This window comes from Mytilus trossulus, chromosome 6 (genome assembly GCF_036588685.1).
Source record: "Mytilus trossulus isolate FHL-02 chromosome 6, PNRI_Mtr1.1.1.hap1, whole genome shotgun sequence".
Lineage (NCBI taxonomy): Eukaryota > Metazoa > Mollusca > Bivalvia > Mytilida > Mytilidae > Mytilus > Mytilus trossulus.
This window is the reverse complement of record NC_086378.1, coordinates 56,337,985-56,474,014: the sequence shown is the minus strand read 5'-3', so window position 1 is coordinate 56,474,014 and position 136,030 is coordinate 56,337,985. Positions and strand designations below refer to the sequence as shown.

The following is a 136,030-nucleotide window of genomic DNA, read 5'->3' as shown; positions in this document are numbered from 1 at the left end:
ATTAAATAACTTGCCTATGTTATCAGCAATAGTAATGCCCCTGTAGTTTGATGGATCATGATTAGATCCAGACTTGTGAAGGGGGGTGATAAAGCCTTGGCCCCATAATTTTGGGTAAATACTACTTGAAAATACTAAATTAAAGAGTTTTTGTATTAGAGGGATACAAACGGTTTGGCTATATTTTATCATTTCATTCGAGATCATGCTGAATCCACTCGATTTAGAATTTTTAAGACTTTTTATTGCTTTTTCTATTTCCTCAGGTGTTATTAAGTAGTCAAGTTCATTAAAAACATTTTCATTGTGGAATGATTTAAGTTTGTTCTTAATCAAATCATCACTATATTGTTCATTCTTATTTAATTTTTGAAAGTATTCTTGCCATTCAGATGGGTCGATAGTATTCTCAGATTTTTTTTGACTATTATTTGAGATATTTTTAATTTTATCTAGTAGTTGCCAATAGACTTTGGGATTTTGATCATACAAATTATCGAGTTTATTCATGATGTCTTGTTTGAATTTTCTTATTTTTGCTCTTCTTTGTTTTCGATACGATTTGAGTCATTTAAAAAAGGACCCTCGTAAATAAGGATCTGTGTTGTGATTTTGCATTAATTTGTATTTTCGATATAAGTTTTGTTTAAATTTATTATATCTTACTTGATCTTGCCATTCTCTATTCTTTTTAATTTTCTTCTTCTTGCTTTTTTTTGGTTTTCTAATAATTTTCTTTAATGATAAGTCTGCAGCGTTTAGGAAAATCTTATTTAAATTTTCTGCGGCATTATCAATTGAATCTTGGTCATAACTTTTATCTTTATACTGTCTAATAAAATTTTGATTTCATTTGAATTTATGGCATCTTGAAATGCTAAGACTGAGTTATCATCCCATATATATTTATCTGTCATTAAAGCTAGATTTTAGTTTCTTTCATAAATTTTTGTGTTGCATTTTAACATGCATGAGATCTGACAATGATCTGACAAATCAGGTAAATAATTATGAGTGTGAAAATATGTGAAATTTGGTAAGAGTTCCTCAGATGCTAAAAAATAATCGAGAGGCACATCATTAATATCTAGCCCACTGACTATTTGAAAATTGTTTATGAAATGTACATGTTGAATTCAAATCAATATAAATGCTATAATGCATTTAAGTAAACGACAGATAATTTCTTTTTCATGATAATCCAATGACAGATATTGGTATTAGAAACAGCTCTACATCAAAAACAAATTGAAGGAACTATGAACAATTATAGGCTACAGTAAGGCCTCGAATGTGTGTAATAAGATGCATTTTATTTAACAATTAAATCTATGTGTTTGTACAGTTTTAAGTATAACGCAGGAAATTTCTGAAACTTTTATATACAACAAACCTTCATCTTCTTTTACAAGGGGTACAATCAAAATCACGTGATGGATATACACACACCGGAAGTAACAGTCGAGCAGACCGCTTGCAAGGTAAGTAGTCGTATTTACTTGTTTATATCAATAAAATTTAATAAATAAGGTAGTGCACCGAATGTCGGATACTCTCTAGTTTTGAAATACACAATTTTTCCTTGCTGGAAAGCATGCAGTTAATGCTAACACTTCGACATAGATAAATTTCGAAAATTTGGAACTGTGTCGAAGTGTTTGCAATAACTGCACGCTTTCTAGCAAAAACAATTGTGTATTTTAAAACTACATACTATCCTACATTCGGTGTGCCAACTTATTAATCAAAAATTAAATAATATAAACAAGAAAATGCAACTACTAACCTTTCATGCGGCGAGTTCGACTGTAACATCCGGTGTGTGTATATCCATCACGTGATTTTGATTGTACCCCTTGTTTTAGCAACATTTAAACATCCTTATACTTAATGCAGTATGTCGAGTACACCCTATGAAGCTTCAATATGTTTCATAAGTTTTCAGGATGTGAATTTTGATTGAAATATATTTGTGTTATTTAGAAAAATGCCACCTTCTAATGTATCGTAAATAACTTTGAAATCACCACTAGAATACAGTGAAATAAAGACTGATCATACAGTTTTAAAATATACACGCGAAACTGATCGTACAGTGAGAAATTCAAACAAGTGTAATTTTCTAATTTTTGACTTCAAAGACCTGGTTGAAACTTTTAGCACCACTTGAAATACACTTCATTTAGTTAATTAAGTCTGGTTTTTACGTTAATTTGTACACTAAGAGGATAAAAAGATTGTTTTCACGTTCACCGACTGATTTTCCTTAGTGATGCACTTGAAAATCTCTTGATTAAGGCAAAGATACGAATTATGAATGTGATGAATTTAATTCTAAACCATTTGAGAATATCGATGTCAGCTGAATTAATCATTAAGCAATTGACAGATGATCAACTTACCGTTTAAGTCAGTATATCTATCAAATTTAAAATGTGATCCAAAAAGTTCTCGCTTCGAAAATCGCAACTTCCGGATAGCGTATAGAATAGTGTTTTATTATAAATGATTCCTATGTCCCAATATATAAGATTTGAATTGAAAATCATCTCTAAACGAGGTGCTAAAGGGACAAAAGACAAAATGTGTTAACAAATTCTGTTCCTGCCTATAGCGAAAATTCCTTTCATTGCTTATATTTCTAATCTATATTCTACAATTTGTAGTTATCACCAGCTTTAATGATAATGTCTTGACAAATAAAATTTGCCTCCTCTAAAATAAAATAATAAATTCATACTTTTTTTTTGCCTCTGAACGAAGATATGCCATAAACTGACATTTTTTTTTTTTTTTTTTTTTTCTATTTTCTACCCTCAACTTTTTAATGTTTTTAATAACTATACATGAAATATCAGTGCATCTGTACATACAAAAGCCACAACTATCAATGGGGTGTAACAGGCACAGAATAGAATAAATAAATATCTTGTGATATATTAATCCCTTATCAGTGTTATCATCTCCTGAGATGTCATGACAATATTTCCATAGTCCACATGTAACCTCATCATTTGACCAGTTCTTCCATGTTGTATGTACTAAATCAACAATCCTTTCATCCCTCACCTGTGATCAAACTGAAACCAGTCCTGGGAAGTTCTTATCTATATAGGAACATGTATTAATCATTTAGAATAGTGTTTCCAATCTGTGCCACGACCGTGATCACGAAAAATTGCCCTTAGTTGACCAATCAAACTATCCACCGATCCAGCTGAAAGTCGGAGGGGACATCCACATTGAAATTTTCCTTTGACTCCCCTATTTTTACATTGTGCTTTATGAATTTGGGTTTTTCCACTATCATCTTTGTATACCAAGAATTTCCTAATGTCAGATGGTAGGGCGTCATTTAATGATTTTTGAGGATTTAAATCACTTAGAAATGATACAATACTTTTTTGTAATACGAGTTTCTGTTTAGAATATTTTGTACTCTGAAGTAAAGAGTCTAATTCAAGTATCCTGTCATTTAACTCTTCTTCTCTAAAAGACATCTCTCCTGACGCACAATTATCACATGTATGCTGTAAAATCGGAAACAATTTTTACTATTGAACTACTATTGACATGAAAGAAATATGTGTACACATTATTTAATAATAAAGACTTATACGTGTTCACATAGATGACTTTTATATCTTACTGTTAACTTTAATAAAGTACCAGATAAAAAAAATAAAATAATATACAATATATAGTTGTCGTTAAAAATCTTAACTTAGACCGTCTTAATAAGTTACTTAAGCTATTTCACTGAAATACACATGCCTTCATCTGTATACCGATGTAAGATTCATAAAAACTGTTATTTCCTTAAAATAACTCATGAACTTTTACTATTTTTTTTCTTTTTTTTTTTCTTTTCTAATGTACATTAAACTTTAATATGTATACAATTTTTTAACATCTCACTGACATGAGATCAAAACTACCACAGTTCTTATTCTTTATATGCCCACTGTGAACTTTCTATGTTTTCCTTCACACGTCATTTCATTTTTAATTCTCTATACTATACAAGTTAACCTGCTCCCAGATTATTATTTTTTTTAAATTTTGACCATTTCATTGAAATGAGATCTAAACTACCACAGTTCCCGTTCTAATATGCATGCCCACTGTGGATTTGATCTAAAACCTGCATTACAACTCATTTACTTTTTGAAGGTATTCTGCATTTTCGAATCAACAGATTCACAGACACACCTGCTCAGGAGTACCCCTGATTCCAAATTAAAGCCATATTCAACACTTCTATTCATTCACCAGAGCTCAAACTCTCTATTACAGTAACTTCTACTTTTACATATACAATGTAACTCCATATGGCAACTTGTAATGCATTTACCCAGGGAGCATGAAAATAAAATTACTTCACCAATAATTGCATAATTATAACTTACTGTAGTGTAGGTTCTCCAGATATCTTTTTACTTAGTGAGCTATCATCATTCCCTGATTTTCTCTTTTTCTCTTGTCTCCTACTATCACTAGATTTGGCATTTGCCAATTCTATGCCAATATGGCAAAGTCTAATAAAGTCACTTGATTCTAGTTCCTTCTTCAACATCTTTTCCACTTTGGCAATGGAAACAGACAAACTTTTTTCTAACCGGTTTGTTAATTTCAAAACACTTAACGTCCTTAAATCATCCTCCTCTTTAAAACTATGTAGTTCATCATAATGAACATCATTGTTATACATCATTATAAGTTCTAAATACATTTCAGCACTGAAATCTGATATTTCTTTGTCCAGCATCATGATTAGAAATATATATAGATAGCAAGTAATTAATCTAAAGATAAACGATGCTGACTGACCAAAGCCTGTGATCAAACTGACACCAGTCCTGGGAAGTTCTTATCTATATAGGAACATGTGTTAATCATTTAGAATAGTATCTACACTGTGATACTCGGGACAAACTCATAAAAAAGATCGGACTTGGTCAGAGAATTTTTTAATAATATTCCTGCAAAATTGCAACATCATGTAAACACTAAAATCGTAAAGCCTTTAATTTGAAATTACTAGATAAAAGTAATACGCGAGTTAGGAATTTCTTTAAACCTGGAAAACACATCAGTACAGAGTTTTAATTAGACATTATCCAAGTGATTCTTGGTATTGTCTTGTAACAGGAAATGCGTGATAACATTTTGTGAGGGTATTCGATGTTTGCTTCATCACGGATAATTTCAACGCACTTTTTGACAATAGCACAATACCAATCAGAATGTAAGTTTTGACTGTGTTTTACGAAATGATTTTACTTTGTAACCATGTATTATTTGTGAATCATTAATTGTATTAAAATGGCACATTTTCTGTTTATAGGCAATAACTATGACGACTTTTGAAGTCCAAACTTTCTATAATTGCCTTATATACGAAACAAAAAGTTTCGAAAACTATACCAATACAGAATGACATGTTTTTGTAATAATAGCAAACATCCCCGTGTTGGAACATGAAATCAAATCTAATGGATTCTTGGCCTGTAATAATAAAGATAATCGACAAATCTTTATATGTTATTGGAAAAAATGAACTTAGAATATCTGTTATTTTCTCTCTACCGAGTTTACGCCATATTACTCATTAAGATGTGGACCGGTCATTGTTTTTGAATCTTACGCAATTGAATTGAATTAAGTTATTATTAGCTTAGCTATAAAACTGTTTTTTTTCTCTCTCTCTATTACATCCGAACTTGCATGAATGTGTACAGTAACTTGATATGAATGAACTTCAAACTGGACACTGGACCAGTTCATATTTTTTTTTATCAATAAAACAATAGTTGTCAAAGGTAAAATTTACCACTTTTTATTTCAAAATTTTTTCCAAATATAGAGTAGACAATTTTCTTCATACCCTATTCCGGAGAAAAAGAGAAAGATTAAAAAATAGACGTTTTATTCCTATACAGTGATTTTTCATTGAGAAATGTAGAAATATATTTATTTCATGGCTACGCCATGCAAGTAAACTTAATTTTCATCTTTACAAAACATCATTTTTCAATCTCATTATAACGTTATAATTCCAAACAAAAGTAATCAGTAAATAAAGTTAAAATATGTCCGATCTGTTTTTTTTGGACATCAGAATTCAATACGATCGTTTTAAGGTCAATTTCGTGTATCTTACAAAATCTTGTTAGACACCTTTTCATAGCAATAACTATACGTGCTCTTTCAATGGTTATAGCTATCACAGGTAAATATATTTGAAGGTTCATATAACAAAGACGCAAAAATAACGTTTTAAATCGTTTTACACTTACAGGTATCATTGCTTATAACATTAAATGAACCAGTCAGGTGAACTAGACGCTAATATTTGAATATTTCTGGGTCAAGAAACATCAACATTACACAAATAAAACTTTTGACATCAATAATTCTTTATCTGAGGGCGGGTAATGACAAATATTTTGCCTATTTTAGATTATCAGAAAAAGTAACCAACATTGGAATGACATTGTAATATATACATGGTACTGATTATTTTCTAGACAATCAGCACTGAAAGTGGTAGGAGCAGACGACTACTGGAATTCCCAGTCAATGCGATTTTTGTCAGTCTAGTTGCTATTATACGTAAGTGTACATTATGTCTGGACTATTTTATGAATATTTACTATTGAAATTGTTTCAAATGTATGAAAAAATATAAAATATTTAAACTCTAAAAGGAGAGATAATCAACAGAAACTTTTTACATTAAAAATACCACAATTTTTTTTTTTTTTTTTTTTTTTTATAGTAAACCTCCAATATATGTTATTATAAATTAAAGACGCTCATAATAGGCAGAATATTTAAGTTATATTTGGTACAATGAATAAAATGATAAACAAGACACAAAAAGAAAAGAAGGCAGTCTGTATGAATGAATAATTAGAGAACTATATTTATGAGGCAGCAACCAACCAACGAAAGAGTTCAAAATTGTATTAGTCAATAGATAGGCGTAATTTATTTTTATCAATTCAACCTGAAATAGAAACATTTATATTATCTCATCAGTATTTATTTGATCCCTGTCCAGTCAATTTGATCACTTCTCCAGTCAAGCTCTTATTATAGGTATGTGTACATGATATGTTAACTATATATAGAAACATTAACTATTGAAAAATAGTATACTCTATGCGACGAAGTGGCAGAATGCAAGCCATAGTGATTACAACCATATGGTTGATTCATATTAAACATCTGTTTATTTTTGTTTATTTGATATTGATTCAAAAACAAGAATTTATGCGGCATGATTGGCGATGAAACGACTTGCTTAAAGAAATTGAAAGTCATGTATAATCTCAGACACCAAAATGATTTGGAACATCATATTATAATTCTGCACTTGATTCATAATTTGAAAGGAAAATTATAATGGTACAAATTTACATTTGCGATGATATGGTATCCAAAACAAATCTTCATAGATAACATTCATTGAAACCCAGACACAGACAAAGCAAACTAGTTGGGATAGGTATACATAAACACCGTTAGTCCAAATAATTATGACGTCTTGAAAGGCTATTATAATTTTTTTCTTTGACGCCTTACATCAACCCGAAGTAAGGCGTCAAAGAAAAAAATTACAATAGCCTTTCAAGACGTCATAATTATTTGGACTAAAACACCGTTAGCTGGCGACAAAGGAACATCACGATTCAAGTAAGGAAAGCGAACAATAATGAAAAATCGTCCCTTTTTGTGAATATTTGTATAGAGTTTCCAGTTTAAAACCTCATATTCTTTTGAGTTATTTTCTTTTTTTGTTTTTCATTTCCTTATTTTTCGTTATTCTTTCTTAAAATTTCATCAGACTTAGCTATTGTGTCACCTTAAATAAATAAAAAGCCCGTGGAATAATATAGAAGAACGAAATAAGCTCCCTATATATATATATATATCTAATAGTGAAAACCACTTGATATAGAATAATATACCTTTTCCCCTGTATTTAATCTGGTATTGCTACTGAAGCAACTTGAGTATATTTTTACCCACGTAAAACCCTTTCCTTGAATAAGATATTGCTTATAAAAGCTTATAAAAATATCATAGATTAATTTTAATTCATTTTCCAATCTTTCTTTTAGTTTACTTTTGAACAAGGTTTTAAAGAATGCCGATTATAAGGAGATTTCTAAATCTTAGCATTGTTTTGGCTTTGATGACTTTCCTGGAATTTATATGTCTGATCTGATTGGTTCATCAACAAATGTGTCAACATCACAATCGTGCTCTGATTTGCCAGTATGTTTATCTATGGGTTAACCAAGAAAGGGCTGGGAATAATAAAATGAGAAATATATTATGTTCCCGGATGCTACTTTAACGGTCGTCCCACTGTCTATATCACTCTTTTCAGCTCTTATTATTATTCCGTATCATGTCTTTGTGACGTCAAATACGTTGATCCGGCCTTAATAACTTTGACCGGACATATCATCGACGTCATAATGTTTGAACCGACGTTTATAACTTTGACCCGAACTTATGAAGTCAACTTTTGTGTGCTGGTGAAACAAAGAAAACACTTCTGAAACACGCAAATATAGCCCGATAAATCGATTATCAGATTATCTGCATATTGATATTGTAAAATATCAGCTGCTTGCCATTATATGAAGGCTTTTTGATCTCGTTCGCACACTCGACAGAAAGCTTCATATTATGTATCGCAGCTGATATTTTACGATATCAACATGCAGATAACCTGATTATCGGTACGAATTTGTTGATATTGTTTGACTAATAGAAAATAAATTGTTTCAATAATGTGTCAAGCAAAACGTTATTCTTTATCTTTTAATGATTTTTATCAGGACAAACATTCCCTAGAAGAACATGCCAAGCTTGCATGTTTTGACTGTCCCTTTGGTATCTTTCGTCCCTCTTTTATACAATAATCATGATAATAATAACAATTATTGTAACTTTTCTCATCAACCAAAACTTGTAATGTAAACATAGTGAAGGTAGTACTATTGCATATTCATTTATATAAACCTTTGAAGCAAATAGTAAGTAAATAAGTAAGTAAATGTTTATTATAGTGACCTGTGTAATCACATTTCAATAAAGTACAAATATATTACATACACAATAAAATACACCCGACTCATTGAGTCTATAAGTCACTTTCAAATAATAAAACATAATTCTTTTATCACGGATTTCAAACAAATTAATGAAAAGTAAGATTAAGCTAAATTTCAAAATGATTATTTAATAATGAAAAATTCAAACTTATATAAATAAATAATTAAAAATGAATTTATTAGAAGATCGATTTAATAAATGTCAAGTTGAATGCATAATTAATTAATAATGAAAAATTCAAACTTATATAAAAAATGAAGTTATTAGAAAATCGATTTAGTAAAGTTGAATGCATAATAAATTAATATTTATAATAAAGAAACTGGAAATCTTTAGATTGACCAAGAAGTAACATTTTTACATTTTCATATTACAGTCAAATACAATCAATACTGTCATCTGGAATTGCAATATACTGTTTATCAAACTGTTCATGTATTATGTAACACTTCACGTATATGCCGGAACGCTTTCACTGTATACTTAGCCAGCTTTCTAGGATAGTTTGTCATCAAAAAGATAATTTTTTCATCGTTTGTCATATCTATTAGTTCATTGCCAGAAAATATATCATTAAAAGTAGATTCTCTCAAGTCATTATATAAGGAGCAATGGAGAATAAAGTGACACTCGTCCTCCATGGAATTGCTGTTACAAAACTTACATATGCGTTCATTTGGTTACTCGCCGCTATATCTTCCCGTCTCTACTCTCAAAGGAAGAATTCCACATCTCAGCTGTGTTAGGAAAGATCGTTCAGTTTTGTTCAAATTTAATTTAACATAAGTTTCTATTCCAAAATTAGTCTTAAGTTTCACATAAGTTCTCAACTTTGGAGTTTTCACAATGTAATTTTTCCATAAACAGTTATAGTGTTCCTTCAATATGGATTCGAACAAAGTCATACTTATAACGTCCTTGCGCTCAAAGTAGTCCACAATACCAAGTTTCATGAGTATGTCTTTGAAGTCAGAACACCAATTATTTCTACATTTTTCATAGTCGTGATTGAAGGCTTTTTTTGTAATGCGATTGTCATCAAATTGAACAAGTCTATTCCAGAGACGCACAATATTAGTCCAATGTCTGTAGTGGCAAGGGATCCATCCGATATCCCCATAAATACCAAGAAGTGGGGCAAAACGATGAACTCCTAAAAAGTAACGTATAGATCTTTAACTAAATTTTTCCATAGTTGCAAAGATATCATGGTTTGGATATATATAAAAAAGAAGATGTGGTATGATTGTCAATTAGACAACTATCCACAAAAGACCAAAATGACACAAACATTAACAACTATAGGTCACCGTACGGCCTTCGACAATGATCAAAGCCCATACCGCATAGTCAGCTATAAAAGGCCCCGATATGGCTGTTTTTGTAGAAAACCTATTACTAACGTGATAACTCATCCTGATTTTTACGATGATGTAATGAATGTGCATGTGCAAAGTCAGAAGCCTGTTATTCAGTGGTTGTCTAATATTTCTGTATATCATATTCTTTTTGTTGTATATCATTGTACATAAATCAGGTCATAAGTTTCTATTTTGATTTAATATTGTTTTGATTTGTTATCTTTGGGCTTAAGTTGATAACTATTTTCCCCATAGCATTGGTTAAAGTTCTTTTCGCATGTTTTCTTCTGTTATATTCGTTGATGAAATGATTTGGTTTTGCATATCTAAAAATATTAGGTCAGTATTTACATGACTTACAAATCGAAAAACACCAGTTCGAAAAACAGTACTTTTTTCATTTGCAATTACAGCAATGACAATAATAACTCACAGTTTATAAATGATAAATATGTTTTTGTTTCTGTTTTAGGAAATAATGGACGATTGGAATACGGTAATAATTTTTTACTTTTAAGTCAAAACTGTCAAGGTTTGTTTGTTTATCTGATAGATAATATAAAAATGTGATAATTTGTAGAAATGTACGGTGACCTACAGTTGTTAATTTCTGTTACGTTTGGTCTCTTGTTGAGATTTGTCTCGTTGGCAATCATACCACATCTTTTTTTTTTCTATGAGTAGGTACATAGTTATCAAAGGTATCAGGATTATTATTTAGTACGCCAGACGCGTCAGTGACGCTCAAATCACAATATTTATAAAGCCAAACAAATACAAAGTTGAAGAGCATTGAGGATCCAAAATTCAAAAAAATTGAGCCAAATACCGCTAAGGTAATCTATACCTGGGATAAGGAAATCATTAGTTTTTTGAAAATTTAGAGTTTTGTAAACAGGATTTTTTTTAAAATGAGCACATTATTGATATTCATGTCAACACCGAAGTGTTGAATACTGGGCTGGTGATACCATCGGGGACGAAACGTCCACCAGTAGTGGCATCGACCCAGTGGTGTAAATAGTTATCAAAGGTACCAGGATTATAATTTAGTACGCCATACGCCCGTTTCGTCTACATAAGGCTCATCAGTGACGCTCAAATAAAAATATTTATAAAGCCAAACAAGTACAAAGTTGAAGAGCATTGATGATTTAAAATTCCAAAAAGTTGTGCCAAATACCGCTAAGGAAATCTATACCTGGGATAAGAAAATCCTTAATTTTTCGAAAATTCAGAGTTTTTAAACAGTCAGAACAAGTAATGCTGTGTGTACGGCCGTAAATTACAAAGTTGCGAAACAGACTTCCTAAATTTGATGAAAAACTCGATTTTAAAGTACAAATAAATGTGTTGCCTTCTGTGATATCCCTCAGAGAATAATTGAATAGTCAATTACCTCTATAATAACACCATACGGGTTTACTTTGTAATAATTGCTATTCAATAGATGTTAATAAAGTCATTAAGTGCTTATTATTTACTTAATTAGAACATGTAGGAGATGAACTATAAATTATGAGAAATAATCCCAGATGATAATTTTGAGGGTTTGATACCTATTAAACAACGACATACAAAGCTTGAGTGTGGAGACATGTCCCTTTAACCAACGTGTACTATACGAGTATTTCTTCAACGGGATGACCTCCCTAATTATTTGGGATAAAAAAAAAGTAGAACTACAAATTAACTATGCCTCTGTTTGCATGGTTAATTTGATCAAATAAAATGTAATTATCTTTTGTTAAAACTGACAGTTATCATTTCACGAATTTATGATGGTTTCAGATTTGCAAGAGGCAAAGGAGAGGATTAACAAAAACAGATAACATGTTCATATATCCCAAATAAAAAATATCCGTGCATCTTTTACTTGCCCGATGATGATATTTACTGACAATAATACATCCGTTAATGTCGACCCTTTGTCATTTCTCTGTTATAAAAATGCTTAAAATGTTTTATAAAAAAACACGTTTTAGTTGTACACTTTACACTTGTTAATGATTATAAAATAGTTCTAATATACAGTCGATTATCTCATATCAGAAACCATTTCAATAGTTGACTATACATCTATTGCCCTTCAGCGTTTTTGGATGTATTGAAATCTTTGGTAGAAATTTTAATTTGTCAAAACATTTTTACTGCTTGTTAAAACTTGGAAAATGAAGTTCTTGATATAATACATAGTCCTTATTTTCTGTTGTTGAATTAAGAACAATGAATTATAGATGACTTTTGATTTTGATGTTTGTTATGGGTCTGTGGCAGTAAACTACATATCTTATCAGTTGTCTTGTGATCGCCTATTGGACTCCATTGATTGTGTCGTCGATTCGAACCCCGGCCAACTCAAAACCAATGATTTTATTAAAACTAGCATTTACTGCTTATCCGCTAAGCATTTATTAAAACTAGCATTTACTGCTTATCCGCTAAGCATTTATTAAAACTAGCATTTACTGCTTATCCACTAAGCACGCAGCATTAATGAGTAAGATCAAAGACTTGGCGACTCGGCATAAACATTAAGTTACCGGATATAAAAATATGCTTCATCGCGGAATTTTACCTTGTGAATTAGCACACTCAAATCCGGCTCAGCGTGTCAGTCTAGTACAAATCATGGTTTATATTCATATTACGTAAACATGTTCGCATCCTGAATGTGCATTTAATTTTCTATGAACGTTAAGTATCCATCATCAAAGTCATCGTTGATCTACGGATCATCTATACTATTAAACGAGAAGACCTCATTTTTGGTGTCGCTTCTCCTCCTTCCACAATAAATTGATCATTGTAACTGTATGTCCAATAGGTACCATGCATAGTCGCATTTGTCGTCCATTCTTATGATTATTCAGTTTCGGTTATTTTGGGAGAAAAACGGAAAAAAAGAAGTCCGGATATGTGTCCGTCATCACCCCGGCTTTTATTCATAGACAACTTCCTCTTCCGTTTATTTTCCCAGAAGTTTTGTAAATTGACATTAGGGAGCTACCATTTGATTTTTATGGGGGGGGGGATGAAAAAAATTTTGTCCTGCATTTTTTTTAGCTGTAATCTCTGTCCTGCCTTTTTATTTTTCACTCTGTTCGGTCCTGCCTTTTATTTTTTTTATTTTATCCTTACTTTTTTTACCTAAATTATCGTCCTGACTTTTTTGCAAGTGTCTCTCTGCCTTTTTTTTACTCAAAACTCCTGTTCTGCCTATTTTTTTCAAATTTCATCCTAGCCCCCCCCCCCCCCCCCCCCCAATAAAAATCAAATGGTAGCTCCCTTACATACCCTATATTATCATGTTTTATTTTAGATTCATTGACTGAATCGTTTTATAAGAATATTGTCCCAAGTGTAAACAACAATCCAGGCCGTGTGAAAATAGACAAATCATTTGTGTAATTCACTCATCATCACGTAAATAACGACACATGCATAGCCTATATTATCATGTTTTATTTAAGATTCATGCAAGCCATTTTCACATTGACTGAATCGTTATATGTTGTCCCAAGTGTAAGCAACGAACCAGCCGGTGTGAAAATAAACACAATCATTTTTTCATTCACTTATCGTCACGTAAATAACGACACAGACATAGCCTAAATTATCATGTTTTGTTTAAGATTTAACGACACAGGCCCTATGAAAAACAAGAATGTGTCCATAGTTTACAGATGCCACATCCGATCGGCACTATCATTTGCTATGTTTTGACCGTGAAATGGGATAAAATCTAATTTGGCATTAAAATTAGAAAGATCATATCATAGAGAACATATTTACTAAGTTTCGATTTGATTGAACTTCAACTTCATCAAAAACTACCTCGACAAAAACTTTAACCTGAAGCGGGACAGACGGACGGAAGAACAAACTAGAAAATGTAATTCCCATAAATGGGGCATGAAAATTTATTGTTGAAAGAAAAAACTTTAACCTGAAGCCGGACAGAAGGACGGACTTACAAACGAACGGAGGAATGGGGCATACAAATTTATTGTTGAAAGTGAAAGTAGTGATTTGATCAAAATGAAAGCAGGGTAGAGATTAGCGGGAGGCAAGACTTATTAGGAACGTCGGGATCTGGTGCTTTTAAGCTCGGGATTTCGGAACTGATTTTTACGGGATGCGGGAATATTTTTTTTTATTTCGGGATTTCGGAATATGATTTTCGTTAAAATACGCATCTCGGGTTTTCATGTTTTTAAGCCCGGGATTTCAGAATCAGGGCCCCTCAGACCACCCCTCAAATGAGCGTTAATCATTTATACGAGATTTAAATCCTACCATTAGCATGTTAATAGGGCTTTCAAATGGAAAAGCACTGATGGATTGTTCTACAAGCACATTTTATTATCTAATAATAATGGTATGTAAGCAGTTTCATTTGTTTCATGATTGAAGCGGTGCAAATTTTTAATTTAATTTGACTTTTATAAAAAAATGCATTGTACCAAAGAGGAAGAATAATTGTGGCATAAGGCCAAAAACACAAAAAAATAATCGAATTTAACAGAAAGGAAACACATAACGGAGGGCTTTTTGATACCTTATATGAAATTCTACAGTCAAAATATCTTTTACAAAAAATCATCCTACAACAGTTTACAAGCTGTATATGTAGTTATAAATTAATTAAAGGAACTTAAAGTGGTTAAAGTAAATTTCTACTATTAAACTTAACATTATGATTCAATGTAAGGAAATAGTGAATGAGGCAAATTAAAAAACCATCACGGCATCATTAGCAAAAAGACAAGACTGACTCTAAAATAAAAATAAGGACAAAACAAACAGCAATCATAAACAATCAACAAAATACAACCAAGAGTAGGTGATATATCATTAACAATCCACACAGATACTACACAGAGCAGCTGGATTATCATTAACAACACACAAACACTCTACTTAGAAATAATGGAACATTTATTGGTGCTATATCGATGTCATTGTAGCACAACAGTATGCTATGTCATTTCCATGATCCTATTGATAAAGGTGATAAGTTGATAAATACATTTGTTCATATCAAAGCGAGAACATGTTTTGTTATAAATGAATATGAGCCCTGCTTTGTACTGGAACAACACGGTGAGACAAACTTAAAACGTTAACGCCTACAGTCTTGTTAAACCGCTCAAAATTCTTTATTGGACTGTTCTAAGTCAGGAGCCCAAGAAATTTAATGATTGTCTAGGTTGATGTCTGTCAAATTTCTTTTGCGTTTACTGTTTTTTTTAACAAATTAGGCAGTTTCTTTTTGTGTGTGCTTTGTTTCACATTTTATCATTTTGTTGACTTTTATAACTGACTATAAGGTATTGTTATTGCTCATTGTTAAAGGTCTTTCCATGATCTAAAAATTGCTGAAATCAACATGCTTCGGACTCTGTCGGATACTAGTTGTAATGAAAGTCAACCCACATTTCCATATTTTACAAAATAAAAAGGGTAGCAATCAGCTGAAAGGCATACGTTTTCGGAAATCAGTGCTGATTCAATATGTTTTATAAAGAGATAAAAAAAAAAGTAACTATCTCGGAAATTGCATTTCATTTGCTTTCAACCCTTCCTTTCTCTTAAGATATTTATAATAAGAATTTTAAAGAACCAAATAATGGTTAATTTTATTTACAGCCCTTGTACAGAAAAATTAGTGCAAAGCAGGGGACATTTGAACTATGTTCTTTTATTCAAAGTATTTTACAGAAGTGTTTGTCATTATTGTCTTAATTTTGAAATTAATTAATTATGACGGCATATAAACAACAACGTGACATTTATCAGAAAAACAACGGAACGACAAAGATGTTTTTTTATGTTGACAGTGTGTGAAATCGGTATAAGAACTTTCCATAGAGATTGTTCATTATCTCTTCAATTATTGATGTGAGTTCAGGTTTAGAGAAAAAAAATCAATTGTCTCCACGTCCAGCCATGGAATAGAGTGAAATGTCTCCTTTGAACGAACCAGTAAAAATCTTACATTTGACATGAAATGTAATACAAATAGCTATGAGATTGAAAATTATCTAAGTTACTAAACTCTTTGCATTCTGTTACACATACTTTTTTTTATTTTACTTACAGAAACTTCTTCTAGCTGCCATGGAAGGAAGAGAAGAGGACACAAAACTTTGCATAGAGAATGGATCAAACATTAATTATAAAGTAGGTAAATTTGAAACATTAAATCAACTTTGTCTTAATACAACAGAACATCGGGCCAAAATGTTACTTTGTAAATATAAAACATGGAAGATTGTACATTAGCAGTATAAATATGATAAAAATGGGTATATTTGCATTATGATAAAATAACACACACATTGAGGATACTTTACAACATGGCTGGGTCTCAGTAGATTTGTTGTCTTAGTAGTTCGACTACTGTACCACTAGCATGCCAAAACTGAGGTTGTGAGTTCTCAATTCTAGAACAAAATGTGTTATTCACATCCTCCACATTCATAGACAACTTTTACTCTACATGTAATATATAAAACACAATTATACAAGACTGGTGTTCAATACAATACTTCAAGTGTTCTCCTTTTTAACTAAGGTAAGATGGGTGTTTTGAAAAAAAACACTTGCAACCGGTTGAATTTTTTTAACATTTTCAACCGGGTTTATTTTTTTCATTTTTACTGTGGGTTGGGTCACAAATAAAAGGATAAGTATTGTATTAACATTTAATGGAATTGAACCATTCTTCTGCTATCACTGTCAGCCTTAGCTTTCATTAAATGATTTGACAAATTAGTTTTGTGCATATCGGATAGCAGTTCATAATTGCTTTTGCAGGACTCCCTCCTCCTACGAAGTCTGCTAATGCATGGCCTATCGAACCAAGTTTTGTATGGCAGAACATTGATGCACAACACAGGGTGTGAGACACATTAGGACATTATACTTATGTTCGTCACAGAACATAATACACATAATGACAAAACACTAATGTTCAACAAAATACGTTAGACACACCATGACACCACACTGATGTTCAACACAAAATAGAAACACATTATGACACAACACTAATAATTGTCATCAGAGAACAACACTGAATATGAAACATACCTGTAATAAGAGTAAAACAGTGAACATGAAATATTCCTATTTCAGAGTACATCAATGAATGCCAAACCTAACTTTTATAAATCACAATACTGAATTTGAAACATATTCAAATCTAAGCATAACACTGAATATGAAACCGACAGGTCTGTAGATATAACATTACATTGAATGTAAAACTTTCCTGTAAACAAATCACAATATTAAATGAAAAACCTCGTTGCATCCAAAGCACAACATTGATTCTGAAAGTTTCCTGCTATCAAAACACAACACTAAATTTGAAAGCTACATGTAATCAACATACAAAACCTTATGTATACCAGATTATTGAAGTCGCGCGAGTTTCTTAAAGGAGAATTGAAACCCTTTTTGTAGGAAACCCTGAAGGTGAGATTCAGCTATACACCATAACACAACACAAATACTTTTCTAAAGATATATTTGTGATACTTTAGAAAAACGGGTCATATGAAATGCCTTACATTATAGAGCTCAACAACCACAAATACCTGACTACTCATAGTAAAAAGACATACAAATACAACAACTAACAAAATGGTCTGGGTTGTTTAATTTGGTACTGGCACAAACTGTGGTTGGGGTATAATCATTTTTGCTTTTGCAGGATCCACTCTTTGCCTATCTAGACCATTGGTATTTAAAATAACATACTGAATTCAACAAAAAAGCACATTTCTACTACCTTACTATGCAAACGGATACATAATTTGTTATTCTGAAACATTTACCCAAAAAATCGGTTTTTAATTTAACAGTTTTAAGGGAATGAATATATGAAGGGTTTCACTTTAAACAACTGTCTTTTTGTTTACGTTCTAAATGTTAAAGTTCTTACTTGACATGAAACGTTTTACTTTGATTTTACTTGATATTGTGTTTACAATTTTGTCAGACAGTTATATGCAATCTAATGTAGAAACGGTATAAACAGGTTAACTATTGTTAGATTCATATAAAATGTAATTCCGTCACTCCTTTTATTTCTCTGAATCAGACGGTTCACTCTTTTTTCGTTTTATTATTTTTTTTTATCAAAACTGAACTGAATTATATATTTTCAATAAGACAGGTTTGACGGACAACAAATATTTGTACAAAAAAATAATAACCATTATAATAATAATTATCCTTATTTAAAAGGGGAATCATATAAAATGGGTCTCATTATCACAAAATTAAACTCTTTTTCATGTTTAAAAATCAAAAAAATCATTTTATTAGAATTAATGATTATACTGAATCTGCACAAAATCCGGATGTAACAATTAGATAGTTTTAATTGATGTGAGTTTTTTTGTTTATTTTTATTACACAACATTGTTTAGCTTATTATACATGTTTTGATGTTAAGTGTATTATTCCAGGAAGATGGAAAGACAGCATTAATGTTAGCTGCCTCGGGAGGACACCTGGAGGTGTGTCAATTGGTCCTTGATAGAGGATGTGAGAAAGATGCAACAACTGTATGTTATTTGATAAGTCTGATCACATTCCTTCTTAATCAACAAAAACTTATCTTGTTTATCAGATTAATCAGGTTAAATTGACCAAAATATTTTATCGAATAATATAAAGGTGGTCTTTATTTCCTTAAATTGTATTGTATAAGAAGCTATAATTTTTTTTCATAATTATTTTATCAAATAATAATGATGAATCTGCACTAAATACTGTTGGTAATCAAACAGTTTTAATTGTCTTGATTGGTATTTTTTGTTTATAGTTATTACACAACATCGTCCAGTTTATCAGACAAGTTTTGATGTCAGTTGTATAATTCCTATTACAGGGTACAGGATTGACAGCATTAATGTTGGCTGCAATGGAAGGAAACCTGGACGTGTGTCAACTTCTCCTTGATTTTGGATGCGAGAAAGATCTTACTGATGTATGATATACTTTAGGTCTGATCGTAATCCGCTGATTACTCAACACAAACGCCTGTTGTTAATTAGACAGGTTTAATGAAAGACAAATTTATTTGATAATCATATAAAGTGCTTCTGATTTTTCTTGTGTTGTAATTAATCAGAAAAACATAAATCTTTTTCATATTTCTCTAAGAATATTTTATTAAGGTTAATGACTATACTGACTCTGCACTAAAAAAATGTGTTCATCTGACAGTTTTGATTGATGTGACTATTCATTGTTGTTTATATATATATCATACAACATTGTCCAGTTATGCTTTTGATGTTCAGTTGTATTATTCCAGAAGAATGGACGGACAGTATTAATGTTTGCTGCAATGTGGGGACACCTGGAGGTGTGTCAATTGATCATTGACTCCGGATGTAAGATCGATACCACAAATGTATGTTATCTCCTCAGTCTGATGACATTCCTAAATCAATACAAAATATTTTGAAAATGAAACAGGTTAAATGAACATTTTGTATTTATATTGTATCAATGATAACATTTTATTCGTTCATTATATGTTTACCTGTTTTTCCTAATATTTTCTTTTGATTGAGTTAATCCATTTTAATTTTTATTTCATAGTGTGTTGTGCTTTGTTATGTTACACTTTTGTCTCAGATTAGGCTGAATTTTGGTGCCTGTTTAACACGTTTGAACCCGCTGCATTTGATTGCAACTGTTCTAAACCTGTTGTTCAGTTGTTGTCGTTTGTTGATGTGGCTATTTAGTTTTTCGTTCCCGTTTTTTTTATATAGATAAGTCTGTTAGTTTTCCTGTTTGACTTGTTTTAAATAAACATCACGGTGTCCAAAGTGCACCTAGTACCAATATTTCACCTATTTATAAAAAATAGCATCGGAAATCTCACAAGATTTCTTAAGGACTAAACATTATTTTTTTTTATGATTTTATGGTATGCACGTCTTTCAACATAGTTAAAAATACTTAAAAATACACAAAACGTTCACAGTATTTATTAACAGATGAAGTGTTTACTGAAAAAAAGAAAATGTACCGAAACGTCGCCATGCGACGTCATCAACACGTCATCCTTTCAAAATGAGCAAATACAATATGTAACAAGTTTCCATTTCTTACAAAAATGAAGAGTAAGCATTGACTAATGTACAATTGTTCAAAACATTTGAAGAAATTACACAAAAGCTCTGTGTTCGACTTTTGACGATGCGAATTTAAGCATGGATGCAATTTGGGTACTCCTCATTACAGAATTATTGATGGTTTCGGGGTCAGAGCAGACCAATTTTTCTATATTTCCATATCAATTGAAAATTAAATTGGTGTTACCACTAAGTTAATGATGATACATCTACAAAGTAAACACAAAATAAATATTTTTGTCTATTTGATAATATTACATCTACAATATAAACAATAAAATGAATATTTTTTGTCTATTTAACAATGATACATCTACAAAATAAACACAAAATGAATATTTTTAACTATGTTAAAATACGTGCATAGTATAAAATCATAAGTAAATGTCAAAATAGGTGCAATTTGGATACCCTCATGATAGTTATTTTTGGCCTTTAAATACTTGCTCTTTGGTGTGAGCCAAGAATCCGTATTTAAGGTTGTACTTTGAACTGTAATTGTTTAATTTTCGAACATTGTGACTTTGATGGAGATTTGTCTCACTGACACACATACTACATCTGTTTATTTCTTATAAATATTTGTTAGAACTATAGTCTCATGTCCTTGTATTGTACTAAATAAGGAAATAAAACTCTTTACCGTATTACATTAAAAAAAATATTCTTAAAATAAATCAATATACCGAACCTGCACAAAATACTACCAAAATACTACTGATAATCGGACAGTTTTACTTGTTGTGACTGGTGCTTTCTTTAATACACAAAATTGTCCAGTTTATCAAACAAGTTAAGATGTCAGTTGTATCATTTCAGGATCAAGATCGGACAGCGTTAATGTTTGCTGCCTATGATGGATACCTTGATGTGTGTCAATTGATCCTTTACTCCGGATGTGAGATCGATACCACAAATGTATGTTATGTCCTCAGTCTGGTGACATTCCTTCTTAACACAAATTATGTTGTTAATCAGACAGGTTGAAAAGACAATAAATTATTTTTAGAATCATATAAATAAAATTAATCATTTGAATATTAATTTGAAAAATTCATTTGAATAAGATAAGTCATTATATTGAATCTACCCTTAATAACGTTGTAAATCAGATAGTTTTACTTGATGTCGCTTGTTCATGGTTGCTTATATTTATTATACACGTCCAGTTTATCAGACAAGTTTTGATGTATTTTTCCAGATGTTTGGCGAGACCGCATTAATGATGGCTGCCAAAAGAGGCCACCTGGAGCTGTTTCGACTGATCCATGATTTTGAACGTGAAAAAGACACCACATCAACAATGACCAATGACGTAAGAAACATTTCCGATACTATTTGTGAAACGGTTTTTACAATAACAGTCAACCAACTCGTGATGGCGTCCGTAAAGTTTACGAGGTCTGATTTTGCTTGTCCCCTCGTACTGAATCAGGACATGTAACTATTTTACGTATTTTCTTGACATTGTAACTTTTGAAAGTTGAACAATATTCTGAATCATCAGTCCGGAATGCGGTTCGATAGAATTGCTCCTCTTGTATATTTCGCTCTCCTGTCAAATCATGTAATTTCGCTGCCAGTTTAATAGAAGTCTGGAGTTTGCATGTTAGTTAACTGCTAGTAGTCTGTTGTTATTTATGTATTATTCAGACTCGGACATCGCTCTAACTGAATTTAATATGCTTATTGTTATGCGTTTTCTTTCTTCATTGGCTAAAGGTATAGAGGGTGAGTTGAGATCTCATAAACATGTTTAATTCCGCCTCATTTGTGCGCCTGTCCCAAGTCAGGAGCCTCTGGCTTTTGTAAGTCTTGTATTATTTTTAATTTTAGTTTCTTGTGTACAATTTGGAGTTTAGTATGGCGTTCATTATCACTGAACCAGTATATATATTTGCTATGGGACAAGCTGAAGGACGCCTCCGGGTGCGGGAATTTCTCGCTGCATTGAAAACCTGTCGGTGACCTTCTGCTGTTGTCTGTTCTATGGCTGGGTTGTTGTCTCTTTGACACACATCCCATTTCCATTCTCAATTGTATTATTACACTGTTACATTATACAATACACACTCATAAATTTGCTTAAAAGTGCTTCACACACAACTAACTCATTGACAATTTCAATTATTTTTTTAACCGTGTTATTGTAGTCCCGTAATACAAGATATCAGATGGTTCATATAATTTACATTCAACGTTTTTTATCGGATTTTTTTTACTATCAACTTGATGTGGAACGGTTGTAGTAAAAATAAAAATCTGATAAAAACGTTGAATGTAAATGATATGAACCTCCGAAGTCTTATATATAGTACTATAAGACTTCTGAGGTCCATTTCATTTACATTCAACGTTTTATGTGATTGTTTTTTTTGTTATCAATGTTGAACTGTTCAACCGTTCAACATTGATAGTAAAAACAATCCGGTAAAAAACGTTGAATGTAAATGATATGAACTTCAGAAATCTTAAATTATAGGACTAACGTTTATTAGTTATTTATCTTAAGTAAGTGTTTTGTGGTGTACATTACAATAAGGGGGCCCCTAAAAACACCGATACACGTGAATAGGACAGATATTTAAACCTACTTTTTTCTCACATATTTGTTAGATATGTCGAAAATATACCCAAATGTTAAGTACGTATATCCATCCCCACTATTTCAATTAATTAATTAAACAGAAAGCTCTTAAGAATATGCAATAAACGAACATTGATAATTAAGCCAACAATGAGTTCTTTACAACCAGTAAAGTCCAATGAAAACTAGAATATATCATAACATGAATATATATTTTGTGATGTCCTGTGTTCAGATTCATTTGTATGGGTAACATGTGGTTGGAAACTTCGTTTTAATAGTTTGTTTGATTTTTTTTTTTTTGCATTGTCGAAAAGGATGATAGACAATAGTTTGATCAAGAAATTATGGAGATTGTTTGCGAATAAGATACCAATTTTGAAAGCACGCTTTAATGTTGTGTTATATATCCGACATAAAAATGTCATGGAATTATTCTGAAGTATATATGCCGACCAAATGTATGGAACAGAGGGGAGAGGTTAAAGTGTCAAATGCCAGTCTGAGATTACAATTTGAACTATAAAAAGTAATAATTGATAAAGATATGTAGGAGAAATAATCTATTTAAAATATTCCCACAATAGGAACTATCGTTTTTTGTGATATAATCCCTGAGATAATATAGCAGTGCCATTGTTTTCCCCCTTTTTTTTATTCAAGGAACTGATAAACTCTTACTATTACTCTGTCTGAACTCTAACTTTTTTTTAAATTGGAGCCCTGTTCAGTTAAAAGAACATATGTTTTTAAGACCAGCATCAAAATAAATTTTAAATAAAACAGACTGTACATTCTATCAAATATACCAGTCAATCGGAAATACCCCAAACAGTTCTTTATTATATTCATTTTTTCACTTTCAAAATATGGCAAATGTTTGAGCATTGAATTTGTCATAATCAAGCAAATTGTCGATATTTTCCAAAATTATGTTAAAAGTTCCGTTTTTGTTGAGCCTTCGACTTTAGTCGAAAAAGCGAGACAGCGATCCTGCATTCAGGCCGTCGTTGTCGTCGACGGCGTCCACAAATATTCACTCTAGTTAACGTTTTTGAAATTTTAATACCTTTCTTAAAACTATCCTGGATTTCTAAAAAAACTATGACAGAAACTTATTTATGATTATATAAGATAGTATGCAGAAGTAAATTTTGTAAAACATAAAGGTTCCTATTTTCCGTATTTTACCTATAAATGGACTTAATTGTTTTGCCTCTTATACATACAGTTAAAATTTTCAAACATTTATTAGATTCATAAACTGTCCGGATTTTTTACCACTGGACGTTAAGCAACTAAGAATCAATCGATCCTAATTTTTGTTAAGCCTGTAAATAACAGCAAAAGTAGGCTAGACACTGGGCTCCGTGGAACCCTTACACATTTCCATTATTAACAACAAAGAACTGACTCTTGTATAAAACTGTAACATATTATTAGACTTTACATGCACAATTTTAATCCACGCCGCTATTCTTTAAGGCAGCGTGTAAGCGACGGCTTGCGAGTTGGTTGATTGTAAGTGTTCGGTACAAATACTGAAATATTTATCAGACTTGAGACAATTACATGGAGCTAAGTATTTGTAAGGACAACGCTGTCAATGTAGAACACATATAATTAAAGTATTTGTGCTGGTCCCCGAGGGTATCATCGCCCAGTAGCCAGTACTCCGGTACTGTCATGAAAATACGGATTTTTTTGTGTTATTAAATTTGCTGTTACAAAATATTGAAAATTGTTATGAATTAAGGATGTGCAAAGCTCTGATTCCTTTCACGAATTTGGCTATACTTTTTGGAACTTTTGGATTATAGCTCTTCATCTTTTATATAAGCTTTGGATTTTACATATTTTGGCCACGGGCATCACTGAAGAGACATGCATTGTCGAAATGCGCATCTGGTGCAGAACAATTGGTACCGTTAATGTTATTACTACCACTGGGTCGATGTCTCTGCTGGTGGAATATTAGTCCCCGAGGGTATCACCCACCCAGTAGCCGGAACTCCGGTACTGGCATGGAAATACGGATTTTTTGTGTTATTAAATTTGCTGTTACAAAATATTGAAAATTATTATAAATTAAGGAATGTATCTCCCTTGTGCAAGGCTCTGATTCCTTTCACGAATTTGGCTATACTTTTTGGGACTTTTGGATTATAGCTCTTCATCTTTTATATAAGCTTTGGATTTTACAAATTTGGCCACGGGCATCACTGAAGAGACATGTATTCTCGAAATGCGCATCTGGTGCAGAAAAATTGGTACCGTTTATGTTTTTACTACCACTGGGTCGATGCCTTTGCTGATGGACTATTAGTCCCCGAGAGTATCACCAGCCCAGTAGCCGGTACTCCGGTGCTGGCCTGAAAATACGGACTTTTTGTGTTATTAAATTTGCTGTTACAAAATATTGAAAATTATTATGAATTAAGGAATGTATCTCCCTCGTGCAAAGCTCTGATTCCTTTCACGAATTCGGCTAGACTTTTTGGGACTTTTGGATTATAGCTCTTCCTCTTTTAAATAAGCTTTGGATTTTACATATTTTGGCCACTGGCATCACTGAAGAAACATGTATTGTCGAAATGCGCATCTGGTGCAGAAAAGTTGGTACCGTTAATGATAATACTACCACTGGGCCGATGCCTCTACTGCTGGACTAGTAGTCCCCGAGGGTATCACCAGCACAGTAGCCAGTACTCCGGTACTGGCATGAAAATACGGACTTTTTGTGTTATTGAATTTGCTGTTACAAAATATTGAAAATTATTATAAATTAAGGAATGTATCTCCCTCGTGCAAAGCTCTGATTCCTTTCACGAATTTGACTATACTTTTTGGAACTTTTGGATTTTAGCTCTTCATCTTTAATATAAGCTTTGGATTTTATATATTTTGGCCACGAGCATCACTGAAGAGACATGTATTGTCATCGGGTGCAGAAAAATTGGTACCGTTAATGTTATTATTTACATAAGGAACGACCATTTAACTTCAAAAGGTTAAAAAGGGGGGTAAGACTTAATAATCGTCTGATCTTCAATGCGATGGAAAAAATGTTGTTTTCAGGCAAAATTTATGACCACAATAAAATACGAATTTTGATTTTCTTAAACCCTATAGTATTAAATTTTGAAGAAAAGAAAATTGATTGATGGAGGCGGGAAAAAAATGTTCGAGTTCAGACAAGAAGTTCAATGGCTGCTTCCTTGTTGAAGGTTTGTTTGCTTTTAAAGAGTATTGTTGCATCATTAACAGATATAGCTTTCTTTTGATAATTCTTATAAAGATATTCTGTTTCCTGATTGTAATCAAATCATTAGTATGACATTAAAGTTGGGAATGAGACGACGATCGCATTGGCGGGCGATTTCTCGGAACAACGTGGCATAATACGTCTAAATACTGCGTTTTTCTGTAAGCATGTACGGAGACCAGATCATTTATTTTGTCCCCTGAATTGGGCGCTATTATTGGTGCTCTAACTGCAAAGCTGAAAGAAACTTTCTCTTTGTCTGTCCGTTCTCTGTTCGTTATCAGTCCTGAATTTTGTCCAAGGTGATGGTTGTCTTTCTGATATTGTTTGCCTCTAACCCCCTTGTTTATTTTTGTATTTACATTGCGTCATAGATCAATTTTATTCGTTCAGTGCATGTTCACTTGGGTTTGTTAATATGTCTTTAGATTGAGTTAAGCCATATCAACCGATAGTTTATAGTGTGTCTTTCTATGTTTTGTTGTAACACTATTGTTCTAGGTTGGATAAAGGTTGGCGCCTATTGCAAAGTTGAAACCCGCTGCATTTGTTTGCACATGTCATAAGTTTGGAGCTGATACAGTGGTTGTCGACTGTTTTTGTTCGGTGTGAGACAAGGCTCCACGTTGAAGGACGTAATATATTCCTGAGTGTGCCAGTATGTTATCGTCTTCTTTGTGTCATCGTCTTGTCAATGTGTTTTTAGTGATATGTTTTCATTTGCAGCACTTTTCTCTGATAGAAAATCGCGTAAAGCGTCCGAGATAGTGTTGTTCAAGATTCCTGTTATATATAGGACATAAGACATGTACGGTTTCCAGTTGACAAACTGTGGTTGTTATTGACATCTGGTTTGTTAAAGAGAATGATTTAATTATGAGAGGAAGTCGAAATGTAACATCCTCATATCCTTCTCGTATGTAAAGGCCAGGAAACCACGATACCCCCAAAACTTCGAACAGATTATAGTATTCTCTAACTTCTTCCGACGACATATTTTTGAACACGTTATTCAACAATTTTTTATCACGAAAAATTATGTTTTATCGCGTTAAACAATTTTTTTTGTAAAACGGTGTTTAATCGCATTAAAATTATGTTTTATCGCATCATATTTCTTATAATATTGTCGAGTTTTCATTATGTTTTATTATGTTTGTTTGTCAATGTATTTGCAACAACCAAAATTGGTTTTTGTATGTTTTGCAAATAAAGATAGTTAAAATTATGTTTTATCGCGTTAAAGGATGTTTTATCGCGTCAAACATTTTTTTCGCGTTAAACGATGTGTTATCGCGTTAATATGATGTTTGTTTTTTTTTTTTTTTTCCAAATAAATATCTTTTATTACATATCTGCTGTTTTAACGCCAGTTTAACGATGATTGAATGTAACGCATTAACTGTGATTCACTATGACATATGTGTTCAGTGCGATGGGTATTTTATCGCGATAAACCATTTTTGTTTCTTCCGGATTAAATCTCAAACCTAATTATTGCAAAGCTTAACGCGTTTTGTATATTGATTTCTGAACGCGTTAAAATATTGTTTTAACGTGTTAAAACTGCATTTATCGCGTCGAACGTGTTAAAATATCGAGTTTTTGACATGCACGGCCTTTCATAAACATTTCACGCACAGTAGGCATTTGTGTTGAGATTTGATGTTCATCATCCTTAGGGTTGATACGTAAATGTTTTTGTTAATTACTTTATGAAACGCAAATGCAATTTCAAGAATTCATATTTAATTCATCCTTAAAATAATCTTTTCAAAAACAACACTTATTGATATTTCATTTATTTTTTCCGTAATGTTCCCCAGATATGTTTTAAGTAGGGCAAAACAAGAAGCAGTTTATCTTTTTGACGTACCAACTTGAAATATGGTTGTTTTAACAACGATTGTTTGCAAGTTGCATTGTCAACAGTTTTACTATATGAAAGTAAATCAACAGGAATGCAAATATTCATACTGATTTAACGGAAAGTAACTTTTGTGTCATCTTGACAACTGCATACAAAGTTCATCTCACTTTTCCACCTCCTAAACACAAGAGTACGTATTCTGTTGTGCTATTTAAACCGCATATCGGACTGTCATGAGGCATATTAATCAGGCAGGTTAATCATTGTATCAACAAATGCTTGCTAAGATTTTTATAAAGCAAAGTCTTATTTGGATCATAGTATTACAATGAATTCATTGATATACATTTCTTGAAAACAAACATTTGTTTTGTAAACTTACCAGTTGTGTATAAAATACTGACATAGCACAAAAACATGCTACTAGTATGTATTTGTTGTTTCTGTTCTATATAGATTACTATATATATAGATTACGAGGATTACTGTTAATTTTTTCTTCTTCAGTTTTGACCACTGATTAATGTGATATATTTTTTGATTTTATTTATTATGCAACACTTACCTGTTGATCAGACAAGTTTTAATATCAGTTTGAGGATATGTTTTATATGTTGGATGTGTTGATAACAACGTAGTGTACATTATTTTTACATGTATTATTATAGAAAAGTGGAAGAACAGTTTTACACGGAGCTGCTGAGAATGGAAATATACAGATCACACGATATATATTAGAACAAGTTGGCATCAGTCCATTGGTAAAAACATATAAGGTAATATTTTATCAATTTTAACTAAGATACAATACATAAGAGATATTGACACACAATGGCACTTGTTAACACTTTTTCGTCTGTTCTTTAGAGGGGGAGTATATGTTTATTGCGTATAAATTAAGAATCTTGCAATCTGATGCCCCGGGTCTAAAAGCATCTAACCCCAGTTTACCCTGTAATAAAAAGTAGAATGATAACAATACCGAACTGTGAAGTAGCTTCAAAACGAAAATTAGGGACTTACTAGTAAATTAAATTGTAGTTTCCTGAAAGACCTAGTGTTTTTCAAAAATAGAAGCAAGTAATATTTGACTGAGAAGTAACACCACGTTTAAAAACAAATTGCAGTGGAAATTCTTAGTAAGCATTTTAAAAATTATTCCTTGATATGCAAAATGAGAAAAGGATTGCTTCATAACAATACAATTGTGAACCTGGTATAATTGTGGGGTAGGAATTCTACAGTGTACACTATAGTGGATGAATTTTCAACAATGATGTACAACTCTGTGCACGCCTGAATACACCAGAATAACTAATATTGAATAATGATTTTAATGACATATTTTTGTCACTATCATTCTCAGTAAAAGTCATAGCTGATTGTTACATGCACATGCTACTTCGTTCAATGAAGTGATGATCAGAGCTGAGGGGTCTAAATTAATAGAAATAAAATACCATTCATTTGTTAGGGCCAACAGGTGTGTCAAGTTGTGATCGAGGCTTGGGGGCCACACAATTTAAAAAAAAAATACGCTCTTCTATTACTGTTCTTGAATTGATGATCGGAAAAAGTAATACCACTCAGGTGTTAATAATGACCAGAGCTGAGTAGTCACAAAAGAACATAAAATTCCACACACCTGCTGCTGGTACATGTATATGTTACAGAAAATAGGTGAAATTAAGAATTACATGTAATTACTAAAATTTAGGAATTACATGTAATCCCCAATGCACTTAGTAAATACAAGTAATTCCTGAAATGGCCCAATTATTACCAGTAATTACTAATTTTAAAATTGATTTTTACACCTATTTACTAACTGTTAAAACAATGTTGTAATATGGTCAGCTGATCAAAAGTTATGTTCAAACTAACTATTATAGAACAACAGTTAGTACTCTTAAAAAGTGATTAGCCTAAAATGTACCTTTTTGTTATACTTCTATAACAAAAGGGTACATAAGCTACGAGATATACAAAAAATAAAATATGATTTTTTTTGTTCAATCATTAATGAAAATGATATAGTGAAATTATATTTTTGCAGTCAATCTGGTACTGGTTCACTTGCATTTGAATAATGTGACCTCAATGAATACGTATGCATATGACCTACAATTCAACCCCTAGCTGGATATATATTACCGATGTATTCAGATTTAAAATTGTAAGGTTTCGCGGAACCAGTATCTCGCCTACTTTTGCTGTTAGTCGCAGGCTCAACAAAAATGGGAAAACTATATTACATTTTTTCTCCACCAAACTATTTTTGGACAAGTACTGTAAGAAGCTTCTGTCCAAATTTGGTAAAAATCCAGGATGGTTTATGAAATCTTATAAATATTAAAAAAAAACCTGTAGAGTGTATGTAACTTGGGAAAAAACGAGGTCCATTTATAAGGAATATATGAAAAAGGATTTTTTTTACAAACTTTACTTATGGGTATTATTTTATGATCATAGACAAGCTTCTGTCCAAGCTTGGTGGAAATCCAGGATATTTTGAGAAATTATTAAAATTCTAAAAACTTAAACCACAGTGTGAATGTAATGTTAACTGACATAAAAACTAAGTCCATTTATAAGTAAAATACGGAAAAACTGATTTTATTTTAACAAAATTTACTTCTTGAAAATTATCTTATGATCATAAACAGCTTCTGTTCAAGTTTAGTAGAAATCCAGGATATTTCAAGAAAGTTATCAAAATGTGGAGAACTTTAACCACATAGTGAATATGTGTGGACGCTACTGACGACAAAATGGTTTGCTATGTCTTGTTTTTGCGACAATATTCGCAGTTTCGACAAAAAAATAGAATGACAACATTGAAAGTAAAACAAAAGGGATGGACCAATTAGTTGACTTATACAATCCATAAAAAGATGGTTCTTAAAGTAAAAACGATGATAAAATTTTGTTGCAGGTTTACAAGCTTAAGTTTGGAGGTCTTGAAAAACTCATAAAAAAAGAGAAACACAGAAATACGAAATGTGACTCTTAACACCATCAAAGTGTATAAATTTTTTATGAGGAATGTCAGCTTTATGACAAAAGAAGTCTTAAATAAACCTATTTTGTAAAAGGAATTTAACTTGTGTCATTGGGCAAGTATGCCTGATGGAGATTTATATTTAAAGAAATTAAAAGATTTTAAGAACTATCAAGATTATTCAACCAAATTTGACATTTTCGAATGTCTATTAGCAAAAAGAGGTGACGAAGTGTCCTATAAACTTCTCACAATTTAATTTATTTCTCATAAGTGCATTGATATCATTGTCTTGCATACTGAAAATGATTTTAGGGAGTTTAACAACTTTTAAAACAACCATTTTTCAGTTTCAGTTCAGAAACACTAAATAGTATACACTTTTGATGTGCCTTATATTCCTTAATCCTTAATTATGTTAGCCCTAAAATACCTACCCTTTTACTTTCTTATTTGATATCGTGAATTATATCTTTAATTATATAACAAAAATATCAAGTTACTAAATAGCTGTAAAATGACAAAAAAAAATCAGTGAATACCAGTATTCACTGAAACAACTAGTAAATACATGTAATTACTAAATTGGCTAGTAATTACAGGTATTTACTGAAATGTTTAGTAATTGCGTGTAATTCCTAATTTCACTTATTTACTGTAACATATATAAGTCTGAAATTTACACCAAACAGTGTTAGAGTTAGATTTTCTGCTGACAATTTTTTTGTCCGTTTCTCATTGGGATTCGATCTCACACCTTTGATACACTACATCACCAATCGCTTAGCCTCATGACCAGCGCTCTAGACCACTCGACAACATCCGCTATTTTATGAATATATATATTATAAAAACTAAAACACAATAATGCATACGTTTTGACTATTACAGCCATATTCATTGGAGTAAATTACAACTTTTAAACAACATTTACATCGCTTTAATATATTTCGTTATAATCACTACTATGACGTTTGTTTTGTCGCTTTCCCCCTCTTTTATAAGTATTTCATTTCGATTTTAGAAAGTTGTTATAGCCGAAACGTATCGAAAATGTGTTATAAATTGTATTATACAACCAATCAGAGACTTTTTATTTATATTTATTTATACATTAACTTTTAGGGTAAAACTCCATGTGATCTTGCAGCAGCGAAATTGAAGGATAATCCAGATAGCCCTCGAAGAAAGGAAGTAATGGAATACTTGCAGGTACATATATGAATTACAAATTTTTGCTCTCACAAAAAGGATACACAATTATAAGCAGAACAGCATGATATCAATATAAATTTGATGCACAATATAGAAAGTTTTAACAATAATGACTATTTTGGCGATCAAAATATATATTTTGAAATACTGTAGTGTTAATACAGTTATTATAGAGCCATTTCACCGAATTTAACAAAAAGTAAGATGCTGTATTTTCTTTCAACAACATTTAAACCAAAATCAGAAGTAAAACCAAAACGGTTCACCTTGATTCTGTTATTAAACTGATTTCTTCCCCGGTCGAGTAGTCAGCACTTCAACTTTGTACTTGTTTGGCTTTATAACTATTTTGATCTGGGCTTAACTGACGAGTCTTACGTAGACGAACAATTAAATTATAAGCTAGGCACCTTTAATAATTATATACACCACTGTATCACTGCCACTGCTGGTGGACGTTTCGTCTCCAATGGTATCGCCAGTCCAGTAGTCAGACTTGACATGAACCTCAATTATATGGTCATATTTTTTTTAAAATACTATGGATGTTCTTATCCAGGTTATATATTACCTGAGCCGTATTTGTCACAACTATATTTGATATTCTGAATCCCCAGTGCTCTTCAAATTTGTATTTTGCTTTATATTTATTTTGATATGCCTGGCACCTTTTATAACCAATTAAGGTGGTACCCAACACTTGCACTAAAATTAATTTGGCTCGTTTAATTTTCATAAAATTTTATCAAAGTACTTACTTTGACCCTTAAACAAAAATATGAAAATTTCAAAAATTTTGAACCAACCGTTTTGTCAGAAAAATTACACTGGTTATATAGCAGTTTGACAAACACCAATTTTAATCATTGAGAAGCTTGATATTCCTTTTACAACACAACATAATTAAAACGTCTAGCTGACTTTACAGAGTTATCTCCCTGTAGTGTGAGGTACCACCTTAAGGTACAGTTAGGGACTTTCATCAAACAAAAAGTGTCCATCCTAACTACAGTAAAAAAAATTAATATATTGCTGTTCAGTATTTGAAAGTCAATTAATTGAGGCTTGTAGCATAATAGGGACTGGCATATCTTATTTTGTTCGTTTTTTAACTTCTGGAGTTACAATATCTTCAGTTTCTTTTCTGAATAGTAGTAGTAATTTTCTATGATGAATTAATTCATAATTAATTTTCCTTTACCTTTGCTGTATAACAAAGTGACTATGTATACTAGACTTAGTATATGATGTCATCTAATATCTTTTTTAGTACGAAACAAAGGACGTGTGGTGTCCATGAGACAACAATCTGCCAACAAAAATATCGAAAAGACAAGTATAGTTAACATTATGGTCTTCAACAATATACATGTACAAGTATCCCAGTCTGTTAAAACAAAATAAATATTATAAAACTGATTTCAACTACCATGTTATATGTTTTGCAGACTGTCGATCATAAAGTCAGCACAACTAGTACGGATCAATTTTGTATAGCAATAAGAAACTGTGGTATGAATGCAAATAGAACAAATATGAAGAAGAGACTAAATGACGTCAATATTAGCTATACGGCAACTATATGGCTTGTACAAATTCAGAAAACTGTATAACAAGCTATTAAAAATGTCTTTTAACTCATGGTAATTTACAGTCCGTAATGATTGAACACTAAAGCTAAGGGTGAATGAGGAATAAAAATTATGGTCATTTTTAAATAGTCTTCTTCCGACCTGCAATAAAACCCTATCCAAAGTGGGCAAATCCTTTAGCTTTGAAGAATGTACAAAATACGTTGGGTATAAATGGTCACTGGTATTAAAGTGATAATCGTAACTTGAATAACGACTATACAATAAAATAATATGCAATTAAGATTATCTTCTCATTTTTTATTACAATAATTACGATTATCTTTTGTCCGAGTTACGACTATCATCCCGAATCTTTAACGTCAATTTTCAATAGGCTGAGACAATTCCTATGCACCGTTACGATTCAAATATGAGTTGATGGTATAGAAAAACCTTGCAGCTTAGTAACTATTGACAAAAACATGCTTCATTTGAGAAAAATGACTGTAAAGATTTTACCTATAACTGCCGTTGCCATATTGGAATAGTCGTAATTCCAGTCACGGTTAGAACTTTAATACCAGTGAATGGTTAAGCAAAAGAGTTCAACGTTGTTTGTACATTAACTACCACAAAAAACCTCTTTGATGTGTCCGTATGTTGTCAGTTGCAATGTTGTAAACATACGGCCTCTATTACCATTATTAAATAATCTACCTATCAAAATTATTGTTACGTTGTTTTCCTCGTTCTGAGCTTGCAGCAGTGGAATATATGCAACTGAACATTACGCAACCAGCAATTGATCAATCAATGCAAGTATGATTTCTTAGCCGTTTTCTCTGACTTTGCTTTATGACATACCAGTGTTATAGTTGGATTTGATGAATTCGCATTGACTTTATATTTTTGTATAATCCAATGGGTGTCGCGAAACACAAGTCACAGTTACAGAATTAGATTGAACTAATTTTTGTTGACTTGGTTGTTAGACGATCGGGATTTTTTAAAATTATAATTGGTTGTCTTATTTTCAACTTGGGGAACGATTGTACGGTCATTTTGTTGCCATTGAAATATTGCACGTCCATAAGGCCATGTACCAACTGTACTATTGACAGTAATTTAATTTGACTGTTGTAGTCTGTGATGTCATCAGATGGTCAATATGACAGCCTGAAAACCTCTGGGAAGGAACAGGAAACACCAACAGTTGAAGGTTGTACCAAATAACATTTTATTCTGATTCATTTGCCTTTTTAGAGCACATATAGTGTTACACTGAAAATGGCGACCGCCAGCGATAACCCTGATAGTGTATATAAATGTGGCAGGTAGTTATTATTTCCCTTGTTTAAAACTATAAATTTCATATTTTTTATTTAGATTAAGCTTATTCAGTAAAATTGAGAAAGGAAATAAGTAATGTGTCAAAGCGACAACAACCCGACCATAGAGCGGACAACAACCGTGGGCCACCAATGAGTCTCCAATGAAACACCCGCACCCGGAGGTGTCCTTCAGCTTGCCCCTTAAAAATATGTATACTAAATCAGTGATATTGGACGTCATACTAAACTCCGAATTATACACAAGAAACTAAAATAAAAAATCACAAGACTTACACATGAAACTAAAATTAAAAGTCACAAGACTTACAAAGGGCAGAGGCTCCTAACTTAGGACAGGCGAAAAAATGCAGCAGAGGTTAAACATGTTAATGAAATCTCAACCCTCCCCCTATACCTCTAGCCAGCGTAGAAAAGTTAACGCATACCAATACCCACATTAAAATTCAGTTTAAGAGAAGTCCGAGTCCGATGTCAGAAGATGTAACAAAAGAAAATAAATAAAATGACAATATTACATAAACAACAACAGACTACTAGTAGTTAACTGACATGCCAGCTCAAAACCTCAATTAAATTGATTGAAAGATTATGTCTTCATCATTTGAATATCAGTCACAATCCCTCCCGTAAGGGATTTAGTACCATACTAGCATACAATATATGAGAAGATTATAACCCGTGTCATGCCAATAACTGTTTTTTTTTTTTAAATAAATGTGTTTAGTTCCGATGCAAAGACCCTATAAGTGAATCAATATTAAAGCCAAAATATGCAATCTTTAATGATCTGACAACAGTATTGTAACTGTATCCCTTCTTCATAAGTCTGTTTAAAGATTTTGTAAGTTGTTGAGGAGAATACTGACATTTTTGTGCTTTGTAAAAAATATTACCATAAAAGATTGGATGTGAAATACCTGAACGTATAAGATGTCTGCATGTTTAGGAATTATTTCCTTATACCGGTGATATAATTTAGTAAATGTTTTGACTAGTTTTTGATATCGAAAACCCAGTATATATTTGTTAAATCATTGGTTAAAGATATTTATTTATCTTGTAAAGTTTAATATTTTAATCTTCGCAAACCTTTGAATACCATCTGCGAGAAACTTATATATTTAATATAACTGGTTTGAGAATATATGTTGAATCCTCTGAGGACTGACATTCAGTCCAACCAAGGAAAGACAAGCTTTCCATCCTTCCTTTAGGTTAGTGCATCTGCTACATACCTTCTTAATACGAGTTAATTGAAGTCATTGAATGCTCAATTTCTACTTTTGGCTTTACATGATAACAGTTGTTTTTTGTTGATTAAATTATATACTGTTTTCACTGTTTTTGGTTTCATTAACTTAGATATTTTATAGCACTTTTGTATTTGGTATCCATTGTCTTTGTTTAAATCAGTTCATAAACCAGAACAAGCTGTGGTCCGCATCACCGATTCACCAGCAGAATTGTTCCTGCTACACATGGAACACCCTTGTTCGTCGTCATTTTATTCAATTATTATGCCTCTTAGTCTGCCCAGAAAATGTTTTAATAAAAGAAATCAATAAACATTTATGATTTTTTTTGAATCAATGGAATAAATCTTCCCTTCGATTTTCAAAAATATGCTTGTTGTATGTCTGTTTTTCTCATATCGTGCAATTTCTCAAGAACTCTTGGTTTGATTTATTTGAAATGTACGTTATTGGTAGCATTGATAATTCATACTAAAGGTATAAAAAAATAAGCTAAGGGAAAACAGAAAGAATGAGGTGTTATGTGAAGAATTATTATCATTTTTTGTATTAATCAATGTGAATGTTGCCACTTACGGCTAAAAATTATGAAATGTCATTTTCATTGAAGTTTTGCTTAAACTTGTCATGTATCTTGACTTTTTTCTGTTTCAATATTTTGTACAGATATGGGTTGTAAACTTTATGTAATCAGCATAACACATAAAAGAAGATTCAGTAGGAGTACTGTTAGGCCGTCATTGTCTTGTACTTTGGCTTGAAGTTGAATGATAAAACTTGAACGTGCTGAATTTTCGTAGAACGCAACAAGTAAATCCTGCTATTGATGACCTTGAAGACATTATTATTTTTCTAATGATTTTAGTATTAAAATTATAACCCCCCGAAATTTAGGAGCAAGACAAATACTCTGCCTTACGCACATGCAATATAGTTGTTGATTTTAACTGAATATTAAATATTAGCATAAAGTAAAAACAGGCACAGAATTAGATAGTTATAATGAATCAAAAAGAAAAAAAATATATAATGTCTTTATTTCAGATGATATAGTTCCAACTGAAATAAAATTGATGGCTGACAAAAGATCTGTTCCTTTGTACCTCAAATTACTTGAATCAGGCTCTGAGAAAAAAAGAGACATACGTTTAGTATTTGTTGGAAAAAAAGGTGCTGGGAAGACGTCATTGATTAAAAGGTTGTTTTCTGAAGAAAATACTATAGACGTTACTAGTACAAATGGAATAGAAATCCACACAATTAAATGCAAAGCAATTTCTGATGATGGCATATGGAATAAACTAGATGGTATGGTGGTATAAGTTATGACACATTTTTTTTCTATATATCTAAGTATTAATAACAATTTTGACTTCTTGTTTACATGACCTATATTTTTAAAGCAATATTATTGTAAATCATAGGTCTTTCAAGAAATAATTCAAGTTTACATTTCAATAAATCCTCGTCTGACATGAGTTCATCCGGCAAGGAACTTACTTAAATACTGGTACAAAAGCGTAGTTTCTACAATACAAGTTGACTTTCTTTTTTTTACATTTTAGTTCCAATAATGTTATAAGATTTTAAACAATATCAATATAAAATATATGAACAAGATAATTAAGGCTTGATTAAATTTTGTCATCATCATATTTTATTTCCCCCTATAGGGATTGGAAACATACATTATGTACAATTATAAAGTTTTGAAATTATAAAATATAATGTCACAGTATGTTTTGGATGCAAAAGTATTTGCAGTCTACAGTATTAAGTAAAGGAAAATCCTTCGTTAAGGACTTCCAAAGAATACATATTGTAAAAAAATTAAGAGATCTCCCTAGTTGCCAAGCAGAAGGCAAGACACTTTTTCGTCTGATTTTGAAAGCAGTGTGTTTACGAAATTGTCAATTGACATTTCTGATAAGCTTTCATATAGGAAGTGTCGTTTAATTTGAAGTTCTGTCCACATACTTATTTGATGGTAAAGTGTATCTTGAACAAAGTGTCCAAACAAGTTGCAGTTTCCTCTAGTCGAGGGAGATGTCCAAGGTTGCTTCATGCTTCTCAGTTAAAAGTCTCTCAGTAATTTTTGCATATTGCCACAGGTAATAATAGCCATTGTTCTCAGACAATCTGAGGAATCCTATTTACAATATTTATCCACTGACATTTGGATTGGAAACTTTCCGTAAAAATATTTCTATTCATAATTCAATAGTGAATATGTTGATAAAATGTTAATGACATCTTGAATGAATTCATATTGTTTTGTACATGTATCTTCAAATAAACTGATATAGTGTATAAATGAAAATTTGTTTGTTTAGTGATCCGGTCGTCATTTTGCAAAGTTTAAATAAGAACATCAATTTCCGTTTTTCTACTAGTATAAGTACACTGTTTCTAAACCAAAATTTGTTCGGACTCGATGGTATCCAACATCCGACACAATGACGGAATATCAATAGACAGAATAAAGATAGTTTTAATTCTCCTTATTTTCTTATTTTTTTTATGATATCTAAGAATATATATACATAAACAACTATTTTCTATTGTGATATACAATATTTTCTACAACCGTTCTATATTAACGGAGAAACAAGTAAAAATGCACCTCAAAATGACGAATTGAGTGAACCTTGCCTCGAAATTGTTTAATTTCTCGCTAAATTGTTCACACTGTACGGAACGAAAGGTACGGGAAGATAGATACTGACACGGAGATTGCAAAACTTGTCATTATAAACATTCCAATACTTGTATTTCTGAGTATAGAACGAAAGATATAGGACATGTCAAAATGGATCTGGTCTTTTTTTCAATGTGTATCACCCGGTTTTGTCATAGATTTCACAATGCATAACCCGGTTTGGTCAAATAAAAAAAATCATAATCGCATTCCATTATAATTGATAATTTAACTTCAGTGTTAAATAGGGGTTTTGTTGGTCGTTGGAAAACAAGTTCTTTCACAGGACAACGGCTTATTATTTATATGATCAGTTTTAGATTGAAATAAATAATTAGCAAACACTAGAATTCCGTCTTTTATAGAACACAAATAATTTTAATTTTACTTTGCATTCAAAAATTTTTAACAGCAGAACAGATAGAAAGAATAGATAGATAGAATAGATAGAAATGAAGGTTATAACACAAATTGAGGTTTAAGCTCTCGAATATGCGTTTTCTTTATGAATTATGGAAAATATGTTTACACTTGAAATTAGAGTTTACGGTGATTTTCTCTTACAATAGGATGGACACCACTATAAGTAATTATATAATCTTTCTATGTATGTAATCTTTTCTATGATCGTTAAAAATAAATCTTCTTGAGGATAAACGTTGATAATAAGACAAACGTATATATGCATGCATTATCATCATAGACAATGAATGTTTATAGGAAGTAAATGATAACAACTACCATGCATTAAAATAAATATTTTTTTTATCACTAATTGTAACAATACTACTATGTATAAATTAGTATAATAGTCTCAGGTCATCGACAAAGTTCAATAATTGATATTGTTTAACCTATTACTTCCATGCTTAACATTTCTATAAAAAAAAATAACGGGTCTGTACTGTCGCAATTCTGTACACTGACGTTGGTCAATATATTTTGACAATATATACTGACAGGCGGATTCAGTTTATTTCAAAGGTGACGTTATTCGAACAGCTTCGTTAAATACATGAATCAATATAGTTTTGGCAATCAAAGGTGTGGTCGGGGGCGTGCAACCTATACGTCTTCAACATTCGCCACTTATCTTATAAAGTGGATACCGAATATTGTAAGAAATAAGAAAAGAGGGACACCCGCGAAATTAGATTACGTGAGATTGATTATGTTTATCATAAACATTCTCATTGATATTTTTAAACAAGCGAGACTAAATGATTCGAATTCATAGCGTTTTGAACATGTAGCTGCATATGTCAAAAGTTTGAAGGTTTGACTGTAACATATACAAGTATGCAACACAGATCTAACGATTTCTTTCCCTATTTGCCATACGTCCATTGCTCTTTGCCCTTGATCTCTTTTCTATATTATTTTTCCTTTGGCCACATAACGATTCATGTGATCGTGAACTTATTTCCCTCATTGATTGGTAAATGTTAAGGGTTTTGTGTTGTTGGTTTGAATAATTAGAATGTGTTCATGTCCATCTAGCAGGATTCATTAGACCTCTACTTAAATGGTTCCATAAACAATCGGTTAAGTTTCTGTGACCATTTTTTTGTATCTTACAGGCCTTCATAATAAAATGAATTGCGATCCTTTAAACATTTGTGACATGTCAGTGCGTACACTTGAATATAAATAAAAAGTCTTATTTTTTTTAATTGAAAAAAAACCGCCAGTGAAGTTGTTTGCTATGTCTGATCAAGTTATCTCGTTCGTGAAATTGAAATCTTCAGTTGTTACACATTTTAATTTAAATTCAAGAACGGTGTATTTTTGTATGAAATTCTTGGTTGTTTTAGCTCACCTGACCCAACAGGAAAAATATTGTCGACCGTCGTTTCATTATCTTTCAATACAATTTTTTACATAAATTTTCACATCTAAAATAACTAGGCTGCATTTAACAAACCTTATCTCACATCATATGTCTCTTTTAATTATAATAGGTATTCATTTTTAAAAAGTTTACTGTGACCCCGCTTGTCAACAAGATGGCCGTCATGGCTAAGAAATAAACAAAGGAGGACATGCAAGTGCATGATGTCAATTATTTAAAAACAGCCGTAGACATAGAAAATTCGAAAGGGCCAGATGATTATCTTTAAAGAGTTGAGCTCTTCCATTTGTCCATTTTCTATAAAATTCTCACATAAGTTCTTAAAGGAGTTATTGCATGGCCCTTAAATTACGATTTTGAAGTTCTTTTATCAATTTCTATCTATGATTTTCAAGCATATAAAAGTCATATAGCAAACATGACTTAGAAAGTCAAGATATACAAATAAATCGACTTAACTGATATCCTTATAAAACTGATTTACCTTTAATTAAGAGTTTTTTTTTCATTTCATTGCGTTTTTACACGCCCATTACAAATTTGACAGGACGTCTTATTGTATATATTCGTCCGTACGTCTTTCCTTCCTTCCATCCTTCCGATCATCCATCTATCAGTCATTCTGTCCGTCCATCCGTCTATCCTTCTGTCCAACGTAAACATGTCGCACCGTAACTTGAGAACAGACTATCCAGTTTTCATGAAACTTAACACAAGTTATTTCTTGTAATGGTCAAACGACCTGTAAACCTTTTAGAGAAAATCAAATTAAATCTTTTTGAGTTACAGGACTTTGTAAGTAAAACAGGAGTGTGGTTTTTTTAACAATCGCGCCATATCTCAAAAACGATTTACCATTATTGCATCAAACTTTACACACTCCTTTGTAATATAAATCTTAACTTCTGCATCCTTTTTTGTGATGTTTTAAATTTTGTTTATTAAGCGTTATTAAGGAGGTTTTTAAAAAAAAGGGGGGGGCACATATTGCGAGAAACTAAACAATTTCAAGGCAAAGTTCACTCAATTCGTCATTTTGACGTGCATTTTTGAATTTACTTATTTCTATGTTAATATAGAACGGTTGTAGAAAATATTGCATATCAAAATAGAAGGTAGTTGTATATGTATTCTTCGATATGTGCCGGATGTTAGATACCACCGAGTCCGAACAAATTTTGCCGGTTTGGTTTAGACACATTGAGGTAGTCTATCAAGGTTTGTCATCGATTCACACATATCTGACCGTGTTCGTTTAAATGAGGAACAAAAACAAACTGAATAAAAAAAAGAACAAACACAAGAATGAATATGATTGGATGTTGAGTTGTCTCATTAAAACTGATACCACATCTCCCTTTATCAATGACGTAAAAAGGCTTTGTCACTGACGTTGCCCTTGAATTCATATATTTTTTTGGTACTCATTTGCTGTCGAAAAACTTTATCAAGCTGTCGCGGTTTTTCTCGCAGTGAATACAAAGTTTAAAAAAAGATTCCCTATGCTTTTATCCAATGAGAACACAGTAACGTTAAAGTCATATAATTATCATTTTTATCTTTTTGTATTGATCTTTTGGTGTAATGCCATCATTAAGTATTTGTTATATTTGAACCTTTCAAAACAAATTCCTAAAAACATCCTCAGATAAATGAAATACTAGGCATGAGTAAAGTTTTATAATGTCCAGTAAATATATACTGTAGAGAAAATTTCACATCACATTTCATTGCATATAAAAAAAAATAACCATCACTGGAATTTAACCAATCAAATTTTCACCCCTTTTTCATATGGACATGCTTAGGATCCATGCAACCCCAAGTTGTTTTCAAAATATTCTATAGAAACACGAAATATTAAAAAAGGGTGCTTTGAAACACCAATGATATACGTTTTTTACTCAGATTTTTTTTTAAATGCAAAGACTTCATTATTATTTCAAAGTCAATTCAAAGGAATATCTTTCTTTGATCCCTAGTATGCAACCGGGTGTGACAAATTTGGTACATTTTATATTACAATTATGCATCAAGTCATGTGGGTATGCATCAATTCTCCGAAAAACTGTGATATCAATTTTTCAAATAACCTAAGACAACCCGTCTCAATTCAGATTTTTTATGTGTATTTATGTAGAAACAATGGCTGAATAAAGAATTGTGTTGTTCTTTGTATTGCTTATTTTATGTTTTGATATTTATCACATTTCTTTTATATTTATATTTTTGTCGGATGATAGGAACCGATAAAGGAACTGAAACTCATGCACGACTGTTGAAACACTACAAAGGGACAATTGACGCATCAGTTGAAGACGGAACACATGAAGCTGTGAAGGACAACACTCTCATAACCGTTCTTTACAGACGTATAGAGGAATCAAAGGAATCAGATACAGTATCTCAGCAGCCTGAAATATTAAAACCTCCAGTAGACATTGAATCCACAGTTAAATCTTCAGTAGCCACGGAAGCTACAGTTAAACTTCCAGTAACCAATCCAAATCAATCAATAGAACAGGCTAAACGGGATATTAAACACATGCTTAAATCTAATGTTGATTTACTTGACAAAGAAGCGTATGCCACATTATTGTTATGGGACTTTGCAGGAGATGAGGAATTTTACCACACACATCAAACTTTTTTATCACCAGATGCAATATATCTTGTTGTAACGAAACTCAATGAAGCTGACGACAAAAAGGCACAAGGTAATAGTAAATGAACAAATATGTTAACAAATTATGTTTGGGTGTTACTGTAATGGTAAAAATAATTGTTTGATCATGGTGTAAACACATTTATATTTCAATATGTAAACATGATGGAAAATTCATGTCTTATTAAACATGACACCAAAACCGAATCCGAAACCGATACCGAAACCAAAAATAGTAGTGAGGTAAATAGTTAAAATATAATGTTTAATTAAATCAACCCTTTTTACTACATTACATTGATTGGCATTGGATTACACTAGATAAGTATATCTTCAATTCAAAAATTGACATTAATCTAGCAAAAAAACAACATAGTTAAATTCAACGAGTCATGTGAATTGATGAATTGAAGTAATATCCCATCTAGTGTATTCAAATTTCAAACAATATGAAGGAGTGAAAGGTTTGCATTAATTGACATAACATTAACATTTAACATATACCTCATTACTATTTCTGGTTTTGGTATTATTGTCGGTTTCGCTATCGGTTATGGTAAACATGTCTATTGTCAACACCCTTGCTTTACTCGTGATCGTCGTTTGTTTTCTTGGACATTTTTAAACTTTTCTCTGGAAGTTCCTTGGGTTGGAGAACTATATTCGTAATATATATACTTACGTAATACTTCTCTCAAATATTTACATTATATCAAGATGAGATTATTGCAATTGAAATAATTTATTAGTGTGTAATGTTCTCATGCAGTGAAAGGGGAACCATTTGGGATAGATATCTGATGTTTAGTAGGCAATAGCATTGGAAATTTGTTTGAATAGTAATGTGGATTTTTTTACCCTGCACCCTCAATCATAGTCTCTTGACGTTGGAACTTTTGAAGGTTTACATGTTAAGTTTGTGGTTATGCCAGTTTCAGAAGAACTTCTAGCTGTAGGCCAATGTTATTTGGTATGCTTTTGTATTAGCAAGTTGGAATATAGTTCAACGAAATATATGTTCACCTTGTCTCATTATTTTTATCTTAACTAAAGTTTGTCATAAGTTCTGTCTGGAATTAACCACTTATAGTTGGCCAATTGTATTTGGTATCAGGTTTATACTTGAAAGGTATATATTAATTTAACTTTCCATTCCTATGGAGATAATATAGCATAGCCCCTCATTATTGTCATTTTTATCATTCTCTTTCGGAAAAGGGTAACTATAAATGCAAAATATTATCATAGAAAAAGTTACAAATAAGTCAATGTTGGTTTATGCCCAATTCATGCTCAGTCTTTCGTATCTATATATTTGTGTGAACATGTTTGTCTCTTCTCAGACTCTTGTTTTTTTTAATGTATATATTATCAAAATCAATGAATGCACTTCTATATACTGTAAACAGGGAAATTTTCGCGGTAAGAAGTGAAACGCGAAAATAAAACGACCGCGAAAATATCAAGGAAAAACTCTTTTGATTACATTTACTCTTACAAATTGTGACTTGAATGGAGAGTTGCCTCATTGGCACTCATACCACATCTTCATACACTACGTGTATGAATAGAATATATATAGGACTCATAGCGAATTCAAAACGGCGCGAATTTGGATTGTGTAAGTGAATCGCGAAATAAAGACGGCGTGAAAATTTCCTGGTTTACAGTATTGCATTAATGTATTTCCCCGTATGCAATGACATTAGCTCTTAAACTTCTCGTTATTCCTTCGGTCACTTCACAACACAAGTGTGAGGGAGACATCGTTATTAAAGACTTTAAAAACACGTGTAAATAGAAATAATAGTTTTATGAATTTAGGAATGTTTCTCTACTCCACATGCTATGTTTTAATTGATTATCAATGTCATTATCCGGAAAACTTCTGCAGCAAACTTCACAGCTTATTATTTTAATGTTTATCTTTTCAAGTATTTATCGTCTCTTTGTCTTTTTATATTCAGCCATGGTGCTGTCAGTTTATTTTCAATCTGTCCCTCTGGAATATTCCGTCCCTCTTTTGTTACGACCAAAAATTACTGAATTAAACATAAATTGTCGATAATACATTATAGATTTTTAATAAAGGTAAACATAATTATGCCAGACTTTGTTTAGTATATATGTATGCATTTGTTGTCTGCTCTAGGGTCGGGTTGTTGTCGCTTTGACACATTCCCTATTTCCTTTCTCAATTTTATTTGTAAAGAATTTTTATTATATTATAATTATAACGTTTCATATGAGTTTACTTAGAAGCAATACTTTTTTTTCTGATTGCCTCATGTTATTTCTTTGAAGATTTATTTCGATTATGGATGGACTCAATACATTGCTACTGTAGACTGGACGTAGTCAAAAGTACATTTGACGACAACAAAATAACTTCAGGCAATCTTGATCCCCCAGTAGTTATTGTTGGCACTTGGAAGGATGGTGTGATCTCAGAAGAAGAAGAGGTATACATTTTTTCCACCCGGAAGAATGTTTTCTTAAATCATTAGCTTGATAAATTAAATAGTTGATCAAGTATATGATAAAGGTTCATTCCCTCTATTCCCACTTTTTATAAATCTTGTAAGAAAAGGTAAAATTTCATGTGGGAATAGGAGGAAAACTTGTGCAAACAAAGGATTATACTGTACAAACAATTTTTAATCAACTGTTAATTGAACAGTGTGGTGTTCTTTTTTATATTAGAACAAGTAATAAGTTATTTTTACATCTGTATGAATTCTGGTTTTTTTTAGACAAAATAAATATAAAAACAAATATAAAAGTTAGCAGTTTTCACCCATTATTTTATATCTTTGATTATCGGTCCAAGTAATTATATTTTTTTAGAATACTTTTATTCCACATCTGAAGATTATACTTTCTTATCATATTATTTATATCATTCATTTGTACAGCAGACATGTTTTTAAGGTTACAAATTCAAATATTTAAAAATAAAATCTAACTCCAATGTATTTATTATAATTTTTCTTTATTTTTAAGTACAAATTCAAAATTTTTAGAATACATCTAACTTCAATCTATTTATCATAGTGTTTCTTTATTTTTAAGTACAAATTCAAAAATTTAAGAATAAATCCAACTCCAATCTATTTATCATAATTTATCTCTAGTTTTAAGTATTTCTTTGATGAAAAAAGAAACATATTACAAATAAACAAGGCATTATACCTAATATTATATAGTGTACCAAATATGTTATGCTTTAAAAAAAAAATACAAGTAAATCTTAGGTGAAATTCTAATTAACCTTGATTGTTATCAAAACAAATATATTTATCAAAACATCTATTGTTATTTGCAAGTGGGAATAGAAGGAATAGTATTTTTAAAAAGTGGGAATAGGAGGAAGACACCATGATAAATATGTTTAAAAGTCCTTTTAATTTCGGTAGACAGTTTTGACCTTTAAACTACATTCATTACACATCCACACCATCTTATCAGATGGTGACCAACTTGATTTTAGGGATGTTAAAATTAATTTGCTGCAACTAAAATAAACCTTTTGCTGTATCAAAAAAGGTAAATATGCTGTCTAAACTTTTTTTTATTCCAAATTGCTAATTTTTCATTTTTGTCGCATCTGCGATCCTTAGCAACCCTAGATTCCGTCTTAATTGGCGATGGCGTCAGCGGCGTCAATAAAAGAAACTTAGCCTGTGCACGTGGTAAAATGTTTTTGAGAAACAAAAAACTTCGTTAAATTTCGTGGAATTCTATGAACTTCAAACAGAGGCCTGTTTATGACCATAATACAGTATCCAGAACAAAATTTGGAAATTATTTATTTTTATTTTTCTATATTTTTCTGATAAATGAACTTGTTTTTTTCCCAAATATAATATCGGATTCAGTCCAAGGCTGAGGTTTGTCAGTCACCAAAAAACTTTGAATTTGTCAAACCTTCATTTTTTTTTATGAATTGGGCAGAAGCTTGTTAGTGATCAAAATACAGTATCTTAAGCAAAATGTTGAAATGATTTCTTCTCATTTTCACTTAGTTTACTGATAAATGGACTAAGATGTTTTAAAATTTAACAAGTAAATGTAGTCTGGGGTTAAAGTTTGTTACCAATCAAACACTTTGTCAAACCTTCATAGAATTTTATGATTTTTTTTTATGAAAAAGAGATAATGATTGAAACAAACTTTTGGAAAATTCATTTTTCTTTCAGTAATTTTCTGATAGATGGACTTTGTTTGTTAAAGGTTAACTTTTTCAAATAGTCTATAAGTAATTTTTATTTTGACAATATGAGTTTGTTAACTTTACAGGATTGTTATGACACTTAGATAGAAGCTTATTTTCAACACCAAAAAAAAGCATCTAAAGAGGTTTTTTTTTAATTCTGTATTTCACCGATACATGGACATACGATTTGAGTTAACATTACACTTTCACAATGACAGCAGAAATATTAGTTCATTCACAGCTGGGTTAAGCTGAACCCCTTATGAATTTATACAGTATAATGTGTTTTGACCATATCTTACAATGTATATGTACTAGAGTTAGTTTCGCTAAGCCAGTAAAACATTATAGATATCAATTAACATAATAGATGTATCACTGGTATATATATATTATTGCATCACGGGTTTCGTTCCCAAAATTACTCAAAACCTTTACTAAAGTATTTCATAGATTCATCTTAGAACTAGCTTTCACTAACTGCATGAACTATTTGATCGGGTTTTTTTTTGTGTCTCAAGGCTAAAGTTATTTGTTTGTGTGTCGTCTGTGACATTCTATTGAGTCTTAAATAAAATTCATAATTGAAATAGGGGGTATATGAAAGAGCCAACAACCATATCTGAGAGTGGAAAATAGCCGAATGCCAACATTGTGGCTTGAACACAGCGAGAAAATTCCGCATCCGGAGGTGGTCCTCAGCTGGCCTTTTTAAAATGATTATAAGATCGTTCTTGAGTTGTACTTATACACCACTGTCCTTGATAAGAGATTAGTTTGAAGGCCTCACACATGTTAAACAAGACCACATTTTTTAACATGAATCAAGCAATATCTAGTTTCAAAAAGTGGCTGGTGATCTGGCCTGCGAACCGAAATAGCCAGCGTGGCTAAAAATATAACATACAGTAAAAAGTGATGTCTTTTATCTTGAAAACCTATAATGACAAAGAAACAGGTTGTAATTTTTACACCAAAACTTTCAGACAACTCCGTTTATTATATGACAATGTGATTCCTTGACGATGTCAACAAGCTAGTCTAAGGTATGTTGTTTATAGCGGCACTTGTAATTTCAGCGATTTGTTAGTGATTATGATTTAGTCAGTTTATGGGCAGTCACTCATGGTAATTCAAAGATAATTGGAATTAATTTGTACAAATAGCACATATTATTACCTTTGAGATTATTTGAAAGTTCCCGTCAGTCGCAGTCCTTAGCCTTAGCATAGTTTACTTGTTAAAGTGTGTGAGTGAGGACAGTATAAAGAGAACCACCTATTATGACAACAACTTAAGGAGATAGTACGAAACTGTAAATAAAGGCAACAGTAGTATACCACTGAGAACTACGACACAACAGAAACACAACATTGAAATGTGGCACACATAGAAACGAGCTCTAATATAACAATGGTCATTTCCCTGACTTGGTACAGGGCATTTTAGAATAAAAAGTGTGGGTTGAACCTGGGTTGGTGGCATGCCAAACCTCTAGCTTTAATGGCGATATTAATTATGACATTAAATAAATAACACAACATGACATCAATAAAAATAAATTGGAGAAAATATAGGACAGATACATGAATGAATAAAAGTCTCAAGAAGTTGTAAGCAGTACACCTGGGACAGGAACATCATTATTATTTAGAATTTGGAATAATTCATACTTTTGTTAACAGTAAATTTTATAAAATAACTATATAATAGATCTACATGATGTACATGATTAAATCGAAGTAAGCACAAGCTATAGAATAAAACGGACACATTACAAAAATACACAGCCGTGTTATCCAAAACCCAGTGTAACGCTCAAAATGACGTCGCATTTGAATTTGTAAAACGAGTTCCTCAAAAATAAGTATGGAATTCAAGATAAGATTTCTATCTAATATTAATTATTAACAATGAAATTTACAATACTTATTAATATCAAATTGTAGTAGTAAATGTAAACAAAAAAATGGCCAGCAAAACATTATCTACAAAAAGGTCAATAAGGCCAAATATGAAAGTCCACTTCTATCAAGAGGGCTTTTGAATAAAAAAAAATCTCCATCGGTATGTATTTTTGACAAAGACTTTAGTAGTTAGAGTGAAACTGAAAACCAAAATATTATCGTGAATAGAAAATATAGAAAAAAAAAACAAATTACAATAGTTTCAATTTTTATTCTTAACTACTGCACATCGATCCATTTGAGCGACATGAGCTGTGTTAATATTGTTTTCGATGTGTCTTTCCGTTTTTGTTTTGTTTGGGTTGATGATCATGCAACAATGACTGAGCATATAAAACAAATATTTTATAGGTCGAAGATGCATGCAGAAAACAAATTTTAACATATACAGAAAACATGTCCAACGATGAACGCGGACATATAAGATGTGAATTCTTAATTTCAAATACAGAAGATGACAACACTGTTTTCCAGAAAATACGACAATACATTGTTAGTTTGGCTAAAGCAATGAGAACGTGGAACATAGAATATCCTTTAAAGTTCATTGAGCTGGAACAACGACTACAAGAGAAAACGAAGGAATTACCAATTATTTCCTACCAGGAAATTAAGCATATCTCCTCTGAAATGAAAAATCCATTAAATGATGATGAACTCATGCTGTACTTGATGTTTCACCATGAAATCAGAGCTTTAGTTTACTTTAAGGATCTTCCAGATTATATCATTTTAGATACTCAGTGGTTGTCTGATGCTTTTAAATGTATAGTCACAGCAGAGAAATTTCGGGCTTGCAGCATTAAGAATCAAGAGCAATGGAAGGAATTTCTCTCTAGAGGGAAATTGCATTGGGAAGTTGTAGAAGATATATTCAAATTAGAACAAGACATTTTGTACAAACACAAAGACCATGTGCTGAATGTGATGGAGAAATTTGATATAATTATACGTCCAAACATATCAGATAGAGACAATGCCGATGCAAAACCATGCTATTATGTACCTTGTATTATTAAAGAAGAACCAGTATGTGACATATATGAAATGTTTAATGTGACAAAAGATATCTGTAAAAAATCTACATGGTTATATTTCAAGTTCAGGTTTCTACCACCACATCTAATACATCATTTGATTGCTTCTCTGTCAAGGAAATATGAAGTTGCAGAGGTTGTCACTAAGCAAAAGAAAAAGCAAATTGCTCTTTTCAGAGGCTTTGCTGTTTTTGAACTACAGAAGACAACAAAATTAAGAAAATTACTTGTAATGAAATGTCCAAATGCTATTCAAATTCAGATTTGGCAATTTGGGAAGCTAGTTGAGAGAGGTTTGTTCAAATATATTGCTGACTTTGTGACAGAAGAAATAATCAAGATCATAACAACAAGATTTAAGATGTCCAATGTAAAATTTGAGAAAAAGTGGGAATGTGGCCAGAGTCAGTGACAGGATCGTTTGACTTTACTGAAGATCAGGAAACAATATATTATTGTGAGACATGTACTACTATACATGAATTCACTGGTGAATGGTCATTTGATGTAAGTAAAGGATTTATTCATATCTGGTGAGTTTTTACATACTACACAATTTGTATTTATATAGTACACGGCTACCAAAGACGCAATTACGATTTTTTATGCTCAAAATAGTATACGGCTATATCATATATCATTCGATGAAAAAATATGTGTACTTTGAGATCATTTTGGTCGTCAAAAGAAAATGTGGTGCAGTTTAGACTCTTTCAGTTCTTCCATCAACCCATCCGATGAAAATGTTCCTTGCTTTTCTCGAGCACTACAGTTAGGAGCTTCCTTAAATTAACAACTTATAAATAGCTATTTTTTTTAATATTTTTACACACTGCATTATGTTTATAAGACATTAATTATCAAAAAGTGTCAAATAGATTTCCATGGAATTCGCTATAAGCATTAGTCTGATACTGAACAAATTGTTTTGGTGTGATCTGAATATTTAAGATACTATCTACGATAGCGACGTTATATTCTGATTGTAGCAATATAAGATGACATATCTTTACAATCTTTGAAACAACATGCAAGTTGTAATTTGTTTCTATGGTAATTCAGATATCTTGAAGCACAGTGTTGTTTCAACTATATACGGTACAAATGTAGTGGTAACCTTTAGTTTGTAATTTATTATAGTTGTCACAGAGTTCTGAAAATGTTCCAAGATGTCATACTTACACAGAAAGCTCCAGTCAAACCGAAACTACCGTTCAATCTACCAAGGTAACAAGCTACTATTTTATAGCATAGAAGTTACCTTTATGTTGATATTTGTATAACAAGCAGTAAGTATTTCTTAATGTACAAGAGGATGTAAGATAGATTAATTATTACTTGTTTTACTCAAGAACACATTTCAAAATATTTTACATTCGTCAAATCGAACAACTGTCAATTGCATATTTAGATTGACAAAGGGTTAATATGAAATATGATCTTGCTGTTGAAAAGCAAACTATACAGACAATTATGTATATACTGGATAATCCAAACATAGCATTTAATCTAATCTGACAGTGTAAGCTATTGCTATGATTTTGTGTGTTTTCTCGGCCGGCATGTAAAAAAATGTTTCTCTTTTTTTAAGAAAATGTGCGGCCTAATTCAAATCGTTATCGTTACTTGCAAATTGAATTGTCTTTTCAGTAAATATTTATAAAGAGTTTGGGGTTTAATATTTATTGACGTGCATTCCAGCATTGAGTAGTTTCAAACTCAACCAGTAGACTTTTCATAAAAAAGGTCGTACATGAAGAATAAATGTAACTTTTTCCAATTTTACTTGACGATTACAGTCAAGTTAACTATCAAATGATACCAAAAGTGATAATTTAAAAACTGGTAGTACAAATTATTTCACCTATTTTATAACAAAAGTGTTTAGAAAAGATATATCAATGGAACCATCATACAATAAGCTCTTGAAACTGAAAATTACTTTAGATATGATTTTTATCTTCATATCAAAATATAGCGTTTTTGGTGGAGAGAAATTCAATTGTTCTCAGAACAATTGGTTTTTATCTCACCTGGCCCAAAGGGCCAAGTGAGCTTTTCCCGTCACTTGGCGTCCGTCGTTCGTCGTCGTTTACTTTTACAAATTCTTCTCCTCTGAAAGTACTGGGTCAAATTTCACCAAACTTGGCCACAATCATCACTAGGATATATAGTTTAAGAAATGTGTCCAGTGACCCCGGCTCACAACCAAGATGGCCGCCATGACTAAAAATAGAACATAGGGGGTAACATGTAAATTTTGGCTTATAACTCTGAAACCAAAGCATTTAGAGCAAATCTGATTGGAGTAAAGTTGTTTATCACGTCAACATCTATCTGCTCTACAATTTTGAGATGAATCGGACAACCTGTTGTTGAGTTGCTGCCCCTAAATTGGCAATTTTAAGGAAATTTTGCCGTGTTTGTATTATCTTGAATATTATTATAGATAGAGATAAACTGTAATCAGAAATAATGTCATCAAAGTAAGATCTACAAATAAGTCAAATGACCAAAATGTTCAGTTGACCCCTTAATGAGTTATTGCCTTTTATAGTAATTTTTTACCATTTTTCGTAATTTTTTGTAATCTTTTACAAAAATCTTCTCCTCTAAAACTATTGAGTCAAATTAAACCAAACTCAGCCACAGTCATTATTAGGGTATCTTGTTTAAAAAATGTGTGCTGTGACACGGCTAACCAACCAGGATGGCCGCATATCAGGTCAAGATCTATCTGCTCTGAAATTTTCAGATGAATCGGAGAACCCGTTGTTGGGTTGCTGCCCCTAAATTGATAATTTTAAGGAAATTTTGCAATATTTTGGTGTTATCTTGAATATTATTATAGATAAAGATAAACTGTTAACAGCAATAATGTTCAGCAAAGTAAGATTTGAAAATAAGTCAACGTGACCAAAATGGTCAGTTGACTTCTTAAGGAGTTATTGCCCTATATAGTAAATTTTTAACAATTTTCATTAATTTGGTAATTTTTGGTAAATTTTTACAAAATAATTTCCTCTGTATCTAAAGGGCCAAGTTTATAGATAGAGAAAATTGTTAGTACCAAGAATCTTCAGTAAAGTAAGATCTACAAACACCTCACCATCAGCAAAACACAATTTTGTCATGAATCCATCTCTGTCCTTTGTTTAATATGCACTTAGACAAGGGTGAGCGACAAAGGCTCTTCAGAGCCTCTAGTTAATTAATACCCTGCTATGTCATGAAATCTTATAGGAGATAACTACCTTAAACAAATATTTGACGTAATATTATTGTCCCTTATAAACTTCTAGTTGTATAAACCTAGACTTTCTTTTTGATGTCCTTTGACATAGAAATAGGGTCAACTCAAAGGTCACTGTCATGTTCTCAATTTTGACATGTATACGTTTGCATTTTCTCTCACATTTTTAAAGATACAATGTATATATAAAAGAATTAGTGCGAAATGTTTTCTTCATTGGGATGAAGATTTGGTCTGAAACAACCTTATGATATCTTATAGGAGTTATTGCCCCAAAGTGTTTTGAATAATTTTAATTGATTATTACTTCAACTTGGTTCCTTATAAAGTCATATGTCCCAAAAAAATGTCAATCGGAAGTGACTTTAAGTAAACTGGAAGTAGCAATTTTTGCGCTTTTTTCATGGAAAAGTACATAGAAACCAAATATTTTAATATTTTAGAGAGGCTTTCACAAACTTTCAATTCGAGACTGGATGTGACCTTAAATAAACCGGAAGAAGCTAATTATCTCTCTTATTAATGTCAAAAATACCCTATATTTTTGGAATCAGTGTCAATACAGCTCTTATATGAGAATGGATGTGACATTTTCTAAACCGGAAGTGGGCAATTACCTCCCTTATTACGGGTCTCACTAATTAGCGACAACAAGCGTCAAGAAGCGACAAGAAGCGACAACAAGAACTATTTTAGCGACAACAAGCGACAAGAAGGCTATTTAGCGACAAGAAAACATTTTTTTTTTATTAAATATTAAAATATTGTGATATTAGATATAAAGAAATTTGTATGTCAAGTTTTTTTTTAAAATTTACGAGCAGATATGTTTAATTTAAATATTTTATTATAAAGATAGACAAAGAATTGAAACATTTGTGAGGAAGAAAGAGATTGTGAAGTTTATATTAGTATATTGGTAGATGAAGACATTAAACATTTGTGAAGAAGAAAGAGATTGAGCTTCTTTTTTTATTTCTAAATATGAAGAATATGTATAAGATAATGGATGTATCTGTTTTCATCAAAGTCAAAGTATAAATAAACGAAAAGAGTTTTAAAAAACAAATTATAAGATAAATAATATATTCTAAAACACAAGGAAAACTTTAAAGTAATCTCATAATACAATAATTAAACGTAATTATACTAGCTGTTATACATAATAAATGATAAAATAAATATGTAAATAATGTTTCATTTTTTCTATCAATTTTATCCTTCTTGTCGCGTAAATTATTTTCTTTTGCATATTCTTTTAATATTTTTTGCAATAATTTATTTTAATTAAAAAAAAATATGTTTTGTTGTCGCTAAATAGTTTCTTGTCGCTTGTTGTCGCTAAAATAATTCTTGTTGTCGCTTGTTGTCGCTAAAATTCTTGTTGTCGCTAATTAGTGAGACCGCTTATTACAGTTAATAGGTTATTGAAATCGTATATTTTTGTAATCAGTAGAAGTAAAAGCTGTTATATGAGACAGGAAGTGACATTTTCAAATATTCATAGAAAACTATCTCACATATTCTAGACAAAGGTATATAAAAAACACATATATTAAATCAGTATGACGAAATTAATCTGGGTTAGACGCCAATTGAGAAAACTGGAAATAGGCATTTTTCGCATTTATTTCATGGAAAAGAATCTAGCAACCATATATTTTCTAGAAATGCATAGACAATCCTATCATTTGAGACCGATAGTGACCTTAAAAAACCGGAACTAGCTTCCTTATTACAAGCAAAATTATTATAAATCACATGTATTTGTAAATGCAGCTATCATATGAGACCTGAAGACACACGTTCTAAACCGAGAGTTAGCAATTATATCCCTTATTTTAGACAGAAGTATATTGACCATATATTTATTAAATCAGAATGAAGAAATCTATGATTAGACGCCTATAGTACTTTAAGTATACCGAATGCATAGAAATAACTTTTAGTATCATTTAGAAAATTGAGGTGAAAGACCTTTAATTGTGCATTGGACAATTGCTTTTATATTCAACCTATGTTTATAAAATATAATGAAAGACAATAATAGGTGCCACCCACATTGACACGTTTTCATGAAGTTAACCAATATTTTCTATTGATAATAAATGACATGCATTTGTTTTTGAAGGTACGTGTCCGGGTCCAAGCTGGTGAGAGATTATTTTCAAATGACAATGAAGGGGCAACAGGAACAGCCAGTTCGGCAGGGGTATGTAACACTACAAGTTATTTTCATTCAATATTCATTTCTCTAAACTGAAAATAAATAAACTTGGAAATGTATATTTACTTTACATTTGTTCTGTTGGTTAAGAAATTCTAAAATTTGAATCGTTAAGTTGTATGGACTGGAGATTTCGATATTTTATTTATACTTTTTTCAGTAAATGTGAAGTAAACAAACACAACACAAACAGCTTTACTGAACAAAGTTATGTATAAATATATGTGATAAGTGTGAATTGGACTCAATTTGTTACCGGGTTGATATAAATACAAAGACAGCTTAACTGAACTAGTATTGATAGGTGGAGTGTGAAAAACATGTGTTTAACATTAGATGTAATTTTCCTTCTTTTTGCCAAACATACACAAACAGCATCAATATACTAGAAATAGATATCTTAGAAAAATGTTTATAATGGATCAGATATCAACCTCAATACAAACGACATTCTGAACCAGCATTTTAATCAGCCTGATCATTTCATCGTTTGTATGACAGTTCGTATTATTGAAAACAAATACCACAAGACTAACAATCCTCAACTTGCAACGCCTCTCCGTAGACAAAAAGAGGACTCCTGGATTCGACAATTGGTAACTGCGACACCACATGGTTGCAATAACAAAATAGATGGTACAAGTATTAAATCTAGTCCTTCCTGTAGCTCGGTGATTATGATGAATATTTTCAAATCTACTCTTCGACGTAGACGCAGTTATGGTCATCGTCATTATACATCACCTTTGCATGATGTCTCTATCAATGTCTTGCTACCATTTATACAAAAGCCGTTAGATATTCATAACATTCGCATGAAACTTTGCATTACCAATTTCGACACTTTATTCTCTGTTCAATTTATGTTTGGAAACCACTGTTACAACCCTTCATTCAAACCAGTACAAACTTACAGCTATCATTTCGGAAATTGCAAGTCACAGACTTTTGAAACCAGCTCCCATCCTTCATCATAAATTAGTCCAATTGAAAATACCTCCTAATTTTAAAGATCAGTCTGTACTGATAATTTCTCATGCCCATATCAACCAATTGCAACTAAAATTATCAATTACAAAATTGTTTTTACAACTTCAGAATACTGATGCATTTAGAAGTGGATTATGCCAGGTAGTGGGCTTAATGCGAGAAAGAAGACGTAGATACTCCTTTCGAATAGATTAAGACTGACTGTGAGGTCGGTGATACAAATCCGAATTAAGAAACTAAATGGGTCAATCAATATTTACACTACATCATTTTTTTAAGACCAAAAGATTGCAAAACACTTGTCCTACGTTTATGACAAATATGTTGTTCTCCCCGCAGATTAAGCCCCAAACAACATCGTTTTTGTGTGTAAATATCATTACATACACTGTTTGATAAATGAATTAGGTATTGACAATTCACTTGGAAACTCGACATATACCATCAAGACACTTACCAAAGAAAATCCTGAATAATCATATGTCTGTTCTATGTTCCTATGGAATTCAACCAATTATACAGAACTGGATCTTCCATCACTTTATTAGATACCTAAACTACATAAGTGTCCTTAGAAACCACGGTATATTGCTCGGTCGTCCAAGTGTTCCACGAAACCTCTTTCTAAATTATTAACATCTAGTTTATCAGCAATCAAAGCCGGGCTCCAAAGTTGTTATGAAACTGCATATTCTAGAGGAGGCGTGAATCAGGTGTGGATACTAAACAATTCCACAGATCTTTTAGAGTACATATAATCTAAGACTCTCCTATCTTGTACTAGTATTAAAAAAATGAATTTTCTACACTTTACACAAATATTCCCCATTCCGAACTAAAAGACAAATTGGAAGAGCTGGTATTACTTTGTTTCATAAAAAGAATGGCGAACGTAGATACAAGTGTCTGTCTGGGGAAGGGATAAATCCTACTTTGTAAAGAATCACTCTGATTCAAACAAAAAATTCTCCGAAACTGACATTATCATTACGCTTGATTTCTTGATCGACAACATATTTGTAACGTTTGGAGAACGTGTTTTTCAACAGACTGTCGGAATTCCAATAGGAACCAATCGTGCTCAAAGGAACATATGATTATATAGTAGACAATAAGGATATACCATTTAGTATAATAATTTTAAAAACAGAAAGCTGAGAGTGTGAAAGAGCAGATTGGCACCCTCGACAAAGTATTATCAACCATGAATTTGCATCGGGTAACATTTCTCTCTCTCGGTGTTTTAATCTACTCTTTAACTCTCTCAGCTATGTGTTATTTATATATCGTATATATAGTTAGTGGATTAAATATTTAATAACAAATATCATGTATAATCTACAGAATTCGATTTTATAGAAGGAACAACCATGGAACTAGGAAAAACGCGCGTGAATTTCACCTTTTAATGTGTACATGTAGCAACGTCCGGGTATATGGGTTAGCCACACACAGGGTCTATGGGTTTTGAAACGACATGTGTTACCCAATCAAAATCCTAAAATATAATAAGCCGGGGATAATAATAAATGAATCAATAGCTAAAACAAAGACTTTATGTGAAATAGATCATTTGGTTTATTTGTTGTCTCTTTGACACATTCCCCATTTCCATTCTCAATTTTATTCTTGGTGTTACAGAGTAGTACAAATTTAAATTTTCCACAAATAACAGTGTTAGCAGGCATTATATTTCCATTGGTTTTTAGGAACAGAAACATAGTGTGCATTGGTAAAAAAAATCCTTCAATTAACATGATGTTTATTTGTCATAAACATAAACCTACATGACTCGAATATTTAGTATTTCGAAGCCTGCGCTATATGTTTCGAAGACCTCAATTTGTTTGAAAAATCAAAACTATTCGTAACATTCAACAGAAATCTCTATAAAAAATTAGACAAGTGTAAACACTTATACATTGTTGACAAGAATAGTTCTATATCTCTTACGTACAAGTATTTTCATCAACATGAAATATGTTAATCTTGAAACACTGGGGTGAAAGTTATTTGAAATAAACATTGTATAATGAATTTTTCATGTTAAAGACCAGTTTCGTCCAATGTTGGTAAATAATACATTATGATTGATGTGCTTCACACTTAATATATTTAGTTGAGTTTTTTCCAATATCATTGATAATAATATTTAAAAAAAGAACGATTTATCACAGCTTGTGTGGTTTTTTATCTACCAGTACAAAATATTGCTGAAATATTTCTGACTGAGATGTTTTTAATTATAATTTGAACAGCATTCCCAGATTTTGGTTGTGCAAAACAATTGAGCAGAGTTGTTTCCAGATGCTAAGTACCAGCTTATTAATTTAACTTTTCTTTTTTTTTCTCTTAGGAATTTTTATGAGTACTTGACCAAGTTAACTGACAATTTTTTCAACCAAAACTTATGTTAAACCTTATTACGTTTTCACATTTTACTTAAACTTAAGTTAATCTTTTTTCAGTTCACTAAAGAAGAAATAAATTCTACAAAGATGGGAATGATCGTGCTGAATATTCTGGCTGATGTTTTATATGACCTATTAAAACCTGATAAACCACATCTACGTCCAAGGAGCGATTGTGATATAACATACCTGTACAGTGAGCACAGGAAACTTAATAAATACATTCCAAGTAATTTATGGGGCGGGACATGGCAAACTATACAGAACACAGACATAGCTATTGGAGATGATATTGAGCGCATAAGACTAACTAGAAACGAGTTACAGCATTCTCGTATATTTGAACTTGAAGACATACGTTTTATTGAACTATGTAATATATTAAGCGACCTTTTGAAACGGTTTGATCAACATAACACACCAACAAGGCTGTATACAGATGAGCTGAATGACATTTTGGCTAAAACTATTTCTGCAGAAGAAGTGAAATCAATTGAAAATGAAATATTAGGTAAATATACTTTGATACTTTAAACAGTTTGATTTCTAAGCCTTTCGTGTTTTCTTGTAACTTTCAATGTCCATTATTATTTATTCAGATTTGTTTGTATGACAATAGGAGTGAATGCTGACTTGTTTATATCAAAGTAAGAGTATATTGCAGAATTTACTATATATCAAAGTTAAGGTATGTCTGTTGACTTTGACATTGTTTCGGAAAATGCGTTCCGTTATCTTTCTCTACTTTTTTTGCCAGTAAAAAAGGTTGTGTTTCAATTAAACTTTGATTTTGAAGTAGAATTTTAAACAGAATGAACCAATCCAACAAGTAAGTCACGAATAGAAATATGGGCTTATTTGGTCTTCCTGCAACCGGTAGTAAAAATTGGGCGAAAATATAAATATGTACATGTAGCCATATCCAGTCAAAAAAAGAACGCTTAATCCGATTTTCGGTGTGATAACTCTTGCAACAACAGTTTGATGGGTTCGTTCCTAGCCTTTTACAATACGTTATCCAATAACCTCTTTATTTCCAGTAGCAATTCAAATTCCCTGTAATTCATTTTGGTGGATGCCTTCCATAGGACATTCCGATTGTTCTTATTGTTACTTTGTTCTCATCCTAAACATGCATGCATTGGGTGATTTTTATGAAACACCACTTTTTAGCACTTCTGAACTGTGTCATGGCGATGAGGTTTTATTGGTGGAGGAAGTCGGAGTTCCTGGAAAAAACAACTGACCGTCCGTATAATAACTAGTTCGACGTCTTAGACCACTCGACCACCGAGGCCCCTTAAACATGTATTAAATAATTGCTACTGACTGTCATGAAGATTAGGTAAACAACAAATAATCAATCAGTTACGTATTGCATTTTATTATTTTATTTATTTCATTTCAGGAATGACGATTGAAGTTGAAATCGATCCCTAAATCAAAATGTTATTTATACACGTCATGGAAAAAACACGCATATTGTACTATCCTTGCAAGATGTGAGAGAAAAGAGAGTCGTCAATGTAGGAAGTTACCATCAATTGTCACAGCAAACATCAAACTAAAACTTATGAGATTATCAGAACCTTGCAGGGTACAGAGATTTGGCACAGGAAAACTCAGACACATGAAAACCAAACATGACTTCAAATTAGATCTGGAGAACCGCTTTCAACTCTTAGAACAACGCAAATGTAACAGCATGAAAGGACGTGAAACAACAGATGAACAATGGCAAGAAGTTAAAGATCTGTTTAGAAAGACCAGTGAAAAACATTTTAGGTTTCAAACGCAAAAACTCAAAGACTGGATCAAACCAGAGATATTGAATCTGATTGACAACAGGAAAGAGCTAAAGAAAAAGATCTGCAACACTCACTCTGATAGACTGAAAGATAGATTATTGGATCTTTACTCCAACTGCATAAGGCTGTTAAGAAAGGCACTAAAAAAGATAAAACAGATTTCATCGAACAAATGGCTATAGGACTGAAAAAGCCAATTCAGAGCAAAGAATGGGCGTCCTTTTGGCCACAAAAGAAACACCAAGTTGAACATGACAGTAAAAGACATACAAGTTAATCTAATAACATCTGAAAGAGAACAAAATAGTAGACGGAATGAACATTTTAAGTATAAGATAGGCCAGAACCAGAAACAACAGCAAACATACCCATCACAGAACATGTCCTTGCAGTAAACATGGAAATTCCATCAAAATCTGCGATTAGTAGAGCAGTAAAGAATCGTATAAAAAAATACAGCCCCTGGAAACGATAACTATCAGCAGAACTATTTAAGATTGACTGTTATACTGTGGCAGATGTGGTTATTGCACACATTTTGATTTTTAATTTCATACATGTTGGTGCTTAATTTATCCTGTGTTCGCTAGAGATTCTTTAGATCTTTTTGATATAAAATTCCCATGCTTCTTTGTTGACATTTTCCTTTCACTTTAGCAGTTAAATATTCATTGGTTATTTGTTAGGGGTAGATTTTCAATTATTATTAATGACACCAAGTATTACTTCCCCTTATTTTGACGGATTTACAAGGTGATGAATTATTTTGTGTGTTGTTTATAAATTTCTAAATAAAGCATGTCACTTAGTTAAATTAGTTGTTAATTTTAGTTGTGTTTATATCTTTATAATATATTTTGATGATATTTTGGAGATTGAAATACGGTTTTAGACCGCATATATGGAAAATATTATGTTCTTGTAGTAAATGTGTCTCTTTGGTAATTTGTCCGACCGTTCAAGGGCTGTATAGCCAGTTAAGGTCGTTAAAAACTTCCATTTGTTTGGCAATTTGACAAATACTTTTTTAAAATAGATCATTTCAGTATTTTTAAACATTTCGCATTTTTTTCTCTCCTTGTTATAGTTGAACTGTTGATTTTATTATTTTATTTAAAACTATTAAAAGAAAAAATAAAAAAAAAGGAATACAAGATTGAAGTATAAGAAAGTTTATTTTCAGAGAGTCATTTAATGGTGAATCAAAATAAGGAAATATACAGATTGTACATGTTATACTAGAATATTTTCCATTTCAGGGAAAGGACAATAATAATCTACATTGTTTTCATTTATGTGTAATTCAAACTGTGATATGTATATATGAATTGTCAATATAAAAAAGATAATAAAACCACTTGGATTTAGCATTAAACCGCTAATCGTTTATTATACTTGGATTTTATCATCAATCCGACCAATAAATGAAGTCTCTAGAATAATAAGTCTCTAAAATGTAGACTTTTCACTCTATTGAACCAGTTTCTAGCAATATTTAGGTTATTAACTTCACTTTAAAACTTTAGGAAACCGTTTAAAATGTAGCTTAATTAATATTTAACTTTCGCTCACTACCACAGTGTGTTCTCGCGGTTGATTATCCGATAGGGTCGTGAGTGTTGTAGTCCTTGCCAGTACTACCTATGTTTACTACTACATTTTGAGATTACTGTTGAATATTTATTCAGAACTATTTTTATACTGTAAACTGTTACACTTGTTTTTACACTTGTTATATTTTCACATTGTAAAACTGATTGAGATTATAGTCTCATTGCCAATATCATACGTCTCGGTACAACAAGGAAGAACCAGTCTGATTGCACATAACACAAAAGTACATCACTTGTCGCATCCGTCGTCAGTCTGTCAGTCTGTAGTTTGTGGCAATATCAGACATTTTAGTAGTCAGCAGGGTTTGGTGACGCATATCCGCCCGACCCTCCTGTTACAATACAAAAGGAATGTCACTCTATTATACAAATAGCATCATCTAAAAATGGATAATTAACGATAGGAAATGAAAAATCATCTCTTTTATCATACGTTTTAGTACTAAGCTTTCATTTAATGATATAGATATCAAGATCGAAGAAAGGGCAGTAGTCAGTTTTAGTATTTGTTTTAGCTCTATTATTGAACATTGAATGTGAATGTTTTCATTGTATACTAATAGTACGAGTAACAAGCCTTGACAGAATCATTTCAAATTGAAACAATACACATTATTTTCGGAGACAACAAGAGAAAATGAAAGAATCAAGGTTTTCAGACATATTAAATTCAACGAGATCAAGAATTGTTTGTTTTTTTCCTTTTGTAAGTTAGAACAAACGCCATAGTTGATACGGTGTATTTGATTATTAAAAGTTAAATTTAGGCAGGAATCTTCACAGACAAGCCTTATAATACCAAAAGACAAACTTCGATTCATCGTATTATAAAAACGTAAATGTAGTACTTATATGGAAGGTTGTAAAATTGACACTCATACCACATCTTCTTATATCTATGTTTAGGGGTACTATAGATAAGGCCTTCAGCCATCAACTTAAACTACCGGTTAACCGGTTAATCGGTCGAATGATTATCCGAGTAACCGGTTGGGCAAAAGTGTACGATTTGACAACACTACAAATAAATCAAAAATACATGCACTGTTACTTATTGATAATCATTATGCTAGTTGAGTTAGATAATAAACTGAAAAAGAAAAGAAAAGAGGAAACTGGGAAGATGCAATGCTGACAGGTATATTGTGTGAATTATAAGTTTGAATACCTTTTAGGTTAAATACCATGAGAAATAAATAGATGTTTTCTTAATTTGAAATCATATTTGAACCATTAAATAGTAAATCGGTGTTCATTGGTTTCGTTATTTTTAGGCTTCAAAATGATTTTATTATTTCTTGTCTTATATCCGAATAAAATGGAAAGAATGATAAAAATTTATGAACTAATTTCTATGTCACCAGAGCAACCTTGAGCAGAAGAAACTATAAGTTTCTTGGAAACAAGTGACAGTTTAAAAAAACTAAGTACTATTTATTCTTAGTCGCACATGATAATTTGACTTTTTCGAAATCCAACGTGATGTATAAAATGATGATGATGATGTGAGTGTTTACCGTCCGGCTATACTGTCTGGATTTTGCGGACTTAAATACCTATTTACAGAAATGGGTCTGTCTATCGTTTGACTTTCGTCTTACTCGGACTGCGCGCCGATGTTGTGACTGGTACGGAATATAAGGCCGTTCTGCACAGATGGCTGCTTGCATTGCCTCTTTCGATTCCATACTGACAGGCGATGTATGTGCTGGTTTTCGCAGTATATCTGGATCGTTGATGTCAAACCCTTCATCGAAGTCGATCCTACTACGCTTGTCTCTGTCTGTTATGGAGGTGTAGTTCATCAGACTATGACGGGTATCATTAGGGTTGTAAATACCATTGACAATATCCCTGTTTATTACAACTCCAACTGGTTCCCCTTTGTACTTTGTTGGCGTCTCTAGCTTCTGTCTGAGTGGTTTGTTGTTGTTCTGCAGCGGGATCAACGACTGTTTTTGTGCCATCCACTGGGCGTAACGATTAGCATTGCGTCTCCTGGTAAATGGTGGCTTGTTCTTACTTTTTAGGGCCGGCTCAGGTTTCCTAGATGCAGCAGCTGGTTCCTTGACCTTCATACAAGTCGGTCAGTACCGGCTCTTTTTAAATTCATTGTTACCAATAGGGCATTCAGTTCATTAGGTAGTTCAATAATGTCTGTCAACGAGTTCAACTCGCAAATGATTCCATAATTTGATGGATGACGGGAGCATAGGCGGATCCAGGGGGGGGGGGGGCATTCCCCCTTTTTGTGGGAAAAATTTGTTTGGTTATATAGTGAATCACTGAAGCGGGTATGACCGGACAATTTACACTTTGCAATGAAATAGTTTTTAAACAACATTTTAGTTATTCAATTGTTTTAATGTATATTTAGGTTTTGCATTTATTTGATTATTCTAGACTTTGTCGTTAATTTAGGCATAAGTGTTTTACACGGATTATGTGTCATAATCTTGGACAAAGGTCTCAAATGCATTTACTCTATTTATTTAGTTATTTATTCTCTGTGACAGTTTGGACTATAATTTACAGTTACGTGTCAGACACTAATTACTCTTTAATCTATTGTTATTTCTAATTTGTCATCTGTTAATCTGCTTAATCCTTTAATTGCTTGTGCTTATATATATTGTTATTGTTTGTATGTTACATTACATTTAGTTTGGAGTTTGTTGTTCGGTCTTGCCGGACTGCTGAAATAAAAGTTTAAGGAGCGAATCTTCCTTCTTGATTTACATTTAGTCGAATAGCCATTTCACCCGGCTATACGTGACTGGATCGCCCCCCTTTTTAGGTCAGTCAGCCCCCTTACAAAAAGTTCTGGATCTGCCACTGTGGAGATAATAATTTCAATAAAGTTTTGTACGGGATTTCACCTTTAATAGATTATCACTTTGTCTTGTAATGCGGTCGTGTCGACTGCTGGCATAACCAGGCCGACAATAGCTCATGCAAATATTTTGAAGTTTTATTATTTACAAATCTATGATTCAGTATTAATTTGTGGTTACTTCTTCGATCTGAAAGTTTTATCATTGGGTTTCTTTATTTACCCTACAATTGGGTGTGTTACTATACAGGTGCAGCCCTACATATATCACCTAGGATATTATACAATTATAGCCTTTGTATGAGGTCGATACGATGTTAATATATCGACCTAAGAGAAGCATATTGACTGAGGACGAAGTCCGAGGTCGATATGCTTCTCTAGGTCGATATAACATCGTATTGACCTCAACCAAAGGCTACAATTGTTATATTATTAATCAACAACTATTGCATGAAAAATGTAAAATTGGGGATTTCTAGAATGTATTTTAGTAACATGCTGTATGCCCTGTGCAATATGCTGTTTTTGACCTACGAAAAGTCACACACAACAGTATTGGCGTGCAATCTGAGTAAATACAAATGTACATGTGATCAAGTTTTAACGAATCACAAATCCTTTAAAATATTCGATTAATAATATTATGCTGTATCTGTATGCTATACAGAGATCGTTTTAAAGCTCCGCCCACTGCCGGACTGGGTATTGTATGAACCTGCGTGACCTAAGAATGTGTATTGCAGTCGCATTCCAATGACGTATTAATTGCGAATTAACCATTACTTTTAAACGTTCTTTTTGTTTTCAAACAGTTTTTTAGAGCAATAGAATCACACCAATTTTCTGATAACATGCACACATGAACAGCAGTCTTTTCTACGATGAAAACTATCGGTTTCAAAACTTGAATGTGTATAATTGTGTAACAAAAACAACCATGTCAATTTCAGCATGCATGTTTACTGAGTCTGAAGCGTAGGACAACTCGTACACTCCTTTTTTTCAAATTGGACAATAGTTTGTTGTTTGTTTTTTCCCATTGAAATTAGTGGTTTTGTTAAAATAGATAATTATTCGGCTTGAGCGATGTGTAATTGTTGACCATTCGAGATTCTTTTTTTGCGAACCCGTCTTTAGCTGAATGTGTGATTACTGTATTACTACACGGGCCTGAAGGGATTTCAAATCGAAAATAAATGCAAAACATGTGTCTTGTTTCTTTTTCAAAACACAAATAATATACAGAATTAATTGCAGGATAAAGACAATAACTCTTTAGTGTCTTTAAATGTCAGCTGTATTTGTACTCCGCTCGAATCAGGTGAAATAGCTCTCTAAAAGCTCGCATACACCTTGTTTCCTATCCTCGTACAAATATATATATATATATATAACATCGAATTACGTGTGAGCTTAGTTCCCCTGTAACCATACGAGCGCTGTCCAACTATATTTTTTCGAGTTTATTTATCGAAGTTAGATTTCCTGAAACCCAGAGAACATAAGCATATTCAATGAACGATATATTTTTTTTTCCAGGGTCATTCTATTTAAAGTGTTTTATGTTCCTTAAGATATTAAGTCTTTTGTAAGATTTTTGTACAATATAATCAACATGTAGCTTGTGCTTTTCAACTACATGTTATTCTTCGTTATTCATTTTTAAAGGTAGGTGATAAGGTTTATCATCTTTACGGGAAAAATCCATAATTACAGTTTTCTTAGGGTTGAATTTTACAAGTCATTTCTTGGACCATTCGTGAATTTTTATCGAACTTGCTATTTAAAATTTCAGCAGCTACTTCTGAATAATCAACAATTAAATACAGACTTATATCGTCAGCATTAGGCTTCATTTGAGCTTTGATATCAGTAACTATGTCATTAATAAATACCAAAAACAAAAGTGGACCTAATACTCGCCAGCATAGGTAGGCAACCAGTGAGAATTTAAACCATTTATAACAGCTCTTTGAGACCTTAAATTGAAATACTTGTTTATCCATTTATTTAAGTAAGTTTCCTGATGAATAATACGTCTGTAATTGAATAAGACCTTTATGCCAAACTCTTACTCTATCAAACGCTTTACTTCGGTCACATAACAAAACACGTATTTCTTTGCCACTACCGAAAGCTTTGCCAAATTCATTCAAAAAGTCTTCAAACGTATTAACAGCAGTGTTCACTCTGATGAAGCCGGACTGGTTTTGCGTTAGCGTGCCTGTCAGTTTATTCAACATTAAGATCTAACAAAACATGTATAACCCCGTCGCATTTTGTACCTGTCCCAAGTCAATACCAGTACCATCTGACCTTTGTCATGCACGTTTGCTGAATTAGTAAACATTTTTGTTAAGGAGCCAGCCGAATCCCGTCTTCAATGGATGGCCCTCAGCTGTTTTCTGCTCTTTGGTTGGGTTGTTTTCTCTTTTACACATTCATCATATCATTTCCATTCTCAATGTTATATAGCATTAAACATAAAACAAACTCAACTCATTGATACTATTAAATATATCTTTATTTGCAAAACATACATAAACCAATTTTGGTTGTGGCAAATACATTGACAAACAAACATGATGAAATATAATGAAAACTCCACAATAGTATAAGAAATATGATAAAAACAGTTACTGTTCTCCTTTCCTCAGTTCTAATGACTCTTCAATAAAAGAAACAACTGCTTTTACATCATTTGGTGTTGATGGATTAAGTATTATCACGAGTTTATCAGTAAAATTAAGTGTATTAAAATTTACATGTTTTTGTATATAATATTTTAGAAAGGTTTCTCTTATATTTTTATTTATTTTACAGTTGAAGAAAAAATGAAATTCATCGTCTAAGATATTACATATTTTACATTTTCTTTCATTTCGTGGTATTTTGGTATATCGTCCAGTTTCTATGAAGAGACAATGATCGCTTATTCTAAATTTGGTTAACATTTTTCTTGTCTCTTTACTTGGGTGTGATAGGTAGTATTGCATTTGGTTATTTATATTAAAAGACACATTCGATATATATTTGATAATTTACAATTATTATGCACTTTTTTAATAATCTTACACCAAGTTACGTGTTCATTGTGATCATTTGTTATTAGATTGTACATAATAACAGGAAGGTGTTTTTTTTTCAGGTTAAAGGTTTTGCTCATTAATTTTAAAATAGCTCGTAATTTGCTTAAAAATATTCAATGCTTATCTGCTTAGTTTAGTTTCTCGTATATCATGAACCATGGCGTTGATATTTCGAAAGGAAAAAGATTTTTTTTAGATAATCGAATAGTCGGATTTAGATGGTTTTCCAGGGGATCCCCCCTTTTTTTTGAAAACAATTGTTGATTATTTAGGGAATCACTAAAGCACGACTGGGGCGGGCATCCTCTGCAGTCGACAGAGCCCATCTCCCGCACCTTTATCCACCACTGAATTGCACTATTACAGAGTACTGTGTTACCAATCACAAGACATATCTAAATAAAAGATTTGTACAATTTACGCTGGTCAGTTATCATGAAAATATCAGTAAACTTGAACTGGGATGATACCTTTATATGATGTCAGTACAATAACACATTAAACTAGTGATATGTTGCATATTTTGGACATTAAAACTTATATCTGTTATTAGTTTTAGTGTCCAAAATATGCAACATATAACTATTATCTATATCTTTGTTATCAAATCTAAAACTCATAATTGATAATTTAGTTTTAATCCCGTGACACATTACATGTAGAAGGCCATTAAAGGGGGAAATCGAGGCTTTTGGTGTTCTTATATTTGACGTACTCCGTTTATGCCCATCTTTCCAGAATAAAGGCATAATTGTAGAGCATCATTTAAATAAAATCGTATAATATATATATTAAAAAAATCAGATCATGTGCAATGAACACAATGTCAATACAAATAGTTCACCCCAATAAGTAAAATTGATAAGATATTAATAAATATATTAATCTAACGAAAGTCGTTTTGTTAAGCGAGAGTGTTTCATGTGGACAGCTCGTTATACAGAAACATGAAGTTATTGTCGTTTCTTCTTTGTCTGACTCTGTGTTTAATTGCACATGCAAAAGTGTCGTACGATGGGTATGTATGTGTTACATATTTGTTTTTCGTTCATTTTTTTACATAAATATAAGGCCGTTTGTTTTCTCGTTTGAATTGTCTAATCCGGGCCTTTTATAGCTGACTATACGGTATGGGCTTTTCTCGGCATTGCTGAAGGCCGTACGGTGACCTATAGTTGTTAATGTCTGTGTCATTTTGGTGTTTTGTGGATAGTTGTCTCATTGGCAATCATACCACATCTTCTTTTTTATATGAATTATTATTTCAGAAATGATACAACTTGAAAGTTGATTAATTTGTTTTATAAAGACTAATCGTACGTAAAAAGAACATGTATTTGAACGTACAATGTATTATATCATAAAACAAAATAAATGCATTATTTGTTTTAAAGATTACCTAGTTATTAGTCATTGAGTCGGCTAGAGTAATGCTGGAATTTGGAAAAAAATTGTTACAATAACATAAATCAATATCTATATCAAATTTGATGTCTTACAGAAAAGTAACTTTACAAATAATTTTTATTAACGAAATTTCATCTTGCAATTAGTAGAACATAGCAAAAGATAAATAAAAAATGAAAAAAGAATAGTAACTCCCTCCCCCTTTCTTCTTATTTACTCTGTCACTGGACAAATCTCGTATGTCGACTTGCTAAAAAAGAAGTCTTGGTAAATAATAAAAGGTTTAATTTACACATACGACCAACACATTTCATAGTAGTTCGGAAAATAATAATTCTTTTCACTTTGAAATATATTCAAGTTGTAGTTAAATGGAACACATTTTCGTCTGTTCCATGCATGGAACATAATTTGATGTACACATGCAATAAACTTTTATCCTCGTTAGTAGGTGTCTAGTGTAATGCATGGAAAATCATCAATTCTTTCAAATTTCAATAAGAAATATGATGCTCTAGCTCTTAAAGACACATCTGATATTGGTAACCCAAAGATCATTCAGTATTCGTTTAATATTGCAATGAAATGAAGATCTAAGTAAAATTCATTTTTGTGATTATGAAAAAACAAATTAATTTCTTTCATAATTTATACTCTAGATTTAAAATGTACGAAGTTATTCCACGGACCGGATTACAAGTGAAGATTTTAGAAGGCATGTACACAGAATCTAAGATCGATCGAGTTGATTTTTGGGTGCCACCAAGGGGAATTAACATTCCAGTTCAGATTTCGGTCTCGCCAAAAACTAAAATAATCGCAACTCTTCGACTCATGGGAATGGACACTACACTGGTTATGGACAATGTACAACACTTTATTGACCAGCAGAATAAGGTTGACCTTAAGTTCAAACCAAAAGGCAAAGCCGCAGAATTCGATTATGGAGTATACCATGATTTAGCAGCTGTAAGTTTTATTCTGAATCTAAATTAATTGATAGCACTTTTTACTTATGAACAGGATATATCAATAACGGTTATATATTATTGTTAACAAAAATTAAGGAATTTGATATCATGTTTCATATGTCAAAAATTATTTCGAATGACAATTTTGAAATGTCTATCCTTTTTTGTAATTTCTGTAAATCTGTAAATATTCATATACTAATTGTTGCTTCGAACAAGAAAAACGGTTTACATATTGGATTGAACCTTCTGATTCTAAATGTCAAAATTGTCATCGAAAAAAGTTGATTTTAAAAACATCGTCTTGGAAAGTCCTTTATATATTTGAATAAAATCATTACCATTTCTTCATTCACTGTAAGGACTGTGCTTCCTAGTGAATCAACATGTAAATTTTAAAAAAAATTAAAAATTTAAAAATTAAGTATCTAAAATTATAGGTCTTCTCGGAATGCATCAATTTTTCTGTAAAAGCAAAAAACTTGCTATATTTCGTTTTATTTGTCATCCGAAATATACATGTACTGATGTATGGAATAAATATTAAAAATTCCTTTAAAAAAATAATAAATTAACAATTATTCTATCATATCATTTTTGAAGAATTTGTACAAAAAGTCATGCTTTTAAAATTTTGCCACGCTATTCTGATATCAAGGATAAGGTAGCAGTATAGTAATTTGACGTAAAAATTTGCATTATTCAAATAACAAAAGAGATACCAAAATATTCTGATTTTAATAACGAGATGATAATATTTACAGATAAACGATTGGATAACAAATATAACAACAGTATATGCAGACAAAGCTAAAGTTATAGAAGTTGGAAAGTCATTTGAAGGACGACCAATCAGACTGATACAGGTATGTTTTTGTATATTAGTTCTTTACCAAAAAGAGTCCGTCAGACTTTACTTAGTTTACGAATTACGTTTACTCACAAGAAACTCCCTCAAAATTACATTAGAAATATCATATTCCGGCGGGGGACTACATGATTTCATATTAGCACTGCAGGATACTAACTTTAAGTGTTGGTTCTGTATATTCTTGCTTTGTTTTAATATACTTTTGTTTATTTTATGTTTTCATACCGTTATTTAAATTATAATAGAGGGCTTTTGCATACTTAGTTTAATCAGTTGTATGTTCTTTTTTGTATCTTTTGTTAAGCAGTAGATAGAGATTAATTGAGAAAGGTTGAGTTATAAGAAACTAGACAAACCCCGCTTCATGTTTAAAATATTTGTGTAAGGACCATTATCTTTGATAGTTTCGGTATTAAAAAGGAAATTTCGTTCTACACAGTGATATGGAGTTTTCCTCATTTATTTTGCTTAGATTAAAATTCAAACTTGTTTATCTTTACAATTCGAACATTCGCGAAAAGTAATACAACTCACCTTAATCTTATAGATCGACACAGGCAAAGTTCAACAGAAAAATGGTTTCTTTATGGAGGGAGGAATTCACGCCCGAGAATGGATTTCGCCTGCTACTGTGATATATATGACTGGTCAGGTAAAGTACAATTAATTGCACTGTTCTGCCAGTTTTATCTTTGGAGTAAAATGAACGCTCCAATCTTATGAAACGCTCAATTGATGCTGATTGATTTCTGATAAACGCCCAATATATAATATGATAAGTACGTCTAATTGTTATTGTGAAAAACAGACAATTAAAATTGTGGAAAACAAACAAAGAACAACAAAAAGTGATTTTACATTTTAACCACACCACAATATTCGATCTAATTCTTCACGAAAACAATAATCAAGTGGAACCATCTAAAAGACATTTCAGTGTGCCAACTGAGCGACTCAGCGTTGATAGCTGCAAAAGGCTCTCATGCATGTATTGTCAATATAAACCAACGAAGCTCTTACTACCGTAGTATTGAACTAGTATTGGCACCCACAACGTTTTCATGTAGACACAGACTGAACATTAAACATCGTGGATTCTGTTTTCGATATTGAATCCGTATGACACAGTCGTCAAAATATAACATATTGGAGTATATTTTTAGAGTATCTGTGAAAACTGACCATAAACCATTTAATTGAAACATTATAATTGTTATTTTATTTTAGATGTTAGATCTGTACGGTACAGACGCCAAGATAACAGACATTGTGGATTCCTACACGTGGTACATTTTACCAGTGTTCAATGTGGATGGATATGAATACACTTGGACAAAGGTAGTTCATTTCAGATAGACTATATATAAGTCGTATTTTTTCTATTAATTTTTTTCTTGTTGGTGTGAACACATTTCCAGAGCCGTATACCATAACCTATGTTTGGATCTTAAAACGTCAACAAGGGTTAATGCTTCTTTTATTTTTTTGGGGGATGGATTTTTTTCGCTAGGTTATATATAAAATTACCTTTTTTTTATTACAAGTTACGGAAAGAAATCGTAATATGTACTTAACATAAGAATAAAGAATATTTCATTTTATTTGTTTCAGAGTTATTAAGATAATCTGACACTTTTTAAGGATGTCTTTTATTTCAGGATACAACATTCCTCAATTTTCTTTGAGGTATAAGACGACTTATTAACATAACATTCTATTTCTTGTAGGACAGGAATTGGAGAAAGACAAGATCCAAACATGGACTGTGTCACGGCGTTGATCCTAACAGAAACTGGGATTTTGAATGGTGTAGTAAGTATTCTATAAACGTTACTTTATTTTCTATATTGGTAACAATCAAAGAGTTTGAAATAACATTAACGATATTAATATTATTTCACTAGATACGCATGTAATACACAATAAAAGCGATATATCAACTTTGGCATCATATTGTGGGTCTGGCTTACCGGTAACTTTTATGAGAACGTAAGTGAAAGCATCCATGGCAACATATAACAAATACCGAACTCCCGGGAAAATTCAAAGCAGAAAGTTCTTTATTAAAAAGCAAAATCAAAAGCTCAAACATATATAATGAATGGAAAACGACGTTCATGTTCCTTACTCATACAAACATAACCTTATGTAGAATATGGTGTATTAAACCTGGTTTTATAGCCAGCTAAACCTCTTACAAACGAGTGTTGCTTTCTGAAGAAAACAAAGTGTCTTTCAGTATTATTTTCATATACATCGGGTTATTTGGCAGCATAATAGAAATTTTAACTGTAATCTTATTAATTTCACTTGTATTTTCTTTTCATATGAAAGAGGGTGGCGCTAGCAAAGAACCTTGTTCAGATACATATTGTGGTCCATCTGCGTTCTCAGAAGTGGAGGTGAAGGCTGTTTCAGACTTTATCAATTCACACAAAGGCACCATCAAAGCTTTTATAGATTTCCATAGTTTCTCCCAGCTTTGGATGACTCCATGGGGTTATACAAAAGATCTACCAACGGATTACACACAACTGGTAAATATACAGACGAATCAATCAATCAAATGGGTTATCTTCGTTTCAATTTCAATGTTGACATTCTTTGGTTTTAAATAACTATAGTACACGAACAATGATAGAATTTTCCATCTCAAGCTAAGGGGTTGAATGGAAGTTTATAAGAATACGGATTTAATGAGGTCGAAACATTCACTTGCAAGTGAATAATTCATTATGGATGTTTCTCAGCTTAATTTGTAAAAAATGAATTATCATTTCACTATTTAACTTTCATTAAAGATTGAACAAAACAAATTCATACTCTAGTCTTTTTTATATATCTCGTAGCTAGTGCTAGTACATAAAAACAAAAATACTGAACTCCGAAGTAAATTCAAGAATTGACAATGGAAATCCATAAAATCTGACAGACCAAATTAAAGACTCTATCATGCAAACAACGGGACGAATTGCAAAAAGCTGTCATATTCCTGGCCTGGTTCATGCATTTTTTGAAGGACATGGTTGGTTAAACCTTGTTTTAAAGCTAGTTAAAACTCCAAGTTGTATGTATGTCAGTTGTTGATAGTTCCGTCATATAAAAAAATGTGTAAGCAACCAAAAAGATATACATGGTTAATTATACGTGTTATTATTAGTTTTATGCAAATCTAAAACGATTTTGAGGCCAAGCGTTTGAAAGGAAAGAAACCAATTCATCGGAAGTAAAATAAAGAACAAGAAATTGAAGATGTCGAAAAATATTTTTAAAGTAAAGCATGCAAGTTGTACATTATCCAAGTTCTGAGCATTTCAGACGCAGTTCATTACTATTTCATATAGATTGAGTAACATGGCATTGGTCGGTGTTGACACCAGTGATACATGTAAAACCTATGTTGGATTTTGTCCTAATTCAAAAAAGGTTTAGCCATACTTTAAATAAGATTAATCATTGACTAGTGTTTATCATCTTTTTATGTGATACACATTTGTTTCAGAATGCTGGTGCAAAGGCCGCGTGTGATGCCTTAGAGGTAGATTATGGAACCAAATACCAACATGGGAATATTGCAGATATTATTTGTAAGTTTTATAGACATGGAAATAAATAAACTCCATGCTCATGTGTGTAGGATATACTTTATCGTATCGAATTGATCATTATGAAAGTGCTCATGTAAAATACTAAACAGAAGATAAAGTAAAATTTAAAAAGATTTCTAAGACACATTCATTTGATAATAAACAGCTGTGCCATGAGCGCATGATACGCCCGACGTCTTGTGTGGAAGTTTTATGCAATAATCATAAATAGTTTCTGAGAAAGTTTTACGCAATAACCATATAAACCAATAATCATTGTTTTTGAGACACGGCGGGACATGTGAAACCCAGAACCCTTTTTTTTTTTTTAAACTAAATATCACTAAAATAAAATTTTGAATCAAAACAAAAGTATACAGATCTTTAGATTAATATAACAAAGAAGTGTGTAAAGTTTTAAGCAATAATCATTAATTATTTTTTGAGATACGGCGCGACATGTAAAAAAACACTCCCCCTTTTTTACAAAATACTCAATAACTCAAAAATGAAAATTTTGATTCATCACCAAAAAGTATACAGATCTTTAGATTAACATAACAAAGCCATGTGTAAAGTTTAAAGCAATAGTCATAAATAGTTTTTGAGATATGGTGCGACATGTAAAAAAACCCTCCCCCTTTTTAACAAAATACTCAATAACTCAAAAATAAAATTTTGAATCATCACCAAAAAGTATACAGATATTAAGATTAATGTAACTAAGAAGTGTTTAAAGTTTTAAGCAATAATCAAGAATAGTTTTTGAGATAAGGTGCGACATGTGAAAAAAACACACCCCTGTTTTATTTACAAAGTGCCGTAACTCAAAAAGTTTTAGTCTTATTATCACCAAAAAGTATACAGATCATTTGACCATCATAAGAAACAACTATTTTAAGTTTCATGAAATTTGGATAAGTCGTTCTCAAGTTACGGTGCGACATGTTTACGCCGGACAGACGGACAGACAGACGGACGGACACCGGACATTTGTATACCATAATAAGTCCCGTCAAAATTTTGACGGGCGTATAAAAACGATATGTTGATGTCTCAAGCAACTAGCTACAAGTTTTCATGGTTCTTAGATCATTGTATATCACTATAGATCACTATAGTCGTATGATGATCTGCTCTCTGATTTTACCATTTTTTTCCTATTCCTGATTGCGACATTTTGACTGAGTGTAAATTCGCATGACGTAAGATAGATATAGGAAGATGCATGTATATCAGGGGTTGAAGTCATAAAACTTTGCTCAGTGCTCGGAACAAAAATCATGCTCCAAACATGAAATCAAGCATTTTGAATGGTTGATTTTGGAGTATGAGTACACAATCTGACTCGAAAGTTTTATGCCTTCATGGAGACGAGCGTAAAAGGAGTTGATCTTTCACGAGCTCGCACAGTTGCCCCAGGTATTGTTATTTACATTGATTTGTCTCTTCCTACTTAATGTACGAGATTTTAATCATTGCTAAACATAATTTACGTGACATGTATCAGCACTTGAAAAGCAGTCATGTTCTTTCATACTACTAGTTATTTTGACCTCTGCCTAATCGTATGACATTTATATATCTCAATTGAAACTTTACACGCGTGCATATTCACGTTATACGTACTTCACTCCGTATTATTGCATGATAATGTAACCGACTGCAATCGAATTGGTTGACAAATGCGATATGCTAGTGTTTTGACTCCGGAGAAAAAACGTGCTACACATATGATTAAATATTCATGTATTGAAGGCCGTACTTTAACCTATAATGGTTTACTTTTTAAATTGTTATTTGGATGGAGAGTTGTCTCCTTGGCACTCACACCACATCTTCCTATATATATGTATGTAACAAAAAAAAATGCATACATTAACTGAAATACCGATAATTTCCATAAACTGACTAAAATATTATTTTAGATGTAGCCAGCGGTAGCAGCGCTGATTGGACATATGGAGCAGAAAAGATCAAGTACTCCTACGCAGTTGAGTTAAGAGATACTGGCGAATATGGGTTTCTACTACCAGCAGACCAGATTCTTCCATCTGGAAAGGAAACTCTAGAAGCACTCAAAGCTTTGTGCAGCTATGTGTTTAATAACTAACAACATCAAAGTTATCTTCGTAGCTTGGTGTTATGTTCATTTATGAAAACTTGAAAATTGTTAACATGTGACATTTATAAAAATGTAATAAATACAGTTTAAGTTTTGTTATATGCTTCATTTGAAGGAGAAAGATAATCAACAGCGAACCTTCGGGGTCACTTGCTGACTTTAGTGTGTTTGTGTATTCCATGCAGCTTATTCTAGTGTTTCTATGAATTGTGTGTTGACAGTTGTTTGCTATGTGTGTTTTTCCTTTTACATCGATGTATAACCTTGTATGATGCATGTTACTTTTGCATCATGGTTTTAGCCTTATACGAAAGTTAATCATTTAAAGCATTTAAAATTTGTTTATAGTGCTTTCATCAAATTGCTGTATTTGTCGCTAGTATTAACTCACCATCAACCACTATAATATACAATTTGTATAATATGAAAGTCATTCTGTGTGTCGAGGTTTTGTTAATAGAACTTTTTGATTTTGTCATGTGATTAATATGGACTTCCCGAATTGGTTTTCCTCTAAATTCAGTATTTTTGTGATTTTACTTTTTACTTAAGTTTAAGATGAATATGGCTCAAAGCGTCTTCGCTCATTTAATCTCAAAGATTTGTTATTGTATACGAATAACAGTTCATAATGAATGTAGTTGTTTATTAACATTGATACAAATCTCTATGAACGTCTGAAAATCAAGCAAATTTTATCTTTCTGATTCTGGCGACATTGCCATTTCAAATTTTTGGAATTGAGCATATCCTGTTCATATTTTACCACTCTTTAAATGTCCTGTACTAAGTCAGCAATATAGCAGCTGTTATCAAATAGTTCGTTCCTATGTATGTTGCATTGGTGTATGTTTTTGTTGCACTTCAGTGTTTCTATTCCGCTGTTGTTATCCCCTAATAGGTGATGTATTTTCCTCGGTTTTAGTTGTAACCAGGATTATTTTTCTATTAATCAATTTATGTCTTTAGAACATGTTGCCTTTATTCTTACAATATCTTGTATTTAATATAAGAAAGATGTGATAAGGTTTCAACTCCCTTAGACAAAGTTGGCAGATGAATTAGGCTTTTATTTGGGGTCCTTTTTGGTCATATAGATATTTAATTGTTTCGGTTGTTATATATTAATTACTTTCAAATTCATGTATTCGAATTTGGTCTTTCCTCATGAAGGTTAATCCAGTAAAAGTCTTCGTAAGCATAACATCAATTTTGTTTAAATTAATTATGAGTTTTAAAGATATCTATCGGAAAATGATAAAATCTTTGTCAGGAGACTTGTGGAGTGAACGAATGTAACTTAGGAAGATGAACCATAATTGACAGAAGTGTCATGTATATAGGAAAACAATATAGACAGACTGAAGTTGAACAACACAAAATCAAAACCCAGAGTCGCTCAATTTGAAATTAAAACCCCATTTAAATGGACTTTTTTTTTAAAATATAAATATCACCAATTCAATTGAAAAAGTTCCATATAAATGCAAAGGACATTCAGATCATAATACAAAAAAACAGGTCATATAAAAACAAATTCTGTTGCTGATTACAATAGGAAATCACGGAGCAGGTTAACCCATTAGAAACATATTTATTTCACATATTTCCAAGTCTCATGCATACCAATCAGTGTTTAACAATATAGTTAGTACGTGATATTGACTGCTTATAAGGCAAATCAACCAACTTTAGAGACACATTGAAATTACCAAATAAAAAGCATTTGTAGTAAAAATACTTGATTTTATATTCGACTTTGATATTTTCTCTTTTAAGCTACAAGCATCAAACTTTTTATTCGTTTGTAATAGCGACTAAAGAGAAATTTATTTTAATTGATATAATTCATACAATCCAGGTTTTCTGTTATTCTGTTTGTATGAAGCTTTCAATAATTTGACTGTATTTATCCACAAGGACTGTTAATTATATAATCAGAGTGCAGACGTCTACTTTTAACGTGCATTTTTAATATTCATAAAGAACATAGTCTTGGATAAACAGACAATTTATAGTTATAGAATACAAAAAGGATTAAATTTTCATTTTGTACAGAATATTTTGATGTGACAATGAATACTATTGTGTGCTTTAATGTGATTTGTCAAGTAATAGTACAACTTTACTCACATGGAGTGGCGGCCTTTGGTAAGTATGAAGGGTGGGAAACAACAAACAAGTATTCTAAGATAAGTAATCGAAGTTCAAAACAAAAAAAATATTAACAAGACGTTATTTCTTAGTAATCAATGGGAAAGGGTTATTCATAAGAATTTTAATCAAAAGTCTGAACAACACACATTGCGAAAAAAGATTTGGTTCCGGTAACAAGGTGTTGTTTAGGTAAACATATAATATAATACTATTCAATATATGAGATGAATTACAGACAATAGTAGTTTACCGAAGTTTTAAAATCAGTTGTTCTCAACAAACCACCACATGTTAACCTCATAAAACACCTCAAATTACAAAAATATTGAACTCCGAGGAAATTCAAAAATTAAAGTCTTTTATCAAATTGCAAAATCAAAAGGAAGATATGGTGTGAATGCCAACGAGACAACTCTCAACACATCAATCGAATGAATAACAACTGTCAAAGTCATGGCTTGGTACAGGCATTGAGACTAGTCTCATCAAATTCCTTATGTTCGTGAACAAAACAAACAGGTATAATTGGTAAAAATGTCCAAAGTAGGGATACAACCCTCAATTTTCAATCTCAATCACAAAATAAACAAACAAACATGTAATAAAGAAGTACTAAATGGCAAATGGAACAAGAATATTAGCAAAAATTGAAGAATACACAAATGTACCATAGTACAATAACACCATGACGGAATATTGAAGTACAAAGCAACGTCATGTATTTATCAAAGAAACATAAAAAGGCATATAGACAAAGTGCATTAGCAAAATTAAAAGACAATATTACAAAAAAGGGCTATTTACGAGATTCTTGACTTGAAACTTGCACAAGAACATGTGGTTGGTTTGAAACAAGTTGAGTGTAGTTTATTGATGTTCGATTCTTGTGAATCTGTCAACATTTTATCCTTGGTAGTTATGCTTAAGTGTATTGCTTTCTACTTCTTCGTTTTTGTTTGCGTCTTTGTTGGTTTTAGTCAGTTGTGTTTAATGTCTGTGATGTTTGTTCACAGTTTTGGCTGCCGGATCCCAATTATTGTCACATTAACCTACTATATATGTGTAGGGTGCTTGCCCAGTTTTGTCAATTTATATCGGAACCATAAACCATGTACTACAAGTGGGGGAGGGGGTAAGCTGGCTATAAAACAGGTTTCACCTATCATGAGAATGTATGTAAAAAGTATGGAATATGTCAGTTGGTGTTCACGTGTTCCGATTAAAACGAACCATGAACCATGCTACGAGTGGGGTGGGGGGTTGGGGGTGTTAAGCTGGCTATAAAACAGATTTCACCTATCATGAGAATGTATGTTAAAAGTATGGAATATGTCAGTTGGTGTTCACGTGTTCCGATTAAAACGACAGCGTTTGATTTTGTCAAGCTTCAAAGCTTTTAAAATTTACACTCAGTGCAAGTTTCACAATGGTCAAGGGCACAATTTAAATAGCAACCGTAAAATCATGACAATTTCATTGAAAAAAACCAACACCAACACCCTTACAAACATCAGTAGGTTGCACAACTGTATTCATCGGAATAAACTAGTGTTGAGACGCTTTCAAAATCAATATGCGGAATTACAAAAACTACATGAGACACAAATGTATATGCACATTATTTTTTGGAATAATAAATAAACTTTTCGCTATAATGAGAACAAAAATCACAATTACAAGTAAAAAGGGATGTCTATCCCTATCCAAAGTCTACAAAAGGGAAGGCAAATTGTCAGTGGTTGTCTTGTGTTATGTCTTAGTGTAGTTGCTTTTGTTTGTGTTGGTGTTGTTGTTGTTACTGCTGTTTTGGTATTTGAAAGTACCATGTGCTTCTATTTCCATTCATTTAGTAGTAGAATAAACTCGGAAAATGTCTAGCATTACATATTGTATGGTCGTCTGTCTATTAATGGTGTCACTTCATGTAGCACTATTGTCGTATTAATATCTTTAAGAATTATTGTCTTTGGTTGCCTGTAGTTGTATCTTTGATAACCCGACAGAAAACTGAAGTTTGGAAAATTTACTGTTTTTATATCTTACAGGAGATACACAGGCTGTTGTATGTGAGGGTGACAGTTTGCTGTTATCTTGTGACCAACATCAATTTTTATCCATCCTTAGCGCCAACTTTGGGCGGGAAGAAAATGACGTCTGTATAATTGATAGGAAAATTAACGACACGTGTAAATCTCCGTCTGCTTTGAATATAATGCAGAATTTATGTGAAGACAACAAGGCCTGCACTGTAACGGCATCAGCAAGTGTATTTGGAGATGACTGTCCAAACGTGACACGGTATCTATGTGTATTTTACGTGTGCAAAGAAGGCAAGTCCTGTTAATTAGGGAGAGCTTCGGATTTCATATTTTATTTTTGTAAAAATGAAAATGTATTTTGACAAATAAGTCTGATAGCTCTAGAAGCAAAGTAAAGCAAAGCAAATGTATTCCTCCCGCGACTACTGATAAAGTACGGTTATCCTCGGGGATGACAAATAATGGTGATTTTGGGTGAGATTTTTGTATGATTTCCATGTCGAATTCTTCAATATATAGTTTCGTTAATTGATAAAATGAAATTCTTTATCGATGGTGGAACGTTTGAAGTTTGGAATAAAATATCTTTATTACACTGTCGCCTACAATTAGATGAACAACGAATTTGCTAATGATAATTGAAGTAAACCAGGATATATAGACAGATAAACATAATTACTTGGTTATTAAAGTTATGCGTTACCATTTCATAACCCAGTTCTATACATGTATATACCTACGGATCTATTTTACTCTGTGTGAGGCCCATATTTTCTGGATGTACCAAAGATGAATAAAAGCATTAAAATCTGTAACTTCATCAAATAAGAATTCTAAAAATGAATCCACAAAACTTTCTTATTTCAATCATTCGCAATGTGTGTAGAGTTTTGTTAAGTTACATGACTCCTATATATATGTCAAAATATTCATTATAAATCATTACAATTTGCTCAATTCTAATTTATTTAAAGTAAACGTAAATAAACTCATCATAGATACCAGGATTGAAAATTTATTTTTTCGCCAGACGCATGTTTCGACTACAAAAGACTCATTAGTACTGCTCGAATAAAAAAAGTTAAAAAGGGCAAATAAAGTACGAAGTTGGAAAGCATTGAGGACCTTGAAGAAGAAAAGCCTAAGTATTAAAAAAAATTAAAAAGATTTGTAAAAAGCAAATTTATAATTAGAACCATATCAATGATAATTCATGTCAACACAACAAAATATTCTCATAAAATACTATAGCGTAATTCAGAAACATGGGGACTACTGTCTACTATTTACATATTATAATCGTTTATTTAAATGTTTTTTTTTCAGTGTTTGAATCCACAATCAAAACCATAGAAACAGCTATGGGAACTTATAACGTTCAACCCAAGCTCTGTACGTGTGATTGTAACATTCGTGATATCATTAATGATATCGACTTAATTCGCCAAGTACCAGTTTTAAACATAACCAAGGCAATAGCAGTGAATAAAGCAGCCTTGTCGTCCACAAGGAGAAGATTGACATCTGCAGTCGATAGGAGGACTTCATCATCGATGATTGGTTACGGTGGAGTTATTATTTTGACCCTGATTCTAACAACCATACTTGTGTTTGATATAGTAAACTGTGTAATGTGTTCAGCTCGTATACCAGACACGAAGTACAGAAAACGTAAACCAAAGACAAAATACAAACGACAAAATGTCACTTGACAGATTTTTGTCTGTTTCTTTTAATATATATCTCATTAAAAAACTTATCAAAGGTACAAGGATCATAATTTAATACGCCAGACGCGCGTTTCGTCTACATAGGACTCATCAGTAACGCTCAGATCAAAAAATGTATAGAGCAAAACAAGTACAAATTTGAAGAGTATTGAGGACCCAAAATTCCAAAAAAGTTGTCTACTCCTGGGATAAGAAAATCCTTAGATTTTCCGAAAAATTCAAAGTTTTGTAAACAGGAAATTTATATAACAATGTATAAATTATCATATAATTGATATCCATGTCAACACCCAAGTGCTGACTACTGGACTGGTGATACGCTCGGGGACGCAACCTACACATGCATATCATTACACACCTCATAATCATATTTGTAATAACATACTTTTCATTTGACGATTTCCTGTGTTCAGAAACACCAACGATAAATCTTCATGTTAAATTTTTAACTGAACTGAAATGTAAGATTCATTTCCTACAACTGTCAATTTAAGGGAATATCTTTTTTCGATCCGGACGTGACGTACTATGATTTGATGGTATTATACCTTTTGTCTATATAAGACTCATCAGTGGAAGTCAAATCAAAACAGTTGGAGTGCATAATCAGTAACAGAGACAAAGAACACAAAATACTACACATGCAGCTAAATAAAGTTCAGGAATAAGACTCTCGCAAAATCCGGAGTCAAATAAAGGCAACAGTAGTATACCGCTGTTCAAAACTCATGGACAAAACACAAAATCGGGGTAATAAACTAAAAACTGAGGGAAACGCAGTAATTATAAGAGGAAAACAACGACACAACATTAAAATGTAACACACACAGAAACGGACTAAGCATTAGACAAAATCTTATGAGAATAACAAATGTAACATCAAAACCAAATACATGAATTTAGGATAGATAAGTACCGTGACACGCCTTATAGTAATGTAAATTCACACTCAAAAATAAGAGAAAACAAACGACACAACGGAAACACAACGTTAAAATGTAACACACAGAGAAACGAACTATAATATAACAATGGCCATATTTCTGACTTGGTACAGGACATTTTTAAAGGAAAAAATGGTGGGTTGAACCTTGTTTTGTGGTATGCCAAACCTCCCTCTGGTGCCAAAAATTTTGAGCATTTAAAATATTAGGTTAAATTTCAATTCAAGAGGAAACACATATTAAAAGCAGAAACAAGTAAAAGTAAAATAATGCAAAAAATAAGGGAATTCAATAAGAGCAAGACATGAATCTTCTACAGGCCATGTGAATATATTCTTCAAAAAATCATAATCTTGAAAAAGACACAATCGGTAATATTGTATAGATCAGACCACCAGTCAAATCTACAAAATCTAAAACCGCGAAAATTTGTCGCTAGTGAGTTAAGACGAACTCGTTAGAGTCAACCAATTTGTAGTCGTAAACTAATGTTGTGTTAGTGTCAATCGTTTTAATTATAAGGGACCGTTCAATATTTATCAGATGGATGGGCTGGTGCATTCTTAATATTGATTCATTAAAAAAGTTAATGACCATCCTTTTAAATTCTGAAAAAAAGTCCTAGCCCATCTTAACAAATCTATAAAAGTCCTTGCCCCTCTTAAGCTTAAAATAATCAAAAAATATTAAAATTCTTTTTCTATTTGAAAATTTGCAAGTTTATGTCTTGAAATCAAAGAATGGACTTTGGTATAAATACAAAATTTAAAATGTGCTAGTTAATTCTATTTATATATAAATATTTATGTGTGTATCTGACAGAACCATACATTTTATTGTTTTTATAACCAGTATGAATATACATATATATATTTGATTCTATATTTGCAGCCTCAGATACAATATTGATTTAAAATAAAGGAAATGATTTTAACTAAGGGACATTAACTCTTGGACTAGTACAAATATTATCATATGCTGAATTACTAATTATTGTCTTAATAACACAGCATGTTAAATATAGTTCAAATACCAATGTCCCTTTATCTAATCTACTTTTCAAAGAAGAAATTATGGTATTTTTAAACAATTTAGGCAGACATATTTTTGACTTTGGTGCACCCTTTTTCATCTATAAATTAATTCCGTACATTTGACAGTAAAACACAAAACAACCTGGCATTCGGTAAGATTAATATATAAATGAGATAGCTGAAGAGTTATATGAAGATCTAAATTGAGTTGAAAAAGTTATAAAAAAGTTTAAAGATGGCTATCCAATTCAATGATTTAGCCTAAACTGAAAATTTAAGCTTTTTTTTTAACCTTCTTATTAAATCCATAAGAATGACACCAATTCACCAAACTACCTAACAACCTGTTATTCTGTAAGATCAATATATAAATGAAATAGATATCAAGTTTTATGGAAATCCATGTTAATTTGAAAAAGTTATAAAAAAATTAAAGATGACTACAAATGTAGCTGGATTTAGCCTAAACTGAAAATTTAAGCTTTTTTAACCTTTCTATTAAACCCATAGAATGACAGCAATTCATCAAACTACAAAACAATCTGGTATTCTGTAAGATCAATATATAAATGAAATAATTGTAAAGTTTTATGAAAATGTCAGTTGATTTAAAAAAGTTAAGAAAAAAAATTAAAGATGACTAGCTGGATTTAGCCTAAACTGAAAATTTAAGCTTTTTTAACCTTTCTATTAAACCCATAGAATGACAGCAAAACACCAATGTACCAAACAACCTGGTATTCTGTAAGATCAATATATAAATGAAATAATTGTAAAGTTTTATGAAAATGCCAGTTGATTTGAAAAAGTAAAGAAAAAAATTATAAACATGACTATCTGGATTTAGTCTAAACTGAAAACTTTAGTTTTTTTTTAACCTATTTATTAAATCCATAGAATGACAGCAATTCACGAAACTACCAAACAACCTGACATTCTGTAAGATTAATATATAAATGAAATAGCTGTAGAGTTTTAAAAAAATCCATGTTGATTTGAAAAAGTTGTGAGAAAAATTAAAGATGACTATCTGGATTTAGCCTAAACTGAAAATTTAAGTATTTAACCTTTCTATTAAACCCAGAATGACAGCAAAACACCAAACTACCAAACAACCTGGTATTCTGTAAGATCAATACATAAATGAAATAATTGTAAAGATTTATGAAAATGCCAGTTGATTTGAAAAAGTTATGAAAAAAATTAAACATGACTATCTGGATTTAGTCTAAACTGAAAACTTTAGTTTTTTTTAACCTATTTATTAAATCCATAGAATGACAGCAATTCACCAAACTACAAAACAGCCTGGTATTCTGTTAAATCAATATATAAATGAAATAATTGTAGAGCTTTATGAAAATCCATGTTGATTTGAAAAAGTTATAAAAAAATTTAAAGATGACTATCTGGATTTGGCCTAAACTGAAAATTATTGTTGAGACCATGTCCTTTATGTTTTTTGTGCCTGCAAAAGGAATTTCCTGTACACTGATACATGTAAGATTGATAGCAATTTTGTTCCAATAAAATAAGTTCTAGCCCATCCACTATATATATTAAAAAAAGTTCTCGCCCATCCAAATATTTCCACAAAACAAGTGCTTGCCCCGCCCCATTTTGCACCGGCCCATCCATCTGATAAATATTGAACGGTCCTTAACTCTATAGTAGCAGCTGTTATAGTGTTATGTCCCAGTTTATTCTAGTGAATTCAGTAAAGTGTGAACGTTGAAATCATCTTGTTATGGCAAAGATTGCTGTTTGTCATATCGACTTAAACTTTTGACAAAAGAATTGTCAAACTTGGTAAACCTTTCATTTCTACGAAGCAACTGTCTAGCAGCGTTTGCATACGGTATTATGTATAAGACGTCATATTATATGACTTGCGTTTTCTATACTAGTCAACAAAAGAAACGATACACGACTTTGAAATAAAATTTATCAAAAAGTATTTAATATAAAACAAAATAAGATACACTATTGAAAAAAACTTGTATTTGTAATGTATGCACATGTGATAATGAAAATCAAAACTTGTCGGAAAGTATCTAAATTCCGATTAAATGATCAAAGGGTGCAAATTAGTTTTGCGGAAAGTTGAGAAAAAAAATCTACACATAATTTTCTAAGCACTAAATTAAATTTCAAATTTGTTTAGAAATATTCAATATGATAATCAAAAAAGTTATGTTCATGATGTAACTATAGGGTTGAAATATTTATTTTTCAAATTTTTGGGATCTTTTTGAAGTGTTTTTTGAAATCTGAAAAAATGCATAAAAAAAATAATTATTATTTTCGTCTCAAATCCATGCTTTAGATATGAAAACAATACACAGTAAATTTGGAACCTTTCGGATTAGTTTTAAGATTGCTACCGCTTTTGGAATATCACTTTACACATACTGTCTATCATGGTAAATCAGTTGATTATGTATACATTTTAACGATTTCTCGTGGGACCGAACTTTGCTTAACAAATAAACGAAGCAACTGTATGATTTTTAAAAACAAATTGATGGCAGACACTGTCTTTACCTTTAAATGAGAGGTTTGCATCATTACTTGGCACTTCTGTTTTTAAAATTGTCGTTTGATGTAAATTTTGTAAAAAAAAAATAATCGCAAAATAACGTCACAAAAGCATAAAAAATATTTTTTTTTACGGATTTCTATTTCCATAATGATTAAGTATTACCACCTTCAATATTGGTCCAATGAACGGAAAACTTTATCTTTAACTTGAAAAAAAGTCTTGTATCGTTTCTTTTGTTGAGTAGTATATGAAATAATGCTTTGCTCGATAGATGTTAGAGCTACGCAATGAATGGTTCTATGACTGTTCGTTCTTTGTCGTCATCGCAGAACATATATTGTATGATGGTTGGAGTAATTTTTTTTCGAAAGTTTTAAGTGCGTCATCATATTGATTTGACATTTCTTGAAAATCAAAATCTAGCTTGACACGGCTTTAATCAATTTATTGTATTTATTCAATTGTCCCTGGTTCTGAAAGTTGCGGCATGAAAAGGGAATTATCTCGGATAATAGATATTTTCCTTGAAATCAGCAACACGGCGATTGCCACATTTGAGGCATGCAGACACTCCTTATTTTAGTAAATCTACAGTTTATTCTTCGCGGGTGATCTTCGGTGTTTGAATTCTCAATCTTTTATGTTCTTCCTACTGTTTCGTTGCCTTTTGTGTGTGTTCATCTTCCTGTTTGGTCAAATTTGTTGCCCCCCCCCCCCCCACACCCCCACACACACACATATTGTTATGATTGCTCCTTCATATCTTCACTCTTTCGTATGAAATTTCTTATCGAAGCGTTAATATTGTTAAAAAAACTTTCAATAATTTCACAAAAAATTAAAAAACCAACAAAAAAACAAAAAAAACAAATGATGATTTCACAGCGGGTGCAAGCTATTAAAGCGAAAACAAATATTTGAAGACGATATATCGCAAACATTATAACCCATCTTTGCACGGGATTTATATGTTCATCTGAAATTCCAGGAAAAAAAAAACATTTTGGTAAATCTAACATACACCATATTAAAAGAGGGGCAACTAGTTATCAAATGTAACAAGCGGAATAAAACTCATCGAAATAGCAAGTGTTAACATATTTATCTTTACTCCTATATAGCTATATATCAATGTGGAGTTGATTGGTTAGCATGGTTAGTGGACTCAGTTTACGTGGTGACATTTGACTGCATGACTCCGCCGCTGCCGACGCCGGGCAAAAATGATTAATAACGGTCCTTCTTTGATACCTTGTCCCAAACCATGCTTCAACAGTGCAGAAAATAAAATATCTATTATTTTAGTCGACAAAGATATATAACCCATCCAAAACAAATTCCTCCTCCCCCTTTTTCTCTCCCACAGAATATCGAATGATTGTCCCTTTACAAGCCTTAGGCACAGGTAAAAAGCGAGGCTTTGCCTTTTTAGATTTTTTTTGTACAAATTAAATTTATATTTCGAGATAGTGTATAGTTATTCTTTTTATACTGCAATTAAAAAAACTGCCGTTCCAAATGAAATATGAAGGTATTTATAAAGAAGGCGCCAATTTAGAATTTGGAACGTACGTCGTGAAAAAAATCATTAAAGACGTTATAAGTAAAAATCTACAGAAACGGATTGTCAACGTCATAAACAAGGCGGTATACCGGTATATGGTCAGTGATTGAATATCACAAATGAGCTAGACGTATTGTTGCATTATGACTAAGAAGCTAATCACACCTCTATTATTAGGAAAAATGGCACTTTGATATTTTATTAATTAGCCCTGTTTTTAATTTGTGATATTTCATTTAGTTTTTTCTTTCATATATATAATAAATTAATTAATGGAGAGTAAATTTAGAAATTAATCATCTGCTTCAATTTTATTTTGTGCCTGATCATGATTGTATATTATTTATAGTTTGATTGTGTACATTGTGTAATAGAACAGAAATTACCGACTCGTACGGAGCACACCGCTTGCTCATTATCTATCCTCCAAAATTTTTAATCTTATTATTTTTTGGCTTGAAAGTCTAAACCCGTATTACTGTTATAATGTTTTCGACTACGGAAATTAGGTGTTGGTGTTGGGATAGGAAGTTGTATAGCTTAAAGAATTTTGAAAAATTTATGGAAATTTAGTTCTCGCCCATCCAAATATTTCCACAAAACAAGTGCTTGCCCCGCCCCATTTTGCACCGGCCCATCCATCTGATAAATATTGAACGGTCCTTAACTCTATAGTAGCAGCTGTTATAGTGTTATGTCCCAGTTTATTCTAGTGAATTCAGTAAAGTGTGAACGTTGAAATCATCTTGTTATGGCAAAGATTGCTGTTTGTCATATCGACTTAAACTTTTGACAAAAGAATTGTCAAACTTGGTAAACCTTTCATTTCTACGAAGCAACTGTCTAGCAGCGTTTGCATACGGTATTATGTATAAGACGTCATATTATATGACTTGCGTTTTCTATACTAGTCAACAAAAGAAACGATACACGACTTTGAAATAAAATTTATCAAAAAGTATTTAATATAAAACAAAATAAGATACACTATTGAAAAAAACTTGTATTTGTAATGTATGCACATGTGATAATGAAAATCAAAACTTGTCGGAAAGTATCTAAATTCCGTGTAAATGATCAAAGGGTGCAAATTAGTTTTGCGGAAAGTTGAGAAAAAAAATCTACACATAATTTTCTAAGCACTAAATTAAATTTCAAATTTGTTTAGAAATATTCAATATGATAATCAAAAAAGTTATGTTCATGATGTAACTATAGGGTTGAAATATTTATTTTTCAAATTTTTGGGATCTTTTTGAAGTGTTTTTTGAAATCTGAAAAAATGCATAAAAAAAATAATTATTATTTTCGTCTCAAATCCATGCTTTAGATATGAAAACAATACACAGTAAATTTGGAACCTTTCGGATTAGTTTTAAGATTGCTACCGCTTTTGGAATATCACTTTACACATACTGTCTATCATGGTAAATCAGTTGATTATGTATACATTTTAACGATTTCTCGTGGGACCGAACTTTGCTTAACAAATAAACGAAGCAACTGTATGATTTTTAAAAACAAATTGATGGCAGACACTGTCTTTACCTTTAAATGAGAGGTTTGCATCATTACTTGGCACTTCTGTTTTTAAAATTGTCGTTTGATGTAAATTTTGTAAAAAAAAAATAATCGCAAAATAACGTCACAAAAGCAAAAAAAATATTTTTTTTTACGGATTTCTATTTCCATAATGATTAAGTATTACCACCTTCAATATTGGTCCAATGAACGGAAAACTTTATCTTTAACTTGAAAAAAAGTCTTGTATCGTTTCTTTTGTTGAGTAGTATATGAAATAATGCTTTGCTCGATAGATGTTAGAGCTACGCAATGAATGGTTCTATGACTGTTCGTTCTTTGTCGTCATCGCAGAACATATATTGTATGATGGTTGGAGTAATTTTTTTTCGAAAGTTTTAAGTGCGTCATCATATTGATTTGACATTTCTTGAAAATCAAAATCTAGCTTGACACGGCTTTAATCAATTTATTGTATTTATTCAATTGTCCCTGGTTCTGAAAGTTGCGGCATGAAAAGGGAATTATCTCGGATAATAGATATTTTCCTGGAAATCAGCAACACGGCGATTGCCACATTTGAGGCATCTTCACTCTTTCGTATGAAATTTCTTATCGAAGCGTTAATATTGTTAAAAAAACTTTCAATAATTTCACAAAAAATTAAAAAACCAACAAAAAAACAAAAAAAACAAATGATGATTTCACAGCGGGTGCAAGCTATTAAAGCGAAAACAAATATTTGAAGACGATATATCGCAAACATTATAACCCATCTTTGCACGGGATTTATATGTTCATCTGAAATTCCAGGAAAAAAAAACATTTTGGTAAATCTAACATACACCATATTAAAAGAGGGGCAACTAGTTATCAAATGTAACAAGCTTGTAATTTTTAAATACACCAAACGCGCGTTTCGTCTACATAATACTCATCAGTGACGCTGAGATCAAAATAGATATAAAGCCAAACAAGTACAAATAGGACCAAAAATGATTCAAAATTATGCAAATGATATCAGAGGGACTTTTAAACTCACAGATAAAAAATAAAGTGACAACGCCATGGCTAAAAAGAAGAAAAAAAGACAAACAAACAAATAAAAGTACACAAACACACAAGATAGAAAAACTAAAGACTAAGCAACACAAACCAAAAACTGAGGGTGATATCAGGTGACAGGTGTTTATCATTTGAAACTCTTTGTTTAATGTCAAGTAACAGTAAATGGGCTATATAAAAAATCACTGAAATGTTGCATACAACTCTGGCTGGATCAACTGAAAATAGAAAAACAATGCTTTTATCTCATTTATAATTTGAAATGTAACCGATTGAATTCTTTCAAAATGGATGAACATTTATGGGATGCACATAAAAGCGGCGAAAAGTTAATCTCTAAAATCCGTCTTAAAATCATCGAATTTCGTATTGATACTCCATAGATGTTTTTAAAAAAAATATATATGTTGTTGAGACATAAATTTTCGTTATAATGATGAAAAAAAGATAAGGTCATAGACTGCGTTTTTACTGTTTACATCATTCCAAGTTGTTCTCCTTGTAAACAAAAATTCCGTCAAAATGGTCGTAACTTTATCGCGTTGCAAGGCACTATTTTTGCTATTTTCCAATACCAAAATTGATTATAAGACAAAAATCTAAGTCAGTAACCATAATGATTATTTTATATTATGAAACAGAAGATTATGTGTGTCAATGGAGTAGAATTAAAGATTTGACGATTTTCTGACAAATTTAAGATGTTTTATTTCGCCGATTTTATGGCTTTCTATACACATAATTTACCCATATTAAAAAAATCAAACTGCAATACGTCAGATAATAAAAGAGTTAAAGCAATATTCTCCGGTTTTCATTTGTAGTTTAACGAGACAAGTACGCAAAGTTTATCATCATCTTTGACATAGCGATTTTACCGTTCCTTGACATCAATAGTTTCCTTGTGAGCAGCAACCCCCTTTTGGTCTACCATAAATTATAGAAGTCAGACTGTACTATACAAAATAAACCCACACTTTTAGTATATAAACTCATCATAGATACCAGGACTAAATTTTGTATATACGCCAGACGCGCGTTTCGTCTACAAAAGACACACCAGTGACGCTCGAATAGGTTAAAAATGCCAAATAAAGTACGAAGTTGAAGAGCATTGAGAACCAAAATTCCTAAAACTTTTGCCAAATACAGCTAAGATAATCTATGCCTGAGGTAGAAAATCCTTAGTATTTCAAAAAATTCTAAATTTTGTAAACAGTTAATTTATAAATATAACCATATCAATGATAATTCATGTCAGCACAATAAGTGCTGACAACTGGGCTGATGATACCCTCGGGGAAATCAATCTCCACCAGCAGTCAGTGGTATCGACCCAGTGGTAGTAAATAAACTCATGATATATGTTATGTTTGTACAAGTTTTCATTTTATACAAATTATAACTGATTTGTACAAAAATATGCATGCATGTGTTGTAATCGGGCTGTCGTTATTGAAAGTGAGCACCATTTCGTATCTATAAGAAGTTCTTCCATAAGCATAGTAAGCTATAAAACTCACCAAATGGAAGTTTTTAACGACAATGTCTCGCTATAAAGGTAACAGCCTTCGCACGGACGGAATAAAACTCATCGAAATAGCAAGTGTTAACATATTTATCTTTACTCCTATATAGCTATATATCAATGTGGAGTTGATTGGTTAGCATGGTTAGTGGACTCAGTTTACGTGGTGACATTTGACTGCATGACTCCGCCGCTGCCGACGCCGGGCAAAAATGATTAATAACGGTCCTTCTTTGATACCTTGTCCCAAACCATGCTTCAACAGTGCAGAAAATAAAATATCTATTATTTTAGTCGACAAAGATATATAACCCATCCAAAACAAATTCCTCCTCCCCCTTTTTCTCTCCCACAGAATATCGAATGATTGTCCCTTTACAAGCCTTAGGCACAGGTAAAAAGCGAGGCTTTGCCTTTTTAGATTTTTTTTGTACAAATTAAATTTATATTTCGAGATAGTGTATAGTTATTCTTTTTATACTGCAATTAAAAAAACTGCCGTTCCAAATGAAATATGAAGGTATTTATAAAGAAGGCGCCAATTTAGAATTTGGAACGTACGTCGTGAAAAAAATCATTAAAGACGTTATAAGTAAAAATCTACAGAAACGGATTGTCAACGTCATAAACAAGGCGGTATACCGGTATATGGTCAGTGATTGAATATCACAAATGAGCTAGACGTATTGTTGCATTATGACTAAGAAGCTAATCACACCTCTATTATTAGGAAAAATGGCACTTTGATATTTTATTAATTAGCCCTGTTTTTAATTTGTGATATTTCATTTAGTTTTTTCTTTCATATATATAATAAATTAATTAATGGAGAGTCAATTTAGAAATTAATCATCTGCTTCAATTTTATTTTGTGCCTGATCATGATTGTATATTATTTATAGTTTGATTGTGTACATTGTGTAATAGAACAGAAATTACCGACTCGTACGGAGCACACCGCTTGCTCATTATCTATCCTCCAAAATTTTTAATCTTATTATTTTTTGGCTTGAAAGTCTAAACCCGTTTTACTGTTATAATGTTTTCGACTACGGAAATTAGGTGTTGGTGTTGGGATAGGAAGTTGTATAGCTTAAAGAATTTTGAAAAATTTATGGAAATTTAGTTGTTGGTAAAAATAATATGTTCGCAAACATAGTTTTATTTTAGTAAAGAACAAATTGTTATATTATTTTATTTTTAAAAAGGAAACAAAGCAACAAAAACTAACCACTAAAAAACTATTTTCAGTTTTAATATAGTTAAAATTATTCAAGGGGATTAAGAAATTTTTGAACGAGAATTTGTTTTTATCAAATAGAAAATTTTATTGAAATGGAAAAAGACAAGAAAAAGGACATGGCTTTATTTGAAAAAAGAAACACAACACTGATGTACAACAATTGATAAATTCTTTTTGAATAATTTATTCCCGCTTTCTGGTGCCTTGAACTACTGCTTCCAAATCATTGGCCGGGTGTCACTGGTCTTCTGAATAAGCACAATAATCACAATTCACTGAATATATCCATTCTGTAATATGTAACATCGGCTGATTACATAGAAATTTGGTCAAAATTCTGTTGTTTGTAACTAAGGATGCTCATAGGCGATCTCTAACAAGTAAACAACACGAAAGCAACCGTCATGTTCCAACTGTTACGAACGCGTTCACAGTTGAAAACTTGTCGAATTTCACCTGTAAATAACTCTTGCTTGATAGCAAAAGCTCTTACATTCCGTGAAATTCCCTTCCAAATAAAGGTATCAAATTTCTATTAAATCAACCAATGCACAACACTTTCGCCATCTTCATCCCACGGCTCTGCTGGTCATGGTTTCTTTCCCATGAACATCCACGGCCAACAACCAGAAGGAGCGTGTTGTCCAAATGCAGCTTACGGCGGGAATGATTGTCAAACGTTAACGTTGCTACCTTTATTATTTTGACGCGGACGTGATAGACAGCACCCCAGACGGATGTAAACAAAAAATGGCTGATAAACTACATTGTGTTTCTGTGTAACTTTTGAATGTTAAAATCTAACAAGTTGCATAACATGTTGGTTCATCTCGAGAGTAATAATTGAATAGATGATATATGGATAAACCTTGTTTGACTACAAAATTTAATACACATGCGTTATTTTCAGTTCAAGTACTGAAAATGAGCTATCCAACATTTTTAGCCCGGTGTCAAATATATATTGACTAAAGACTATTGAGTCTAGAAAGGGTGTATACCGTACCGTTTACAGAATAGAGAGGTAAAACATTAGGCAGCAACCATTTGATTTTCTGGGGGGGGGGGGGGGGGGGGCCATGAATTTTTTTTCTGTGCAAACTTTTTTTTTCGCCTTCGGCGAATCGAATAACAATCTATTTTTTTAGCGACAAACCATAAACAATTTTGTTCTTTCACTTTTAGCATTACATATAGTGGCAGCATCAAACCAGGGATCGAAAAGACTAAGTTAATTTAAAAAAAAAAGTTCAGCTGAGAATTGTCTCCCGTTTTCCGAAATATAAAGATTACCGTCGGTCCTTCTAATTTTAGTGTGACTATCAGCAGGAAGTTGTTTTATTTATGTTTTTTGACAATATTTCTTTCGAAATTTTAAATGTTACAGATCACAGGTATTATTATATATTATCCACTTGCGTAATGTAATTAATATAGTTCTATTCGTAGATTCAAACCTTCAGTTCAATTTATAACAATCAAACAATCTTTACCAACACAAATTATTGACATCACCTGGTTACTGACATACATGTAATCATGATAGATTATTTGTCAAATTATATCGTGAATGGTCAACACAGTCAAAGTTCAGAGATGTTTTTTGATGGATCTCCTGAAGTTGGTGATCCCAAACTGGTATACCAGTGAACACAAACAGAGATTATGATAAAGATAACATTTAGGAGGGGTCCTGATCCCGAAATCCCGGGCTTAAAAACATGAAATCCCCAAATCCCGAATTTAAATAAAGTAAATCCCGACGTCCCGAAATCCGAAAAAAAAGAATTCCTGGATCCCGAAAGGGTCAATCCCAAAATCCCGAGCTTAAAAACACCTAATCCCGGAGTCCTGATAAAGGTCCTACCCCCCCCCCCCCCATTTAGGTCACATATTGGTTACTGTCTTAAACTGTCTGTTGATAGATATAGGAAGATGTGGTGTGAGTGCCAATGAGACTAACTCTCCATCCATGTAACACAATGTATATAAGTAAACCATTATAGGTCAATGTACGAATACCCAATGTATGGCCTTCAACACAGAGCCTTGGTTCACACCAAACACAATGCTGTAAAGGGCCCCAATTCCCCCAAATTTACTAGTGTAAAACCATTCAAACAGGAAAACACAAGGTCTTATCTACATGTATATAAAAAACAATAAATGAGAAACACATATACATTTTTTGTAAATTACATAAATAAACGACAACTACTGTACATCAGAGGACAGGTGCAAACATTTGCAGCGGGATTGAACGTTTTAATGGTTTTTAAACCTTCTCCTTTTTCTGAAACAATAGCCTTTAACATAATCTATTTTTTCTAACATCATCTACAACAATTAAATTATTTTTGTAACAATCCCTTATCGAATTTGGGTCTGTTCAACCCAATTACTCTTAATGCCACACATTCACACTCAACATGATCACACCCTACATGATCACACCCTTCATGTTCTCATACGACATGTACAAACCCTTAATAAAATTGAGAAAGGAAATGAGGACCCGACCGTAGAAAAAAACTACAGCAGAACGTCACCAACAGGTCTTCAATGTAGCAAGATTCCCGCACCTGGAATGTTCACATCATTTAAAGAGATCTAAGAACATGAAGAAGTCAATAATATGTGGCTAGTGAGTTGAAACATGGAAATTTTAACATACATTGTATTATTGGCAATTTGTAAATTTTCTCTTTGATCTTACTACCTTATACTTTTAAGATCATGTACAAGACTTGATACATGAAAATATTAGGCAATGAAGTCATCATGTATAAATTCAGCAAGTCTATCCCACGCAATTTATCAATGAAATGCACACATGTCATTTATACAACCGACCAACCTACATGTACCTAACGTTTTGTATGTGTAAAAGTAGTTTTACAAACTATTTTATTCTGCTTCATATTCTCAACAACAAATAACCTACATGTAGCTACAGTTAGGAAAAAATGCAGATTAAAAGAATATTTACATTTTACTTTTGTATACTACTTTAAATTATCAGCTTGAATATCAGCATTTATATATATCTAACCAAAAAAAATGTAAAACAATTCTAAAGGCATACATAGTGTTGACTAAATTGTTAAAAAATTGTTTTGTTTCATAATCATGAGTATGAAATTTAAAGAAGAATAAAAAAAAATCCATTTTAAGAGACTCAGTAAAAAGAACTTGTCTAAGATCATTATATACAGGACAATGTAAAATAACATGATATTCATCTTCAACAGTATTAAAACAATTAAAACAACATCTTTCTTCAAGCGACAAATTTTCATACCTCCCAGTTTCACTTATCATTTTTGCTTATAAAGTTATATACAGTGTACAAAACGTAGCATTGCATCATCTTCACATTTTTGGACTCGCCTTGGCCAAAAAAAGATGAGTCCCTAGACTTACCATAAAAATTTCTCAACAAGAATCCTGTGTAGGGATATATTTAGGAAGTAAAATTTGAACAATGCTTATTTGTACATACACATTAATTAAATAGCTTCTTTATTTTTTTATTTTTTAAATATTACTGTGGATTCATTATTATTCGTTGGATACCAATTTTCGTGGATTTCGTGGGTACAGGTGAACCACGAAATTAAATGTTCAACGAATAACATATTTTCTATAGGTTTGTATGCAGACTTTGTCAAAACCACGAAATTAAATTTCAACGAACATGTAATTTTTTCTCTATCCACGAAAATTGATATCCACGAAAATAGATGAATCCACAGTAAATAACTTCTTAATACAATTGATTATTTTAACCTATATATGTTTGGAAAACCTTGTAAACTAGAACAATTCCATATGACATGTAGGAAATTATTCTTTCTTATTGGATCAATTAGTGAGCACTAGTTAAAAAACTCATCTTGTTTTGTTTACATGTACATGTATCTGCCATGTCTGTGATTTCTATTTTCAGCTTTGATTTTCATCTTGATCTTACAATGTGAATTAGTTGCATCATGTAAGTACACAATGCTTATTATCACAAAACACAGGTCAATATCAAATTTTGGAAGCTTCTTTTTTATCCTTGGAGTTATGTCCCTTTGTAAGGAAAAATTACTGATTTTTCGTTACCATTTTTGTCGAGCCTTCGACTTTAGTCGAAAAAGCGAGACTAAGCGATCCTACATTCCGTCGGCGGCGTCAACAAATATTCACTCTGGTTAAAGTTTTTGAAATTTTAATAACTTTCTTAAACTATACTGGATTTCTACCAAACCTTGACAGAAGCTTGTTTATGATCATAAGATAGTATCCAGAAGAAAATTTTGTAAAAATAAAATTCCATTTTTTCTGTATTTTACTATAAATGGACTTAGTTTTTTCTGCGGGGAAACAAAACATTCACTCTGTGGTTAAAGTTTTTAAAGTTTTAATAACTTTCTTAAACTATCCTGGGTTTGTACCAAACTTGGACAGAAGCTTGTTTATGATCATAAGATAGTATCCAGAAGTAAATTTTGTAAAAATAAAATTCCATTTTTTCCGTATTTTACTATAAATGGACTTAGTTTTTTCTGCGGGGAAACAAAACATTCACTCTGTGGTTAAAGTTTTTAAAATTTTAATAACTTTCTTAAACTATCCTGGGTTTGTACCAAACTTGGACAGAAGCTTGTTTATGATCATAAGATAGTATCCAGAAGTAAATTTTGTAAATAAATAAATCCATTTTTTCCATATTTTACTTTTGAATGGACTTAGTTTTTCTGTGGGGAACCATAACATTCACTCTGTGGTTAAAGTTTTTTAAAATTTTAATAACTTTCTTAAACTACATGCATCCTGGGTTTGTACCAAACTTGGACAGAAGCTTATTTATGATCATTAAATTGTATCCAGAAGTAAATTTTGTAAAAAGATTACTCCGTTTTTTCTGTAATTTACTTTTAAACGGACTTAGATTTTCTTACAATCATAAAATAGTAACAAGAGGAATATTTTTGATTTTTTTCCTCATTGCTGTTGAGCCTGCGATTTACAGCAAAAATAGGCAAGACACTGGGTTCCGTGGAACCCTTACAAATTTTTATCTTTAGTCTGCCTCCACCAAATTTTATGAATTTCATGCACAATGCTTATTACCACAAAACACAGGTCAAGTTCAAATTTGGGTTGTGTCACTTTTACAGTTCTCTTACTATGTCCCTTTATAACATTATATGCAAGCAGCAATATCATGGGTGTCTTATGATCATCTCAGATTCTTAAGATTGTCTTGCTATAAAAGGTAAAAGATTCAGCATCCAATAATATCTGATAATCATGATAATTAAAAAAATAATTGATAACTTTTTGATATTTTAACTCTAGACATTTAGTTACTGATGTTTTTTTCTTCAAAAACTTAATAAAAAAACAATGAAGCTCAACCATTACCCAAGCTGTTGTTTACTCATGAACAAAATTAGAAGCAATTGCAATAACAGAGAAAACTATGGCAGAGTCCTTCTCGTTACTACCACTGATCAAACTTGCTACCAATCAAGGTTGTTTTCCATGAAAGTTTAAACAGCATCAAATCAACAGTCATACAAAATGCTCAACTGGTTAAAACATGCATAAAAAAATATCCAATACATGTACCTTGTTGTTTTTAGTTTGAATTCCTTTCAATATAGTAAAAGGGGAATATAAATGGATTACTCCTAGGATTTATTAAACCCACAGTGGAGGTGGCACAAAGTGTTTATATATATATATATATATGTAACCCTTTGTATAGGAAAACTGCTGATTTTTTTGTTACCATTCTCATACTTTCTTTTGCAACTACCAAATTTTATAAAACTCATACACAATGCTTATTACCATAAAGCATAGATCAATTTCAGGTTGTGTCTCTTTTACAGTCCTCTAGTTATATCCCTTAATAACATTGTATATGCAAGCAGCAATATCATGGGTGCCTTAATCATTGACACATTTTCAATTTATTTTTACTTGAGTAAATTTTTAAGCTTATTTCTTACATGACTATAAGTAATCTACTTACATATATGTTACCTGATGTGAGGATGTATTTATTATCATGATGACTGATGCAGAACACATTTGTTTACATGTGAATATTGACACAGCTGAGGATGATTTTTAACAGTTAAAGTTTGTTTTTTATGATAATGTAACCATTTTGAAGTGAAAGTTACTTTTCTTAGGAAAGACATCTTGTAACAAAACATAAACCTAAATTAATTTCTGAATTAGAAGAGAATAAAGCATGGTGTTTTATTATCATTTCAGTTTGTAAACATGAGGAGTTAACAGAGAGGAAAGAGTCAATAGACATTCCATTCATTCGACCTGCTGTCTATTGTCAGCAATGGTTTATACGTATACAACCAACTTCATGGGAGTCAACTTCACAGGAGGTGGTAACTGTCAGGTAGGTTTTCAAGGGAAGATAATTTTTGATAGAGGACTTAGATTAGTTAAGGGAGATAATTTGTCAGCAGTGATTTTCTTTAGTTTATTGTACTGGTTATTTACATGTATATATATAATCAGTTAATTTTTTCTTGAACAAATTTTACATATATATCTCCAAAATTTAGTCTTTTTATATTAGTTTTAATTGTGGATACTAATATGACCAGAAACAAGCTTCTGTCCAAATTTGTTAGAAATCCAGGATAGTATAAGAAAGTTATAAAATATTAAAAAACTTTAACCACAGATCTAGAGTGAATATTTGTGGATGTCACTGACAACACCAATAATGAAGAAGGAATGTACATTAGGCACGTTATCTTGCTGTTGTGACATAGTCACAGTTTTGCTATAAATCAATAACATCCATACTGCTTTGACTAATTCTTATAACTGTCCATTTACATTATTTTATAAATTTTCATTTCTAATAATGACATGAATGATGCAGGGAATATTGGAATATGTTTTAGCTAAAGTTTTATTTATTTTTTTCCAAATAAAATTTTTAATAAATTTCAGTAATTAAAAAACAATCCTTTGGCCATATGTCAATTCTCTTACTTTTCTTTCAAACATAAATTAATACTCAATGATTGATTTTGTATAATTTGAAAATGATTAGATTTTTGCTTGTTATATTTCAGCTTTAGTCAAATAAATATAGGTCAAAGGTCATCTGATGGTACATGTGGCAGTAACTACTTAACAATTGGGGGACAAGCAATAGGGGGACGACAGCTCTGTGGAAGCCAAACACCATTTGTATACATATCTGATATGTATGATACAAAAGTATTGATTAAATATTACCAAAATACATCTGTAGCAGATGTAGGATTTACTGCAAAGTATACAAGAGGTATTAGTCTAAAATGTTTATAAAAGTTGCCCATATGTGATTTTGGATTTGATGATAACAATAGCTGTTTAACAGTAACATATTCTATATATCTACGATAACCAAATCATAACACCATAGGGAAGGAATCTAACTTACTATAAAATGGATCTTTAAATACTTTAATACATATTAAGAAAGATGCCCACTTAGATACAACACTACATATATTTGTTTGTATGTGCATAAAAATTAATCATTTTCCCCAAAAAGTTAATGTTTTTATACAACCACAAAAAATTTTGGTCGCAATTGTTATCACGTTGGCGTCGTCCGAAGACAGATGGTTACCGGATAATAATTTTAGTATAAGTAAATAAAATTCAATAAAATTGTAACAAAAGGTTTATTACTGGCACTGAAGGAAGGTTGGGATTCTGTTTTGGGGTTTTGGTCCCAACTGTTTAGGGATAAAGGACCAAAAAAGGGGCCCAAATAAGCATTTTTGTAGTTTCCAGACAATAACTTCTGTTAAAGTGTATGAATCTCGCTGAAATTATACAACAAGTTTTCAAACTACAAAGGGACGGTTAGATTGACTTTAGGGGGGAAAAGGGGGGAGGGGGTAAACTCAAACCACTTAGTAATTTCGGGGAAAAACAAGGGTTTTTCTAGATAAAGGACAATTGAGACAATTTAAAAGCAGTGTAAGGGAGGGAATCCAAATCAACTTAAAGAACACTGTTTGATTACCTCCCATACACTGCTTGTAAATTGTGTATTAAGAAATGGTGATTGTCTTGAGGTGATTAGCTGTCAACTTAATTTTAGCAGTTACTATTGATTAATATTAATTTTAGCCATGACTTTAAAAAAGAAGATGTGGTATGATTGCCAATGAGACAAAGACACCAAAATGACAACCAATTACCAACTATAGGTCATTGTATGGCCTTCAACAATGAGCAAAGCCCATACTGACTATGTATGACATTTTATATTTTGAAACTTTTAAGATGTATTTATGGTTGCAAGCTTCATTCGAAATTTGAATTGACATACTGACCATATCTTAAGGGAAAGTCTTTTTTTGAGGAATAATGGAAAGGGGTAGGTGAAAAAAAATTGGAAGGGGAGGGGACAATTTTTCTCGTTTCAGATTTTAAAATTGAAGGAAAATTTCTTCAAAATTTTTTGTTGGGGTGGTTAATATTCAACAGTATAGTGTATTGCTCAAAAGCAAAATAAAAATGATTATAAGTTCCAATCATATAACCAATTTTTATTTCTTTGACTACAGTTATTCTGTGTCAGAAACTTATAGCTACTAAGTGTCAAAAATTTAGTAACAATCCAAATTCAGACCTGTATCAAGCAAGAATATTGTGTCCATTTTGGCCCCAACTTTTTAGGGTTGGACATGTGCTGTCGTATCCAGCTGCTCTCAGCGAAGCAATTTATCAACATTGCATTGGTATCATTACATAAATTGGCCCTATTTGAAAGGATGTTGGGTTGTTGATGTTGTCAAACCGTTCCAAAATCCAAAATGCCACTAAACAGATAACTAGGATTATTACATTGGTTGCAATGAATTACATTGATTTCCCAGTTAAATAAAAACCAATAATTTCACATGTGAAATAAACGTGGTTATTTCACTCTCTGACGTCAGACAACAATAGGCTTTGTCAAGACGTCAATAACGGTGGATCAAAACAAATTGTAAAAAAAGATATAGTTCCTTACATGTTTTACCTTAATATAAAAAAGCCATTTGCCAATGTAATAAAAAGAACAACTAATTAAAGAATTCAAATATTGAAAAGTATTCAACTCGTGACCGAACAACACTGATAATTTACTCAGTCGCTAGGCGCATTCTTGAAATAATGTGTTGTTCTATCACTCGTTGAATATTTCTCTCTATTTGAGTTCTTGGATAAGTTATTCTATAAAAATTCTTTTCATAATTGATCTACTGGTAACTTAAATTACACACATTTTACATCTGCTGTGAGCAACCATGTCAATCATGTTATTTAAGAAATAATTCCTTCATGTCACGCTCTATACTCATTTCAACATGGGTAGGCATTATGTTTGTTGATATTTTACACTGAGAGTGAGACTTAGCAAGTTAGAAAATATCGTCAAATATAATGCCTACCCATGTTAAAATGAGCAAAAAGCATGAAATGAAGGAATTTATTTGATTTTAATAGGACAAATACAGTAGTGTTATACATGTTTTATGTCCAAATGAACAAAGATACCTTAAAACTGTTTGGCTGTTCTCACTTCCTCCCGGTGAAGTCTGTACATAACATTTTCATATCAATAAGTTAAAAACTTAAAGTAGGGTAAATATATGTTGTTTGATAAACAGTTTATAATACAGTTTATGTAAGCTGCTAAAATGTATACATTTTTATTACAATAACAATAAAAATAATGAGAATATAAACAGTAAAATTATGCATATGTGTCAAACATATTTTTGCTAATTAGAACACAACTTTTTTTTAAGCTTTTTAGTGTACTGGCCAGCCGAACCAGTGGACTTAAAATCTACTGGTACGGCTAAAAATCTACTGGTCCTTCAAAAATGACATGCATTTGATAACCACTAAAAGATAAGACAGATGTTTAGTTTTATTTTCCTCAGCTGTTTTCCACTTCTTTATTCCAGTAGATTTTTATGCTGTTCTGTTTGTTCATGAGCAAGTACAAAATCTTACTTAAAATTTGAAGATCCAGTTACAAAAATACATTTCTCATCTAGTTCTATCACTGCAAATTGTTCACATGGTTTACAATGCATTACATAACAATCGACTTTACAATTTAATCTTTTGAGATAATTTATATTAGCGTTTCCTTTTGTCAGTTTGAAAAATCTTTCTTTTGAATGTCACTAAATTAATTATTTTTTTATGCCTAGCATTTTAACTTCATCCAAAAATTTCCACATTTTGTGTTGTGTAGTGCGGTCGCCTGAGGTATTAATTATAAAATTCTTTTAAAATAGTACCCCCAGTACCCTAAAAATAATTTCTCAGGTTTATTTCTTTGTAAACAAACCGAGATAGAGATGCAATCAGTGATGTTAATGAAAAATTTCTACTGATCCGCTGGACCACCAGCTGACAAAATCTACTGGTCGGACACAAATTCCACTGGCACCGGACCAGCGCCAATTTCGACCCCTGGTGAAGAAAGACATCTTATGTGTTAAAAGGCAGAAATCCCTGAATATATATTTCATCTAATAACGGTAACAGTGTGTCAAGCCTTGTTCAATAACAACTTTTCTCATTGAAGAATTTTAAGTATGATTGCAATATTTTTAGTCAAGAAATAGTTCTAATTGTATTGTTTATAAACCTACTCTTATAATGGCCAGACATTGTTTTTTGAAGGTTACATGCGTTTGTCATCAAAATGTGAAGAAGATGAATATAAATGTTCTAATGGGAAATGTATCTACAATAGCTGGAGATGTAACGATGCTAATGAATGTGGGGATAACAGTGATGAGATTGGCTGCCCTACAAGTATGTTGGGTTATTACTGTTTCTCTTATTCTAGGATAAATTAACCCTTTCTGAACCCACTGTATAAAAAAAAAAATCAAGGTGTGGTTGCTGGTGATCTTAGAAGATGATTGGAATGAGTTTTAGGGTCATAACCTTTATCAGGTCCTTGAATAAATCTAAAAGTGGTAATAGGTTTTAATGAAATTGACAACTTTTGTGAATGAAGAAGGCACTTGAAGGGATATTTTTTTTCTTCAAAAAAAGAAAATTAATTTAAATCATAAGAGAGACAGATTCTTACCGTTCTTACCGTTAAATAAGCTGCAGTTTTTTTTCTCTGTCATCGATAGTTGAATTATAATTTAAGTTTTTAAGTCTTGAGCCTCGGAACTGATAATTTAATTATCTCAATTGGATAAATACGCTTCTCTAATTCTTCGTCAATTTATCCCTTTCTGCACCCATTGTAAAAAAAATTTAATCAACGTGTGGTTCGTTTGATTTCAGTACTTCATTGGTTAAAATCCGATTATGACGTCGAATTTTCTTGCTTTCCTCTGAATTCCTATTGTGACGGCATGAAAAAAGGCCACCATGCCTGATGACATCACATAAAAAGAACGCAACTTTTTGCAGATCATTAAAAAAGAAGGAATAAGTTTGCCTACATAATGTTAGAAAATCATTAGAGAAACAGATTCCACCACCAAATACGATATTAATCCACTCGAGACAGTTAAATTTTAAATATTTAAATCGCTGAAGCAAGTCTCGCGTTTTAAATTTGAAAATTAAACTGTCTCGAGTGGATGAATATGGTATTACACTCGATGCAGTGGTAGGATCTATATTTATCCACTGGTATCAATATAAGAATCTATATTTCCCTTATTATTACTCGATTCATCCATTACCTGACCTGTTGATTATTTTATTAAATAAACATGTGGTTCGTTGGATCTCATTTCATTATGATAAAAATTCAATTATGACGTCTAATTTTCTTTTTTTCCTTTAAACCTATTGTGACGTTGTGAAAAAAGGCAACCATACCTGATTACTACTCAAAGGAGGAGCACATCTGTTTGCAGATCATTCAAAAGGAAAGATTGAATTTGTGTGCATAATGTTTTCAAATTCATTAGAGAAATAGATTCCTCCACCAAATCTTGTGCAATACAATATTTATCCAATCTCTGCAGTTAAATTTGAATATTTTACTGTCATGAGTGGATAAATTTTTATATTACTCTCAATGTAGAGGTAGAATCTATATGAATCAACTAATTTTCACCGGCAATATATTTTTGGTAGAAGAAAAATTGAAGGGGCTATTTGTTTTAGCAGCATAAATGCAAGTGCTCCATTTAATTTGACTAATTGAAAATCATAATTATTGAGACCCACATTTTTTCTCTAATTATATCTATGAAATTTTATATGATTTTGTAAATTAACATCACTTTAAACTCCACTTTTGGGCTATTTGGTGGCGGTCAGTGTTAATATTATTAGTGGAGGAAGCCGTAGTGCCTGAAGAATACCTGAAATAACATTAAAGCAGGATATAGAATTTTATCTTTTAATTTCTTTATAGAAAAGACAACACAAGCTCCTACAACAACCAAACAACACCTATGTGAACCTGGTGAGATAAGCTGTAAATCTGTAAATTGGTATAATAATATATGTGTAGACCCAAGTGATCAGTGCGATGGACATAACAACTGTATGTATGGGGAGGATGAATCTAACTGTGGTAAGTGTTAGTTATAGCAAAAATATCAATTTACTATTACATGTAGTAATAGTTTAACATTAGGTACCAGTCTAAGTAACAATATCAAGTACCAGTTACTGAAAAAATATCAATTTACTACTACATGTACATGTAGTTATAGTTTAACATTAGGTACCAGTCTTAAGGAACAATATCAAGTACTAATTACTGAAAAAATATCAATTTAATACTACATGTAGTTATAGTTTAACAACAGGTACCAGTCTTAAGTAACAATATCAGGTACCAGTTACTTAAAAAAAATATCAATTAACTACTACATGTAGTTATAGTTTAACATTAGGTACCAGTCTAAGTAACAATATCAAGTACCAGTGACTGAAAAAATATCAATTTACTACTACATGTAGTTATAGTTTTAAATCAGGTACCAGTCTCAGAAACAATATCAGGTACCAGTTACATCAAAAATGTCAATTTACTACTAGTTACAGTTGAACATCAAGTACCAGTATTAGTAACACTATCAAGTAGGTACCAGTTGCAGTTGAATATCAGATACATAGAGAATAATACATGGCAAAATCCGTATCATATGTCGTATCACCCCGATCATCAATATCAGCCCGAGGGCCTTTAGGCCCGAGGGACGATATTGGTTGAGGGTGATACGGCATGTGATACGGATTTTGCCATGTATTATTCTCTATGTATCTGATATTCAACTGCAACTGGTACCTACTTGATAGTGTTACTAATACTGGTTTATCATATATTTCAACATAAGAGTTTTATATTATATGAACTGTTTTCTGATCCATAGCAATGGGTTACCTTCAGTTCTGCTTTTGTCTTGTTTCAAAGCTTTAAAATAACTGCTCAATTATTTATACGAAGCACCTAGGTTACCTTACAATCTGTTGTTTTGAAAATATTTTGTTTATTTTTGTATATATTTGAGTGTTTTGTATTTTTTATAGTTGCATTTAGTGTGCCAAAAAATTTGTTGTAAAAACTTGATGTTCGTGACGTCACATACAGGTCCGAGACCACCATTGTCGTCCCTTGATTTTCGTTGTTCACAAATATAGTCCCTAGTGTTGACAGTGGGTTACTTGCCATTAATTTTTATACCCCTTCCAAATTTATTTCTCCATGTTCACTGCCTCAAATTGCAAGTAGAGGGATGAAATGACACTGTAAAAAAATTTGGGTCCAGAATTTTAAAGGAAAGTAGTGATTTGGTCCAGCTGAAAAAGGTTGAAAATGAGCACTTCGGAAGCTGTCAAAAGATTTCAAGACGCCCTAAACATAAAATTGTCCATATTTTGAGTTAGAGGCGATGAAGTTTTCTATAAATTTGATATAATTTGTCCCAAAAGTAGTACAACACACTGTAAAAGTTTCTTTGAGAAAGCGCAGGTGGGATTTTTTTTATTTTCATTTATGTTCTAAAAGAAATGCACTACGAATTAATTGTGTTCTCGGACCATACAATATGAAAACTTGATGTTCGTGACGTTCCATACCAAACAATGATGTCATTCAAAAAATTGACCTATTTTAAGAAAGAAAAAAATTTAGGCAAAAAAAAACAAAAAAAAAACTGAGTTAAGTTTAAAAAAAAAAAAAAAAAAAAAAGGTATGCGATACGGATTTTACCATGCAATACAGGGTATGCGATACAGGTTTAGCCATGCGATACGGGGTATGCGATACAGGGTAGGTGATACAGACTGGAAAAAAGAACCTTTATTAGCTATTTTGTACTAAATATATGATAAAACTTAAAAATCATATATCTGTAACCTGTAAAAGTTACTTGTAAAAATGGAACCTGTGGGAAAAGTTTCCTGTGGAAAAACTGTAAAAATGTTAAACAATGCAATAAGTTTACAGATTATCCTTAAGCATCTTAAATTTGTATACAACCTACTAAGAAAAGAAATAATGAGGATAAATATATGTGTATCCTTGCAAGCTTTTATTCTTATTTATGATGTCATAGCTATGACTTCCCTTGTGACATACTAATTTCTCTTTTATGCAGCAACAAAAAGACCAGTGTGTGACAGATCACAGATTTTATGTCGACCAATTTACAACCATCAAAGAGAGGAATGTTTAGACAGTCACTACAAATGTGATGGGAAAATCAATTGTTTAGGAGGGGAGGACGAAAACAGTTCCTTATGTGGTAAATATTTTGGAAAAGTCTATTTATATTGTGGGGAGCAAGTAGTATGTGAAGTGTAGGCTAAAGGTTTGGACAACTGGTAGCAGTTAAACCGGCATTGATGATGTCTGCTTGTCCTGTTTTGAAGTTTTTGCCAGATTTTTGGAATCTTCTGGTTTTATCCATTTGAATGCCTTAAAAAAATTGCCAAATGAACCCCCATTTTTCTTTTTATAAGCCTGTCTTTTAGACGGGACGTATTATGGTATACCGTTGTCTGTCCGTCCGTCCGTTGTCCAATAACTCAAAAACACCATACCAATTTCCATGAATTTTTTTTTTAATTTCGGATTTTAAGTTTTGGATTTATGGGGATTTATTCATAAAAAAGGGGTGATTTTCAACACTTTGGACAATAACTCAAAAAGGCTTTCATCATTGTCCATGAAACTTTGGTGAATTGTTTATATCTATTGATGTAAACTCCCTTTCAATTTTAATAAATTTCAGATTTTAAGCCGATCCATCATCCAATATGGCCGCCAGCGGGGGACTTAGTTTAACATAGGACCCTTTGGGAAATGCATACAAATGACTACTTTTAGAGAACCACTGAATGGAATGAGACCAAACATGACATGAATGTTCCTTATAAGGTGCTGACCAAGTGTTGTTACTTTGTAGCCGATCCATCATCCAAGATGGCCACCAGCGGGGGACTTAGTTTAACATAGGACCCTATGAGAAATGCATACAAATGACTTCTTTTAGAGAACCACTGAATGGAATGAAACCAAACATTGCATGAATGTTCCTAATGAGGTGCTGACCAAGTGTTGTTACTTTGTAGCTGATCCATCATCCAAGGAGGCTGCCAGCGGGGGACTTAGTTTAACATAGGACCCTATGGGAAATGCATACAAAAGTCTTCTTCTAGAAAACCACTGAATTGAATGAAATCAAACATAGCCTGAATGTTCCTTTCCTTATGAGGTTGTGTTATTACTTTTAGCCTAATTTATATTTTTTTATATGATTTCAAAAACCCAAATAGAATCAGGTGAGCGATACAGGCTCTTGAGAGCCTCTAGTTTAATAGTATTTGAGAACTTTAATTGGTCAATGATAAAGCTATGAAAAATCAAGAGAGAACATTTTCCCGCCAAAACTCTAATGGCTAATATCTTGAAAATAAGCACATTGACGACTATATTATTTTTACTTTTTTTGTTCCTTAATTTATTCCCTATCAATACATACTAGTTTTATGAAAAGTTATTTATTTTGAAACTGAGCAGCAAACATCCTTAAGCAATTATGGAAAGTGTTAAAAGTGATCGCTCAAGAGAGGTGACCTTAAAAAGGTGGTTCTAAAAAAAGTTCTGATTTTGTCAGCATTCAAGGCGTTGATCAATGCAAATTATTTAAGTGTTTTCAATCAGAGAGTTATTATCATTCTTAAAATAGTAAAATACTTAAATGGCTGATTCTGGCGTTGAAAATTGTAATTAAAATTTTCAAAATATGTTGATATATTATATTAGTAGAGAAATAAGTTGGTGATATCATTATCAATGAAAACTCAAAACAGTAGAATATGAGAAATTTACAAATTAATCTATTGCCAGATTTAGTTGCAGACAGTGTTCTAAAATTTTTTTGGCATGATTATGTTGGTAGTAAAAAAACCATTCAAATGAATGGTCTTTAAAGTTGAAATGTTTGTAAGTTTTTTGTTTGTTTAAGGTTATACTACTGTCCCAGATGGCTGTCATGGAAAAGATATTTTATGTAGATCCAGTAGAACATGGCAGGCAGTTTGTTTGTCAGAGAAGTATATATGTGATGGAAATAAAGACTGTTTCTCTGGAGAAGACGAGGATGACTCTATCTGCAGTAAGTTAATATTGATCTAGTATCTAAATTTAATGTGTTGAATTAACCAGTAAACTCTTCGATATGACCAGGAAATATTTGTGAAAATTTACCTGAAGTGAACAGGTATATCTATTTACCAATCAAATGCGTATAAATTACGAATGTTAAATTTTTACAAACAGGTAACAAGTAATGTCGAAAGCATCCGAAATGGAATTAAGTATTTTTGATTAATTAAAAATTTACCAATTCTAATACCTGCAGGAATGTCTGAGATGTGAGTCAGAAGGCACTGTGGAATTATTTAAGGTTTCATATCTTTTAATGATTTCAAATGCACTGTAGAACGTAATAGTTACACAATAAAGGAGGGAATGATGCCTGTTTGATCACTTTGATGTTAGTATTCAAAGTCCCTTGATTTGAAAACAAAAGAATGTTCAAGGTGTGACATTTTAGGCCAAAGGATAAGAATTGGGGTTTATAAAATGAGCAAGTGACTCCAAGTTTTGTTATTTTAGATGAATCTTAACCACTTTCCACTATTGCATTTCCTGTGTTGAAACTAAACGATTCTCCTGATAGAACTGTTTTTGAGGTTGAAATTGTCACCTAGATTAATATTATTTATATTAAAAGATCATTTTGAATACAAAATGTACCTAGAAAATGCTGTGTTTACATATAATTTCGTTAATACATTGTAGTAATCTATGGCAATTGTAATTGTATTTCACAAAGATGGGAATGTTTTTAGCAGGGCTTTTTCCATGTTAGCCAGTAAAACAAATTACAAGATTCTTTTAAGGCCAAATATTGCCTTGAAATTCAACTTTATCATAGAATATCTAAATGGCCATCATTTGGCTCTTAAATTATTTAATGGGTCTATTTTTAAAGCCTTACTACCTAGTCAAATAAATCATTCTAGGCTTTAAAGTCAACATATCTTAATTGTACAAAATCGTGTATTTTTTCGTGTATTTTTTCCAACATAAAATCTACAGAAACCCTGTACTGCAACCTAGGATTCAAAATGTTCTTTTACTTTTTTAAATTGTTATTTGGATGGAGAGTTGTTTTATTGGCACTCACACCACATCTTCCTATATCTATTTAGACAAAAATTGTTGAATCCATAGTTAAAAAAAACTAAATGAATAAGGGGAATTGGCCAAGGTAAATTATTTTAGAAACTGTTATTGAATTTTTGAAAATTTGACTAAAAGTTAACATTACAAATGCAAATAATGCATACTGGATGAGTCATTTCTTCATCATTTTGCAAAAAAAAAAAGAAGTCATTCTGTATTTTAATATCAACTATTTATATGTGAAAAGTTTTGAACTGATTTAAAAAACATCAAATTCTCAGGGACATTTTTAATCCTTGGTGGATTTGCTTCATTCTGAAAAAATAATCTGAAAAATATTATTATTTTCACAGGTCAAAATAATTGTAACAAAGATATTGAAGTAGGACGTTATGGAGGATTCGTCACATCACCAAGATACCCGAACAGTTACCCTGACAGTATGGAATGTGTCTGGAATCTTCACACAACAAAAACATCGGGAATACAGATACGCTTTCAAAGCTTTAAGTTACAAGATACAGAAAATACAGACTATCTGACAGTATACGATGGTCCAGACAGCTCGTCTAGGCTTATTAATACTTACTATGGTCTGAACACACCACCATTAGTGATTGAATCAACGTCAAGTGATTTAACTATTGTTTTCTATTCTGATTCATTTGTCAAAGAAAAAGGATTTAATTTTACATATCAAAATAAAGGTACAGTAAATTTTTTTGGCAGTCAACATGAATTATTTTATATCAAACAGATTTATATGATTTACTTCTCTCTGTCTTTATAAAAATGCGTCCATGTTTCCATCAGGGGGAATAGGACCTTTATCGGGACTCTGGGATCAGGTGATTTTAAGCTCAGGGATTTCGGGGCCTCAGGATTTTGTTTTTTTAAGGCTGGGATTTCGTGATTTTAAGCCTGGGATTAAGGCCCCTCCTAACCCCCCTCATCAGTCCTAGCATATGTCACATTAATTTTTGGTCAGAAACTACTAACCACAGCTTTTTAAAATTGTGTATCAAGCTTGTGATAATGGTATACTGACATCAAGTGATGCATTTTGTTTCATCCATCACTCATCAACTTTCTGTTTACTAAATGTTTATAGCAGTGGTATCATTAGTTAGAACTAGCTCACAGTTCAACTTTTTGACAAATTATCATTTTTGGAAAGAGAAAACACTTAAAATGCCTTTTGATATCAGTAATCTGTCCTGTGAGCATTTGTATTTGCAATGTTAAGAAACCTAAATTGACCTTACAATTTGAACTATCTGTATGTCATATCCTATAAAAAAAAACGATAATGACATTCTATGTTCTATGCAAGTTTGACAAATCCAGACATTCTATTTATATACAGTTTAATTTAAACAGTGTCATTGCTTCAGAATCTAATTATGATAATGCTGGAATAATAATTTTGCATTGCAGTGGCCACTGTGGTAACTTAGCTATACATGTACTTAATTAGATGGTGGATGATCTAAATGTCCCTTTAAAACTTTATTTGATACACAAGAGGGGTCATCATCTTTGTCTTATGGACACATTCCTCATTTAAATCTTATTACACGATTTTCTCACTTATTTTGAGTAATAGAACAATTAAGTTTGGTATGTAGAATCAAGTTCATGGTACATGCGTTAACATTAAGTTGTCAATGTGCACTACTCTGATAATATTGGTCAACTATATTAAGTTTTTTATGGCTAGGTCTTGAATACTACAAGCAAAGATCAACTTCAATTTGTGAATGGAATTAATGGTTGTAAGGTATTATCAATGTCATCGAGGTTTTGTCTGACCTTGACAACATTTATCATGGATCATTGGTCAATAAAATGTTGTGTGGTAAGGCCAACCAAATTTGGTGTATGGAATGATTGTACTCTACATGTCTGTCTGGCAGGGTTCATAACTTCATACAACTGTACCTCATTTTCATGAATCATTGGTTATGTCAAAATGTGATACCTGAACATGCTGAAATAACAACTTATCTTAAAGGCTTTTAACACAAAATTCTATAATAAATATAAATCAATTGCTTTTAAAAAGCAATTGTACGCGGTCTTTCCCCCTTTGAAATTGATTATATGGGGGGGGGGGGGGGGGGGGGGTATTTGTTTGTTCGTTTGTTTGTTTCGGTATGGGGTCTATATTATTGTGTTACCGGAGAAGTTTCATGTTTAGTTTGGAAAGTTTTTATTTTATTTTAGGTACAGTGCGCGCACCAGATTGACGAGACATCACGTGACACGGGTTTATAATAACTCAAACTTAGTCTTTTTATTTCTTTTTAGGTTGGGACGTTGAACAGACAACATGTATAGAGATGGAATGTACATAATGTAATTTCTTTTGTCATTGTAGGAAATTGACATCTTGATGACAGTTCACGGGCAGTGCATGTTTTGGATTTAATTGATCCGGTGTAACTTTAAAACCCATTTATTGATTATTTTCTGATATTGTACATTTTTCAGCACCTGTTTGTAACACAGATGAGTATTTCAATCTCTGAGCGGACATTTCATTGTAGGTTTTTACTGAGATTTACGGACCTAGCAAGCAATTTTTACGGCATTGCCATTTCTTTTCTCTAGGAAAAGCTTTGGGAGATATCTGCATCAAGTTTTTTTATAAACTTTTAGTACATGTATGCCCTGCTGACTGCAAATTTTGAGGTCGATTGTACTTGTAGTTTCAGAGAACATGTGGATTTTTTTTTCAGAAGTGACGCAAGAACAATATTAAATTTCAATTTTTCATGAAACATGATTGCTTGATCATGATTGATTGATTGATTGATTGATTGATTGATTGATTGATTGATTAGTTGATTAGTTGGTTGGTTGGTTGGTTGGTTGGTTGGTTGGTTAAACACGTTGGATAGGGTCAATTGAAACAGCGAAAAAGAAACAAAGAAGATCTTGGAACCTATATTAAACACATGAGACGGAAACATGATTGATTGATAATGATCATGATTGATTGATTGATTGATTGATTGATTGATTGATTGATTGATTGATTGATTGATTGATTGATTGATTGATTGATTGATTGATTGATTGATTGATTGATTGATTGATTGATTGATTGATTGATTGATCGATCGATTAGTTGGTTGGTTGCTTGCTTGGTTGGTTGGTTGGTTGGTTGGTTAAACAAGTTGGATAGGGTCAATTGAAACAGCGAAAAAGAAACAAAGAAGATCTTAAACCCTATAATAAACACATGAGACGGAAACATGATTGATTGATTGATCATGATCATTTTTGGTTGATTGATCATGATCATGATTGATTGATTGCTTGGTTGGTTGGCAAACACACATAAAACTCTCCAAGTAGTGCCCCAAATCACATATGTACATGACCTTGACCTTTGACCATGTGACCTTTGTCAAGGTCATTGCTTCACAATGTCATTGCAAAAGACCCTATGGGTCAAGGACATTTGGTTAAAAGTTTTGCCTAATAATGGCTTTACATAAACCATTAATCAATTTAATTGGGATTATGTCCCCTACACAATGGTAAAACCAATACAGTCATAATGTAACAAAGTTGCCCCTTGGAGTACCAAGCATTTTTCACTATCTAAATTTTCTGTATCTATAACCATTGTAAAGTTATAGGGAAATCAAAGACAAATAAAAATCTAGAATACAACCTTGACCTTTGACCTTGACCTAAATTTCATTTTTTTGGACCAAGGATCTCAAATCAAAAGACCCTAGGTCCCTATCACTTATGGTTTTCCAGTTTAAAATACATTTCAAAATTTCAAATACAAAAGGGGGAATAACTCTCATATAGAATCTCTATACCGCTTCGGTCAAAATAAAACAGAACATCCTGAGGATATAAAGAGCAATTTGGTAAAATAAATTTGTCTTAATCTTTTACGGTTGGGAAAGAGTAGTTGCCACAAGAAAAACAGTGTTTGGGGACCTAACTCTTACAACGTATTAGTTTTTGGTTCCGCAGTTGTCAGATATAAAAGCGTATAAACTATGCGATATCATATTCCAAATATCTAAGCGACATCTTTTGAAACATAAATACTACGCAAGAAAAAAATTAGGCAGAAGAAAAAAAAAAAAAAAAATAATAATAATAATAATCAGAACAAAAACAATAGGTCTTTCATCCGAAAGGTGAAAGACCTAATTAGTAAACATGGTAAAACAAGCATAGTCTAACCAAATTATTATTTCAAATTTTTTGCTCTGTATTGAAGACCTCGCTGTGACCTTGAAATGAAGAACAGCAAAAAAAGAGCTTTGCATGCGCAGTTGCTTTTTATTTGATTTTTGCTGTGCATGTTCTTATTTTGTGTCATAGATGAATACCCCATATCCTTTGTTTTTCTATGACATTTCATGCCGTGCATTCTTGTTTTTTTTTGTAGGAAACTGTCTTGCAGAGCAGGTCCTTTGTGGAAGAGAAAGGGATTGTTATGACACACACCATAAGTGTAATGGTATTTGGGATTGTCCTTTATCTGGATACGACGAAAAAAATTGTTGTAAGTTGTAGTTCGATATAAGATATATTACGGAGAGGAGGTATGATTGCCAATGAAACAACTATCTGCTGATGTATACGTAGTTGGTTGGTATATCAGATTTTGATCAAATTATGTAAGCATTAAGAATGTGTTGATCTGCATCTGATAAAGGGGGAACATATATTTTTGACATTTATAATTCCAGAGTAACAATTACAACTTTCTGAAATAGATTTGAAAAAAAAGTAAAAAATAAACATGAAAATCTGCTGGTATAGGTAGTTCACAATTTTATATGTTCAGCAAGCAGAAATTTCTTTTAGGCTTGCATGCAGAAATTGAAAAAACTATGAAATCAAATATCCACTAAAATATTGTTTTTCATTAATACACCAAAACATTGGGACCTAAGAAAATAAATGAATTTATGCTCAGCATTTATACAAAACCACGAAATCAAATATCAATGAATTTACAATCTTTGAGGGGGGACAGGACCTTTATCGGGACTCTGGGATCAGGTGTTTTTAAGCTCGGGTCGGGATACGGGAATTCTTTTGTTCGGATTTCAGGATGTCAGGTTTTACTTTATTTAAATTTGGGACTTTGGGATTTCGTGTTTTTAAGCCCAGGATTTCGGGATCAGGCCCCCTTCTATCCCCCCTCATATAATTGAATCCAAAGTATTTGTCATTCAACATAAAGCAAGCAATAATATATTAATACATCTATATTAACAGATAAATGTGGTGACCAGTTTACATGTGGACCACACATCAATCAGTGTTATGAAGCCAAACAGAGATGTAATGGTGTAGGACATTGTACCAACATGATGGATGAACTTTATTGCTGTAAGTTTGATGCTTGAAATTGGGCAGGGATAACCAGGGGAATCTTGTGGTAATCTACTGGTAGTTAAGGGATGTACACAGGTCACTGTATGGCCTTCATCTATCAGTAAATTCCATACTAAAAAATCAGCCCGGGGTAACAGTATGTGATATCATTTAAAAATGAATGCTACAGGCATGGTTTGTTTGGATTTATATTGCAGATGATGAATGCAAGCAGGAGAGGCTTACCATGTTACCTCCAACAGTTTTGTTTTGTTCAAGAGTTTAAGAGATTCAGTCAATTTGTTCATGTGTTTTGTATATTTCAAATATATTTACAAATTTGAACATCTATTGACTCCTGGTGACTCTTATCAAAGTAAAGAACAAGACTATCACTGAGCTCTCGTCTCCTATAGTACATGTCTTGTGTTTGATGGGATTCCATTATCTTAAATCAGTTATGGATTACAAATAATGCAGGTCGTTAGACAGTGAACTTTAAAGGAGAACACTGTTTATAAATTTATAAAACAAAAGATATTATATGTTACAGTACAGTCTTAACCTAACATTGATACATTTCCGTGTGATAAAAAAAGTTGTATATCATGTGTATGATATGTGATTAAGGTGGCTCGTTAAATTTTTATAAAATTTTGACAAAGAATGTAGTTTGACCCTTTGACAAAAATATAAAAATTTCAAAATATTTGAACCACCCAATTTATCAGAAAAATTACACTGGTTATATAGCAGTTTGACAAACACTAATTTTGATCATCGAGAAGCTTAATATTCCCTTGACCATGCAACGTAATTAAAACGTTTAGCTGATATCACAGAGTTATCTCCCTGTAGTGTTAGGTACCACCTTAAGATATTGTCTTTACATTTTAGCTTCTACACAATGTGGACCCCACAATGGAACATTTTTGTGTGATAATAGGAGATGTATATATGAGACATGGAAGTGTGATAAAACAAACGATTGTGGTGATAACAGTGATGAATTTGATTGTAGACGTAAGTTTTAGTAGCAACAGGAGTCACATGACCTATGACAACATCTATAGTTGGAAAGAGCCTTGTCCTTAACCTTTATAAGCCAAAAAAGAAATTAAAGGATTAAAGCTTTTGTCATTGACTTAGAGTAGCTTAGGGTCTTCACTACAACTCACTGCTGTTTGGTTGTAGTTGCCCAAAACATTATCATTTGGTCTGTTACATCAAATATTTGAAAATGTTGAACTAAAACATTAAAGGATGGTGATTTAGAACTAAAACATTAAATGACAGTGATTTAGAACAAAAACATTAAAGGACAGTGATTTATTTTCTCAAGGTTACTCAAGAACAAATTTTCACCATAAAAAAACAGTTGAATATTTACTGTTTAATCTAAAATACCTATTCAATGATAGAAAAGGGCCATTGTTTTCCCATTAAATCCCTTATATTTTCATGTTCTTAATAATTGAGCTACTTCAACTTTTAATTAAATTTATTAAATTTTATTTACAGATACCAGTAACTTGATAAAGATAGCAGCTGTGTGTGGTGCTTTGATTTGTGGACTACTTCTTGTAGTAGCTTTAGGGTGTACATGTAAACTCTACAATCTTAGAGTACACGGTCACAGACAAAGACATGAAACTCCTTTGTCAAGATTGTATTCAGAATTCATGAGAAGACGTGCTCCTCCTCCGTATCATGAGGCCATGCTCACATCTAGACCTTATGATGAAGTTAGACGAGATTACCTTGAACATCTACAGCAGACAGGAAACAGACCTCCATCAAGGAGAGGAAGACGTACTCGCAACAGAAATCAGTCACAAACAGGAACAGGAAATGTTGAGGGAGAATCTCAAAATACATCAGATAATGCTGATAACAGGGAACCAGAGGAACAAGATGGTCTTGCAGAGGCACAGAACTCTGTCAATACAGATTTCGAAAGACAAAATTCGAATTCTTTACTTATTCTTCCAGAAAGTAGTTCAGACGAGTCCGAAAGTGACGATAATCAAAATGATTCTGTTCAAGTGAGCATCTCTGAGGAAAATGTTGTTACAGCCTGTTACAGGAGAAGCAGCCAAAATAATAAAACAGAATCTGACAGTGAAGACGTCGACCAATCACATTCTACCCTACCAGATCCTGATTGTCAATCAGCTGATGTCTGTAGTGTAGACGCTACAACCATAGCATCATGTGATAGTATTGATGAAGCTTCTGACAAAACTATTGACATTGTAGTTGAAACTCTTCCACGAAGACGTAATAATTCAGAAGGCTCTCTCAACTCTAACGAATCGGCAGACAATAATAGTTATGGTGAATTTACAATAGCTGAGAATGTGATTTGATTAAATGTCAAATTCCATACTGTGAAAGATGTGATAATATTTTTTATAAAAAACTTTTGTGACATATCTTTTAAAGAAAAGTTATTTACATTTTAAAACTATACTTGTTTTGATTATACTTTATTTTAGTTTTTGAAATTTGCTTTCCTCTAGTAGGAAATTGATTTTAGAGAATTTGATTTATTCTACTCCAGTTTATAACTAGAATTTACTTATTATTTTAATCATAAGACAAGATCTTTTTTTTTTTAAATATTGATGATTTTTTTATTTTTTAAATACCAAAACTTTGAAGTAAATGTACTTAAGATTGAGATAAAGCTAGAATTTTATATATAAAAAATGTGATTTGCATTTATATTGATAAGATATATTAAATATATTAAATATTGTATAGTTAGGAGAAGCGCGGACTATTAAACTGTTTGTCTTATTTATTTTTTAATTGTGTGTCTGATAAAACAAATTTTAATTTCTGCCAAAAAAGAATTGCCTGCTCTCAATGCATGTACCAAGCTTCCACATTTTTTTTTTAATTGTTTGATAGAGACGATTAGCTTAATTACGTTAAAAATCCTACTGGCATGCATTCCCAACTTTCTTGACAGCTTAATGAATCTTTGTTAACAACAATTTAAGATATTAAGACTTTATTACATACCACATCTTTTTTTTTTATATTTATTCTTAAATAAAAATACAATATTATTTGTATATTCATTGTACATGTAGAATTATGTTAAAAAAAAATCACATGCATTTATCAGCAAAAGCATAATTAAGTAGATTTAACTTAGGATAATGTAAGCTTTGGTATGGGCTTTGCTCATTGTTGAAGGCTGTATGGTGACCTAAAGTTGTTTACTTCTGTGTCATTTGGTTTCTTTTAAAGAGTTGTATCATTGGCAACCATATATACCACATCTTCTTTTTTTCATTTTTACAAGAGATTGACTTGTCAGGTCACTTAAAATAGATTTTGATATTTTGTATTGTCAATTGTAAGACAAAAAAAAGGTAGAAGTTTCATTTTTCAATAAATATCACAAGTCTGTGGAAGAGAACCATTATTTTTTTTATTGTGTATGACTGTCTCATTGATATGTTATTCCAGACTGCATATAACCTCTACTTGTCCATTCCATTGTTAAATTCTATTTTTACACTCTTGTATAATTTTATGATATTTTCAAAGATCTCAAAACTTTTCTTTTAAATGAGAGACGTTTTTAGAAACATTATCATTTATTGACAATTTAGTTTGTTTAGAAAATGTTTAGCAAATGCCATAATTTTCTATTTACATGTTGGATGAAATGTGTTAGGAAAATTTGTATGATTTTTCTGTCATAAACGACAAATTTTAAAAATAGAACTGAAATATGTAAACTTTTCTCTAGGGGACAAAATGCAAATAGATATTAATGTTAAACCGGTAATGCTATAAACAAATTAAATTTTATGCGTAATGATAAAAGATATTAAATATCAGTTTCTGAATATTTGCCCTGATGAAAGAATCTTTCCATTACTACCATTTATGAAATAATTCAATTCTTTTTAAAGGACATACATAGATATTTCTTCGAATGACAGTGTTAGCTATCACATAAACAATACTATTTATTTATCATAAGACAGATTCTATTTTATTGGAAGATGTCTGTGGCTATTTAGTTATCAGATATATGCCAGAAACCCTTGACCTTATTTAAATATTACAAACTACTTATTAATTCTGTTCCTGACTAATCATACAGTAGACTGTCTTGGTAATTTTTTTTTTTTATTATCATAAAGCTTTAGCTATCTAGCATCCTGGGAAAAAAGTTTTGAGAAGGGTCTATATCACTAATTGTCTCTTGACCAAATAAGGGATGCTCATGTATCCTATTGATAGGAAGGTACTGAGCATGTGCTACACACATATAGTAGTATGTGTTTTGAATAAGAAAAAAAATATTCAATTTATGATATAAGCTCCTAGCCAAAATTTAACTATCAATACTTTAAATCGTATGGTAAATCATACCTGGCTACATGATAAACCTTTCTATATGTGCATTCATAATTAATATATGTACAGTGTACATTTCTCATTATAAAGTTGTTATATCATTATTGAATAAAGTTGTTATCATTACTCTATCTTTTATTTGTTTGTTTAGAACCCTAATAGAATACAGCTGCCAATTTAGAGCCATAATATGAAAAATGACAGCTTATTATTTCTGTATTACCATTAATATGTAATATATTAAGTTTAAACAATGTTGTAAAATTAAAGATAAATTATAATTTTTGTTGTGAAGCTGAATTGACATTTGTAAGAATATATACTTCAACAATGGGTTTTTTTCTTTATTTTTTTCTGTCTTTTAAGTTGAATTAATTCTGTAAGCAATTTCAACCTCCCATCTCAATATATTGGAATACTTATAGATACAAGCATTAAATTACTTTAGGAAAATCAAATTCTCAAATGTTGATTTTTTTTTGCATGCAAAAAAAAATAGCTGTAGCAGAAATATGATAGCCCTAGACACTGTCGAAATAATTTCTGTGTCTAGTTAAAGTCTATGTATTACTTAAAACTTTTCAGTTCCTTTCTTTTATGAAGAAAATGTCTAAGGTTTTAGAAACACAACTATTTTTAAAAGTGGCCTTAGACTATTAAACCAATTATAGAGACATTTGTATATTTTATTTTTAATTTTGTTGTAGTTGTTATTTAAAGTTGTATATGTTTGTTGTTACTTTTAAATTTTGTTTCTTTTTTTGTTTTCCTCCTTTTTGTTATATTATTAAATGATATAACCAGAATAGTACACATACATATACACCAAGTACAAATATGTAAAATCATTTATAATGCATCATGTATTTGATTTTTTTTTTCAGTGAATCCTTTTATCTGATATTCAAATGATTGATACATGTAATAGTAAAAAAATATATAGTGCTGTAGACACTTAAACAAAATCATTTTGGTATTTTTTTGTTCCTATTGCAGGAATAAATTGTTTATTGATTTATGATATAGATGATTATGATGAGTTTTTATTTTACTTTTGATAAGAATCACTGTTACTTTTCAACTTGAATCAAGTTGACCTAATTAAATTGAATTAGATATTTAATTGTGAGTGAATCATTCATATAATTTTATACCAAGTCATCAATTTGTTGCTGGGTTATATGATCATTGTTTATATAAAGTACTTAATTCAAATTTTCAGACAACACACTGGAAATTTGCAAACAATTTTAAAGGATAAAATGAGATTGATTTATCCTTGTGATTTTCCTAAAAAAAGACTTTATTTTGTTTGAAATCATTTATCTATTTACACATCACTCCCTTGTAGCCTATATTCTATAATTTGATTATGAAAGATGAAAATTTAAATAAGAATATACCATCATTGTACAACAATCTCTCATAACATGTTGATTTTATAATAAAGGATGTAGGCTTAATATGGTGTTGTGTATACATTTTCTACCAATGTTTAAAAATAGAAAACAACACGTTTCATGTGTCGGAAACACTTTTCTGGATTTATCTTCATCAGAACTCTCAAAGCCAAACATTTAATTCATACTAAGACTGTCTTACTGAGTTGTGTTGTAGTTTTCAATTAAATAGCAGTTGGATGTTCTGCTCCATGTTTTGCCTTTAATAACAAGTCTATATTAGATACATATGTAGTTCATGTTTAGATAAATATTTTCCCTAATTGCAAAGTCTTGCTAATGGTTTTGTTTTTAGATGTAAGTCCCAATTACATATTTGTGTTCAGATTTTAGTTTGTTAAGCTGTTTGTCCCTATAACACATTGGTGTGCAGTTGTAAGTCCCCATTACACTTTATGTTCAGATGTAAGTCCCCATTACACATTTGTGTTTATATGTTTGTCCCTATTACACATTTGTGTTCAGATGCAAGTCCACATTACATGTTTGTGTTCAGATGTAAGTCCCCATTAAATGTTTGTGTTCAGATGTAAGTCCCCATTATCCATTCGTGTTCAGATGTTAGTTCCCAATACACATGTGTGTTCAGATATGTCACTATTACATATAACAATTTGTGTTCAGATGTAAGTCAAGGATCCCCATTACACGTTTGTGTTCAGATGTAAGTCCCAATTACAAGTTTGTGTTCAAATGTAAGTCCCCATTACACATTGGTGTTCAGACTTTAGTCCCTATTACAAATTTGTATTCAGATGTAAGTCCCCATTACATTTTGTGTTCAGATTTTAGTTTGTTAAGCTGTTTGTCCCTATAACACATTGGTGTGCAGTTGTAAGTCCCCATTACACTTTATGTTCAGATGTAAGTCCCCATTACACATTTGTGTTTATATGTAGGTCACTTTTACACGTTTGTGTTCAGATGCAAGTCCACATTACACATTTGTGTTCAGATGTAAGTCCCAATTACAAGTTTGTGTTCAGATGTAAGTCCCCATTACACATTGGTGTTCAGACTTTAGTCCCTATTACAAATTTGTATTCAGATGTAAGTCCCCATTACATTTTGTGTTCAGATCTAAGTCCCCATTACACATGTGTGTTCATGTGTAAGTTCCCATTACACGTTAGTGTTCAGATGTAAGTCCCCATTTCACGTTTGTGTTTAGATGTAAGTACCAATTACACATTTGTGTTCAGATGTAAGTCCCCGTTAAACGTTTGTGTTCAGATGTAAGGCACAATTACGTGGTTGTGTTGAGATGTAAGTCTCAATTACCCATTTGTGTTCAGATGTTAGTCCCCAATACACATGTGTGATCAGATATAAGTCACTATTACAAATTACAATTTGTGTTCAGATGTAAGTCCCCATTACACATGTGTGTTCAGATGTATGTCCCAATTACATGTTTGTGTTCAGATGTAAGTCCCCGTTACACATGTGTGTTCAGACTTTAGTCCCTATAACAAATTTGTGTTCGGATGTAAGTCCCTATTACACTTTGTGTTCAGATGTTAGTCCTGTATCCCTATTGCCATTTATGTTCAAATGAAAGTAAACATATATAAGTCCCCATTACCCATATGTGTTCAGATTTTAGTTTGTTCAAATGTTTGTCCCTATAACACATTGGTGTGCAGATGTAAGTCCCCATTACACGTGTGTGTTCATGTGCAGGTCACTATTACACGTTGTGTTCAGATGTAAGTCCCCATACTACGTATGTGTTCATGTTTAGGTCATTATTACACTTTGTGTTCAGATGTTAGTCCCCATTTCACGTTTGTGCTCATGTGTATGTCACTATTACTCTTTATGTTCAGATTTTAGTCCCATTACACGTTTGTTTTCATGTGAAGGTCACTATTACACTTTGTGTTCAGATGTAAGTCCCCATTACACGTTTGTGTTCAAGCGTAGGTCACTATTACACTTTGTGTTCAGATATAAGTCCCCATTACATATGTATATTCATATGTTAGTACCAATTACACATTTGTGTTCATGTGAAGGTCACTATTACACTTTATGTTCAGATGTAAGTCCCAATTACACGTTTGTGTTCATGTGTAGGTCACTATTACACTTTGCGTTGAATTGTAAGTCTCCATTTCAGCACTGATACACACTTTATAATAGCTATTCATTGACCATAAAGAAAGTCTTATATACAAAATAAAAAAATATAGCAATATTTCTTTATCTTTCGTTTGAGCAGGTGAGTGTATCATGTCATCGGGAACAGCATATTTTTACTCACATTTTACTCTTCTTGACTTCTTGTTCGTTTCATATGTTTAAGCTTTTAATTCTGCAATTTGATTGCAAACTTTCCGTTTTTTAATTTGAGCAACGGCTAATTACTTTGAGGTTAATTGCTTTAATAAGTTGCCAAAGCTTTATATCTCATGTGCGTATGTGCACTATTTCAGTCATTACCTCAGTTAAAGTAATACTGTTATTTAAAATATGGCCAACATTCTTGATCAGTAGTATAAATTTGTAAAAAAGTTCTGAATCTAGCAGAGAATGGTACACGAAATAACAATCAAAGACAAGCACAACTAGTTTATAGATAATATAGCATGACACTGATATTGAAACACAGTGACTGATCATTCTTGTCAGGAAGAGTGTGCTAGCTGTGTGGTCAATAGATCGAAGATGAATATCTTACCAAGAAAACTAGACAGTAATTATCAGAACTTGTTATTTGGGGTTAATGTCAGTATACATATTCCTCAGTATGAACTGATCTTCGAAATATCCGAGGCATAATTGTTGAATCTGGAGTTTTAGTACCAAATTGGAAATTGTTAGAATTTTAACAGGATATTTGTCTGTCTAAAAGTAAAATCGAAGCTTTAAAAAAATTCGTTCATTCACAGCCACGGTTCTTTCGTTTCAACTATGGCTACACGAAGCAGTTACAAATCCTTTAAAATGTTATCAGGAGTTTCTTTTGTGTAAATGCAAAGGAGGGTACAGCCTTTTTACATTAAATGTGTTAGACAAAAGATGTTGTACAATACCCGATGCTATATAATTCACTCACCTGTTCAAACGAATGATATAGAACTAGTTTTGTATTTTGTAAATAAGGTGTATTGTATGTTTAGACCGTCTTTCAATGGCAATTCTGAAGTGTGTATCAGTGCTTTTTTCACCAAAATGCGCTTTTTTTTTTCCTTAATCAGGCAGATAATTTTTTTGTTCGTATTATTTTGCATTTGTCATTTACGGCTGGGACTTGCTACAGGTAACTGCTTTTTGTAAGACGTTTAAGGCCGAACGACGACAAAGCCATGGCTGAAAAAGAAGAAAAAGGCCAACAGACAAACAATAGTACACAAAAAAAAACACAACATAGAACAATCAAGACTGAGCAACACGAACCCCACCAAAAACTGGGGTTGGCATCAAGTGCCACGGAAGGGTAAGTTGACCCTGCTCCACATGTGGCACCCGTCGTGCTGCTTATGTAAGTAAAACATCGGTAGGTCTCATTTGGGAACAAGGGACGGGATTGTAACTTCGACATTAGGAAAATCTCTGCTATCACCTGTAAAACGGATATTCCATAACTGTCAACCAACTCGTGATAGCGTCTGAATTTTTTTCAAAGAATGATTTCCTTCACCATGCACTTGGAACTCTTCGTTTAATAGCTTCCGCTCAAGTGCTAGTTGACTTGTTGCATATTCTGTTATGTACCTTACGAGTTTGTATAGTCCACTGATAGAAACAAGAGACAGTACACCCAGTACCGTGTTAACGCACCTGTCCCAAGCCAGGAACATGTTCAGTGGATGTCTCAGTTGTGTTGCATTATGAGTGTTGATCTCATTTGGAGAATTGGGTATTGGTATTTAATACAAGTAGTTACTATTAATTTTTTTTAAACTCGTGCGATTTAGATTTCGACATATTATAAAGCCGTATATCAACTTCTTCGTGTTTTGATTTTGTGTTCAATGGTTGCTGTCTCATCCAAGTGACACATATACGCAAAACTGATTTTTTACCGTAGGGATATTTACGATCATGCTTCGTGAGATTTGTTTTTCTTAGTGACTCATGACAAATTATGTTGTTTATAGACGCACTTGAGAGATAAAAATACATTTGTATTATACAAAATGAAATCAAATTGAATGCTAATTTCGGACTCCGCTACCTAGAACTTAACGGAGAAATTTTAAAGCTTTTTTTTTTTAAAGTGACACTTTTTTCAGCTAATTAAGTAGGGAAATAAACACGATAATATTATTATGAAAAGTCATAAAAGAATGAAAACGTCTTATCGGAAAATGGGTTTATGAGTTAGTTCAAGGGGGTTATATGACCTCCTTGGTTAGTTTTTAAAAGAAAGCCATAAAGTAACTTAAATTGTACATCTCCAGTTTACTATATTGCAGTATTTATGTAAATATGTGATGAAAAGAGTTTAACTGTATATATTCACAGTACCGTATCGCTGTTTTTTTTAGTTATAAAAATAAAACTATAAAGTAACTCGAATTGTACATCTCCAGTTTACTGTATAATTGCAGTATTTATGCAATTGTTTTTACTACCAAAATAATTTAAAAAGTGTATCTGTAAATATTCACACTACCGTATCGCTGTTTTCTGAATCGCCTAAAACATTGTACACAGTAATAATTTACATATCTTTCATGACGATATTTAACCTGATAAAGATGGACGTCTTGAGGGCACACTCGTGTCTCTTTCGTCGCCTTAAGGTAACACGATACCGAATGGCATATCTCCCGATTTCAAAATTTTTTGGCATACGCGTTCTTTGCACCGAGTTACATCGAAATATGTAATAAAAAATGGGGGTCACCATTTTTGTTTTCTTGGTATTTTCGTTGGAAAACGTCGATTTTGGCGACAAATTTACTTAGGTATATAGGGGAAATGCCTGTTTTTCGGCTAACCTTTTTAGATTTTCCAATGGATGGCCATGTTCTTATATACGGAGAACAACAAAAAACTAACATAATATTCAGAATTACAAACTGAATTCATACATGTATAGAAAATCATATGTCACCATCCTTGTTTTTGAGATAAATGGCTTCAAAATTGATTGATACCCTTAGAATTTGACCGAAAACGTGTGACGTTATAGAATACGGAATGTAACGTTATTCTCCTCAGACATATGAGAAATGGAAAACACAAAATGTGTCGGGATCTGATGGGTGTTTATTTTATTTTCGTTTCCCCTGTCAGGTTTCCGTTAATTTCCTAGTGATATGAGATTATACCGATACAATTTATTTCGTCCTGCACATAGAAATTTCACTAACATGCATGCATTTAACATTAATGTCGTCTGATTTTTACACCTAACGAGCATACTACATATTTTTGTAAAATTCGAGTTAAAATAATATGAAACGTTTTACGTGTGATTCATTTGAATTACTGAGTTTTTAACTCCATCCTTTATGACAATGGTGATGTAATTGCTTCATCCATGCAGAAAAATAGCACTTTAAAAATTTGATTCAGTTAACAGTGATATAATTGCTCTGTTTTTGATTGTTGTTAACGTTCAGTGGCAAATAGTTCATGCATGATAAATAAAATAACAAAACTCAAAGAAAAATTCAAAACTTATATTCTTGACTTGCTACGTACATTTGTACATTAGTATAGTGTACTTTGCGTGGTGTAAACGTGTGAGTTCCTTGCTCAGCATGTCGGACAAACATTGCAAACTGTATGCAAAATTTCACTATTTGTGCAACAGTCTGTCATTTGTGGAAAATTATTTTATAAAACAAATCTTGAGATCATATATGCATTCTTTATTAGTAAAACAAACTGCGAAACATAACAACTCAAGCTTGAAATTCCACATGTAGGAGATGTTACCCGGAGTCTGTACTCTGCGGGCCTTTATAATTTATCAAAATGTCTAATCAAGCAACCTGTCATGAACAAAAAAAAAATAAGAAAATCCAGACGATATGCGCACCTTTAAAAAACAGGTACAAAAATTAAACCTGAAGCAAAAAGACTATCAAGTGTGGGAATGACGGTCGAATTTACACGGATGAAACAATATGATGTTGTGTGCTCTATATTAGTTTTAAGTGGCGATTTTGAATTGTAGGATTGATTGCTGGTATTTTTACGTCCAGTGGCAAATATTTTATGCATGTTCAAGACGCAGTTAACAATAAATAATACATCCCGCACAGCCAAATGGACGCCTCACTTTGGAAGCATTTTACTGCCGGTCGGAAGAAGACCAAGTGACCATATTTTTTTTATCCCTATTCACTCTAGGCCTTAGGGAGTAAATTGTAGGATATAAAGAAAATATAAAACTTTTATGCGCAATAGACATTGTCAGAATTATAAAAGGTTTTTGCACTCGCTACGAAACAAGTGGAAAGCTCGGAGAGTCTCGCCTTCCATCTTGTTTCTAAAGCTCATGCTAATACATTTTATACTAGTATTACAATATTACATACATGTATATGATTTTTTTTATATCATATATTTATGGATTTTTTTGGAAAACAAAGTTCGTTTCCAGTTTTTGGAGACAAAAATAATTTGTTTTTGACCCTGAGAAAAAAAAATGTTTGTTTCACCCTCAGCTGCAACTATATGTAATGCTAAAATTAAAAGAAAAAAATTGTTTTCGACTTGTCGCCCAAAAAATAGATTGTCTTTCGCGAATCAAAAGTTTGTCCAGAAAAAAATCTATAGCCCCCCCCCCCCCCCCCCCCCGAAAATCAAATGGTTGCTGCCTAAGTATGTGAGCAATATTTCCCTCAGGGCCTAAAAAGGCAACTATGTTAATTCTCTTTCAGTCGTGTTCTCTCCGAACTTGTACATGTACATTATTTCCACCTCAAATCATACAACAACAAAAAAAAACACACTACCACCAAATACCCATGCAAGCGTAGTTAACACGAAAATAAAATCTCAAGGATTTCAAGATCTTGCTATTTCAGTCTCTTTTTTCCGTTTGAATAATAATTAGTCAGTCGTTTGATTGTAAATTTGGAGAGAAAAATTTGTAACGAAACCAGTATGACTATAGCCAGTCCCGACTATCAACTTGCGTTTATATGCGCAAGTGGCAACTTGGGGATGGCTTTAGTCAGACTGTAACGGGACCTGCTTTTTTCATTTTATTGTTACCGAATCAAGTTCCCATGTATTTCTCAGCCTACATTAACTTTTTCAGGCTTCTTTCCGATGTTTCTGTCTATCCCGTGTAGACTTTGTCTATATGATTACAAATCTAGCACTTTATTTTCAAAATATTTCCGAAACTATATCGGATTTACGCTGTGCAGAACAATGAATTTCAAAGACTTTTTATACTGGAACATAGAGAAAGATATTCGGCAAAATAACCGAGTTAACCACTTTCTTAAATTCCATACAAACAAACTATTTTGTATGAGTTGCAAAGTCTGCTTGTATTGTGCTGCAGGGTTTCCGCTGGCGGTCGCCATTTTCGCAATTTGCGAAAAAATAATAATTGTGGCGATAAAAATTCCTCATTTGCGAAAGAATTTGGCGAAAGAAATATATAGAACGATTTATTTTCCTCCATCTTGTTTATTTACTTTTTTCGAGTTTCTCGGACTTTACCGGTTCAGACAATACTCGGAATTCACCTTGACCTCATTAAGGTTTAGACAGAAAATCAATAATCAGCTGATTGCATTTTATAGCTATCGACAACAAAGGACTATTAATAAAGGTGTTGTTTGAATTGTTTGACAAATGATATGGTTAAATGGCTTATTTACCACTTTGCGACGCACGTGTTTGAAGCAAACTTTTGACTTCTCCTCCGCTTTTAAAGATAGTTTTAGATTGAAAGCTGTTGTTGTGACGAAAAATGTTCAAAAGCAAGAAAAATCGCGGATACAAAACTTTAATTATCCTTTGACTTAAATAGTGGTAATTGATTAGGGAAAGTCGTTTGAGTGACACAAGTGTTTCAAGCATAGTTTTACGTCTCAACTTTTTCATTTACGATGTTCAAAAAAAGAAAACTGTCGTTATGAAGAAATCTATCGAAAAGGTTGGCTGAAATGAGAGTAGCCCTTCAATGTAATGACTACACATGAAATGAGAGATCAATTTCAAGTGATAAAAGCTTTTGTTTTGATGTAAAAAACACTTCTTAGTACAAAAGGGAACATCAGTATTTTTCTTTTAAAGAAACTTTGCCTACGAACTATACTGGTATTATATAATCATCAAAACATGATGTCCATTAATTTTGTTATATTCCTGGACTTTTATCTTAATTCTTTATTATTACAAGTATAGTAGGTCAATCAATTAGAAAAGTTGATTTATATACAATGAGTATTTTTCTCTTTTAAATTACAAAAAAAATCTGTCGTTTTAAAGTAAATGTTAGTGTTTATTCATTTATAAAATGTAAAATTTAAAATAAGTATGAGAGCATAATCATAGATACAATCGGGCAAAATCATCTTATTTAAGGGAGGGGAAGGGGGGTAGAAAAAAGGTAAATTTTAAACGAAAAATATAGTTATGTTATTTGGCGAAAAAAATAATAAAGTGGCGAAAAAAATATTGTTTTGGCGAAAGAGGTGGCGAAAAAAAAAATTGACCCAGGGGAAACCCTGATTGTGCATTATCACCTAATTCTATCCGTATTCTCATCCAGATAAATTTCCTTTTTCCATTTTGCCCGAGTGGTGTTTTTGACGACCATTTTAACACGAATTAATAGATGTACCAACAATTCCCCGTGTTTTTTACACATCATCCTAAGTTTCTATAGATTAGATTTCTACTTTCAAAACAAAATTTCATGGGAATACGGCGATCATCATTAAAAAGTATTTATTGCAAACATATACCAACAATAAAGACTTGTGATAAAACTATTATATATAATTAAATCGTTCAGATGGTTAAATTTTAAAGAAACAGAATATTTAAAAGTAAAGTAATTCATTTTTAAAGATAAACAATGAGCAATAACAAAAAAAGTTACTAACATTTTCTTCATCGGTCAGGCCATAAGTCTGGGCAGAGTCGAAGTTGGTAAGGTCAAGTTTTCTAACTCTTTAATGAACACTTTTTAAATGATCCGTTTATTATATCTCTATATTTTATGTCAGAATCTTCCTTGACATCAAATTTGAAGTCGATCCTTCAAAGAAGAAAAAAGTTATAAACAATTTACATCGGTCAGGACATTAGTCACGGGAAAGATATAGATGGTCAGGTCAAGTTTTCTTTTTTTTTCCCTTGTATTATTGTATTTAATGTTTTAATCTGCCATGGTATTGAGTTTTTCTATCCTGTTAATAATAAAACAAAATCACTGGTTCATAGCTGTCAGGATATAAGATCATATAAAAAGTTTCAAAGTCAATTTGGTCAGGGCAAGTTTTCTAACTCTTATAAATATGTTTTTCATTTTTTCCTTTTATTTATTAAATATAAGTTCTCATCTTGCTTGGTTCCAAATTTCAAGTTAATCCTTCCAATAATAAAAAAAAGTATTTAGCATTTTCATTTCTGTCAGAACATTGTCAGGTTGTCAGGACATTCGTCAAACTCCGTACAGTAAATAATCGATTCCGTTCCGGCACTTTTTTCCTTTACTCCATCAAGTATCCAGAAAAAAGTAACTATAAAAATGTCACCTAAAAACCCAATATTTTTTGTTATAATTGTATCACTTTGTGATTGCAAAACCTGATGCATTGGCTTGAATATGTGAACGTTATTCGATAACGTCAGGAACGATAACTCGTGGCGTAACGTCATTCGGTATCGTGTTACCTTAATAGCATGTCACACACATGACTGATATCCGAGGCCGCATATTTTGCTGTCTTTAAAAAAAAAAATCAATTAGCGTGATTCTTGTGATTTTTATATATATTATATATATTACATTAAAGACGGTTTTCTGTAGACTAACCTGATTTACCAGTTGGCAAATACAATCTCTTTTAAAAGCTACAAATAAAACCATTGAAAACCATAGTGCTGTTAATGTATTTAAAGGTATTCTTATGGGGGCAAAAAGGGGGGGGGGTCAAACGATTGAACGTTTCAATACTTTTAAAAAATATAGTATGAATCTTTCTATTCAAAAATATATATAATAAAAAAAGGTATGGGTCATTGTGGGTCATGCGGATCCTGTTTCATTGCATTATCTGTTAAATTAATGTTCATTGAATTGGCTTAAATTATGTATTTTTGAATTTGAAACATATGCCGCTAAATTTATTTTCCAAATTATAAAAGTCTTAACAATTTAAGATGCATGTACTTGATAATATATAATCGCGTTTCGTATTTTAATATTTATAAAAAAGAAAATGGATGATTGTTCAAAGTATGATTGCCAATGAGACAAATCTCCTCAATAGACCAGATGACACAGAAATTAACAACTATATGTCACCATACGGCCTTCAACAATGAGCAAAGTCCATACCGCATTGTCAGCTTTAAAAGGCCTCGAAATGACAATGTAAACCAATTCAAACGAGAAAACGAACGGCCTAATTTATGTACCAAAAATGAATGAACGAAAAACAAATATGTTACATTTAAACAAACGACAACCACTGAATAACAGGCTCCTGATTTGGGACAGGCACATTATGACTTACAGAATGTGGCAGGGGTAAACATGTTAGCGGGATCCCAACCCTCACCCTAATCTGGGACCGAGTGGTGTTCATTTATTGACGTCATCTAATTAACCACCGAGATGACCTCTGAAAACTGTCTGTCTGTCAACTATATAAATCTATAGCAACATAAATATAGATATCAAACACGTGAACCTTTTCTAGAACGGTCTGTTTGATTTTATATTGCCGGATATCATTGTTAATCGTCGTTTTTTTTAAAGAATGAGTATTTGTGAATAGAATCAGTTGATCAACCAACTACAGTAGTTGCTCCTTTTGTTTCACTTTCAATGTTGACAAGTGAATACTTTATCAGTTATGCTCCTTATCTTATGGTGACAAAACAGAACCAAATTGCTGCTTAAACGAGTTATTATAATGTTCACTACTTCACTTGCAAGAATGCATATGTCATTAAAGATCTAGAACGATGTTCATTTTCAGCTATTTGACCATCGAAGAAGGTGGAAGTCACGTGGTGGAAGTCTCTCATACTTCTTATTATAGATTAACTCTGAGACTACTATAATTATGTGTTATAGTAGTCTCAGATTAACTTGAAATCTGAGAAATAGAGATAAATATTATTGAATAACATATGATGTCAAGTTAAACAT

At 31.8% G+C, this 136,030-nt stretch overlaps 2 protein-coding genes across 3 annotated transcripts; both read left to right on the top strand.

Annotated features, from left to right (window-relative positions):
- Window positions 1–70,331: 70,331 nt before the first annotated feature.
- Window positions 70,332–78,496, top strand: LOC134721569 (carboxypeptidase B-like). Its single transcript, XM_063584668.1, has 9 exons — window positions 70,332–70,459; window positions 71,508–71,817; window positions 72,584–72,685; window positions 73,238–73,342; window positions 73,918–74,028; window positions 74,418–74,502; window positions 75,025–75,227; window positions 76,193–76,277; window positions 78,206–78,496. Exons 1-9 carry the CDS (start codon window positions 70,389–70,391, stop codon window positions 78,388–78,390), a joined length of 1,257 nt encoding a protein of 418 aa, XP_063440738.1. The 5' UTR covers window positions 70,332–70,388; the 3' UTR covers window positions 78,391–78,496.
- An 18,580-nt stretch (window positions 78,497–97,076) lies between these two features.
- On the top strand, window positions 97,077–124,716 carry LOC134721568 (low-density lipoprotein receptor-related protein 12-like). Of its 2 annotated transcripts, XM_063584665.1 has the most exons (13): window positions 97,077–97,163; window positions 99,719–99,763; window positions 102,049–102,190; window positions 102,882–103,096; window positions 106,498–106,632; window positions 108,212–108,373; window positions 110,406–110,552; window positions 112,278–112,427; window positions 113,857–114,210; window positions 117,930–118,046; window positions 118,769–118,882; window positions 119,765–119,890; window positions 120,389–124,716. In XM_063584665.1, exons 1-13 carry the CDS (start codon window positions 97,148–97,150, stop codon window positions 121,234–121,236), a joined length of 2,571 nt encoding a protein of 856 aa, XP_063440735.1. In that variant the 5' UTR covers window positions 97,077–97,147; the 3' UTR covers window positions 121,237–124,716. The 2 variants fall into 2 exon arrangements, with proteins under 2 accessions (XP_063440735.1, XP_063440736.1); XM_063584666.1 differs by lacking the exon at window positions 99,719–99,763 and having other exon boundaries at window positions 97,084–97,163.
- Window positions 124,717–136,030: the final 11,314 nt, after the last annotated feature.

Coding starts and splice junctions, on each gene's coding strand:
- LOC134721569 (XM_063584668.1), top strand. CDS start 70,389: ATGAAGTTATTGTCGTTTCTTCTTTGTCTGACTCTGTGTTTAATTGCA. Junction 73,343..73,917: donor TGATATATATGACTGGTCAG/GTAAAGTACAAT, acceptor ATTTTATTTTAG/ATGTTAGATCTGTACGGTAC. Junction 74,503..75,024: donor CTGGGATTTTGAATGGTGTA/GTAAGTATTCTA, acceptor TTCATATGAAAG/AGGGTGGCGCTAGCAAAGAA.
- LOC134721568 (XM_063584665.1), top strand. Junction 114,211..117,929: donor TTTTACATATCAAAATAAAG/GTACAGTAAATT, acceptor TTTTTTTTGTAG/GAAACTGTCTTGCAGAGCAG. Junction 118,047..118,768: donor ATACGACGAAAAAAATTGTT/GTAAGTTGTAGT, acceptor CTATATTAACAG/ATAAATGTGGTGACCAGTTT.